Source organism: Hesperophylax consimilis, chromosome 23, assembly GCF_061612785.1.
Source record: "Hesperophylax consimilis isolate HC1 chromosome 23, BYU_Hcon_1.0, whole genome shotgun sequence".
Classification (NCBI taxonomy): domain Eukaryota; kingdom Metazoa; phylum Arthropoda; class Insecta; order Trichoptera; family Limnephilidae; genus Hesperophylax; species Hesperophylax consimilis.
This window is the reverse complement of record NC_142858.1, coordinates 14,118,067-14,244,429: the sequence shown is the minus strand read 5'-3', so window position 1 is coordinate 14,244,429 and position 126,363 is coordinate 14,118,067. Positions and strand designations below refer to the sequence as shown.

The window sequence follows — 126,363 nt, the reverse complement described above, 5'->3', positions numbered from 1 at the left end:
TATTTCACTATCTAATTCTCGGCCACAATGAAAAGTTCGTCCTATTGAAATACTGAACACCCCTATGTGACTGAAGAAAATTATGACTGATATAATATAATATAATCATACCTTCAGATGACTGTATTTCGTACGCAATTAGAAGTTTGTGCGTATTTAAATACTTTAATTTAATTTAATAGTTGATAAATATCGGGTTTGTTTATCGGGGCTCTAATAATATCGAAGAGGTACTAAATCAGAAATAAAACAAAAGGAGGCATGGAAAAATTATGGCTATTATTATAAATAAATAAGTTTCAAGCAGTTTATCCGTCTCAAATTTTGTTTATTGTGTTCCGTGTCGAGTGAATCCTGCCAAGATGGTAGCCATGTTATATATATAGTACATTTTTACTCCGCCAGATTTCTCATAAGCGTTACTAGCTTTTAAATCGGAATAATCAACATTACGTGAGGCCTTCTGTTCATAGAACTAACTACTGGTGTTTTCAGATATTCGTTATTACTAAAATGTCCATGTTTACAAATTAAACATATAATATTATTTTAAATACTTACTTTTCATTTCATCTTATAAAGAATTTAATATAAAGTATATAAAAGATCGCAGGTATCTTTTCAGCCATTAGAATGTTTAAATTTTACTAAAGTATTTTACGCCAAGTTGGTAGTATCACCAATATAAAGGTTTAAAATTGTTGTATTTTCATGGTCTGGAAAGCTGAACAATAATAAATATACTACGATGCCAATCTCATTACCAAGAATAAAGATTAAATTTTCTAAAAAAATATGTATCTAGAACCCAAAATATATTATTATAAGTTTAGTTAATTTGGCTACACACCGAAGGGAGTTAGGGTACATAAGTAGGTATATTCATAATTTAGGAGAAAACTAATGTTGCTTTTGTTAGACGTTTTAGTAAATAAAATAGTAAGTACAACAAAAGATAAATTACGATATTAAAATTTTCCTAACAACTTTGATCGTCTGTACGTCTTTTCATTTTTACTGTACTTGTATGTAGCAGTTCACATTAAAATTTAATCAAAAGTCACTGAAATGAAATTGAAATTATCTACAAAGAGGTTTTGAAGTTATGTTTGGGGCTACTGAAAAAATAATATAAATAACTTTGAGAGATGTTAATCTCTATTAATATATGGTTTGAGATAAAACTGCATATTATTTTTTAAACAAGGAAATTATTTTTTTAAATATTACACACATTTTCTTTATAAACTAAGTAACTAAACATCATACCGTTTCTCTACAGAGGTAAGCAGAGATAATTGACCGCCATATAAATCTGTCTCACTATTTTGACATCAATTAAATTTCAGAAAAAAAGTGTCAGGAAAGCTTGCAAAAAATTGTTTAAAATGAGTTAAAAAAATTATATAATGGAAGTCTAAAATTAAATAAATCATGATGTAAAACAATTCTGGAAACACGTAAAGTCTATGAAAAAACATGAAAACGGGATTCCCGGAACTATGAATCATAAACAATGGAGTTCTAGCAACATAAAATATATTGTTGACACGTTTGCCGATTTCTTTAAAGATTTGTTTGAACCTGACATTTCAGATGAACAAATTTTGGAATTTAATTCTGATATAAATTTGCAATTGTCTAATTTTAATATTAACATCACCGACATTGCAAATTTTCTTAAAACACTTGAACACAAATTAATGATAGAACGTCCAGCGTCCTGCCAGCAGGACTTTACGTACTACCGGTAGGACGTAAGTTTTTTGTTTATATGCGGCTTTGTAGGCCTGCTAGCAGGATGCCGTTAACTGCATTGCATAGTGCGTCTCTTTCTGATTCAGCGAGTTTTTGAATCGTATTTCTGCGATCAGTCTGGCCAAAATGGCGGCGAGTATAAGACGTGGGGTCCGCGTTCGCGTCAAAGCCACGTATTTCGACGAAAATGATGGCCTAAACACATGGAGTCGCAAACATTTTGGTGATAATTACGACATTAGTTATTGTTGGGGCACTGTAAAAAAGTTAGAAAACAATTATGCAAGGGTATATTGGGAAATTGACAAAAAAATATCAACCGTGCCCGTTGGAGTTCTAATTGCTGAAACCGAAAATGACAATTTAGTGGAAGCAAATACAAATGAAGAACATTGTAAGTACAAACTTTCTTATTTTATTCATAGGCTTACGTTTATAGTAAGCCTAGTATATTCCCATAGAAAAAATAGTACTTGGAGGTTGCTTGTTCGTTTCCATTATTTACGTGATTGACAATTTTTTTTTGACAGGCACAACATAAATTAACTTTGCTAAGTTTGACTTGTATGGGTATGTATGCGTATGTATTTGCGTGTCTGTGTGTGTGGGCGCGTGCTTGCCTGTGTGTCTGTGCCTGGGTGTGTGTGTATTAAAAATATTTTTATTATTTTTTAACTGATAAACTTTATTAATGTTTATAAGACAAGGTTTTTATGCATATCACAAAGGATTACAAATTATTATAAGCAATAATTATTAGCCAGAAACACCCATACAAATTGAAAAAATCTTCCGAGAAGATATAATAACTGCCGACGACGAAAAATAATAATATTTGACAATTCTAAGTATTCACCAATAAAATGTAGACATAATTTGTCGCGACGCTATCTAGTGGGGAATTTAGCAAGTAAAATTGCCTTCCCTACTATAATAAAGTATGTTGTTCTTAGGTGAAATAATAAAATAAGCAATAGTTGTTGAACGAAATATTTCTAATACATATTGAATAATTTGACGGGACAGGAGATAGGCCGGCGTAGCTCAATGGATCGATCACCTGACCGGAAATCAGGAGGGTGTGAGTACCGTCGCGACGCGTCGGCGGTTATTATTTCTTCTCGGAAGATTTTTTCAATTTGTATGGGTGTTTCTGGCTAATAATTATTGCTTATATTTATTTGGAAAATAATTTTAAGTTTAAATATATTGAGTACCTACACCCCTTTGCGTCTGTTGATCACTAATAATGGATTTTTTTTCAGCATCGTCTGAATCGGGTTCTTCTTCTTCGAGCGAAGATGACGAGACAAGTATTTCAGTACATCCGAATTCAAGTACAAGCAACGTAAATTCTGCTCGAAATACAACAGTTGCAAAGGGTGTTACCTGGACTTTTCATGAAGCAATACGTGTCGATCAACGACAACAAGGCTATTTCAAAGCTACCTTGCTAGTACCATTGGGGCCCGCACGAAGTATCAAGGATGCATTTTTCATGATATTTCCGAGAGAGAAGCTTAGTTACATAGTCCATTGCACCAACTATTCGTTTCCAGCAAGACAAAAACTGTTGAACGAGAAGGAATTATTAACTGTTTTTGGCATATTATATGCTATGACTCTTCAAGAACTTCCAGATCGACGATCCTATTGGAATACCACCTCTGATGGAATATATCCCCCTGCAAATTTTGGACAAAGATTTGGTATGAGCCGCCAAAGATTTGAGATCATTCTCATGGCATTGCGCTTCACACAATCCTCAGACCTTGATTTTTCTGATAAATGGCGTAACACTAGAACATTAGTAACGATGGTGAATGATAAACTAAAAGATACCATCCATCCTGGGTCAAAAATAACTGTAGATGAATCCATGTTCGCCTGGTATGGAAGGGGTGCGTACTTCAAAAACGGAATGCCAGCAGTTATGAAGATTAAAAGAAAACCAAAAGGAGTCGGTTGTGAAGTAAAAACAGCGTGTGATAGTGACACAAACATTATGATCAGAATGGAAATTAATGAGGGCAAAGAAGCAATGAGTACGAAGAAATGGCAAAGAGAATTTGGCGCAGGAACTGCAACTACTTTGAGATTGACAGAGCCATGGTATGGTTCTGGCAGAGTTATAGTTGGTGACTCTTGGTTTGCTTCAGTCAAAACAGCTGTGGAGTTATTCAAAGTTGGATTGTATTTTATTGGACTGGTAAAGACAGCACATAGTTTCTATCCTGTGTCTGAGATGGCAGCTCAGTGTCCTACGCATAAGGGGGCATCTGTTGTGAGTACAGCAGAAAAAGACTCTGTGCAGCTCACTGCCTGTGCCTGGAGAGACAAAAAGATTCATACATTTGTAGCCACTTGCGAAACGACACTGCCTGGCCTGCCATCACGCAAAAGAAGGTGGGACGATGAAGGAAATTTATTTTACCGAGAAGTCGATCGGCCTAAATTAGTCCAGCAATATTTTGACGGGGCTGCGGCTATCGATATTCACAATCACATTAGGCAGGATGGATTGGCATTGGAGAAAGCTTGGGGCACACAAAAATGGGAACATAGAATATATGCCTCAGTTCTGGGCATTATAGAAACGAATGCGTATTTGGTTTTTAATAATTTCTTTCGCTCCGAACATGATCAGGTGTCTCACAGGTGGTTTACTACCAACCTGGTATTAGCTCTAACTATTAATGACGATGATAACCTACAAGAGAATGAGCCGCCACCACACGAGAACATCGCTCACAGCGGAGAACACATTCTTGAGGCCCTGTCAAAATCAGATGACAGAAAGAGAGTTCAACGCAAATGTATAGTTTGCTCCAGAGTCAACAAAAAACAGCAGAAGGCGAGCTTTTTTTGCAAGACATGTGGTCCGCGATGTGTTTTATGCTCTCCACAGACAGGAAGAAACTGCTTCACCTACCATATCGCGAATGGAATTCCAGCATAATCCTTTTTTTAATTTTCTCAAAGTAAATACAATTTTCACTTACGTTTTTTTTTCTTCATTTTCTTGTTTATTTTCTACCCTGTTATATTAATAAGCGCCCATGTCTTATTTTATTATACCTTTTTTTAATTTTCTCAAAATAAATACAATTTTCACTTTCGTTTTTTTTTTCATTTTCTTGTTTATTTTCTACCCTGTTATGTTAATAAGCGCCCATATCTAATTTTATTAAATAAAATACAGAAAGTTTGTCACCTCTGCCTATTTTTAACATGCATAAAAGTCGAGTACTGCTAGAAGGACAGCCTCTTATATTCATACAAAAACCGCAAAAAATTGCGTACTGCTGGCAGGACGCACACTCGTCGAATTGTCCTTCCGGAAGCTCCTTCCGGCAGGACAAGGGTTTGGACGTTCTATCATTAAGTTTCGGGCCCGATCAAATTCCACCCATTTTGATTAAAAACAGTGCAGATAGCTTATCCATTCCGTTGTTCATATTATTTAATAAGTCTCTGTCAACGGGAAATTTCCCAAAACTGTGGAAAAAAAGTTGCTTAACTCCAATATTTAAATGCGGGGATAAATCTGCAATTGATAATTATCGTCTTTGTATCCAATCATCCATACCCAAGTTTTTTGAAAAATTGATTCTTGTAAATATAAACCCCAGCGTGAAATCCATCATACAACTTGCCCACATGGTTTTGTTTCAAGCAGATCAACCTTAACCAATCTATCCCTATATGAAAATTATATAACAAATGCACTTACTAATAGACAACAAGTAGATTCTATATATACTGATTTCAGCAAAGCGTTTGATAAGGTTTGCCATAAAATTCTTGTTAACAAACTGGCGAAAATTGTCATAACCGGTAACGTACTATCCTGTTTTAAGAAGTATCTGTCTAATCGAGATCTTACCGTCTGCATCAAAGGTCAACTGTCCTACACTTTTAAAGCTACAAGCGGTGTGCCCCAGGGCTCTCATCTACGACCCATTATTTTTAACATAATTATAAATGACGTTACAAATGTATTTACACGTGTCTTTATTTGGATGTTCGCAGATGAAATGAAAATTGACAGAATTATTGACAATATTAACGACTGCTTATTATTATTACAATCAAATCTCATTAGCTTTTCTGATTGGTGTATCCTAAATAAATTAACATGTCAATAACATGTTTGACTCCCCTGAACTCCTTAGGTTGATCGACTTTCATGTGCCTAGTAGAACGGTTCGTCAGAAGGTACCTTACCATTGTAACATTGCAGGTACCAAAGCAGAAATATATTCAGTATTGAACCGGGAATAGATATAAAGGAAGGAAGGGAATAAATATCACATGAGCACCAACGGTACTGAATGTCTATCAGCCTATATAAACATTGTTATTAAATCTGTATGTCTATCTTGATAGCTTTATAATGTTTATAAATTTTCAATGTATCTAAAGTTAAAGGAATGTGCAACCTATAGTTTACTCTGTTTGTTGCTTTTAAGTTAATATTTTTATACTTGGTACATATTTTAATTGTTATATCTCTTTTAATCTCTGATTATTTCAAATGTATTTTTAATTGTATCATATGTAAAAACCCTAATTGGGCGTGCACAAATAAATAAATAAATAAAGAAAATCATTTACTCTGTATTAAAATTAAATATGTGATTTATATGGAAATGAGAGAAATTCAGTAGTAAGCTTCCACGTTTTCCATGTATGTAAGAAAACCTATTTAAAAAAGGTAACAATACATGCAACGTGTTGGAAAAATACCTAAAACCTTAAATGAAAATTCACAGATGGCAGTATAACTTATCATGATTTAAAGTGACTTTTTACTGTGGGTGGGTGCATTCTTCAGCTTCCGGGTGCGAAAATTACATTTTGCAGTTTGAATATATAAATAAGAGTGTACAAATCAAATCAGACCGACACTCTTTTTTATATATTAGATTTTGTCCATACAGTATGATATTTAATTGTAAATATTATGAAAAGACGTACGAGAATCAAAGTTGTTAGGAAAATTTTAAAATTGTAATTTATCTTTTGTTGTACTTACTATTTTATTCACTAAAACGTCTAACAAAAGCAACATATTCTTTTTCTCCTAAATTATGAATAAACCTACTTATGTACCCTAACTCCCTTCGGTGTGTAGCCAAATTAACTAAACTTATAATAATATATTTTGGGTTCTAGATACATATTTTTTTAGGAAATTTAATCTTTACTCTTGGTAATGAATTTGGCATCGTAGTATATTTATTATTGTTCAGCTTTTCAGACTATACAACAATTTTAAACCTTTATGATACTCTTTCAAATATTATTTTGAGTTTTCAATAATTTTTTGTGTTTTTATTAAATGCTTTTCATACTTAGACATTAAAGTTTCGATGAAAATCTCAACAGATGGCGAAGTGATACAGATTTAAGGGTTGCAAAGCTTCACCATCCAGAGGAAGGGTCGCCAAATGAGTTTTTGATTCAAGTAGGCTTGGGGTATGAAAACGTTTATTTTTGCAATTCATAGATGGCACTAGTATACATAAAATAAAATTTCCCCTGTAGTGTTTTCCCCGCACTGATCAAGAGCAAGTCTTTTGTATGTTTCCTGGCTACTAAATAGAGGGTGCTATCATTCAGTTTTAGCGATGATGTTCAAGAATTTATAAAAACGAAAATAACAAATATTGTGTGTGAAATTTTATTAATTTTGATTATCAATCACATAAATATATTTTTTTAATCTTTATTTTGTTTTTAAATTTTTTCTTTGATTTATTTAATGCGTCGTATTTATGGGTGCACATTGCTTGAAAGTAAATGCGACAAACCGAGCTGCTTAAAAAAACTTATTAATACCTATTATAACTTATTAACGAAATACTACTAACCAAGCATTTCGTCATAGGCAATGGCGTAGGAATAAATAAAACGACGCATCGCACGTTTCAATTTAAGCCTGTGACAGACCACGCTATAAGCGCGCTATATTTTCATGGTTTGGCCTATTTTAGCATATCTCTCGCCACACATTCCCATTGGTAGGGTATGGCGAACGATATGCTGAAATATAGCAAGCCATCATGCGTATAGCGTAATATGTTGAAATTTGTATTCTTCCATGCCTCTTTTTAGTTTGTCATATATAAATATTTTAGTATTTAACCAATATTTTCAGATGATTATTTAATGTAACCAATCACAACATTTATATTTCATGAAAGTGTAGTTCTCAATAAATTTTCACTCGTTACCTTAATTTTCTCAGTGAAAATCATTGGTAAGTAATTATATACCAAATGTTAATCATATCCAATTAATTTTTTCCAGTTCTACATACTTACTAAGTATTGTGCCGTACGAAAATCTGGTGTGGTGCATCGAAAGAACATCGAAAAATAAAGTCCTTTTTTTAATTTGAAGCTTTATCGAAAAAATTAAAAAAACCATAAAATATATCTTACCTATCTGTCCTTGGCCTTGTGTTTTTTACCTAGGTTTTTACTTTAGTGTATCTTTTTACATGTTTATTATTAATAATCTTACATTCGAATTGTTATTTAAAGAAAATTCGGAACTTAATTGGAGTTAAATAACAAAACACAATTATGTAAAATGTTTAAAACATAATCCTTTTATTTAAATTTTTTATTTTTCGGTCATATTTCGAATATGTGGTGACTGTTTTGAAACGAAGGACATGTCTTCCAATCTAATTTATTTTTTAGCATTCATTCTGGTTTACGAATCTGTAAAATGGTGACCGGATAAATTATCAAAATGATAATTCATCATATCTTTAAAAAGTTATATAAAGTCATGGAAAGTGATGAAACAAAAACTTTATTAACTGGGTTAAGTAGATTAGGTAAGGTAAGGTTCGGTTAAAAAAATTTTTTTTCACTCATTTCATGACTTTATATCACTTTTTAAAAGTGTTTTGAATATTCACTGTGTTGAGTTAGCATGGAACCCCGTAAAATATACGTTTTTTTTCTTTTTCAACATCAAGTGTCAATAAATATATTAAATTTAAAACAAAGGCTGGGATACGGTCAAAACCATTTTCCTTTAAGCTCGTGTAAGTTGATGAACGAAGATTTTATTTTAACTTCTTTACATACTTATCTAAAAATAATTTTACTATGGCTCGATAAATTTTACCAGGCGTTAATGTCATTGTTTTTCGGCTAATATTAAAAAAAAATAACAAAAAATTCGCTCTCCAGGCTTTATAGGAGTACAAATTATTATAAGCAATAGTTTTTTTACCATTATTATATGGCTTTCACCCTTCAAGGGTATTCTTGGTCATATTTAAAATTTTGGAGAAATGAAAGGTGAATTTAAATATTAATTTTATTTAAATAGGAAAATTTCAAAATTACAATGAAATTTGGAGTCGAGTTCAGACTTAGAAGAGATGAATGGAGGGGAAGAAATTTTAGATAAGGCTTGATAGAAGAGAGGATATTTTTTTGGAGAGGGACAACTAAAAAATATGTGATCTAAAGTTCCCACTTTCGGACCATAGAATGTAAAATCTGGGGAGTCAAGGACGTAGATTTTACAAAGGTGGGAAGGAACGGAACAATGTCCGATCCTCATTCGGATAAGTTAAGAAATTTTTTTTTGGAAAAAATTAGGGGATTTGTTAAAACCACGGTTTTGATGGAATAGTCAATGTATTGAGGCATAGCAGGCTCCCTTGGATTGACTAGCAATGTGCAAATACTCTACTACTATACAATCATCAATACTACTCGCCTGGTTACACGCCTGAATCGAACCCGCTCCTTCTGATTGCCGGTCAGGTGCTCTGAACCACTTAGCTAAGTCGCGCTTCGGCTTATTTCCAACCCGCTAAATAATTCAATATTTACTAGTATGTCAAGCAACAATAATTGCTTATTATATTTTTTCATCTGTAAACAACTAAGTTTATTTTCGTAGGTTTGTTATCCTTTGTGCCATATAAACATTAGTTTAACATTAAAAACAAAAATAAAAAAATCTTAATATTTTGGCTTCGCTAAAAAATATTGTTTTTCTAATAGTTCATAATGGAAATGATGTAGTGAGCTAAATAATTCACTCAGAGCTGTCAGAAAACGTATTATGTTTATGTCGCTTGTAGCTCCCAGCTTTAGTTACTGCAGACAACTGATTTCCTGAATTATATTCGCCTATTTTATTAATCACTTTGTTAAGTACCTTCATTTTAAAATAATAAAAAAATATTCAGGAGAAATAGGGAAAACTCAAAAAGATGAAATGCTAACAAATTATATGGCAAAATGAAACTTGCTATTTACTACGTTGGGAAATATATTTACGTGGTGCATTGAATGGTCAGATTCGAAATTGGTATTTATTATATTTTAGCACGTAGGTACTTATTATCTAGATATACATACATACATTAAAGTAGGCTAGTATCTCCGCACCTACCTTGATAAACTATAAGAATAATAATTAAGTTTTCTGTACAATATTGTTAAATGTAAGTGTTTTGGGGGTTTCGTTTATTTGAAAGAACATTAAATAAAAGATTCTATATAGCACAAACAATTCATTTGTAAGCAATTTGTAGTTACACTTAACCTTATATTAAACCCTAAATACGGCAAGTATATTGCTGATCGTATCATTTGGCTCCCGAACTACAGTTCATTTTATAGTAATCCAATAATTCTTTAAGTATATATTAAAAGAGATTATAGTCTTTCATGGCGATTAAACGTACCTATGCGTTAATCCGATTCGTCGAAGACAGTGTCTGACGTAAACTTTACCCTTTTTTTGGCCATCGTCAAAGGGTGGGCTAATTCTCAGTTAAAAGTTCCGTTGTAAAAGCTCTCTTGTCAGAAGCGTTCCGGCTCTATCGTTGCGGGGGCTTGGCGGAAGCGGTAGTCGACCATCGGTTGCATCATAAGCATCTGTTGCTGAAATACAAAATACCATACGTCAATGTTTCATTTAAATTTAGATTATTGAACAATTAATTTAACATCATATAGTTTATTGAACAACACATTGTACGGCTTGCAGAATTAAAGAACAAATTAAAAGAAAACTTCCAAGAAAATAAGATAGGTCCAACACTAGAATGGTAGGATTCTGGAATTGGAAAATTCCAATGATTAACATGAGATGCAAATTCATAAAAATGATGAATACTTGGTGTAAGGCGTAGATACAACTGTAGTTATGTTCGGTATTATTTTTATTAGTAAATAACTACGAAATTTGGCTGAAGCGGTTTTTAATAATACATCCGAAAACAATAAATAAACGTATGAAATACAGCAAAATGATTTACGAAAGGAAGGTTCGAGAATGTTCCGAAGCGCGTCACGTAGGCAAAATAATTCGATCTCGATGTCGCGGTTGCTGGTACTGTACTGACCGTTTCCTTCACGTTGTCGCTTATCTAGGTGGAAAATAAAACATTCTTGAACATTCCAGTTGCTACGGAAACAAATATTAAAAAAAAATACAAGAAGCTTGTTTGGAAACTTCTAGAATAACGTTCGAGTCAAGTAGTGGCGTACCACTACACAACTAAAGAACAGGAGGACGGAGCAGAAAGAAAGAATGCGGGAAGGATTAACAAGAAGATAGCCACCTTCAATTCAATCAGACAAACCATATGAAATCACACCTCAAACATTCCCAAATGAAACACTCACTGTGCATCATACTTTTCATGCATTGAATTCTACTTGTTTAACTCGGCACCTTAAATCTTCAAACCTAAAATCAATAAATACCGTTCACACAATACATATGACTGAACATAGGCTAGATCAACTCAATACTCCCTTCTGCTATCCCATTCCTATAGGCTATTGTAACCATTTTCTCTTTTATATTCACTAATAATTATTAAGAAGCATTAGCAATAATTACTATACATAATTTTTCATACCTTATAAAATATTGTAATTGTTAGTTTTCTTAATAAAATAAAATAATTAAGAAGGTATTGTCAACTAACGGTCCTGTCGCAGGTGTAGGAGTAGCGGGCGACCGGGATAAGCTGCTGGGGCAGCTGCGGCTGTAGAGGGTCGCGCGCGCGGGGCCGGGCACCACCCGACACGGTGTACATGCGGGACGGCACGCGGTTCAGATATTCGAACGCTCTCTCTTCCTCGGAATACTCGTCGTCACCACCTGGGAACAATTAACACCACTTCAGTTCCTTGTTTGCAGAGATGTGCAAAATGGGTACCCAAAACCATTTGAAATGCAAAATGGAAATGGGTCAAAACTTTTCCATTTGAAAAAGCAAAATGCAAAATGGTTTTTAGAAAAGCATTTCAAATGCAAAATGCAAAATACCTATTTTCAAAATGCATTGAAAATGCAAAATGGTTTCTCAGGTCAAACAATTAAAATAATTTTTTCATTTAATAATGGACATCAATGTAGAACAAACATATTACATGATGGTAAATCCAAAAACACCACGACTACAGATTATGAAACCACAAAAAATTTGCTCGGGACTAATGTTGCCAACGTAAAAACATAGAAACTGCTATCTAACATTTAATATTACAGCTTCATGGCCCGATGTTCAGTATTTGAATCAGTATTTTTTGTAATGGTATCACTCAATTGCCACGGCTCCTACCAGGGAGCAACTTGACAAATGTAAATTATCTCTCATAGCGAGGTTGAGGACCGACTGATATTTGGGGCTTATGAAAAAAAGATGAGTGGAGATGGTAGGAAGAATGTTGCCAAAAAGCATTTAAAATGGAAAATGCATTGAGAAAAGCATTTAAAATGCAAAATGCAAAATGGTTTTTAGAAAAGCATTTAAAATGCAAAATGGAAAATGCCCATTTTGCATTTTGCATTTCCATTTGAAATGGATTTATTTGAAATAAAGCACATCTCTGCTTGTTTGATACTTTTGGTAGACTAGATACATCATTTCTGTCAGTGTGTTGGGATACTACACCTCATTACTACATGAACATTGCTATTCATAAATGTTATTAAGCAATATTAAAATCAATGAATCACCAATAAGATCAATTTGTTTGCTGAAAACATTGCTCTTAATTATGTGGATGTGTCAATAATAATAATCTTTACCTTTTATTCACATTTACTCTAAAAATATTATGAATCCTTGTATTTCCATTGTTATTGAACATTCTGCTTAACTGCAGTTTAAAAGAACGCTCGACTTTTCTCTACTTTCAATAAATGCAATAAATATGTATTATACTTATAAACCTTCCGGAAAAAATTCTCTAAACGATAGTGAAAACCCTACCAAACTCTGATGCATCGTTTTTTTAATTTTTTTTTTTATATTACACACTTTACAAATATAATGAAAAAAAGTCCCGTAAAACTGCTTTTTAGCAATTTGTCTAACGGTTTCTCTACATTATAAATCTTATTATAGTGAGTTTACAGTTAACTTTTTACAATTATATGTATAAAAAAATTTCACAGAAATACAGTAAAAAAATATTATCAAAAACATAAATTACAATTTTAAAAGTATTTGGAATAATATATCATTGTAAGCTTATACAAATTAATTCTTTCAGTAAGCCAAGTCTTCAGTAAGTCCACCAATTGTTTGGTTTGGGCACAGTTTTTAATTTCAGCAGGTAACATATTAAACCAACTAGGAATCATATAGTTTAACGTTCTTTGTCCATATTTATCTGTATGCTTAGATACAATAAGTCCTTCATTAAAGTTAAAACGAGTTTTATAATTGTGTTCTAGCCTGTTTATATATAAAAGGTATTTATGTGCTGAAATATAATTTTGTACCACAGAATTGCTCTCACTAAAAGAATTTTGAGACTGATTGAAGTATGGAATATTATGCCTTTTTTTGTATAAATTTTTTTCAGGAAATAATTTAATCAATGAATTTTACACGGATTGAACATGGTTGATATTAGTTCAACAGGAAAATCCCCAAGCTGTTATTCCATATCTTATAACAGATTCAGCTAGAGATAAAAAATTATTTGAAGTGTGCCGATTGGAAGAAGTGTGCAGATTGGATTTAGAAAAACTAAGTGCACAAACAGTAAGTGACTTGGGTTATACTATTTAAAGATGATAAAAAATTGTAGTATTATTATTAAAATATACACATATATGTAAATATAGGTATCATTTAAGATTTTCACGTATTATAGTGATTTATTTTTGGGATATAATGCCACGTTTCGGACAGCATTGCAGTGTCCATCATCAGGGCAGATGTGTAATCTGATTACATAATTCCCCAAAAATAAATCGCTATAATGCAAATTTATTTCAAATTAAAAAATTATCAAAATTTAAAAGAGATCCATTTTTTCATTGTTTTGGCGGACTGGTGGAAAAAGACAAGTCACGAGGCTGGCCGAATGAATTTTCGTTCCGTTGTGCGCGTCGTCTCGTCTAACTACGGTTGCTTTTACCCCCCTAGGTATGCCAAAAGGCGTTGCATATCAAAAACTATTCGGCAACTAAGAAAATGTTCTAAGTCACCCAATATCCTCATCACCGGCTTTAGAAGTATGAAAGTGAAATAATTTATAAGTTTGTCGCGAGAAACTGGGTATTAAATTCCTTTCCAAGGATTATAGCACGTGAACTTATCACCAGCTCTACCCTATGGTACTTAGATATATATATATATACAGGGTTTTCCAATAAGAGGTGTTATTTTGATATTCAAAGAAAAGTGCCATTTTTTAAAACAAATGTTCGAATGTTTATTTCATTATAAAGAGGAAGGTATACCGTTAATAGTAAAAAATAACATCAGTCAAATGACTACCACGACCACGTTTACAAGAACATATCCTTTTCATGAAATTTTCCATAACCAAATCGCAAAGTGGCTGCCTTATGTCCTCAATAGCCTAACGAATCCATCTTTGAGGTCTTGAATCGACGCTGGGCTGTTGGCGTAGACCTTCTCTTTTACGTGGCCCCAAAGGAAGAAGTCGCAAGGTGTTAAATCACAAGATCTCGGTGGCCAATTGTGATCACCTCTTCGAGAGATAACGCGGTGCGGAAACTTTTCCCGTAAAAGATCAATGGTTTCGTTGCTTGTGTGGAACGTAGCGCCGTTTCGTTGAAAGTAAACGTTGTTCAGATCAATACCATCCAATTCCGGCCATAAAAAATCATTAATCATCTCTCGATAGCTCTTTGAATATCAAAATAACACCTCTTATTGGAAAATCCTGTATATATATATATAAAGCTATATATAAATATATACATAGCTTTTGAGTTTTCTTATATCCCCGTCTCATGAAGGCATGGTCAGGATATTTTTGAAACCATCCGATTATCGAATGCATCAATGGTAACAATTAGCTTTCTCTATACTTAATCATCAGAATAATCTATTTTTGCCAAAACGAATTAAACAATATTAAAGACAGACTTCTTTATTCCTAAATTCTTCTTCCTCTTCCTTCCAGAAAAAAAAGTTAGACGAGACAATACCCCAAAATAAAGCCAGAAACTTAACAACGTAAGTGAAACAGCCCCGCACAAAAATCTGCGATGCGCGGTCTTGGTGTATTGGCAGACTTGCAGTTGAATTTGCTCTTTCAATTTTATAAAATAAAGTGAGAATCATAACGACATAAGCGACGAAGTCGTGTAAGAACAATATTTACTCTAGCAGGCCTAGAAAATTCGGTCTTTCCGTGGGGTTTATTTGAATTATTTCTAAGGTATTACTAAAATCGCAAATGTTTCTTTAAGTATCCCACGGGAAGTTACTGATTCATCGTCTAGAAAAATCAAATCTGGTGCTTACCGCTTTATAGTTGAAAAAAAATTTAAAACGTTTAAAATGTTTTAACGGTAAGATCCTGCTTTAATTAATCTTAAATATAAATAATTAACAAACGTAGGGATCCCCCTAGCAAACAAACGAGAATTTAGTAATACGTTCATCAGAAATAATTCAAATGTGTCGAGCAAACCCACGTTATTAGAGTAATAAAGCTACCTTGAGGAATAATGTCTGGGTTCTTCTCCTCCAGATCCATATCGTCCCGGTTATGTATCGGCATGACGGGGCGGGCCTCGTACTCCTGCCGGACCAGCGGCAGGTTGCCGGGCTCCACGGGCAGCGAGGCAACCTCCTCCGCGGCGCCGGGCTGCTTGGCCGGGTCACGCCCGGGCCGCCTGCGCATTGCCCCCGCCACCAGCACGGCGCACACCAGCACGGCTACTGCAGCGCCCATCACGGCGACCATAACGGGGGTGAGCTGCAGGATGGCTGGCAGGTAAGCTGAAATATTATTTACTTGATTTATTTAGTGTACTAAAGTATCACATAAATGCAGTATTCAATTTAATAAACAGGGGCACTCCACACACTCTTCTGTCCTGTTCAAGTGGATCAGTGCAAAACATACAGTCAATTTTTTTTTGCTTGATCAGACCATGGAATAATTATAATAACATAGAAAAAGTGGACACAAAATATGTAATGAATTAATGTATTGTACATTTAGTTAATGATGAAATGTTTTTCTGACACATCATGAGTAATTTTCTATTAGAATAATAAACAAATAACTTTGTTTACATCACTTTAATATATTTAACCTCTACATGTTTCATGAACAATGTTCACATCATAAGGAGCAAGTATATACTAAAGACGAAAATTAAATATATTACAATTGAACAGTGGAAGAAGTGGGGAGGGGTAAAAGTGGGCGGAGTTTTTACCCCTTGTGTATTATTCTAATAAATAATGACATCACAAAGTGATAAGCTTTCAGAAGAAATTTTCTTCGAAAAATTAGTAATTTTCTGTTGTTGATATAACTATGTTTTATGTCCATACATCCTGTATTTTTATTATATTACGGTGCTATGTTAATAATATTCATTTATTAACACAAAGAGGAAAACAATTGGTTGTATTTTTGGTAAATTATTTCCCAAAAATTTATGAGTACACGACATTATTTGATGAAAATAACTAATTTGGCTACCACACAGCTCTCAATGAAGGTTAAATGCGTGTGAATAATAGTAGGTAACGCTGTGTATTGATGAATGCTATTCTTTCAAGCCCTTGAGATTTCATTCAGAGGGGTCTTAAGTATGATTATGGTGGTCTTCTTAGAGTAATCGTTGTTAAACGTTTGGTTTTAAGATGATTCATGGAAAGTTTTTCTCAAAATACTTGAATTTTCTGATGTTCAAGAAAAGAAACAAGAGATAATAGTTTTTTTTTATAGATTAATATTTATTATTATTTTTTTGATAAATTAATGTTTTTAAGACAAGATTTTATTTATGCATAGCACAAAGGATAAAAATTATTTTTATAAGCAATAATTGTTCGCCTGAAACACTCATCCACATTGAAAAAATTGTCCCGTTGGCGTCATGTATTTTTTATCAGGAGATTTTTTCAATGTGGATGAGTGTTTCAGGCGAACAATTATTGCTTATAAAAATAATTGTTATCCTTTGTGCTATGCATAAATAAAATCTTGTCTTAAAAACATTAATTTATCAAAAAAATAATAATTAATATTTGACAAGTTCAAGTATTTCACCTAAAAATGTAGACAATTTGTCTCAACGCCATCTAGTGAGAGAGTTAGCACTTACAATGCCTTTCTCATATAAAATAAAGTTGGTTATTCTCAGGTGAAAAAAATGTAACAAGCAGTAATTGTTGATTGAAACACTAGCATATATTGAATAATTTCGCGGGTAAGAGATAAGCCTCCATAGCTCAGTGGTCAGAGCTTTCGACCGGAAATCGAATGGACACGGGTTCGTGTCCCGTTGGCGTCATGTATTTTTTATCAGGAGATTTTTTCAATGTCGATGAGTGTTTCAGGCGAACAATTATTGCTTATAAAAATAGATTAATATTTACCAATGTGCTTTTCAGCAGACTTCAGTGTCTGCGCGCTCAGAATCGAGGGGTCGCTCTTTCCTTTCTTGTTGACAGCAGTGACGATGACCTCGTACCCGTTGCCGCTGTCCAATCCGGTGACGAAGAAGTGTGGCGTATTGGAGGTGATGGTGCTGACCAGCTGTTTGTTGTGGGCGGTGCTGAATACCTCCACGGAGAACTCTTGCGGGAGGCCACCGTCGAAGCCCTCCACGCATTCGATCTGCAGTGAGTCGGTGGTTTGGTTGGTCAGGGTGCAGTTAGTCAGCATGTCGGGCTTACCTGGAAATAATAAAATACAATTTTATGTACTGCACAAAAGCAAAATGCTAGGCAAAATGCAGGAATCGATAAAAAGAAAATTTATTCAACCTCAGGTCACATTATTATAAAACACTTTTTTACTCTTTTTGCTACATCAGCCATGAGAAAGAGGGAGACTTTACAATGGAGCTATATGATGTATACTTATAGTAATCCCAGAAAGTCCGTACGTTCGTCATTGACAATCGTCCTCTTCATTCTCATAAATTTGTATGAAAAACGAAAAAGACACTAAAATGATGACATCGTGTACGACATCTCTCTGGGACATCTATAACGGAAGAGTGTAGGTTTGGGTTTCGTCAAAATAAGTGATTAGAGACTTCTTGATTTGACGTCTAGAACAGGAAAATATGTGGTTTTTGTAGAAGAAGATATACGAATGCAAAAAAGTCAATATCTTACCAGCAGGTGTAAGGGTGTATACACATGGGTCCTTCTGCATTCCAATTTCATTCTCTCCCCAGCACAGAAGGGTTCCAAAGTCCGACTCCGTCTTGGGGATATACTGCGCAACGCTGCGCGACCTGTCCACGGCGACGTGCGTTGCGGGGATGTCGGACAGCTCGGAGTCGCTGGTGTTGAATTTCCATGTGAAGTTCACGCTGGTAGGGTTGGCCTCCAACTCACAAGGGATCTTGGCAGGCTCATTACGCGCTGCACCCAATATCCTGATCTGCCCGGGACGGCAAATTGGAGCAACTAGACAGATCCAACATTGTCATTAAAGTTACTAATTATACATAACACTTTTATTAGTTGTTGGGACGCCGCGCTTGCTTAGTGGACATCTTGGACAGGAATGAATTTCGCTTATTTTTTGGAAAACAGAATAATTCAAAATAACCATTCTATTCCTGTCAAGTAAAAGGTTATGCAAACTATACTTTTTTTGTACAGTGTTTTCAAAAACGTGTGCAGAATAGCTCAAATTAATTATTTTACGGAAGTTGTAAAAATGTGGTGGAAGTTATATTGCTTTTTTCCCGATTCTAGTGTTTTTCTTGAAAAAGTGTCATTTAATCAATTGACATTAAGTTTTTAAACAGAAGCCTATGTATTGATTAAGCTTGCTAGCATTAGTTATAATTTTTTATGTCATAATATATTTTTGATTATGCCTGATGTTAAAACATTAACATATCCATTGGAAGTCTCTGTCGAATAATTTGCTTAATCACTGGGATCTTACATGGTGTGCTTTATTGGAATATTTAGATAACAGATAAAAATAATGGGAACACTTTTTGGGTCACGTGGTTGAATTAACACAATATTAAAAAAAATCGCCATATTAAAAAAAGACGCCATACTTATAATCCAGCCGTAATTGGTAATATGGTTCCTAGGAAAATGGTAAAAAAGTAAGTAAAATTACTAGCATTTTAAATCAGTGTATAGTTGTAGGAGTAATATAATTTTGCCATTGTATTGACGAAGTGCCTTCATAATTTCTCGATGGCAGAAATATCCACGTAAACCATATCCAGTACATTTAAGTTCAAGTCTCGATTTTCAGTAGTTTATACAAACAAAATATTGTTGCTGATTTTAAATGCTTTTCGCATCCTTACATTTCCTTCTACAGTTTGCAGTTCCATGGTTTTACTATTAGTCTGCAGTCATTCTCGTTTCTCTCATGTTTTTTTCACCAGATGTTGTTCATATTCTGTAGTCACTATTGCGAACACTGACGTTTTCCGATTTGTTTTTCTCTATGGAATCAAGACACTTTCTCGTGTTCAGCATCAACTAATATTACTGTACTTGATAATATCCAATACTGCTTTCCGAGCCCGATGTTGAGAGACATTTATTCCTATAACCACTTTAAAATGTTAATGTCCACTAAGAGAGAAATAGTTAAATTTCTCCCAGCTAATAGCCACTAACCAAGTTACACATAAGATGTGTGCCATGACATTTAAAAAAAAATTTACACGTTTTCCAATAAAATATTTTAGTCCTATACAAAAATACTTCCAAAATGCAAATTCTGTTACCGGGACAGACTTAAAGTTTAAATTCAATCAGTTCTTAATAAAATAAGTTAGATTAGAAAGAAAAAGCTTTTCCGTAGTAACAAAACAACCTTTTGTTTCAGAAAATCGTGAAAATTTAAATTACAGTCACGGCACCCAACTGCAACGGCTTCACAGCGCAATACAAACTTCGCACATTCGCGGCCGCAGCAAGCGCAATCCGAACTTTGTATACATATTAATATCTGAACTTAATTACATTACTAACGCGGTGCTTGGTTTTATGAGTGAGTAGTACAAACAGATTGACATTTTTAAAGACGTTGTTACGTTTATATTGTAGATAGTTGAATACGTTGAAGCCAAAGATAATAGATTGAAGCTCGTAAACTATATGTAATTGCAAATATTTAAATCCCGTTAAATTTTAATTGGCCTACGAGATTTACTTTAAAGTTTTAAATAAAGGCTGCTAGTACTTTTTTTGGTACAATACGGCCTCAATTGGCCTCACTGGGTGGCTTACCCGTGCTGAGGCCATTAGTAGTATATTTTGTGTAATACTAATAAACCCCGCAATGCCTTGCTATTGCTAATGTCTTTCTCGGACGTCACCGATTTCTTCTATCATTCACTACTGTACACCACAATGTTACTGTTAAAAATACATTACATCGACTAAAGAGATTTATTTTTGGGGTAGTATGCCGTGTAGAGCTACCTCCTTCTTTGGCCAACGTTTCGGACAGCATTATATTTTAAGATGGTTTTTTGCGTTTAGTTTTGGTGTAGCCGTCAATTATCGGATACCAAGAACTATTGAGCTTAGCTCCGACATGGTAATTAATATTATATCTTGGTATTCAATAATTTGCAGCTACAAAAAAACTAAACGCAAAAAACCTAATGTTATAATGTATTACCAGCTCCTCGAGGATAGGAGTTGGCGGCATGGTATCACATCTACATACATAAGGACACACTTCACCACAATTTTAACACTTTAGCCCTGATGATGAAAACTGTAATATTGTCAGAAACGTTGGATAAAGAAAGAGGTAGCGCAACACGGCATAATTACCACCAAAATTGATCACCACAATACTTTTGACCGTGAAAATTAAATCATTTTATCTACATTACATCGACTTCGACATCGACTAATTCGACTACATTTCTCATTTCGGTGCAGGGATATCACGCTATGGATCCCTCAGGTACCCCTGACTTCTTTTAACATTCATACCAGTATCTAAACACTCCTAGAACAAACCTTTAGAAAAAACTCAGCGATATTGGTCGGCAGGCTGAATTTTTATATATTAAAACCTACAGGCCACAAACAAAATTAACTTCAATTACTGACATGGTCAATGATTAAGAAAGTAGCGTGGGTAAATGTAATATATTCTGTTTTCAACGAAAACAGGCTGCTCTATTAATTTAGGGAGCAATTTAGTGTCAAGTTGCTGAAAAATATGAAATTCGCGAGAGTCGAAATGTCCATTATATTTAAGTAGACATATTTAATAATATGGTCTATTTTATGTTTGAGGTATTTTTTTATTTATTTGGGAAAAACTTAGTTAAAAAAGAAATGTAAATTTTCTCTTACCTAGTTAAAATCTTGAAAAAATGTCAATTATCGTAAGTAAATAACTTGGTCAAAAATATTTTTATTTTGATTGATCACCTTTTCCGAAAAATGGGGAAATAGATCTAAACAAGATAGCGATAAAGTTTATGCGACTCTAAAGTTTGGCATTATTTTCATTACCACGGCGATAGTTGTATATAATTAGGTTTAATCTGGCCCCTTGGATAAGGTTACAGTAATCCAAAAATAAGATAAGTACATTATATCTAGTTTTGGTGATCCATTATAAAACTTACAACGAGTGGCATTAATAAGACAAGTATCAATTTCCATTCCTCATCACGAACTACAATGCTTTGATAGTAAAAAAGACGAAATGATGTGATGTTTGCCCCATATTTTGTAATTTTTCAAAGGGAAAAAGTAGTCTCAAAGTAATTTTGTACCTGATATCATAATTCTAGTATCGTCTGTTTTTCACTAACAAACACATTTTTATATAAGAATTATTATTGATGACATCACATGCATCCTCTCTCCATAATATGCGTGTTATTTCATATTTCGCATTGCAGTACATTTCAGCTAGCATTTTAAAATTACGAAGGGGCAACAGCAGAATACATGAGGGTAGTTATATTTATATAGCCTAAAAGACATTAGATGAGCAGTGACCGATAGCAATATAAGGATGATAGAACAGTGACCGTACATTTGATGTCCAGCTGCACGGGGTTGCTCTCCCCGTCGCCCTCGCGGTTGCTGGCAACGCAGGTGTAGAGGCCGGAGCGGCTGCGGTTCACGTTCTGCAGCACGAGCGATTGGTTGCTGACCAGCGTGCCGTCCACGGCGTTGTTGTACAGCTGCTTGCCCTGTTCAATGCAGAGGCGGCTCTTTATTAACACACTGATGTCATCATACTGAGGGTGAGGGGCATTGCTTATTAGCTTCTTGACTTGAGTAAGGCTTGGAGAACTTTCTTAACAGGAAGGACTGATCGTACTTCATGAATAATTATTACATTGTGGTTAACTACACTAAAAAACATGCTTGTCAAAAATTACAACTTTACGAAATTGCGATAAAACTTTCTTTTCGGTAATATACGGTTTGTGACAGAATGATCTTAATTGATTGGGCAAAAAATACATAGGTTTTTTGTGGGAAAACATTGTAACATTTCGTGTTTGTCAAGAATTACCAAGTTTCAACAAAATGATTTCATCAGAGGAAAAATATCTAATGAAAGTTTTGAAATGTTTTTACAATAGAATAAATGATTTTTAATCACACAATGTAGCCAAGGGTGGATAATGCAGTAGCAGAATAATTAATAAATTTTACTCATCAAGAATTACAGCGTCATGAATCTTTTTCCTTCCGGTTATTCAGAAAATTCTCCAAATTTCACTAAAATCAAACAGATTCAGTAAAACATGCATTATTTGATCAAAACATGAATTCCTCAGCCATAAGGGGGTGTTGCAATGCAACTGCATTTTCCAACAATTAATTTTGAGTGGTACATTTCTAAAATTTGAAGATATTTTATATGAAAACAATTGTGCATCAGAAGAAGAATATTTCGCAGACGAAACCTATGAACAAAATAGTATTTTTGTTATTGTAAAAGATTCGCTTAAATTGACAGCTATTTTACCGAAAATCCACGCAGTCGCAATAGAGAAATTATACAATTCGCTTTGTTCTAAGAAACACAAGTAAGTTATCGCACAGCAAATAAATAGTAATAAGCAGTCGCTTAAACAATAGCAAAAGATCAAAGCAAATATTATTTTCCTGTAATATAAAATACATTATTAGATTAGTAACATTAATTTCCTAGCAATTGAAAAATAAAAATAATAATTTATTTAAAAAATTGGTATTACCTGTTAATTACCTACTAATACTTTTTGAATGTAAAAATGACCCAAACACTAATCATCATCATCGAAATAATGCTCCGTGCAAATTTTTAAAATGTAAATCGTCATGTATTTAGAATTTGTAAAATTATTTTTAAAACGTATTAATTATTATTATTCGTCGAGTCGATCTTATAACAACGGCTTCCAAGAAGTAAAAGTTTTGAAAATCTATCAAGTGAGATTTAAATACACTTTAGATACATTCACTGAGCAAATGAAAAGAAAAGAATAATAAGTAAGTTTAAAAGGAAATCTGAATATAGTGAGAGATTTAATAACTTTTTAAAGTAATGAATCAATTCCAGATGATTTAAGTGGAACCAAATTCTGTATTCTGAAAATTACGTCAAACTAGGATAACTTAAAAAACTTACATTGTGCATCCAACGGATTTGATAGATCCAAGGGTTGGACTTGATGTTACATTCAAAATACACATCGGCTGCTTCTCTTATCATAGTGGAGTTGAGGCTGCTGCCCAACTCGAGGGATACGAGGGGGACATCTGCCGAATTAAACAAATTTAGCACAATAATAAACCATTATTAACTTGTTAAGTGTTTGCATTTTAATCTATTGAGAAAGCGGACTCACGTTGAATGTCCAGTTTCCATCCATCTTCCAAGCCGCTGTCGGGTATTAGACCCTGGACTCCGCGGCACGATAAGTATTTGCCGCTGTCGGAAATCGTAGGAGCAAAAGTCAACACACTCACGGTTATGTTACCATCGGCACTCGTCTGAAAATTTTAAGTCACGTTATCATAACCAAATTTTGTAAATGCTGGTTTTTTCAAATTTAACTAAAAAATAGTATTTCTGACGTGCGCAATTTGTTGTATTACATATTGCTGACGTAACGGTAACCTAACCTAACCTTCCCCGAAAAAAATGTCCCCCTGTAAAAAGCTGATTGATGCTCTTCTCAGCACAGTGAAGAAGCGGATGTAATGCACGAAAGTAATTAATAACTAGTAACACCCATTAATGCGAATAGTTTGCAACTAAAAACCAACCCGTAAAAACAATTTTTTTTACTATAATACATTCATCTGTTTTGAATATTCGACATAGTTGCGCCATCTCTTGGGTCGGCTTGTAGTCAAATGTAAAGATTTTTTGTTATTTGTTAGGTGATTTTGAACCTTCCTCCCCAGCGACTACTACTGTGTTAAACTTCTGTGATTTTTAAGATGTCTTTCAAAACTTAACTTTTTTTATTTATATTTGACTAAGGATTGAAACTGCACCACCAGGGACTTGAGTTAATACCCCTAAAATCTATGCCACTTCCTAATTAGTTAGTACCGACATTTATTTAGTATGATAACTGCATTATAATTTTATATATAATTTCACCCAATTTCAGAATAAATGTGTAAGTGTTATTTCAGTATATGCATGAGTGCAACGAAAATAATGCATTTTTATCAACAACGAATCTATCTGTCAAGTTTCAGCTTGATCGTCGGGAAGTGGGCTATTTTCCACTTCAAAGATTCCATTTCCAGATTTGCTTCATTAATTCATTTATTCATTCAATCAAGAAAACAAAAACCGAAATTATATATATGAATATCCTCATTTTAAAGCATGAACTAAGTACACGTGCAATATTATGAAACATCCCTTTATTGTATATTGGTAAAATGAAGTAAGTAATTTATCTTACCGTATCGCGTGAGTTCTTCATGGCGATACTTCCTTTCCACCAAGTAACGGTGGGCGGAGGTCTCGATCCAACGACCTCGCACTCTAGTTCATAGGTATTATCGGCCGATAATGGTCTATTCTCACCTCTTAACCTCACCCACAGAGGTCTCACTGCGGACATACAAAGTGCGAACATTAATACGTAATTTATACTGGAGTGTTATCACCTGCGATTTTATCGCATTAACATAAAGTGATATGGGTAGGCGAGTATCGCCTATGATCTGAGGCACCTATATAACAAAGTGCCTGCTCATTAGTATTCTGTTAGGCCTAACCCGGTTATTCTCATTTGGGATAAGTTCTAAATTAATCAGTGCCTTCGAAGTAATTAGCACATATCATATTAACATCAGTGAGGGGATCTTTTGTATGGTTAATTATGTGTGCGAGCTCATCGAGTTAGAGCTACCGGTTTGATTGGGAACTAGAGTAACTCAGTTACTACAATTTATACTATCAAATGAGTGGAATGCATTATTTTCCATATCGTCGTGATCGAATAAGAGAGATCAAGATTTTATTATGATGAGAATATTTATTTTTCCATACAAAAAATTCAAACTTAACTGTTTCGAGACTAATGGTATAAATATGTCCCAGTAAAGTGAGCAATATGCATAGTTTTTGTATGAAAACCTATGTAATCAGTCATTTATACTCATTTCTTTATCTAACTTGAAAATTTCGAAAAAAAGTCAATTATCTATTTTAATTACACTATTATGTAAGACACCTCGTGTGTATATTAATTTTTAATAACATTTATGCAATATTTACAATTCATGTCCAGAGTCACAGCACTGGAGATAGGTGGAGTTAGGTCGGAGTTAGCGGCCAGGCAAGTGAGTACCGCGTTCAGGTGGTGTCGCCTTATAGCGTCAAGTTTCAATATGTTTTGAGTTCTTCTTTCTGGGAGAAGTCCATAGCTTTCGTCAAGTAGGGCGCTCTCTCGCCACCAAGTCACCCTCGGGGGTGGGCGTCCTGGTGAACATACATTCAATTCACAAACATAAACTGACAAAACGAATTCTTCAGAGATCATAAAATAACATCCAAATTCATGAAATAATTCATTGCAGAATGAAATCATCGGTGAAAATCAGAAACTTACAGATTGAAGTCATCATTGAAAATCAGAATCTAACACTCAAAGTTACAGACTGAATCAATCAGTGGAAATCAAAATATAACACTGAAACTTGAGAATACTTGTGAAATACTACGATGTATGCTTAAGTTTTAGATCCAGACGACCACAAAAAAACAAAAATAAATCGGAATTAAGTAACTAATTAATTAACAGTAATTTGGTAAGTGCATTTGTGTAAGTTTTGTTTTAAATATATTCGAAGTAAAATAATAAAGTGCTTACCTCCAGTAGCTACGCAAACTATGTTGACAGCAGAACCCTCATTGTAGGGGCCCAGTATGTAATGGGGAATGTGCGAACCCTGCTCGTCTAGTATAGACAATTTTTCAACGGGGACTAAAAATAACACAATATGTCAGAATAATGTTTCTTATATGATAATATTATAAATGTAGGTGAGATTCATATTGGTTTTCTGAAATGTTGCGCATGAATATCTAAATACTCTGCGCTGTCAATAATAAGTTGAAAGAATATAAAATAATAGAGTGAGGAAACTAACATACATCTTTAGATGTCTAAGACATCTCCTAAATAAAGAATTACTCAGAATTACGTACTTTGCATTCTGCCAGTCAATAATAAAATATGGCATTAAAGGATGGGGTAAAACTTATAAAAAAAACACACACACAACCGCTATATTTGGCAGAAAAATGGCAAACTTTTCCCAACTCCAAAATGTAAAAAAACGACGGGGCAATTTAACTTTAAAAATCTTGCAGTAAAAAAATAAGTAAATTCATTATTAGAAAGTATCAGAAATATAAATGACAATATATTTTATAAACTGTATCTTTAAAAAAAAATACTGAAAATGTTGAAACATAATTTAAAAAAAATAACACTTCCCCCATATACAAAAGCCTATTATATATATACATATTAAGGTGGTACATCTTATATGTAAAATAATTTGAAATTAATACAATTTTTTTGTAAATTATGTGACATTATTTTCTGGATAATATTTTTTTCTTTTAATATATACATATAATTTGTAAGTGATATAGAGTGATTTCTGATTAGGTAAATGTCTTCATTTTCCTGAGGGGAAATATTCAAATGAATAAATATAGGACCAATACATTATAAAATATTATTACTGGCATAAGATAGCAAAAGGTCGCTTTAAGCAGAGCTGCAATTGAAGAAAATAATTGCTCTAACAATCTAGTCGTCTGCGATAGCATAATCTTCATCGATTACCAACTCTAATCCGTTAGGCCCTAAATAACTACGTAGTGAGTTACAAACGAGTCAGTAATAGGGATCATGTCTATTTTCCTGTTGCTTAGAGCTCCGTTGTAACCCATATTTAGGCTATATCCCCAAAAGTGATACGGAATAGGGATCATGTCTGTTTGCGCGATGCTTAGAGTTCCATTGTAACCCATATTTAGGCTATCCCCAAAGGTTAAATATGAATCATGTCTGTTTGCCTGTTGCTTAGAGCTCCTTTGTAACCCATATTTAGGCTATATCCCCAAAGGTGATACGTAATACGGATCATATCTGTTTGCCTGTTGCTTAGAGCTCCGTTGTAACCCATATTTTGTCTTTATCCCCAAAGGTGATACAATAGTTTATGATTTGAAAATTAGATTTTGTGATATAGGAATATGTTTTTAGTTCCATTTTATGGTACCTGTATCTATAAATACAATATTTTGACATGGACTTATGCTTAGCGTAAATATAATTATATTTCGCTCCTGTGAATATTGTATGGAGGATTAACATATAAACATAGATATAAACGTATCAAAATATAATTTGATACGTTTATATCTTTCAAAAGATAGATTTAAGAGACGTAATATAAGAAATTTTTTATGTAATGCCAGGGATTTTCATAGGGTTTTTCGAAATCAGATCTAGTCAGTGACCTTCCTCTTGTTTAGAAAGTTAAGTGTGTGAAAGTCAATATTACAATATCTAATATTGATATAGTATGCCTAGAGGGAAAAGTTTTCCATCAGGTGACATGTTACAATGGTATCGATTCAGTAGACAAAATATATATAATAAAAAGACTTACGTATGACCGTCAAGTTAACCATGTGATTCCGTGTGGGGGACTTCTGAAAGTCCACCCGGCACCTGTAGGCGCCCCCGTCCGTGGACTTGGCCTGCTCGATGTGCAGCAGAGCGACGGGCTTGGCCCCGACCCTGAAGTTGGAGCGGCTGCCCAGCGCCTCCTGGTCCGCCCAGTGCGTGCCCTTGGACAGCTTGGCGTCGCGGGCGTCAAAACTGGTGATTTTATTATATGTATTAGTTGTGACACCGTATTTTTATTGAAAACTAGCGCAGACCCGTTAAAAATCATCTGAGAGTCTGAATTCTCCACGAATCAGTTCCTATTTTGATAATAGCAGTTAAAATAATTTTCTTTTAAATATTTTATATTATGAGTAGGTACAAACTTAAAATAAAAGCAAAGAGTTTATTGAACGGAAATTAGAATGTTTGATTTTGTGTTCCGTGAAGTACAATATGAAACATATTTTTTTCCGTAACCTACTTACTGACTGAAAGGTATTTGGAATCATTATACTTTCACCTAATCATTACGACCTAGCAAGTTTGTTTGAGAAACCTAAAATGCAAATTAAAGTATCCAAAGTTTTTCGAAAATGGATAATAAAGAGAAATAGTTGCCATTCACATTGAGAAATAAGTATTAGAACGGGTTCTTTTACAGAATTTGAACAATTCATAAAATTTAAGAGTTGATTTGAAAGTTATGTGAAGGTTCTATTCGAGTTCTGTTATTTGATATCATTAATGGTTAGGGGCTTAACAAAACTGAAAAAATAACAGATCTTGAATAGAAGCTTCACTTCACAGAAAATGAACTTTGAAATTTGAATTGTTCAAATTCCGCGAAACAACCAATCTTTAGATAATATTTTTCTCTTCCCCTGATTTTCAGTAAAACAAAATTATTATGTCTAAAATATTTTAGTTTTTTGCCAAAATACATAAAATTATCAATTAGCTAAATTTGTGGAAAATGATTTTTTTAGGGAATTGATATTTACCTTTTTTTTGGAATACTGATGAAAATGAAATTAAGCAAGTGTAAATATTAATTACTTTCATATATTTCTAAGACTTTCACTTTTAAAATTTACCTATACCCTAAATAAGTTATGGTTTAAGAACATTAATAACATCATAACCAAACAAACTAATTCTTCATTTGTCTGTGATTTGCGTTAGTCCTGCGTAAATGATTCATGTTCAACGAACTTAAATTTGATTATTATTTATGTGTCATTTTCAAAATTGGAACAATTATTCAGATAAAGTAGGTAGGTAGTAGATAACCTTCCTATAATATAATATTTTAATTCAAATTTTTAAGAATTGTTTTTTTTTTTTTTTTTAAATAGATGTCTTAATATTTCGTGATTTTTCACGGGTCTGCGACAGTAATAACCGAATAAAAGCAATTAATCAAAAATAGTCCCGCAAATCCAATTCACATTATTTATTTATATTATACGCCCATACACCATATGGGCCTTTCAAACATACGATATATTTAATAATTTAACATTGTTAAGGAAATTATAAAATAGCACACATGCTAAAGTACCATAAAAGCCAACATTAATATTTATTTAAGAGGTATGTTATTATAGCCTGCTTGTAACTACATTCTGTACAGTTGAACATGTCTACTATTTATGAGAAAATATTATGTCCAAATGTAATCTTGGTACAAGCGAGTATCTAAATGACTCAGTTCTGATATTGTTGTTGTAATTAAACAGTAGCTGCGTATGTATAATATCAAGTAGTTGGTTATTAGTATATCAGTTAAATTTAAATTTTTGAAATTTAGCTGGTTATTAGTATATCAGTTAACTTTAAATTTTAATTTATTTGTGTTCCTAGATCTGTTATTATTTTTTATTTATTATTTACAATTTTGTATTTTTTGTAAATTTCTCAGGCCACGGGTACAGAACCCTTAATTTCTTGTTTTAGTATTTTTTTATTATTATTATAATTTTAAGTGAAAATCTGTTATTGGATTTTATCTTTATTATTTAGTTTATTCTTATATATGTAAATAATCTGTTGATTTTCCCAAAATAAATAAAAATAAAAAGTCATCCTACCTATAAATTGGTGAAAGGCGTCCTTCTCTGTACCATATGACCAGTGATACTCTGTCTCCGGGGAGGGTCGTCGTGACGTCACAGGGCAACCTCGCCAATCCTCCGAGAATCACTTCAGCAGAGGAAGCTGGAACAAAGTACCTGTGGTTAAGTGCAGTCAAACTATGCAGCTATGAAAATGTAATATGTATTAACATAATTATTTTCAAAATATTTCTACGCCATCTTTGGAGGTAGATTATTTCAAAATGTGTTCCCTGCTTGAATGACAAAAATACCTAGCAAAGATTCAAACCGACAAAGTTTGTGTGATTTTAGTTTTAAAATAATATCGGTAGATGTCTCTGTGTGCGCAATCGTAGCACGTAAGCGCGGATTCTGAACTTCTGAATAGCGGGTGTAGAATTTTATTATTCTAGAGATTCGCTTAATACGTCATAATAACATAACGGCAAGTTTCAGAGTGGTAGATATATTCAGTATCGCCATGTAGAAAGACCATCATTAAAAATAGGAAAATAAAAGTTCTTCCCCGCCTTCGGCTTCCCCGTCTCCTTCCCCTCCCAATTACCTTCAGCCTGACAACAAACCCTAATCGGGTATGCCATATTCTCACTGGCCCCAGAAGGAGGGGAGCAGTTGGAACTCTTCTGCGGTACTGACATAAAACATACGGATATGATTTTTGAACACTTTACTTTCCGTCTAAGCACTCGAAAGTATTTATGGTTTCCGCAAAAAGATTAAAATACATTTTTAGATGAAAGGCAAACTGATTTAGGCAAAATATTTTTTTTTGCAGATTTTAATATTATTTACAATATTATTTTTGGCTATTTAATCAAAGTTTAGTTTTTATTGGCTTAGTATTGCAGGTATCTACGTTTCACAATTCAAAAAAATATTGTTGTCGTTTAAGTTACCGCAAAAACATTAAAATACATTTAAAGATGAAAGGCAAACTGATTTAGGCAAAATATTTTTTTTTGCAGATTTTAATATCATTTACAGTATTATTTTTGGCTATTTAATCAAAGTTTAGTTTTTATTGGCTTAGTATTGCAGGTATCTACATTTCACAATTCAAAAAATATTGTTGTCGTTTAAGTTACACCAAATATTTGACTTATTATGGTACCTAAGTTTACTAGTGTAAATGGCCGTATAGATTTGTAGAGAAATCTCCTAATGTTCTCTACTTTATGAAAGGTTTGCGCTCACGAAACTTTTTCCCTTGTTTTTTAAGATTATAGATCTCCGCTTTCGACTCTTTCTTTCTCTCTCTCTTTCTCTTTCTATCCCCCCTCTCTGTGTAAATCTACCCTCGACACTGCTTATTTCTACTATAAGCCGCATGGAAAATTTTCAGCATACTTACCCCACTGATATGTGAAGTGCTACATTGTAAATACGTAGCTTTCATAAGTTGAAATTTGTTGAAACTTTAAAATTTATTCAGATTTATTTTAATACCTTTATAAGTTGCAACCTCACGCATAAGGCAGACTGTCACGACCATCAATTTTAAACTTTGCTTAATACTATTAGTTCTTCTTATAATTTTCACAATTAGTGTATTATTGATGAGAAACTTTTTTTGGCGCGTAAGGAGGTAAAACTGACTTTTGCGTAGCACACGTGGCAAGACGGAACGACGCTTCATTCGGCCATACTCGTAACTCATCGGATCATTCCGCCCGGCAGCAAAGACTCTGTGCGGTATATTTTTTTCTATTTTCACTAAATTTTGACATTGATCATTTCTAAATGACGATGAATTTTTAAAATGTTATTTATTTCTTTGTTTGTATTTTGATGCTGATAAAATAATAATTTTACAATCAATATATAAGGATTTTATTTACATATTTACTTCCTCCAATAAAAATCATTTTTGAAGAGGCGTCCCGTGACGGCTTTTAAAAAAAATTACATCTATTTGAATTTCACTTTTGTTTTTGGGAATGAATGTATGCAAATCACGGAAGTAGAAATTTACCCAATTCCCGGTATACAATCAAGCTGAAACTCGGCAGATATATAGTTATCGATGACAATGCATTCTATAAACTTTTGGTGGCAATCATAAACACACCTACGGATGTCATTATAGCAGTTAATATACGTAATAAATGTCTGATCGTACTTGAAATACCTCATCGGTATTTTTCGAGGTTGAAGATTCCAGTTCTTGGGTAGTGAAGGTTCAATCCTCAGTCAAACCAAAATCTTTTTAGTGTTATAAAAGACATTTTAAAATTGATGTATTATAATTTTTTTTTTTACAGGTTGATTTTTTTAGGAATCTATAAACTGTTGCTAATTTTCATTCCGTGTATAATATAGGATGTAGTTTTATGGGAAAAAATTGAATTAAAATTTCTTTTCACATTTTATCTTCGCTTTCTACAGTACTTATTCGCGGTCTGCAGTCCTAAACTAAACAATTGTAAACTAACTAACAATTTTTGAAAGCACAAATATATCATTAAAATAGCACAAATAATATTATTACGAATCACAATAGTAATGGAATCCTCTCTTTGTATGTGAGTGGATACTTTTGTGATTCACTAAAACAATATTTACCATTTCGATCAACCTAACTCAAATGAATACAGACAAAAGGTACACATGGGTCAAATTGAGCAATATCTCACCGCCAATAATAGACAGGTTGGACAATAGCAGTGGCGGCTGGGGACTATTTTTGTGCTAGAGAACTAACATTAGGGCAAACATTTTTTATAATCGAGTTTTGAAGGCAATTTAAAAAAATTATTTCGTATACTATTATTGTGGTATCTACCATCGTGTAAGTTTTATAAGTGATGGAAAATATCTACATAATAAAAAATAAAGTCGCTATCGACATCTGTCTGTTTGTGGGTATATGTGCATCATTTAGAAAATTTCTTCCGGAAATAAATGTATAATACATGCATATTATATTTATCAAAAGTAGAGAGAAGTCGATGTTTTATAATAAAGTCGTAAAAATAAGGCACTAAATACCGTTACCGCTGGCTAAACCTTATGAGATACATCAAAATAATGTACTTCGGAATTGTATATCTTAAAAAGGCCTACAGAAAAGACTGGGATGGTATGTGTCTGTCTCTTGAGGATAACCCCCAGCAATGCCGGGTAAATGTCAGATAGTAACATATAATGTACGAAACATGGATATATTTCTCAAAGTTGGTTAAAGCCATTTAATGCCACGTTTCAATTCTGATTGGTGATCTTTTGCCAGGGAGGTACTGAAAATATCCTTCGCTCTGGAACGTACCGCAATTAATTTATAACGTCATACAACACAAGCTAAAAAATAATAATATTTATTATGAGCATATTGGGTTTCTGACACGTGATTTCAAATCCGAAACAAGAATTTTAACCTTTAGGTCACTGAAGTTGTCAAAAGAAGTAACGTAAAAACTTGATCAATATTTTTCATTCAAGAATGAGATCATAATTCATGAAATTATCTCCCACGATTAGGTAGTTCCAGTTCGGCCGTAGTCGGATTCGGAAGCGCGCACCAGAGGCAGGCACGTGTCAATAACACTTTAGAAAAAGACGCCGGGAATATTATAGAAAGTCTGACAAATGCCTGGACCGAGCCGAACAATGGCGCCTTTGGAAGTAAGTGCGGTTAACGGCTAAAGACAACCCTAATATTTCATTGTTTGATTACGGACTTTAACTCGCTAACTTTCACTTCCCGTTTCACCTGTTTGCATAACCATGAATGGTTTAAACTATGATAAACTGTGGGCTTTGTTGGATCCCGCTCGACATCCACTAAATACGGGAGATATCGGGCGGGCGAGTTGGGCGCAGCTTGCGAGGGAGATGCCACAGGGGGTGGATGTCACCGACATCGTGACACCTGAGACACAGTGCAGGGTGATTGGCAACAAGTTTGAGGTAACAAAGCTTCTTTGTCATCTGCATCAACTTAATATCAATAGCTCGTAGTTTAATCATACAATCACGACTGTAAAGATATACGTGTCTCACGAAAAGCTCTGACGTTACGAAATTTGTAAGGCTTTACTCTCTTCATTTTTTTTTCTACCCAAAAAAGTGGGGTCTAAATAAAGTTATTTTATTAAAATTATAAATATGTATACCTACAAAGTGATTGCTATCTGTGAAAGTTCAAATATTAGGATACTTTAAATGTAACGACGTTTCCATCTTGAGATATGGAGCCCTAAAGGGCATTTTGTTAATTGTCAAAATATATGACAAGACAATAATATTACAGTTTTGAAACTTAAGGTTAAGTTGGAGAGTAACTATTTTATTAAAATGTGATTTCAAAAACCCCTTGATAAATTTACACCCACACATGGGAAGAAATAGATCACCAATAAAAAAATGATTCTCATGACTGTGAGATTTTCAGTGTTTACTACAGCAGTGAAAGTAATCAATAAACAATGCAAAATCTTTTATTAAAAAAAAACTTATTTTACATCACCCACTTCTTCAACTTTCCAAAAATTTCTATTTTAAATTATACTTATAATAAGGTGAAGGTGTAATTCTCAAACTAAAACTTTCTCCCCACTCAACAAACACTAAACTTTTAACAACATTTTCCTACCATTAAACTTGTGATACATCCAATAAAACTTGAAACTATATACCTACTGTATTGTGCTTCTGTGCAACACAACGCCATAAATTAAGCAAATGATCCGATCATGCACAGTTAACATCTTATGGCCCATTTTGAACAGCAGGCACTGTGCGTCATCACGGATCAGCGTTAGATTAGGCGAGTGGCGCACAAGTCATTTCACATCACTGATGTCACTGACGTCACTGACTTCACTGACTTCACTGACGCCACTGACGCCAATGACGCTTGCAGTCTGGGTGAAATGCTACGATCGGTGGTAAAATGCCACGATCAACCACACAACTGCAGCAATGTTAACTAGACCTATAATCCCTAGAAGTGTGATATACGCATCTGCGGTCTTTGGTTAACATATCATAAGTGCAAAAATGCTAAATTTATGGTAAGCACCTAGTTTATTTCCTTAACTTCTGTGTCTTCAGCTAATCAGCTAATTAAATATTTTTTTGAATTCGTGTTTCCCGTTTTAATTTATCCATCAATACTAAAATAATGAATAAAAACCAACACAGATTTGTTAGCGGAAAGTCAACTGCCACTAACCTATGGTACTTTACGCCCCGTCCAGACATATGCAATCCGTCCATGCAGACCGTACAAACACTTAGCATTGCGTTACATGTTGCTTTGCATGTTGCATTACATACATATAGAGTCCAGATTCTGGACGCGGCTTTTTCAAAACTACATAATGAAATCTTTTATTAACGAAAAACAAGTTAACAGTATCTGTACAGACTTATTGAAAGCTTTCGACAGAGTATCCCAAAAGTTATTACTTATTAAACTGCGTGCATTAGAACTGAGAGGTAAGCTGTCAAATTGTTTCACGAGTTGCTTATCTAACAGAATCTTATTCGTCAACATGAAATATTTAATATCAAAAGTATTTTATGCAACTGGTAGTCTACCACAAGGAACTCATCTCAGCCCCATTCTATTTCTTATATTAGTAAATGATATCATAAGTTGTATCGATAATGATGTAGAAGTTCTCCTTTTAGCTTAGTCTTATAAAGTCTAATCTTATTACTAACTAATAGTCTAATCTGCAAATTATATACAAATTAATAGACAAATTACGTATGGTGTATCGCTAACAACTTATTTCTCTATTTCGATAAATGTGAGACCCCATTGAAAAGTGAATCAAATACTTGAGTCGGGTCATGTGGAGAGTCATATTAAGAGAAGAATGTGTATTATACTGAATGCGAATAAAGACAGAGTGGTGTGAAGATCTCTCCTCTCTGCCTACCTCTCTGTGGAAACGGCATGTGAGTTTTTTGATGTCGCCAAATACCATAAGACCCGCTGAATTGTTGATCGGAAGGCCAATGGCATTGAATATGTGCTCAATAAAGAATTCCGGTAAAATATGAAAACGATTATCCAATTTAGGTGGATGTAAGGAAAAATTGAGCTTTTTCGAACCCACGAGTACACCCACAACATACTTCTACTAGTTGATCCCTTCAAAAAGCAACTCGGATTACGTCTGGCCGAAGACTGAAATGGATCCACATGAGCAAGGTGTACGATCAACGCAAATAATGTTGGGTACCAATTTTGACCAATAAAAACCCGCACAAATATTTAAAACGTCATAACGTATATGTAATTGAGATTGTACAGAAAGTGTGAATACCTATAATATTTTAGGAAAATATAAACTTTTAATTAGAAACAATGTAATTAACGTACAAAAGAAGCCCTGTATTTAACAACTTTGAGATCGTATTCTTAATAAAAACACAAAAAGTTCAGTAATTAATCTTTAACTTCTTATATCTTCACAAGACTTCGGTGTAATTTAAAAGGTTTTATCCGTTTCACGTAATTTCCCCCCCTTAATTTGAGTGTAAAATACGTTTTCCCTAAGAATTTTTATTTTCATTACCCAGGCGATAATTACTTTACTCGAAAGTACAATATTTTTATTTGTATACGTCGGTAGAATGATTAAAAATAATGATTGAATATCTGTAATTCTGGGAAAATCTTTTGAACAACAAGGTCAATTTTATCAAGAACATAATAATTTACTGTCTAACAATCAGCATGCCTTCAGAAATAATATAAACACTGAATATGCTACCTTCAGTAACTGACTTTTTAATTACTAACTTAGACGCAAATAACACACTTATATCAATATACTTTACAAGATTTATGGAAATCTACCCTATGTAAGAATAATTACTAGTAACGAAGTTTTTGCCCAACGGCGTAAAAAGTCACCACTTTTGAACAAGTACGGAGTGCCTCAGGGTAGTATTCCAGGTCCTTTATTGTTCCTATTATACATCAATAGATCATATCCAGATGGACCGTAACGCACTCGAGCCGCTCCTAACTAGCAAGTAAGTTGATATTTAATCATTTGTGGTAATAACACCATAATGGTCACAATTGATTTCATGCACCTAATTTTGACCTTTTGATGTCTTATTTATTTATTTGATAGTTAGAAAGGGCTCAGTTAAAAAGGCAATTTATGATCTTTGTGATTTAAAAATTAAGTGTAGTATTGTGACACTACTGAAATATTTTATATGAAGCTGACAAAAGTTTGACTATAAAGCACAATAATTCAAAAAATTCTTTAAGTAACACACCACAAGTATAGTCCAAAACTCTGCTGAAATTTTCAAGCTTTGGACCTTTTGACAATTAGACAACTTTACTGCAAGTCCGCAATCCTTCATCTTTTCAAATACAGTGTTTTCGATTTCAATCCCAATAAACTATAGTAACCAGATCCATAAAAAACTACACCTTTAATTCCATTAAATTATGCGACCCACGGACAAAGACATTTAAAATAGGAATAAAACATTAAAATCACATGCCAGTATAAATTGAAACAACCCACACTGAACACATAAACACAAAAAATAAACATCACGTTTCGGTCTAGATGAAAAAAAAGGTACAGACTTTCCATAACATGTAAAACCAAATAATAAATTATAAAATAAAATTAATATTAAATGGAAGTGTTTTGTTTTTTTGTGTGTTTTTAGGGTGAAGTATTTATATGAATAGACTTTTTTAATTTATTTAACGGTAAAATAATTGGAAATAAAAAATTAATTCATTTTTTGAGAGGATATCATAATTTTTGAAAGTTCAAATTACAAAGTTTGACCTCATGGTTAAAGCCCCGTAGTAAGCGTTCAAGATAATATAAAAAAAACGATTACAACTAAGCGAAAATTGTGAAAATATTTAATAAAACATGACACGTTTTGTTTAGAGTAAAACAATGAAACGAAAAATGCTTTAGTTGCATTTAAAGATACACATTAATTTTTTTCATACCTATAACACATTAAAAAACAGAATAAAACTTTTTTTAATAGTTTTCGGATTTTCCGATTTTTTTTTACAATTAACATTTCGGCATAACAAATATACAGCTATTATCTTAAAAATAACATACATTTTTTTGGAACTTATAGAGTTAACGAGAAACTAGTTAATGGCGGTTAGCATCAGCCATCATCATTTTTACAATATGTTAATATTTTTCATATTACGTACTCAAATGTTGTCACCCTTATAAAAGACATAGAAAAAAAAATTAACTACCCTTATACATTAGGCAAACGACTCAAATAAAAAATATTTCTTATAATATGCTGCATAATAAACTCAATATATAACCAGTGACTCAAAACTAATTATCCTGTCCTTTGGATACCAACAGCAGGCTACACTAATTAATTAAATAATGAATTTTATTTAGTTATTTTTGAAATTATTTTTTAATAATTGATTTTTTTACATATTTTAATTTATGTGGGTTCTCTCAGCTACCATACTAGCCATATGCCCGTAAAATTTTAGTTATATTGATTACTCGTAGGTATAATAAATTATGCTATAATAAATTGTATTATCAGAGGAAATGTTTTTTCTGATACTGAAATCCATGGTTATAATAGGATGGTAATTTATATTACGCTTTGAACAAAACATACAAAAAGCAAAGGATTGTTAAAAAATGTTTTTTGGTAAGAATTTTACTACTAGTATTATTATATGTATGATTTATAAAAATTGAAAATCACCACAATTTTTTTTATGTTGTGTAAGAAACCTACCGAAATATCTACATATTTTCTGCTAATTAATATTAAATAGCGTGTTATTTTTTGCTTGTTACAATAATACGGTTAAAAAGCAGTCTCTGAATGTGACAGGAACTACTTTCACATGTCAACGTTGTGAAGTAATGTCACTACAGCAGAATGCAATACTGCGATAAGTGCTGGCAGATGAAAATAGATCAGTTCACTAGAAAGATAGTATACGACAAAGAGTTGGAGGAGAAAACTGATGTGTTTAAATAATATCAATTAGTAACAAAGCGCGGACAAAGCCTGATATGAAAGTCACTTCAGTCAGAAACCGTCACTGAATGTGACATGAATTGTTTCCCGCTTGCTCAATTTTGTCGCATTGTCACTAGCGGAGCATCCAAAAAAACAACGGTTGAACGCATATTAAAAAATAAACATAAAACATTGTGTAGTGCTGGAAGCGTAGAAAAACAAATAGTGTTAGAACTGGAAGTGTTATTTGTGTACTAATTTTAAAGAAAAAACGTTGTCGTAAATGAACATCGGACCGTTCTAGCGATGAGTCGTTCATTCTCTGTAAACTGTAAGTACCATGGCTCAATTTAACGGTTACTTTTTTTATAGGGAGAATATTTAGAAGTTTGACAGACCAACATACACTCACCTACTCAGACCTACTCTTATTTTGCTCGTGGCGCGAGGCGGTGTACTGGTATCAAGAGTCTCATGATCATTCATACTCAGGTACCTGGGAGCCGTACCTGGGAAGCCGTATTGGGCTAGTCGTATCGGGCGAGTACAGTATTCTCATTGCTCATACTATCTGCGCTTACGGCTCCGGTTCAATTGAGCCGTTGTTCAATTGAGTTGACTCTTAGAGTCGCACGAAAATATTGAGCTGGTACCGTGGCTCCTGCTCTTAATCAAATGAATCATGACCCATCGCTAGTCCGTTCGATTCCTTGGCCCCAGACAGACCAATAAAGTTGAAAATTTATTACAATGAAAATGATTTATCAATTTTACTAGGAATTACATAAAATTGAAATAAATTCCAGAACACAGATAGGCTCACAATTGATTTATATCTGTCGTAGTTATGGGTGCTGATAAAATATTTAAAAAATTCACAAGAGAAATTAAATTAAAGTTCTGTTGAAATAATAATATTGTAATATGTTTGCCCTCATTTTCCACAGAATAAAACCTTCGACTTTCCTTTCCACAGTTAGTAATCGCCGCCACTACCTTACCGCGATCGTCCAGTTATAGAACCCTAGCTAATCTGACCCAATTTGTGAGTCGTTAGTTTAGTAACTAGAACAAATTTCCATATTATTATCTTTCATAGAATCGGATACATAACATGCGCAGTATAACTATACGGGTCCAGGGGCAGTCTACCTCGCCACTAACTAACTTCAGTTTCCTGTTTCCTTTGTTCACACATAATATAAAACAGACCCGCATATACCTACCCCACCCAAGAGTAGTTAGCCTTATTCTGTGGGGTAGGTAACAAACCAGCTTTATTTGAGTTTAGGTAACCCACTAATTAAATCAATAAACAATTGTTTTAGTTTCTGTGCAAGCGCGTTATTAAGTTCATTATATTTATGTCCTGCCTTAAGATCAAGTGACCACGATCCTAACCCAACCAAACCTAACGCATTATATTGTCGCGCTCTCTTTTATCTGGTTACCGTAACTTGCAATGTTTAAATATTATTAATTTAGACCACAAAACTTTTTTATGTTTAGTAACCCATTTTTTAATGTTTAGCCTGTAAATAGATAGATAACCATTTTATTTTAGAAAAGTAGGCATCGCAAAGTAAAAAGAGCATTTAACTTTTGGTAGCCATATGTATATGCCATTAATTTTTTTTTTTATTTCGCTTCATAATAACCTTATTTTTACTTTATTAATAGTTTCCCCCAAAACACTTACGGTTACAGTAGTCCCGGAGTTACGTAACACATAAATTAATGTTTTTTTACATGAATTCGTAGGTAGGTACGTAAAAAGAAAATCTCTAAAATATGAGAGATATGTAAACTTTTACTTGCAATTATTATTTTTCAAACATCTAATTCCCAAGTGCGCTTGCTTTATAAATTCTAACTCTTGGTATGTGGCGTTAGTTTAATATTTACGTTTAGCACTGCTACATAGTATTAAATTCAAGTTACGTAAAGGTTTACGGAACACATTACATCCGTAACTCGGGGTATTACTGTGTAGCCCTTTTTTAATGTGAAATGGCATATTTGTGTATCAGAAAGTTAAAATTGGACTGAGCTTGAAAAAAGTTAATTTTTATTTTCAAATGTTCACGATTTCGATAAAACCTTATGAGCCTGACATACGCGGGATAATAATAGTTATTTACCGTAAATCCCAATGAATTTTTGTTACTCGAAGTTGGTAAGGTATTAAAAGATCATTATTATAGGAGACGAAAGAAGATTTTTATAAATTGTCGAGTGAGAAACAAATTTTTTAACTCATAATTAATAATATATTATAGTTATTATATTTTAAGTAATACATTATCACTAAATAAATAATGAAAAAAAAACATACGTATGAGGATCACCAGTGAACGTATAAAGAAAGTAAGTTTCATGATTAAAATAAGTTTACATTTTTAAATCTATGGCTTGCCAGGTATGACGACACAGCGAATGGATTGTCTTATTTGACACGTCAGTAGTAAGTATTGCACGGGATTTTTCATGGCAGATTCGAACCCCTTTTCAATCTTTATGTTATTATTGTATTTTACAGAAGTGAACAAATACAGCAATTTTCTTGCTCGATTTAATTATTCAATGTAATTGAATGTCCCGATCCGCTTTTTTTAGGTTATTATTTCAAATGTCCGATAAAAAATGTCTGGATTAGCCACACGGTACTTATATAATTTTATATTATATTCATAAGGAAGCATAATTGAACATATGTTTTAACACAATTAGAAATTTGAACTCAAATAATAATAACAACATTTATCATAATTATAATTTCGGCGTTCGTTCGTGTTTGATTGAAACGTTGGAGAGAAGCAAGGTTGAGAAACACTGGTATAAAGTGTTTAACCGAGTTAAAACCGCCACTGGTATGTGTTGCCAACTGTAATACGCAATTATTACCAATGCAAAGTTCATGGTTTTAATTAATTTTTGTTTGGTGACTGTACCAATATTATTTACTAATTTTTTTATACTTATATTAGGTACGGATAATGTACAATTGAAAATGTATTATTGTAGGCTAATAAATGTTCTTAAGTAATATTTTTTTTATTTTATTTGCACAAAAATAAAACCAGTTCGGAGAATCGTTCTGCACCTCTCGATTCCTAAACCCTCGAGAGGGTTTCTCTTTCTTGAGTAAATGTTTATTTACTCAAGAAAGAATAATGATTTGAAAATATTGAAAAAAATTCAGCCGAAGAATGGAAAAATTTAACTTTCCTCTGTCACACGGACATGCCCATAACATACTTACGATACATTGGTTTATTTTTTCAGTGGTCCAACTTATGGAAAGTTAACTGGAATTCATCAAAAACACAGTCGTCAAGCTTCAAATATGCCAACGCCCGGATTGCCGGCAATGAAATTTCCAACGTCACAAACAAAAAAGGTTTAAAGTTTTAGTTAAATCCACTATCCAGTCAAAGGTCAAAACAGGTTTCCAATTGACGCCCCGTTTGCGTAGAGTGAATTAGCGGCAGCGCGACGGCGACGCCAGCGGTAAGGCCAAATCCAATCGGAGCGCCGGATAAGTGTCGCTAGTGATTATTTCAGAAACAAACATCAATGTGCGAATCGGAAGGGAATTAGCGCCGCCATAGCTCCTTTCCGGAACTAACTACACGAACCTTTCAGCGGTAAAGCTATTAAGTCTAATAGAGTTGGATGGCTGATACGTTCTCCCAGTTAACTTTCAATTTTTTTTGGTGAAATATATTTTGTAAATTAAATTAATGAAGAACTGAATTGAGGGCTGAAAAAAGCTTAAAAATAAACGCATTTGTTAAAATATTCGTATTAATAAATGTTTTAGAAAGAAAGAAAAACATTCCCGTCACATTTAGCTAATATCGCTGCTTGTGAAAAAGGGGGTATTAAATTTGTAGAGAATAAAACGCCTACTCGGCTACAACTGGTAAAAAAATTTGGGTGATTCGAAGGTAAGAATTACCACCTTGAAAAATTTTATATTTTATAAATAAATAAAATAAACTGTAATAGTTTAGTAAATTGTAGGTATCCATATAAAACCTATAAACAGATAAATACAAAATGGCAATATGAGATCAATAATAAAGGAAACGAATTTAGCAGTGTCTATTGAAGTTCTGATAATAAACCAAGTGCATGGAAGTTAGGTATGGAATTGTCAAAATTGTAATATATAATATATGCAAATGAAGTAAAAAATTCCAGTTTATAAAGTGTAAAAATTATATTATTACTATGGGGAAACAAAGTATAAAAAATAGTATATAATAAAAGTTACAGTACGTAGAATCAAAGTATAAGATATAATATGTAAAAGTTATAGCATATAATGTCTAAAAACTAAATAAAAAAGTATAGGATATGATATATAAAACTTATAGTATGTAATATGTGAAAACTAAGTAAAATAAAGTGAAGGATATGATATGTGAAATTTATAGTATGTGATGTGTAAAAACTAAGAAGAAAGTAAAGTATATAACAAGTGAAAGTGATAATTTATAATATGAAGAAGTTAATTTTGGGATTTCCACATTACGAATGAAGAGATGTATCTATCACGGTCAATCGATAAAAAAATTGTATCATAGTTCTAGAGCATGACTGCAGATCGCCAACGAACAAACAACAGTTCACAGCGACAGTTCGTGCTCGTAAACGATGAGAAGTTTAACTTTAACGATGGACCGTGCAATTAATGTAAGGTCGATGTGTAAAAATATTTAGTAATTAACGTTTTTTTTGTTTATTTCAGTCACAAACAGGACAATTATGAAACTTTCTGTTGAGTAATAAAAAATAGACACTTTTCATGTATAAATATCCCAGTCAATCTGCAGCATTCATAAAATAAACACAAATATATAAAACTGATTAAACAATATAGCGGCAGGCCAATACAAGCACATCGAATGTAATATTTCTTCAAAGGTGTTGATGTAAACTCCCTGAAATCATCCTCAAGCAAATCGCCCGGCATTGGGTGTCCACCGCCGAAACCCTGTACAAAATTGTGTGCCAACATAAAGTCCAGTTATGTGGTGTTCCATCCTTTCTCCCTGCCCCTGCACGGGGTTGGAGAGCTGGTAAGTTAATTAGTTAGTTTCAGCGGATTCCACCTGCCTCAGGGCGCTTCTCCTCGGGGTTGCTCCTACCTACTTTATTTGAATATTGCGATTCCCTTTCAGATAGATGTATATAACGTTTCCATTTAACTGTGCAAAGACACTGGGGAGCATTAGAGTAATTAAAATACTTATCCTCACTTTAACAACTTGGAATCACGAAGAGAGAAACCGATACAGGCTGAATCAAAAACAGTTTGGGAATGTGGTTGAAAGCTTCCAATATACACATATATTTATAATATATATATATCAACCACATTACCAAAACTGTTGTTTATATGTATATAAAGACTATATATAGACACACCTTCACTAGTATACAATTATATAAACACTGGTAAGAGTGTATAAGATCCATATTCTCTTTTCAGTGTTTACATGTTTGCTGTACGAGGGTGGACGAATGATTAGTTACACGTGCATAAATTACATTATTCTTGGTTTGCTGAATAAATTTATTAAATACCTAGCGGTAAGTTATACTGTTATTATTTTTTTCAATTATATCATGGGCTTCTCATGCAATTAAAAAATGTTATTATATTTTTAATAAATGTATTTTTGAGAAAAAGAATAATACAAAATGATAAATAAAATCTCCTAAAACTTAATATATCCTTCCTGAGTGTCAGTTACAGCTTGCAAACTTTAGTTGTTCTGAAAGCCTTTTTAATAGTTTATTTAAATTCTTAATCCGTATAATTTTAGTCCTTTATACTCTTAACTAGCTGAACTACTTCATGCATTTTATACTGTTTTCCAGGCTAATGCCACGTATTTTTCGTTCATTTCTAAGTGAAGTGAATCGATTTAGTTTTCATTTTTCAGATTTTTAATTTACTACAAGATTAGAAATAAAATTGGCAATAAACTTACATGTGCATTAAACGTGGTTAATTCTAAAAAAACTAAAGTGTTACTAATAATTTGGCCACCGACTGTATTTTATTAGTTGTTATTTTTATAGTTTTACGAGAATTATTGTAATAATGGATGGATTGTACAAATAATATTTAGAATACAGCAATAAAATGTTCTTAACAACAGCAATGAGGCAACTTCAAATTATGGATATGCATTACCTCTAATAATACATACCTATTTAGCTTTATTATTAAGGCCCAGTTGTTTCGCAAAAATTCAAGTGTAATATTGTCATCAAATGACCACTGAGCGTCATTTTTTTGACATTTGAAGGGTCACTGTTAAACGGTTTATATCAAATTGTGATCAGCAGAAGACGACAACATGATGATAGTTGTCCTATTCCGGTGATCAAAATTTGTTCAAAAGCTGAAACGGACTTAGAATTTAAGAATTTAACGGGAACATCACAACTGACAAAAAAAACAAAATGGCTCTGAATGGCCATTTGATGACAATGTTACGTTTTAATTTCTGTGAAACAACTGGGCCCAAGTATTTGAACCTTTCACATTATTACGTATTCATGTTAATTATGTAACAGGTATTCAGGAAAGTCAAACGTAGACTCATGCAACCGTCGCGTTTAAAAAACTAACAGCAAGAGCTACCAACAGAACTATCCCTTACATTCAAATAATTGAGTTGTGTTCTTGTGCGGTCGTCTCTAGACAAATGTCCACTAAAATACTTAGCATACAAACTAGAGACAAGCTTTACACAAAACCACGTAATACCAAAAGCAAACAAAACTTTCTAACAGAACGACCTCAAATATATGTTACATTGTGTGGTTATCGAATTATTAAGGTATTCGATCAATTAGGTGCAAGAAATAATTAACCATGAAACATTTTTGTTTATTGTACTTATGAGATAGAGATACCTGTAGCTTAAAATAATATGTGTTTTCTGATTATTCAAGCTCACCGACTTGATAGTGGTTATAAAATAGCAAATTTTGTAACGTTTATTTTTTGGTGTCTAATTATATGTATATGCTAATCAGTTATGTTTTATCCATTTACTATATTAAATAATTTTCTTATTAAATAATTATTTTCTAAACAAACAATTTTTTTCATTTTAGATCGATATTTTATTTCGATGATAAACAAATTCAAATTCACAATTTCTTTAATATAATGTATTGGTCTCATATATAATTCTATAATAAGTACCCATATAGACAAACTTATTCCAAACTAAATATAAAATAGACACACACATTCCAATAGACATGCTTTTCATGTAGATTTGAACAGAATTCACTGGACTATTAGATAGAGACAGCCAATCAACACTGTCTCTCTTACAATATCACTGTGGTCAAATTTCAGCACAGAAAGGTCAGCCTTTTGGATCACGAAACTCGCACATACCACATATCTTGTTTAAGCCACATTAGTTTAAATTACTAATAAATAATAGGTGGATTAAAATTTTAGTAACTTCAAACCTAAAATACTGCCGTGATTAAAAACACAAAATTTTTACCGAAATTATTATTTTGACGCGCCATGTATATTTGTATAACTTTGATAAATTGTTGGATATTAAACTTCGCGGATTGTTGGTAGCTTGTCGCGGTTCGTGCTTGTTCGTCTCATCCCTCCGAATTCATATTGAAACGTTTGAATTTGTTTTCAAACTCCGACATCAATATCTATTGTTTTATTATCAAATAACATCGGAAATAAAATAATCGTGGAAACTTTCAACTAAGTAAGAGTTGTCATATTACGAGAGTTCTTTTCATTCAAACAAAGACTGTTTGGTCTAACTGGTTTAACTCGATAAATTATGATTTAAAGTTTTTTATTTACTCATCCGTTTATTAGTCACTTTCCTATTTGTTTGCTCTCAAGTAGCACTATCGACAAAATGTTTTTTTTTCTGGAAGGGCAGTAACTGTGTTTATGAGTTATTTTTATCCCTCACTTAATTCTGTCTCAAAATATTCCCGAAAATCGGGTTTCCAGAACGTTAAGCATAAATACATTTTACACATAACACCAAATTAACAATAAAACCATTTCAAAGTAACCGAGTTGTAATGAAGAGGGAACAAACATAACCTTAAATGATCTCGCATATCATGTTTTCACTTTCTGGTATTTTTGTATTATGTTTTAATCGTGGAAACTAGCGATATTATCAACGACGAGTAAAAACAGCGCATTTCATCTCTTGAAAATATAAATTTAAACGGTTTCAAACAAACTCACAAAGCTTGTGTGTGACTTGACAGTCCACAGTTCTGTTGTTGCCCAAAGAACGCAAAGTCGCGCGCGGGTGGGATAAAAAGGCATTATCCGCCCCCATTGAGAACAACACAAAACGCGTAATTTCTAACAATAAAAAGGTACCTAACTTCAACCCCCTTACCAATTATATTTTTAAGCTTTTGTTGAACCGCCTACTCCATCTAATTAAATGTTCTGATTGTGGATAAAAATTAATTCCATTTGCGGGGAACATTCAGGGCGCGGCGCTGGCGGGCCATAAAATCGTGGCTCTCCCGCCGAGTATGAAAATAATTCGCTCACGCCGTTGAAAGACAATGTCGACGCAAAAGACGTTTGAAATTTGGGCAGACGAGGGCTATAAGTGATGCCTAAGTGTTTTTTAATGAGTTCGCAGCCTCTCGTACCGTGGCTTCCAGGGCGGTTTATTTCTTTGCAAGTAGGACTCCGAACGGGTAATACGAGGGGCGCTCGAGGACTATTCTTATAATTTATTTTTATCTAATTCATTGATGGCTCTAACATCAACTTTCTTAAGACCATGCTTAAAAGTTAAGGAATTATAATTAAGCTAACATCCAATTAATCACGGAAAAAAATCTTGAATGAATAAACCTAAACTAAAAATTGTATGATCTTGTTTAATCAAGCCACGGATGAATCACAATTTATACGAAGAAACCGAACATTTGTTACTTCTTCCTAAAATATCAAATCGTATGATATTGTCTAAGTTTTTAATATTTTACTTGGCGACGTTATATACCCACGTTTAAACATTCATGTTTGTACAATTTTGGCCTCCTGTTTGTTTGGTGTAATACAATTGATGGAATTTTATAAGGGGGCTAGAAATAGTTTATTTTAATGGGTACTTATAAAACCTTCAAACAAAAAAATTTAAAACAAACAAAAGGATTTGAGAGGATTTATGAGGATTGGAGAAAGAGAAAACAAATTTATTGAAATTATCTTTTATGAGATTTACGTACCCTAAGATGGTCGCAGGACGGTAATTTTTACGCATCTTGGTTTTAAGTTTGTGATGTTATATGTAAATTTGTATCATTTTTTCACTAAACTAATCAAAATAAACAAATAAAGCGAATTACAAAAAAAAATATGTTAATGACATTGAAACGTAATAAATGACGTAAGTAAATAAGAATAAAGTCTGAATCAATGATATCTCTCGTCAACAGACTATTTCAATAAAACATTCCTGCAATTACCTTGGGCCAATTATGGAATAATAAATTCTGTACATTGCATCTTTACAATTTAATCGTTCTTTTAAATTTCCTTTATTCTTATTATTTGTACATACACTTATAACATTCACAAATGAAGTAAAAATCGTAATCTGGCCAAGTTATAAATTTTATTTTGACCGGAACCGTATCAATATTTTATTCCTTTTGAAATTCTGTTCACCGAAAATCTTCATAATAGTCCATACCTCCTTGAGAGTTTCAAAAGAATTTTCGTGTTTTTATACACTAAGTGGACCTTCGGAACAATAACCATTGTTACGCCAGTCGTCACATTTTTCCTTTTTCGAAATGATATGGGGAAATATTTTTTTAAGAACGCGAAACGCAAGTACCAACGTTTCATAATACAGGTTTTTACGAAAATAAAATGCACATCAGAAAATACAGAGAAATGAAACTGAATGAGATAGCAAATAAAAATATTAAAATGTCCATATGTAGCAAACACTTTGTGGATACGCATAATTATAATGGTTATAATTACGCATATCCACAATGCATAAACACTTTGTGGATTTGCATAATTAGAAAAAAAAAACAACTTAGTTTTTAATACCACTTTATTGTATTTATATTTTTAATATATAAAACCAACCGGTTTCGGTTCACCCTCAACCTTCATCATTTTCTTCGAGATATATTATATGTTTTTATTTAACCCTGATGAAGGTTCAGTAAATATGTTTTACGTGGATAAGTTGGTACTTTAGCTTAAATATAAAATAGGGTTGAATTAAAGTAATAAATTATTAAATCGTTTTACAAAATTATTCTTAACCAATAAACAACAGAAATAATTATTTATTAAAATAACACTACCAATAAGTTCACGAAAGGATTACATTCCGTTGCTGCATCAATATTTTATTAGTTAATCGTATTACTAATGTTCCATGAAGCCTCCATCAAGAAAATATATTTTATATTGCAAGACGTCTATGAAGGAATTATTTTCTTGGCTTATGCTAAGTAGAAGAGCTAAGAGATCTTGTATAAACAAAGACCTTCTGTTAATTGTAGCCAAATTACTTTAAACAGAAGTATTTACAGAAGTCTTTTAAAAGCGACTCTTAGTTTCGAAGCAGGTAATGCTGTGCACAGTAATCTCTAAAGGAGCGTTTTTCAAGAGCTGTTGAGAGTAGAAGAATTGCTGTGATATAAATCAGCGAAACAAATAAATTCGTGTGGGTTTAATTAGTGGAAGGGATTTTTAATTATTGTATTATATGTACATTGTCCTAAACTGAAACTTAATAACCAGTAAGTACAATTAGTAAGGTACTTATCACGTACGGTAAGTACGTAGTTTACTGTAAATGAAGAAATTTTTTTGTAAGTTTATTACTTACTCAAAAAAATCATTCGTTAAAAATGGTTACATTGCTTTGTACTTTGAATTGGCAGTTAGTAGGAATAAAATGTTTTGTTAAATTGTTTGTAAGTATATTAATTACGTAGGTAATGAACTCAAAAGTACGTTATTTACGTTAGTAAGTGCCTAGCAGGACGAAAAAAGTTTATTTTTTTACTTGCGGCTTTTAAAAAAGGCCTGAGGAGTGGACAGGTACAGAAGTATGAAAAGGTTCGGTGCTTTTCTAATTTAATGTACCGTATGAAAACAAAACTTTTCTTGCAGTGAAATTAAAAAATATATATCTTTATACAATGGTATACAATGAAAAAAATCATATCAAAGCAAAACCGTCCTCATAGCAACAAAAAAGTCACCGCCATTTTAACAGACTGTTTCTTTTAGACTTTTTCCACTATGAAAAACACATCTCATGTTATTATGATCTACTGTAGAACGGTTTCCATATTCCTGTATGTTTTCTGTATCAATAATGAGCTTTTAACTTATGATGTACGAAGATGTTATTCTTTTCTTATAAAATATAAATATTTTTCAAAATGGCCATTTTGAGAATTCCGTACGAATTTTTTATTTATGCAATATACTCGCCAAAATATTAAAATAAGAATGTACATAATGACTGATATAGAGTTTTCTTTATCAAATCCCATTACATCACTAAATTAAGTTCATTTGCTTTATTATTGTTTTTTTTTTCATTTAAATTCTGTTTAAAATTTATTTTTATAATAATTAATTAATTTATCTTTCAGTCATTTTTTTATTCGCACATTTATATTTATATTATCTAATTAAAATCAACAGTTTGCAATACGGTTGGTTTATTCTTTTGATTTCTACTTAACTAGAAAACCAATTAAAGTATTACCTATTTTACAAATACATTGCATTTAACGAAATAGTATATTAACAAATGAACATGTATTACATTTATATAATTAAATACAAATTTCGACTACCATTATTCGGACATGCGTCTAGTGTAGTAGTCGAAAAGAATGTAAAAAACTAAATACAAATATATTTTACGAATAAAGGAAAGAAAAAAAAACTTGGCAAAGCTTTTGTGAAAACAGAAATAATAAAATTTTAATTATGAATAATGTTTTATTTTCGTGTAATTTAATTTTTTTTGTAATCTAATATTTAATTTAAATCATTTCTATTGAGGAAGGTGGTAAAATTTAAAAAATATATTTTTTAATGTGGTTGCCCCACAGAAGTCTGGATTGCCTGGAATCAGTGGGACTGCAGCATTTTTGATTTGGAAAATATTTTGGGGTTGAAGGAAGTGTGAAGAAATTAAAATGACTATTAAAAACAACTACGAATGTAAAAAAACAGTAGATTTTGCGGAGTTTGGATCGGATTGGGGGTTGGGTTAGGTTAGGTAAGGTTTTTTTTAAATAAAATAAATTATAAAAATAACAGAAAAAATGACGCAGAACAACAAAATTGCGCAATTTTTTAAAACTCCAAAAAGTGTCAGAAATCACGTAATCAACCGTCGGGTACGTCTCTGAATACCTTGTATGTGCAAGTTAAATTATGTGTTTTATTTTGAAAAAAAAACAAGTAGGACCACAGATCCCTATATACAGTGAAAATTTAAAGTATATTTCGTGTTTAAACCTGTTGAAAGACGTGTGAAAAATATCTACATTTTCTGATAAGGAGTTCATTATTGAATACCGCTCTTATTTCACAATCAAAAAGTTGCTAAACAATTACCTGTCTCCAGGAACTTCATAACTATTTTTACTTCAATACGCAACATTTGTCAATAATAACGTGATATCATAGTACCTAGAGGGACTCTTGTGAGGCGTATTGCTAAGGACGGACTATTATTGCTGCGTTTCCTTGGTCTCGGTAACGCAGGGACAAAGCAATAAAAGCGAATACATTTACTCAAATTTACTGCTTCATTGCACCCAATTCGATTATTCCCCTACGAACAGTACCTATTGCCTTTTACTTTTTTACATTTACATTATGTTCTCTTTGTCAATCAAGTTTTTATGTGTTTATCCATTTTTACGTCAATTTCAACAAAATACTGTTCTATGTCGCAACATAATGCCAGAATATAATCACCTTTAAGGCGAAGCTTAGTGCTAAATCACTATTTTGATGAATCTTTATAACGAATTGGTGTACATTACGAATATCAAAAATATGCTTTAGATATATTGAAGGTTTTTCTATCGTTTCGCTTGAGTAGAATACAAATAAAAAATAAATTACTCAATAAAAAACATAAATGTAAACTACTAAAAAAAACATTTTTTTCATAGAAATGTATGAACGCGTAAAGGAAACAACTTTTATAAAATACAGTAGGTATTAAAGCTTAGATTATCTGTGACAGTTTCACTTGATTAAATTTTTTGTTTTTTTATAAAATTATTTACCAAATAAATAAAAACCAGTTTTATGCTTGAAATTGAACGTCTCTAGACTCCATTTGTTAAGCGATTTTAATGCCTTTTACCTACAATATAAGTTATACCAAGAACATAAACATTTTTGGCTTGTAGCTGCCTCTTAAAGACCCTAGGTGAGTCAATTGTGAAGCTACCACCTCGAACGATACCACTGAATACATTTTAACACACATTTGTATACGATTTAGTTTTAGATATTATGTGGTTTATATAGTATTAATTAGGGATTAAGCGATGTTTTAGCAGGTCCAACATATAACAGCAGGCATTAGCGCAGGTTGGTAACGACTCTCGACCTGCCCAGCTAATTTCAATGCAAATGGAATGTCCCTGCATTCCGTCTGGACATTGACATAAAAGCTGTAAAGGGCTATTGCTAGTATTGTTGTTTTATGAACGTAGCTCAACTGCAGCGCAATGAAATGGTACTTTACTATAACGCGAGTAATCCTACCCTTGCTTTTACTGCATTCCGTCCGCTTTCCAGCGTGCAAGAACACTAAAGTTCAGGAAAGTAATTTTATACGTACTAAAATTGTAGTATGAGTAAGTAAGAAAGATCCGTGCAGCGTGTGTGCATTCGGTTGCTATAAAGTAAATAATGTTGAACCGACAGGAAGCGCACAGATCACCCACGAGCCATAGACCGATTTGGCAGAGGATTCCATCCCGAATGCACGCAGCGCGGAAAAGGCTGCCTGCCCAGACATGCCTTGTTCACTGCGACCTAAAGCGGTCGTATTTTGAAACAAATTGTTGTATCCACTTCCGTTGCGAATAAACGCCCCCGTTTGGGCATTAATAGAGCCAGAAGAAGAGATTAAGTTTTCTTTAAAAGACAAAACACTTGTTGGAGAAAGTTGAAATCATATCATAATCTTATAACACAGGGTGAACACAAAGTAACACGCCTTTACCAATCAATTATCATAAATGATTGCAGTTTATATCCCCAAAAACTAATTCATTGATGTTGTTCTTGATAAAAAAATAATAATTAAAAATAATATATATATATATATATATATATATATATATATATATATATATATATCTCTTGATTAAAGTTACACAATTCCAAAATTTTAAATTATTAATTAGAGACTAGCATTGTCTTGTCATATAATCATATAATTCAGATGAGAGCAAAATAACTTTTGTAACAATTGAGATCTTTTAAATATATTGGTAGAATTCATGATAAAAATTAATAATTTCAGTAATAATAGAGGTACTTACGTACACCCAGAAACTATCAAAATGTCGAGCCTTATTAGATCTAATCGGAATAACCTGCTTAGTGAACACATCTGAAACGAATAGAAAATACACGAAAAGCCATTTTCTGTTTTATAATGCGTGTAAATTCCTTCATCACTATTTCAATGAAGTACAGTCGACCACCCGAAATATCCGCACTTATAAGCAGTGGCGGCTCGTGACTTTTGGGTGTACTAAAGTGCTAATATTATAAAAAATGGCATTTCTGATGTTTTTATAGCTTAAAATGATTTTTTTTTTTTTTTTTCGAAAATCGATTTTTTGTATGAAGATTTTCAGGAAATTTAAGTATAGCCGTGCGCCGCACGGAATTCCTGAAAATCTTCATACAAAAAATCGATTTTCAAAAAAAAAAAAAAAATCGTTTTCAGCTACAACAACATCAATTAAGCCATTTTTTGTAATATTAGCACTCTAGTAACCCAAAAGTCACGAGCCGCCACTGCTTATAAGTACTCTCTAATAATAAGTGGAACTTATCGAATATTATTTTTATAAGCAATAATTATTAGCCTGAAACACTCATCAACATTGAAAAATCTCCTGATAAAAGATACATAACGCCAACGAGGCGAGTGTTTCAGGCCAATAATTATTGCTTATAAAAGTAATTGTTACCCTTTGATGCATAAAAAATCTTGTCTTAAACATTAGTTTACCAAAAAAAAAAAAATTATCGTATATCAGTAAAGCAATAGACACACCGGAATAAAATCAATTGATTCATATTTATTTATATTTTATATATCACTTTGTGTTTTGGCGTATTAATTAAAAATAAAATAATGACTTTGTTTCTAACCACGAAATTTTATTTGGTTTTGCTTTTGGTCTTCAGGGTACAAAATTAAAATAATCAAAAATATATTGGGTGTTTAAAACATTTTCGAAATATGCATTTATTCATTCAAATAGATGTATTTAATAACTAATCGAAGGCAAAAAAAAACTGTCGAACGACAATCTTTGTCGGGTGATATTTGAACAAATTTTCTTCCCTGGAATGTTATCAAGGTACCCGTTACGCTTACAATGCCAAAACCATCAAGGGGTTGTAAATCATTATTTGAATTCTAAACAAAATGAAGATGACAAATTATTTGTTAAATATTTGTTCAACGTTTGATTGTCAAATCGTTTCGTTGAAGCTTGGGCGGAGCTGGGTAGTACCCAATCAATATTAAAGTCTTTTAAGTACGAACTAAATTATGTTCAAATGGTAAAACAACATTTTATTGAATGGCTTCTGTTTCAGTTTAAACTTCACGAATCAATTAATGGCTCATTCATTCATTCGGTTTTATGGCGCGCAAGCTGCATTGAATAGGTTTGTTTGTTAGTTAATTTCTGAAAGAACGGAACCGCCAGAAAGAAAAAGCACTTGAAAAGCCACGCCAATGATTTGTGATGTTAACAAGGGAGGCGATTTGCGTAATCCGTCGCAATTTGCGGCAACAAACCTCCCATATCATTTTAACCTTATTGATTAGTCCCACCCCATCCACTTGATCGTGATTTTGAAGGCTGTCTCGACAAAATCCTGACATTTTCTTTTCCATTTAACCATTATTATACAAAACATCATTAAACGACTGCGAAAAGTGAACGGGATGTTCTTTCTTCGGTTTAAAGTGTAAATATAAAACTGGTTTGCTCTGATGAAGTCATTACTGCACATCCTTGTAATAACGAACTGATATACTTATACCCAAGAAGTTAATTATTTTATTTTTAAAGTGATGTAACTGATTACCCCTACAGACCGTAAAATACATAGATTTCAGATTTATATCGTCATTATCTAGAGCGAATAAAAATTGACGGTTTTCATTTTGCAATTTCTGAATTAACTGGCTTTTAGAAGTTTAGGGAGTAGCCATTCTTTGGTGTTGTTTTGCAACGTGATTTTTGTGATAAATTTAGACCGACTTAAAAATGTTGTGAATATACATTTTCAATGCATAATTTTTAAGTAATTTTATCAAATATAATAAAAAAGATTTGAATTATCAATACATAAATTACTATTTTACTTACTAAACAAGAAAGCTGAACAAATAAAGTTTTATTACGCGATGCGTTTGAAAGTTAAACACACTCACTTAGCCGCCATCAATTAATCCAAACTGGAGCTTGTTCAATAATTGCTTCACCGAGTGACCAAGAAGAGGTGTCCGTAATTAATGACGCCACACCTCAGCGTTGTGCCGGAAGGGTCTCGTAATGTCGTTATTGGCCGAAACGTTCAACCGTTGATGACTAAGATTGTTTTCGTTAAGGTTTTATTTTCCGAAGGGGAGACGAAAAAAGCTCAGCTACTGTAATCGACTTAAATGTGTTCCTAGATTCTGAAAGCGTAGAGGAATGAAGTGAAGTGTTGTCGTTTGAACAGATTCCAAGAGATTGAGAAGTAAAATGAAGGCCACTTATGTGCGTACCCAATAAATACAATTATATTTGTATTGGTTGACTGCTACGGACTTATGTTATTAAGACGGAACAATAACCTAAAATAAAGTAGGAATCTTAACGACGTAAGTACAGAAACCATGTCCAAATATATTCGGCTCTTGTGTATTGGACAGACGATTGAATTTGCCCTAATAAATCTCTAAAAGTTAGAATCTTAACGTCATAAGTAAAGAAGTAGTGTAAAAAAGTAATGGAAGGACCTACAGTTGAATTTGCCCGCACGCCTAAAAAATGGCGATCTTTTTGTGGGGTTTATTTTAATTATTTTTGATGAATGTATTTCTAAGATCTCAGATCTTTCTATAGAAATACCTTGGGAAGTTACTAATTCATCGTCTACAAAAAAATGGTATTTACAGATAATTTTATAGTTAATGACATTTTACAAGATATTCAAATTGTTTTACAATTTTATTAATCTTAAATATCAATAGATTACATTCGAAGTTATCGGTCTAAAAAAAGTATATACACATTATCGTTACGAATTCATCGAAATTAATTATAATGTTAACCTAGAGCAAGCCCCTTTATTGGAGTATTGTGTCAATCAGGATGGTTTTTAAAAGCCATGATGACCAAAAAGACATCGACCGCCGTGGTTGAGAATTTTGTGACACAAAGGGAATCAAGTGAGGAAAGCTTAATGAACATACTAAGGACGGGTTGTTTCGGAGAATTTGAACAATTCATCAAATTTTAACGTTCATTTTCGGGTTCTGTGAAAGTCCTATTCAAGTTCTGTTATTATATCATTGTAGGCTAGTTGCTTGACCAAACTGAAATAAAACAGAACTTGAAAAAATCTTTCACAGAACTTGAAAATGAACGTTGAAATTTGATAAATTGTTCAAATTCTCCGAAACATCTCGTCCTAAGTAAATACCTATTTGAATAATGAATATTCCAAACAACACCCTGTGTGGAATATTCATTCCATTTCCAAAAGAAATCCAAGTACTTATTTTATGAATTTTGCTAAATTTACAAAAAAAAACATATATATGCTCATGTAAGTGATGTGAAAAGTTTCGTTATGCGTCTAAAACTCTGTGAAAAATAAATGATCGTGTTATTGACATTAAATCGATATATTGAAAAAAATTTCATAAATCAATATAGTATAAATGATTTCACCGTATGTAAGCGACAACCCCTCATTTTTACAAAAAATAATCTTTTTTTTCGTTTCGTGATAAAAAACTATTCACTTTCGACTTGTTTTTAAATAGACGTCACAAGTATCAAAATACTATCCCGTTTATGAAGCGCCTTACAAAGAGTCCCCAGGTTGAACGTATCACACAAAACAATACCAACTTAATGCAGCATAAACATTGCCACTCGATGAAGAGAAAACGTGGCGCTTCGAACCAGTCACAATTCACAATAAGCAAGTGTCCAGTGGCCAGTGTCTAGTGCAACACAACCTCTATGATTCCGCGACGTAAAGCGTGCCTGACTGTTTATGTTCCTGGTGCCGTGGAACCCACTTTATAGAGGGTACGGTTTCACTCCGGTGAAACTGAGAATTCCCAATTTCGTTTATTCGTATTTACGGTGAAGTCGCAGCTATATCGGATTGAGGAAATGGCTTTCATAAAAGACATTCAGAACAAAACTTGCTACCGATAATTATAATTTCTTTTTGTTAGGCGGAGTATTCCTCACAGACGTACCTATTATAAGTTTTTTGCCAGTAGGACCTTTCTGTTAATAATATTGCTTTTATGCATTGATTTCGATTTCGCTAGATGAAACCCGCGATAAGAGGCGAGCAGCTTACCGTAAATGGTAACAATGAAGTCGTCGACAACCCTGATGGTTGAACGCTTGGCTGGAAAATTAAAAGGTTTTAAGGGATTAAAGCAAAGTAGGTAAAGTGCCTACAGTGATTTTATTGTAGACAAGAAATTAATTAAATCACCGTTTACTGATTTTTACCTTTGCCTGTTTTAAACTGAAATAATTTGGGTTAATGGTGATGTTGGTTTATTTTTCAAATTTCACTTTAAAAAAATAGCCCCCACTTTCTATTTGCGTTTCAAGAATAGGGTATTTTCACTTTTTATATTACGGAAAAAAATTTATTTAAAAAAGTATGTTTTTATTTACTATACGTTGACGGATAAGTTTTCTATAAAGTTTTAAAATGCGCCAATTTCGTTTTTATTAATGAGTTCGGAGGCGTTGACATCACGCTGGGCAACTTGTGTCTTACCGGCCAGGGGCGTTTTCTATGTCATAATGACATTATATTCACGTAGAACCGCTTCAGACTGTCTGGTTTTTAAAATCAATAATTATGAATCAAAACGTAAACATAACACATTTTCAGTAAAATGTTTGGAATCAGAAAAATAGACTTTTCATCTTCTACACCTTTTAAACGATATTCATAGTTTGAAAAAAATACCCCAATATAGTAGTGTTAAACAATGTTTCAGTTATTTATTTTCTGCAAATCTGTATTTCTTATAACGAGATCGACCAAGTTGAAATGTAGCTGTACAATATTGTACACATAGTTAATACATACGCGAGAACAAAGAACGATGGAGCCAGCGCCAGTGTGGGATATTCGTGTACCTAGGTACATAAGTAAAATCATGCTCCAAAACGTAACAAAGAAGACTTGAAAAAAGTGTAAAAAAAACTACGAGCCGGTTAGATGAGTAGAATTTGTCGGTTTCTTCGATTTTATTGGCGAAAAAATATTTTCGTACGATATTCTTTTCTGTGTCGGTACACATTTTGATTTGGGCACTCGTGAGTTTCGGAATGCGAGTGATACGTGAAAACTGCTAATAAATGTGAGTGTTCGGGCCGTAACGCGTAGAGGCGTGGAGACGCAGACGGGCTTCGTTCGGCGGCGGTTTTCTTTGGACTGAGATATCACATTTCTATGGGGCGCGATTGAAAATAATTACGAACGCTTTTGGCAACGCGTTTTTCTCGCGAATACATCGCTGGTGTTCGTTATTTGGGAAGAATTGTAAAAAATGTTTCATATACTAGTTGCCATTCAGTGAGAAATGTAAATCGGAAATCAGAATGTTCTGATATGATATTGAACGTTCTAGAATATATAATATTTCAGAAAAATTCAAATCATTTGAATAATAATCCAAAATGCCTTGTAGCGTCAATAAATGTTTAACAACGTAGTTTTTTTTAAGCTTTGGTATTGTGAGAATTTTCGAAACACTAAAAAATAACAAGACAAACGCAAAATTTGGCCAGGGCTCTGGGAGGGTGATATGTCTGGGTTACTGGAGTGAGGTAGCTATTATGTTCTTTCCAGGGTCCTAGAATGCAACTGAGCACATGTTAGAACGGAGAGCTTTCAAAATAATAAACACTCATATGGGTGGGAAGGAGAACTCTGTAATGACATATATAGAACATCTAAAACAGAAAATTATACAATTTGAATTGAAAAGCTATTCACAGCTGGTTAAAAAGCTCGCATCACAATACGTTTTGGTGTTAAGTATATTAAGTGGAATATGCTTACTCAAAAAAATTGCTTAGATAATGGTCGAACGACCAATAATTTCCTCTATATTTTGTAAACATACTTTTGTCACCCCCGTTCCACAAAATTTCCCTAAATTCCACAATATAGCACTCGAGGTTTTCTCTTTTGAGCAAAAGATTAATCCCTAAAAAGAAAATAGTATGCAAAAAATAAGGGAAGAATTAAGTCATTTAAGGCGCCTCCGTTATGTTTATTTGTATGAATGTCCATTTACTGGGGCATAAAACAAAGTAAGTGCTAAGTCTTTAGAATTTATCTTTTCCGCTCGGCTAACATACACATACAAGGAGTTTAGTGGAAAAGTGGGAGTTGGGCTCCTCGGTCCCTGTGGGTACCAAATACTACCGCTCACACACTTTTTACAACGCAATTCGGGTGGGCATTTCCATTTGATACATTAACGATATTAATAATACGATTAACTAGCATAGTTAGCCAAAAGTAGTTGCATGGAAGAAATATCGATTAATTATCTTATCGTACTTTCATAAATGGTAATCATTCACTAATATGCTTTTTAGTGAAGCACTTAACATCCTAACGTATTGTAAGTTAGGAAAAGGCTTTCAATTGATTTGATTCTATCTATTTCAACGAAGATTTTATTACCATCACATATATTTGACTATGTGTGCATGTGTGTGATTTATATTTATTTCGCAGTGCGAACAAATGTACAATAAACAATTTTATCCTTAAAGTTTAGTATTGTCCTAAACTGGCAACTTTTTTCCCAATTTTAATTTATGTAAAAGTCTCCAACAAAGATTTCTCCTCCTGCAAGCATGATAAATATACTTTTGAAAGTGTCAAGTTGTCGTGTTCCATGCCATTAAAATGTTTATAAATGAAGCAAATAAAATAAATCACGCCATTTAAAACCTGACGGCATTCTCCACCATTGTATCTTTGTTGTAAGAGTACAACATGTTCGTGTATGTTCTTCACACATATGAACTTATCGATTATATACATTGATATATATGTTTGCGCCAGATGAGGAATTTTAACAAAAAAACATGGAAGTCGGAATTTAAAAAATAGACAATTTAATTTTTTTTTGTATAGGGTCGGAGACTTACGTAACTTACTTTAACCAGTGATTCTTGTTGTTATTTGAGTATAAAATTACATTTTGGAGTGGATTGAGGGTAGTGAACAGTGACCAAACACAAAAACTGGAGATATAATAATAACGTTCAATAATCGTCATGAAAAGACCAGCTTTCTTAGAACTGAATTTAACTGAAATATTTTCAAGTACCAATCTATTGAAATATCTTTAACGGATAATTGAACATAACATATACTGTAAAACGAATGATTTTACCCACCAAAGTAAAATTAGATACCTTAGATAAACAAATAATCAGTATTTTAAAAAATGTTAAAATTGAAAAAAAAGATATCTGTCAAAATTGGTTAGTATTTAATGAAATGTATCGTCATTACATTTGACCTTGTCCCATCCCCACCGGCTCTCATATCGAACGAATTTATAGTTGTATTTGATCATTAATATTACTCTAATGTATTTATATTTATAGTTATTTTGCCTCCAAGGTAGCTTACTGAAGTAAAATATTGTAAAGAACAATCTTACTTAGTTAGTCGTATCCTCTTTAATAATCACTTTAAACATAAAGCCACCTTAAAAGCTGAACGAATGAAATTCAAATCCTAAATACATTGAAAATGTATAAACTGAAAAAACAGCTTTTGTACTTTATCCTTTGTCTTCCACCTATATTAATAATCCGTAACCAATTCTAACTAATCATTGGTAGACAAGTAGGAATATGATTTTTAAAAGCTCTGTAAATACTGTTATTTTAGATAGTATCTTTTAAGCTTACGACCTTTTTATGAATTTCCAATAACCCATGTCATTTATTGAAATAAGGTATTTTAACGTAATAAGTGGTTTGAAGTTATACATGGTATTATTATAAACGCCGGGACTTCAGCTAAATTGTAAAGTCGTTGATGCGAGATCAGGAAGATGTTATAAAAAATATATATTTATTTATATACTATATAAAAATACGGTGACCGGATAAATTAACACATTGATAATTCATCACATCTTTAAAAAGTTATATATAGTCATGGAAAGTTATGAAACAAAAAAATATTAACTGGGTTAAGTAGGATAGGTTAAGTTAGGTTAAATTTTTTTTTTCATCGTTTCTAATGATTATATCTCTTTTTAAAGTGTGTTGAATTGTCACTGTGTTCACTTATCTTGGAACCAAAAATATATATACGTATACTTAAAAAGAAAAACAAACATTCCCGGGTTACCAATAGCTTCGTACGATTTAAAAAACATGATACATCAACACATCGACAATTCAAAACACCTTTAAAAAGTGATATATAGTCATTAGAAACGATGAAAAAAAAATTAAACCTAACCTAACCTAACCTAACCTACTTAACCCAGTTAATAAAGTTTTTGTTTCATCACTTTCCATGACTTTATATAAGTTTTTAAAGAAGTGATGAATTATCATTTTGATTATTTATCCGGTCACCAAAAAACTTATACTACCACCACATTAAGCGGAAAATGTTGCTTGTAACGTGATAGGGGACTTGGCCAGTCGAGGAATTGAATGTACGACGTCTGGGTGAGACCCAAACGCGATGCCAACTCAGCCACTGACCGGTCAATCGGTCAAAAAAATAATAATAAAAAAACAAATTTGGATATTTTGTCTACATTTGAATTTAAAAAAAAATGTTGATTGATGTTAGGAAAGGTTTCTATAGAATTAGAGTACTGCGAACTCACTTCAATTAATGTGTGTTGATTTCGGTATTATGAAATATTTCCACACATTATATTTGAAATTGCTAATAAGCGATGGAATTTCATTGAAATTAAATGATTAAGAAACATGTTCTCCCGGTGTAATCGAATTGAACCATTTTCACCATGCTCTGGTTTAGTTAATTTCAAAATCGTCATGGCACTTGGAATATACGCCATTTATTACATCATTTTACTAATAGTTGTTTACTTCACAGAAAACAGGAATAAAATTTATTATCAAACTAGCAACTTTAATGTATTTGGGTAGGTTATAAAGTATAACAATTATTACAATTTAAAAAAATCGTCATATTGTTCTACTGTTGAAAATTATATATTGCTAATATATTTATTGGCCGTCTACGACTTCTTCCACCATTCACTATTGTAAACCACAATGTCAGTGTTTAAAACTACAATACATCCACTTTAATAATAATAGTAAATTTATTTCACATCAAAATCTTACAATAAAACATGCGGAAACTTTGACTAGCCAACTAGGAATGGATCCTGTTTTAGGCCAGTCAAATTGACAAGTTTAGTTCATATTATAATTTAGCACTTAATATAAAACAAAACCGGTAAAGTACTCGTAAATAACAGCCAGATAGTAGTAATAAAAAGACATATCACCACAGGAGTTGTAAGGTAGAAAAAATGGGAAGGGTAGTTTATAAGTTTATAATATAGTTGGATGATTAGAAAATAATCGATAACATTGATGAATAAAGTACAGATTAATACAGAATTAAAAATTGTGTTCAGAGGTGATAAATATGTGTTTTTGTATTGTATAGACTTTAAAAAATTATGTATCAGTGTTTTGACAATAATGTACATATATATTTTTTATAATGAGATTATCTATTGATCAACATATCTTCACTTTTTACCCTCACTAATTCGACTAAATATCTCATTTTGGTCCAGAGATATTGCATTAAGTATTCTTTGGACGCACTCGACTTATTATACCATTCAAACCGTTCTCTAAACACACTAATAAAATCAAACTTCTAAAAACATTTTTTGCAATGTCGGTGGACTACTTTTGCAATGTCGGTGGACTACTTTTGCAATGTCGGTGGACTACTTTTGCAATGTCGGTGGACTACTTTTGCAATGTCGGTGGACTACTTTTGCAATGTCGGTGGACTACTTTTGCAATGTCGGTGGACTACTTTTGCAATGTCGGTGGACTACTTTTGCAATGTCGGTGGACTACTTTTGCAATGTCGGTGGACTACTTTTCGAGTTTTGCGAGCACAAACATAAGCCGGCCAAATTTTTATATATTAAGAAGATAAAATAAAATTATGTACTTTTCACTTACCTTGGTATCTTTGTAGATGGCGCTTTTTCATGATGGCGTCTTTCAACATTATTTCCTTTATTCCATTTCTCACAAATAAATTCTCAGCCATACGGGAAACCGTATACATTTGTATGACCAGAACGTAGCTGATTACCGATTTCTGGTAATATTCATTGAAAGGTTTTGGAGAACCTGTTTTTCACAAGGCGTTTGGGTCAGCGGTCCCAACATAGCAGACCATTCATATAATTTGAGCAATGCCTGTAAATATTTCCAGCCGTAGGTATATTCAAATGCTCAAACTTGGTTTTCAGATAGATATATACCTAGGTGAAGGATGAAGCTAGTAAATTGATATAGCCGCCGTTCCATCGCTGTGTTCTGTGCCAGATTATCGAGATATCCCTCTCGAAATTGACGTTCTAATTTATTCCAATGAATTAGTAATCGACATAAAGTTTCCAAATGTTCAAAATTCATCCAAATGAATTAGTTCAGTTGGTAGTTGGAGTAATCGAATGATGTTTTGAAATATCACTCGGACACGATACGACATTGAGAAGCTCTTGGTTGTTGGTTTATACGGACCAAAAATGGTAGCCGTTTTATCTCACGACTATTGCCGGTGTCAATTCACTCCACTTAAAATACCTGTATTATGACCATTTAGGTGATATTTGTTCAAATAACATTTTCTAACCAATACATCGATTATTGATAACTCTAAGAAATGATTCAACGAAGAGGTGACACAGTGATAAGCTTTATTTGGAAAAAGATTAAATTGTGTAGATTGGAAGTTCTCAAATTGTTTGGCATTATCATTGTGAATCTTACAATATTTAATTAATTTTGGAGTCAGGTTTAGAAACGAACACTAGACGCATTCGTCCATTAGCAGAATTTGGAGCTCAGCGCTTAACAAAGTACCTTACCCGTTTAGCCATTTCACTTCGAAGGAGGCGGGGAAAGAGCTACGCAGATTTGATAGCGGCATGAACCATTTACATGTTTGAACATTGGATGTTTTCAGACAAGTGGCTTGTTGACGAGAACGAAAGGGGCGCCCTTGTTAACTCTAAAATGATTTCGTTTTCGCTGAATCTCATACACCGTCCTCCACTACACAATAAAATGTAAAAGACATAGGTTAAATGTAGCTTTCTCTCGTTTTCTTATTCCGATTTTTGTTATTTTTTTTTGTTTTGTCAAAAACCTCTACACTAGCTGGCAAGCTACATTTACAAGATTAAAAATAAATATTTTTTCTTCTTCATCTTTATTTCTTCCTTTAAAATCTTCTATATGAGGTTGTATACTATCGAGACAATCTTCACCTTTCATTCTGCAGTTCATAGTAGAACTGCAACAGTAAACTTTCGGAGTCGTTACTTTCTTCGTCCTTCATCCCTGTAAAATCTTTTATAGGAGGGTGTATATTATCGAGACAATCTTCATTATCCATACTGCAGTTCAGAGTAGAACTGCAACAGCAAGGTTTCGGAGTCATTATTTTCTTCGTCCTTCATCTCTCTAAAATGTTCTATAGGAAGTTGTATATTATCGAGACAATCTTCACCATCCATACCCGTAGTTCAGAGTAGAACTGCAACAGTAATGTTTCGGAGTCGTTACTTTCTTCGTCCTTCATCACTCTTTCCGAAGCCTGGAGTTCTCTTTAAATCGTCAGCTCATCTCATTTGTGGGTGATCTCTATTTCTCCTTCCTAACCAAGAAATTCATTTGATGATTCAGTCATTCAAACGGTCACCTGTTTGCAAGTCGAGTCAGATGACCAGCAGAATTCCACCTGAGGTTGGATATTATGATGTTAATGATGCGCACTCTTTCTCGTTTCTTCTTAACCGTTGTAGCATGAATCCCTGAAAATCAGTAGTCTTCGTCCTTCGTATTTTTTAACGTCCGTGCATTTTTGACCATTCAGGGTATTTCGTTAAATTGATTCAATAACAATTTTTATGAAATATTTTTTTGTGAACAATAAATGGAATTATTTGAGCTATTCCTTAAAAAGGTATTGCCCCGTTATAAAGGTCGAAATCATAATTAAAGTTAAATTAGTCTTTGTAGATAGACCGAGGTTGTATGGTTATAAGATATTCTCACAATGAAATTGTTTGTTCAACTGCTGTGAAGTTTCTCGTTTTTCACTGGCGAAACTTTAAGAAGCTCAGACAACACTATTATTTATTGCATTACAAACTTTCACATAACACAGTAACTGGTATGCATGGGTGTATAATTAAAGAAATTAATTTAAAACACACATAAAAGTTTATTCACACTACAAATAATCAGTCAATAAAAAAATCAATTTAAAAAATATATATTTTTGCATTATGTCTGATTTGATTGATTTTTGTGCATTATTTCTTTGTTGATTGATTTTCGTGCCTTATGTCTTACATGATTTTCTTTAACAACCACATTAATTTAAACTATCATATCAAGCACTATCTGGATAGACGAAAAACTAACAGAAAATTCTGTTAATGAAACAGAACGGTTTCCCTAGAATGTTACATTTCAATATAACTTAAAAAAACCGTTAGGTATATCGTATCTTTAAAACGTATCTTTAATTCTCTGCCTCTTCGATTACAAAATATAAATTAAATCAAATAACTAAACTCGTTAACAAAGTCCAAAAGCCTTCACATCAAAGTGTTATGTATTTGATCTAGGTGTGCTCCACGCCTTTGCCCATAAAACTTTATGTTTATAAGAGAGTCTTCCTATGAAATTTGTGTGCTCTTCCGTAACGATTCTTATTTACGACTTGCGATACAGTATCTCCCCAGCGCAGCTACACGATTTGTATGATATGATATAGTCTGCATTGTGTGTTATTGGCCCGTCTCGGTAGTCCATTCTTAACTTCTCAATTTGATGTAGCGAGTACCGGGGCTTATGTACACCTGTCAACTACTCGGTTAATTTTCCTTTCACGCCAACTTGTATTGTGTGTGTAGTATTACTTTAGCAGTGTGGAAAATGAATGACAAATGAGCTTATTATTTCCACATTGTCAGAAAGCCAAGCGGGTGTCATAAATCGAAATATTATTTTAAGTACAAATCACATGTAGAGCCACAACATATCAGAAAAACATGAAATCTTTGTAATATGATGTACGAAACTCTAACAGAAACTCCTACTTAAGTTCTAGTTGAAGTCCCCGGAATTGCCCGGGCCTTACCCAGTGTTTTACCAAATACATTAAAATGTGTGCAATATTCATCAGTCATCAAAGATATCAAAATTCATAAAAATCAAATTAACGCCACCCGCCCGGTGTCCGTCATGCGGCCACCCACCACAGATACTATTTTTTCATGTAAATAGAAGATAGACAGATAAATAACTTTAGAAACCAAAATATATAATCAATCTTTATCTAATCTATAAAAAACTTCAATTAACAGATATAAAGAAGTTTTAATTTACACTTCATGCATATGATGTAATTATTTATATTTTGGTAATCGTATTTGGAACCTAACACCCCATTGGAATTAAATTGTTTCATACCCACACCTTCATCCTTAACTTCTATTTTGCCTCTACCATTCCTTTAGCCACTTGAGAGATTTTCGGCATATTATGCTGAGTTTGCAAAATGTCTTTTAGTGATCGCAAATCATAATACGACATTTTCGACTTCACGCATTTAAGATTTTTTAATATTTTTTATAAATTCTAAAAATGTAGGATAACCGATAAAATATAGTTGAATACATTGGCTATATGGCACTTATCAGTTTATATGTCTTTTTGTGTAAATGAAGCTGGAAATTTTCAACTCGAACGCGAATAACTTAACTCATTACTTTACAGGAAATCGAACTAAATAAGAGATCTTCATAAATTTATAAGAAATCTTACCCATGTATTCCTTCATTTACACAATTAAGCGCGACCCTTAATTTTATCATTCAAAAGTGATAAGAATTTGAGAATATACTTTTTGAGCATTTTTTTGTATTTTTGCAGGTATGGGACCTAAACAAAAGAGGCGTGTTGCAGCAGCTCCACTCCACTTAGAAATTCAATACATGCAACGCGCATCACATTGGAACTTACAAGTAAGACGGCGAATGTACACGCTGCATCCTATCGTGAAGCACATTATCAACAATGACGACATCGTCATTCATCGTCAGCAACAACTGTGACTACCCTGGCTACTCCACTTGGACTCTGTAAATCAACTACCTCAATAAAGCCGCTGCTAGGATAGCAAAAAAATATTTCATTAATTTGTCTTCCTACCAGATCCCCAAAAGCGTATTCTAATTTTGATAGGTTAATGCAGTTGAACGTCGATTTCATTGCTTCGGACTCGGAAAACATATCTTCCTCAATAAATATATCCTATGTTCCATTGTCTACATTTCACATTAATGAATGAAAAAAGCATGAAAGCCATCAATGTGAATATCATAATAGGAAGGGGGAAGGAACATAAATAAGGGAGATGACGTGTGTTACCAAAATACGGCTAAAGCTATAGAAATAAAAATAAGGGTAAAGCCATGAAAATAATGGTTCGATTCGATTCTGAATGGTATTTAAAATAGTTTTGTATCAAAGTATTTTGAAAGTATATAACTCCCATTAGAACATTTTTGTGTCACCAATGTTGAAGCTTCGTCAACGAAAACGGTTTTTGAATCAGTATTCAGGTAGTTCACTGCTGACAACTAAAAATAGGTCCTAAAACGTAAAGTCAGGACGAAATTATACAGATATGAATTTAACGTACCCATGTTACTAGGAAGTATATTTACGAGAGATGGGAAGGCTGACAGGGATATTGAAATAATGGTAAATGCAGGTAACTCCATTAATGGAGGACTGAACGCAGTTGGCGTTAAAAATAAACTCTCCAAAGAAACGAAGTAAGCAGTCCACAATGGAGTGCTGGTACCTACCCTGATGTATGAAAGTAATGCATGGAACTGGCAGAGAAAGGATGAAAGTAGACTGAATGTTGTAGAAATGAGATCCCTGAGGCGTATGTGTTGTAAAATCATGTATGATCGTGTGAGAAATGTGGAGATCCACAAAAGTGATTTAAGCGAAAAAAGTAAGATTAAGAAAGGGACGCTTAGATGGTTTGGGCATGCAGAACAAATGAGCAAAGACAGTAGTGTAAGAAGAATATATGACGAAAATGCGAATGGTAGCAGATGTTTGGGAAGGCCGAGGAAGACATGGCACGATCGAGAGAATCATATACTTGAGTCCGGCCATGTCAAGAGTCAGAATAGTAGAATAGTATGTATGAATGTGAATGAGGCAAGAAGTGTGTGCCAAGACCGAGTTGTTTTGGCGGTCCGTGCTCTCTGCCTACCCGGCAAACGGCGTGATGTTAGTTAGTTTTTTATGTTACACTGCCAGAATTACACAGAGGACAAAATTTCACATGGGGTGACTTACAGTTACTCTAGTATAACAAATAAAAAACAGCGTTTTAATATGTTTAAATTTTAGAGCCGTGCACTAAATAAATTTCATATGGGAATAAAAAGTAAAATAAAGTAAAGTTAAGTTTTAGGTTTTTTCGAGGCGTGTAAACCAAGTATGCGTAATTTACGTGGGTGAAATTCTTTCCATGTTGTGTAACTTTATCCAGGTGTAATTTCGTCGTTTGACCATGAAGCAATTAATAGTAATAGAAATTTCTATTTCATCGTTAATGTTTATTAGACGCCATGTACCTACCTTCTTTTCCCCAAAAATCATGTTCATACTTGTCATTTTACAGTAATAATAAGAATCCACTCTGACTGATGGAGGATTAGACTGGCAGAACAAGGAGCGGCACTGCGAACACCGAGCGCTAATAAAACAAGAGAGTTTTCTAGGCCGGAAAACTCCTCAAGCCATAAGGTAAATTCTGATTCCGTTCATTATAGCAAGTTATTTTCCCTCTGTTCAAACCGGGGTCTTATGGATGCTACCGGGTACCCGAAAGGGTTCCCCGCCTATATCTGTCTGGCGCAAATCAGGATTATACTGACCGTTCACTCGAATTTCGAACATTGTCTCCATAGCAAAATTGATAATCCCTGTCACTGTCGAGTTTTACCGCGGGTTTTTTTTTTGAAAACCCGTTCAATTCATAATTCTCAGTGAATTACGAGTTTGACCGTGATTTTTCAAGTGTATTTATTGCTATTTTATTATAATAGTCCCAGGGTAAGAATGGTTTCGAGTAAGGTTTTAAAGTTGTGAATTATACTAAACTGGGTGTATTTTTACTAATGAAATAATAGTATTGTCATTAATTTTAAACCTTTTTGAAGTATTCGATTTACTTCATCGTGCCGTGTCTTCCTCGGGTTTCTCCAACTTGTTCTACCATCCATTTCATAATTTAATATACTTTGTCCTGCCATATTACATGAGAAACAAATCGTAATTACGCTAAAAAAATAATAAAAATGAAGAATAAAAAATATTTAATAACTACACAAAATATAGAAATAAATAAAATTAAAATTGATGGATTATCCTTCGGGGTGGTCGCAACATCATTTGCATCCATTGCTCATTGTATGGAGAACTGAAAATTGTAGTTGGTAAACGTTTTGTTTTTAGTATTAAGCTTTGAGCTTGGAGTTAAGCCACAGTATTCCGAATTCCTACCGATTTTTAAAAACATATTTGTCTTTAACACATAAAATATTTTAAGTTCCAAAATAAAATGTAATTTTGAAGATAATATCTGTATATTTGTAAAACCGAAATGATAATTGTATAAAATTCCCTCGCAAAAAACAAATTATACTGCGAAAATTTGTCTGTTTAATATGTTACAGGTATGAAAAAATCACAATTTATCTTTAAATGCAACCTAAGCATTTGTTGAAAGATTTTTATTCTATTTCAAACGAGAGGTGTTTTATCAAACATCTTCACCATTTTCGCATAATTATTATGTTTTTTTTTTAAAATTAGTGCACTCCCTCTAACATTCGTTTTTAAACATATCCATTTCAAACTATCTTTGAACGCTTACTACGGAGCTTTAAGAGTCTTTGGTTTTGAATTTTGAGCTTTGAACTTTGAGCTTTATCTAGTTTTGAGCGTTTTTTTTTTGAGATTTAAGATTATGTATTTCATTTTTTATTATAAAGCTTTGAAGACACACATTTAGCACCGTCGAAGAAAATTTTATGTCCCCGGCGTTGCAAGGGCAAAACCTTATACAAAGTTTTTAGATTTCAGATAGTCGGTCATGATCCTCTTATTTTGAACTTCAAGTGTGCAAAATTTCATGAAAAATTATCAACATACTGGTTTAAGGGGTGAGGAAAGAGGATGGGGTGATTTTTTTCAATATATTATATTTACAGTGACCTTTCTCATGGATTGAAGGTCAAGTGTGCAAAATTTTATTTATCTCAGTTAGGATTTCAGCAAGTGTTCATATATTAGGTCTTATTCAAATATTATAAATGTTATTTCTCCTAGTGAGGTGTTCACAAAATATATAATTTTTTGTAGGCTAATTGTTGGCTAATTTTACAATCAACGAAGCGTTTCTATCTTCCGATTGTATTTCATGTTATTTTAGTGGGTTGGCAGTGCCTATACTTTCGCGTATATCATATCGGTGTTCTGTCAAAATAATGCGAAATTATTATTTACGTAAATAATATTAAATATCAATATTTTTCAAAATCGTACATGCAAAGAGTTGTTGTTTATTGTCATTAAGTTGAATCAAATGTTTGTTTTATTTGTAAATGCGTATTAAAACGGTAGTTTCACGTAAATAATTATCCAAAAATTATATGAGCAGAAACGATGTTTTTGAAGAAACCTGGTGATCCTATTTTAGTATGAAATTGGGTCTTAATTTTCATGTTAGCGGAATTTAACCAAAACAAATTATTTGAATTCGACCAATCAGAGGGCCCAGACCGTCCAGACGATCGCATAATAATATTATAGATTACCCACCACAGTGTTACCTACTCAAACCTACCTTACACCCAGCATATTAACAATAGTTTTAAATATATATATTATTTCCAAATGTAAATAATTTGGTAGACACTGTAATATATGTATAGAAAAAAAAATACGTGCGAACTGTTTTAAGCAATTGAGGCTAAAATATTAATTATTTCCAATACATCAACGATTTAAACGTGGAAGGTACTGTTTATATTTTGGCCAAATTAAAGGGGCCGCAAGTGAATTATCCCCTTATACTTTCCTCAGGGCCTCCTGTGTGGGGTTGATGTAAAATAAGCTTTAGACTTCAATGTAAAATTAATATTAAAAACATCAGCTAACATAGCATAAGAGTTATAAATGGTGTCTAATTTTTTTTTGTAACAGAAATGTAGCCTGAAACCGTAGTATAACTGTCATACTTTGAAATGTTGATCTAATGGTAGGAATATGAAAGTGAGTCAACATTGATAAATCACGGCTATCCAACTGATAATTCGCCATGTTATATAAAAATTATATGATAATTATTTTTCTTCTGTCATTTAACTTCAAGAACATCGTAGTATGAAAAATGAAACTTCACTTCACTTCATGAAAACATGTACATGTACAGTAACACAGTTATATTAAAAAGATATAAATAAAAGTTTTAGTACATCAGCAACATATAATTAGAAACTTTTAGTTATTTATTTATAGGATCAGGGAGATTTTATATTATTTTTCCAACACCATTATTTATTTTTTGGATAAAATTTATTAAGTAAACACAAAATACATATCTGGTAAAATTATATTAAATACACATTTTTTTAATTTTAACAAGTTGGATGAGCCAGATCCTTAAATCAAATTTCAATGTTTAACCTTAAATCTCCTCGGCCAGTGATTTCCAATCTGTTTCTTCTTTAGCTGATTTCAAATCTTTATCTGTTTTATCAGGGTGACATCTTCGCACATTTGCATTACTTTAGCGAACTTTATTTTAATTTAAAGAATTCTAACACTCTCTTGGTGCTAAATATATGGTCACTTGTTTTGCCTCCAGCTCGTCGAAATGATACCCAGCTTCATCCTAAGGCAAGTCTATTAATTTGGACGTCTATGTTGCCAAAACATTATTTAATTTCACTTATTGCCAATCACAACCATTTGGTTACATTCCATACATCACCAATATATTAAAAAATTCCCCTTATTCGCAACAATTTCATTTATTTCCACATATCACAAATTGACAACTTGACACATTTTCCAGCCCCTGGCCAAAGTTTGATCATACGCTTATCTACGTTCATATTGCAAATAATATGATTAATTTCCGCAAACCGCCACCAATACGATATTTCCAGGCACTTAGCCAAAGGTTGAAGAACAGTTTCGGGCCATACATAACAGAATGCTTAATTATCGTTATTAATTTTTGGGTAATTATTCCGTTACAGTGTTAGATGTCTTGATGATGATGATACCCTGCTATGCTGTCTGAAACGTTGGCCAAATAAGGAGGAAGCAAAACATGACATAATAACACAAGAATTAATCACTGTAATTATTTTTACTTGAAAATCTCAATTCATACCAGATATGCTGAATTTCCAGATATTGCCAACACGCTAACAATAAGATAAATTTCCACGTATCATTAACAATTTGATTATTTCCCAGCCGCTTGGCCATAGGTTGACGAGCCACCGATCTCGGGCTTGATCTCTTTCTTCCCCTAATCAGTAGACGGAGCGTGGCGTCACGCTTGTGTGGCGGCAATCTTAAGATTTTTTCCGCTTCGCTTTTTTGTTATCTGCCGCCAAAACAGCGCTGCGGAGCACTGATGTTGTATTGTATTCCGGGATCGCGTAGTTGTGGAGGTCCCATAAGATGATCACACAACTACTTTCAGTTAAGAAGAACCACGAAAACATACAAATCTCCAGTGGTCATCTAAAATTGCTACTTCTAATGTTTTAGATAACGAGTAATATTCAGAGTTGCCCAGTTGTGTTAATTACAGGAGACTGATCGGTTTGGTTCGTCGAGATTACAAGATCATTTATTTACGTGAATAATAACAAATGAGGCTTACTGGAAAAACATCCGTTCCAGTTAAGTTATTTTATCGAAGCAATCAAGACACTGATATCCTATGTTCCGCTATACTACAACTTATACCGTTTTTGTACTACACAAACTACTCAACTAACTCAATCCACTATAAAATTCACTCATATCTGCGTAAATTAATTTTTACATTAATCCCTTCTTGCTGATGATTATATACACTGCTCAATAATACATTCTATAAAATACTCACGCCCCTTATGGATAACTGTATGTTGTGCTTTGCTATCCCCAGTGAACTTATGACTATGAACTTAATGCTCGAATATAATATTTTTATTTTTTATTTTTCGGAATAACTTTATTGAGTAAAACCTCAAATTGTAATATTTAAATATTGAAGACAATATTAGTGATTTCTAAACGAAAATCTGAAACAGAAAAATCAGAAAAGGAAACGGTCACATCTGGGACTCGAACCCAGGACCCTTGTCTTTCCGGGACAGTGCTCTACCGACTGAGCTAATGGGACCCTATTCCCCTCGGTCACTTTTAACTGTATCATACTTCGAATAAGAACCACTAACATTGTCTTCATTTTTTCACCGCACATTTTTATTGGCAACTATCTTTATGTATGATCGCAAGATTCAACCCGAACTAAATGCAATCCAGACAGCGTCTTTTTAGATAAACCTATCTTATTTTTATTTTTAATGTGCGACATCTGTTGACTTTTTCTGCAAGTCTAGAATAAATATTTATTTTTCGGAATAACTTTATTGAGTAAAACCTCAAATTGTAATATTTAAATATTGAAGACAATATAATATTTAATATTTATATATTGAAGACAATATTGAAGACAATGTTAGTGGTTCTTATTCGAAGTATGATACAGTTAAAAGTGACCGAGGGGAATAGGGTCCCATTAGCTCAGTCGGTAGAGCACTGTCCCGGAAAGACAAGGGTCCTGGGTTCGAGTCCCAGATGTGACCGTTTCCTTTTCTGATTTTTCTGTTTCAGATTTTCGTTTAGAAATCACTAATATTGTCTTCAATATATAATATTTTTCTACGAAATTTTGTGGAAACCGAACATTACAATGTAATTAAAAAAATCTCATTGTTCGATTCGTTAATAATCTTCTATCAAAACGCAAAAGGTTTGATATCAAAGACGCCGGAGTTTCATTAAAATATCCCGCTGAATAATTATGACTTGATAATAACAATAATTTAACGAAAGTTGGTTGGTTGATAGCGTCTTAGATGACGAAGTATTTGATAATCGCTATTATGTTTACTTAAATAATATGGATATCCATAGTAACTGGCGGAGGTGTTGTCATAAGAATTAAAAAATAAATTATTGTTTCCCCACGCTTGCTGAGGATATTTGGAGAACAGTCAATACATCAAAATCTAATCATCATCAAAACGGCGTTATATAAATCATCCAAGTATTATTTTTACCATCCATATGTGTACGTTTACCTACCTAGCGTCGGTCAAAATTAATATCATCGGAAAAATTTGAATTGTGAACAAGTCATACCAGCAGTACTACTGACTTCAATCCGTTTTCCAAATGACCATCTTTAATCACTGGGGACTATAACATGCTCAATATTGAATGGAATAATCGAAAAATATCAACAATCAAACAGTTGGCCAACCGTTATAAATGCACCGGTTGTAAATACTGCATTAAATTTGTTTTACGTTATAATGAAACTGAATGTCATTGCGTTTATTCCCAAAAATGTTTTGAAATTTGGGAAATATCCATTGTGACACACAATAGAATTAATAAAAATGTAATCAACACCCTTTTATATTCTCTCATTTTCTTTGCTTCACAAAATGCAAAAACGGAAGCTTCAGGAGCTTAAAAAAACCTAGATTTTTACTTTAGAATTCGGTATACGATCCTATGTCAATTTTCAAAGAAAATCTCCTACCATCCTCGATCATATGATTTACGGTAAAAAATACTACTAACGACAGTAAGGGAGTGGCCAACTTATGTTAAGTGTACTCATGAATGTTCAACCTGCTCACACAAACATGATGACTCAAAAAGCATCATTAACTCAATCGAGATCAATGAAGACATCACGTTTTAATATTTCAATTCTATCAATATCAAGAAAAGAATAGATGATCGACACCCCCCTATTTGTTATTTTCAAACGATAACTAACTGAAGGAACATTTCCCGACAAGTGGAAAATAACCTTGATTACCCAAATCTTTAAACATGCCAGTAAAAGTGATGTCTCAAACTATCGACCTATATCCTAATTACCGATTCTAAGTAAAATATTGGCAATTTTTTTTATTTAAATATATTGTATCATCTCACCTTCACTCTTAAATAATCAACATGACTTCATGAAAAATCCATCTACAACTTCAAATTTTGCATTCTTTTCATCTTTTCTGAATGATCAAATGAATATGCGATGCCAAGAAGACGCTATTTATACAAACTACTCTAGATTGTTTGATCGTGTTAATAACTATATTTTGTACAGAAATTGTTAGATCTAGGAATTCAGCGCGACCTCTATAGATGGATCGCATCATATGTCAGTAATCGGCGCACTGCGTAATGGAAATCGTTGCAGGTGTACCCCAGGGGTCGTATCTCGGACCACTCTTATCTAATATTAACATAAATGACATTTATGTATGCTTATAGTTACTTCCTGTTATACGCGGAAGATATCGAAATATTTAAACCTATAAAATATTTACTGTACAAAGCGACTTAATGCAGCAAATGACTCACCAATCACTAGCATAATCACAACAGTTCGAAAAATTGCTCAACTTGGACATTTTTCATGCATAAAACTAATTTATTAAAATTTTCGAGGCAACAAATCATTTAAAAACTATTTGTAACTAACTTTCAATAATTTTTATTATAAGTCAATTATAATTCGTGAGCTTCGGTACCTTATTAATCTTTTAAAAAAAATCTTCCACACACCTTCTTCCTATTTAGAATTTTTTGTAATCATTACTCACACCTACGAAATATACAAGACATTAAGGACATACGTAATAGATATACGAACTACGTTTAATTTAATTTAGAACTATATAACTTTTACGGGTTGATTTGAAAATATATATTTTGTACCGCACGAGAGTCCTAACTGCTTCCAACCATCTGGGGCCAGTGAGACTATGGCATCTTTAACTGGGGGATGGAAGGTAGTAGGAAGAGAAGAAGATGGGGAAGTACCCGGCTATTCAGATCTAGTCACCAAACACGACTTAAGTCATTTCAAGCAACGTTCTGAATATTGGTCTTTCATTAGGGATATACTAATGCTATCAAATATCGTGGAATGTGCAAAATATACTCTGGAATGCTAAAATTATATTCTTTTAAATGAATAGATTAATTACGAAATCACAAATTAATCACGGAGTAAAATTAGTATCGCTTATTTATTAAATATCCCTTCGAATTATTGGCACTTTGGTTAAAAACGGGATTGCAGGCCCTTAACGAATGAATTGATTGGTTTCCTGGTAAACTTTTGGAAAAATGCGAATGTATTCGCGAACGCATTTCGTCATTGTATATTATGAAGACAACGCAGGTGCGTGAATAAGTATTCCAATATATTAGGAATTTACCAAAAGTTTATCAGGAAACGGCTTGCAATGCCACTTTTAACCATATTACCAATAATTTGAAAAGATTCTTAATAAATTAGCAATACTCATTATTTTTCCGTGATCAATTTGATTTGTAGCGTAATTTCTTCGTCAGGATAATCGTTTAATTATATGTATATTATGTGTATGCAAGGTTATTTATTTAACTTAATCAAATTAAAATAACGTTCACGTGCCGGTATTTCAGTCTACAACCTCCGGATTTGTAGGTATATATCCTCCACAATCTTATTCAGTTCTTTCATTATTGGGCGTACTCAATCCGGCGGAAAGGGAGTGAAGCAATCGCCGAAGATCGCGCTCGTCCGTGTGATAAGCGCCCACAATGCGGGCGTCGCACCCCGCACACCGCGGGCCGCGCCCCTTGCCATAGGTACACCGTACATCCTACGCCCTACAGCGTACCCGTACAGCCGTATACTCGCATGGCGACAGCCGACACCGCACCGCAGCGAGCACGCCGCGCAACATATTATATTCGATCAACGTGACTTTTTACAAAAGAGGATTCTCTTAATTATGTGAACGGTAAGAAAATTTATTTTCCACGTTTTTGCAGGAATTTACGGCGCTGGATCAGTATCACACGCAAGAGTAAAGATATTAAAAGTCACATAGTAAATCGGTGCAGGTTCCTACTTCCTGGTTTATAGATATTTTTTTTATATTCATTCAAATTTTTTCAATTGGCTCACTTCTACTGATGAAATAATATAATATATTGTAGAGTCCAAAAATAAGAGGTAATGAGACATTTTCACCATTTTTTCATATCCAAAGATTTTGATTGGCTTTTTCATAGTTTGGAACTAATAAAACAGGAAAATTACATATTTCTAATACAAAATTTATTTTATTTAGTCAATTATATACAACTGTCGAGCCTGTATACTTTTTTATTGAGATCAAAAGGTAGTGCTTATTTCGTAATAAATTTTAAGTGTGTTAGATTATTATAGTAGTTTCAAAATAGCTTACATAGCAGATTTTTTAAATAAAGAATATTTACGTAAATTTCGACTAATATTGAAAAAACTTCAAGTTTTATATTTCTGGTATAGAATCCGTTCCATTCCGTGACCATATATTTTTTATGCCCTTTTTAAGGGCTTTCATATGGGAATAGTTCATAAAATTATAAATAATTATATTGCTTTTGTACAGTTTTTAAAATTTATTTGTTTTTTACATAACTGAACAACCCCAGCATAATATTTTGTTTTCTTCGTTAGTATTCTAGGCAATGAGAAGTTCATACTATGGTAGTTAGTCCCAGAATTCCTGTACTAAAATCCCTATTTCTAGTTATCTAGTTTTGGTAGAATCTTAAATAAAATGAAAAAGTAATGTAGGTTAAATTAAAGTGAGTTTACATCTCCCGAAAATAATGACAACATTATCTTTCCCACATTCTTGTGAGGCTGGCATCACTGTAAGCCTGCGCGCGATACCTAGCGCGGAAAATATTTTATTCTGTTTCCAGCGGTCTAGCCGTCGGGTTAGCCCTAAATCTGCTCTAGCGTACGCGATCTGTTTGTTCATAAAATTATTATAACGTGAGTTTTGTTAAAATAAAAACTGAATTGGAAATATCCGAATTCTCATTATTACACACCGAGAGTAATCATGCAACCGGATTGGAGAACCACAGAATCATTCAACCAACATCCCATTTAAATTGGCGATAATCACAATCCTCCAAAGTAACATAATGGAATTTATAAAAAAAGATAAAATATATACAAACTTCGGCAAAAATTCCCTAAACCGAAGTTCGTTTTCTTCTCGAAAGTATATTTCAGTAAATGACAATTTATTTCAGTACATCAACGTCATAAATGTGAATAAAACCAATATCAATAACATAAGTTATTTATAATTGTATGTCTTTCTTTATAAAAAATAGCACCTACTTAAGAACATAATGATGTTCCATTACCCACTGCTCTCCGCCTCTTATATAACCCATTGCGTTGTCACATGTATATTGATGTAATAACATAAATATATTCTGGTAACCGATTATAGGGATAAAACTTAATAATGAAGATTTATATTGAGTACGCCGCAAATAATTTAGTAAGCATCTTCAATTTGTGGGAGGGAGTTGGTTCTAAATTTAATTAATATTTTTTTAAATAAAAACCAGATAGTCTAATGCTTGCTTTGATAAGTAAAAGAAAAAGCAAGCGGATCCATTTCGTTACAATAAATTTCAATTTCCGATGAAATTTATCATAAATGCAACTTATTGGTTAAAAATAGCTAATAGTCTTGTAAAACAGATTATTTTTCAGGTAAATCCAGTTTGTGTCAGTTACTCAAATTAGAAAACAGTATTTTTAATTACGTCGATATTTATGTTTGTCTTTTAAAAGATTAATTATCTGTTTACGAGCTAAGTTCCCAGCGTTGCCCGTGCTATACGCAGATATTTTTTCAGAGAAATTTCGTGTAGAAATTGATCTCCCTCTTGTTTTGAAGGTCAAGTGTGCAAAATTTCATCAATCGGGAAATAAAACTGTAGAATTGTATAATAAACAAATTCACGCCGCCCACCCGGAGTCCGCCACGCAGCCTCCGTCCCGCCCACCACAGGGCACAGTGGAAAGTATCTAAGGTGGGTGGGCAGCGTGTCAGCGTGGATTTGATTTTTTATACAAATCTGCAGTCTTAGTTTTAGACTTTGCACATTTGGCCTTAAAAGCAAGAGGAAGGTCACTATTTACATCTGATTTCGAAAAACGCTGCCCGGGCAACGCCAGAGACTTTAGCTAGTTATTTATAAATCATGGATTGTATTTCTCTAAAAATTGAAACTAATAAGTATCGATCTTAATAATGTAATGAAAGTAAATGATGTAATTCATATAGACGCTACCCCTAAACTCCACATGAAGTAGTAGTAAAGAAGTGGTACTCACACAGGCTGTCGTTCCCCGGGTGAATGTCCTGGACGTCGAGCGCGGCCGCGGTCGTCCTCAGCAGCAGCGCCAGGAGCAGAAGCGTCGCGTGCAGCCAAGCCATCGTCTTACCGTCCTCTCTCATTTGTCATACTTCATATTACTCTCTAGGCATGTTTCCGTCCTCCCTGCTGGAGACTCATCGATTACCACCATTTTACTTAATTACTCAACTTTAATATCCATCATTAGTAGTAAAACTCTTCTAAGCTATTGAAAACTAATTCAAAATACATTCAATATTATTTTTAAGATGATTCTGTAGAATATTTTATCAGTATACATGTAGATTTTAATTATTATTATAACTTCTATTATTTGGAACACATTGAATTCACTTATTGAATGTAAAACATAAATTACATTTGGTTATTTTATGACATCTATTTTTATTAAGACTTGGATGGGGTCGGTTTCTATTCACTTAGTTTAAAACTTAATACAATATTAATTCGGTTGTATTTTGATAAAACTGTAGTATTTAAAAAATAATTATTTTTTGGTATTTATGATCTATTAATTTACTTAAAGGTATTTATTTTAACACATGTAGGGAACTAACATTTATTCTTGAAGATTTCCTGAAAGTAAATCAAAATCAATCATTAGTCTGAGGTGTTATTTAAAAGCAGAGAAACACACAGAAACAAATTAAACATAAAGAGATTAACAAGTTTGAATTAACTGTTTAATTTTTTAAAATTTCCATAATTGATTCGTAGGTACTTTAGAGAATCAAGATCTGATTCGTAAGAAATTTGGGTTTGTTTTCGAGATTGCTTAATTTGTCAGGTAATCAAGAAAATTCCTGGAAATCTGTCTGTGGATGGGATATTTTTTACAAAGGTTTCTTAGCAAAAATGTAGATTGGTTTTCTTGGGTAGCTATGTATTAATCTGAGAATCGCAAAAGCCTCGGGGTCTATATTAAGATTAAAAAAGATCAAAACCCATTCGCAGAAATTGTTTATTTGGTTGAGAGAACTCATTTAAACCTACGAAAATAGAAATAGGTACATAACAATAAGTAAGTTTTCAATCCATTAAAATTGAATATCTCAAAATGATTTCCAGGTTGGGGAAACCCTTTCCTCCAAATGTAGTTACAATTTAAAATAAAATATGGTTTAATTGATGGATTACTTTTAGACCGACCTTTAGTTACACAATGATAAATAATAATTAGACCGTAATGAGCGTCCTAGGTAAGTTGGATTTGTGGATGAATATTAAAGTTGTATAAATTGACCGAAGCGAGGTATTCTGATCTGTAATTCTGGGTGCCTGATAAGCTGACATTACCGTTGTCTGTGTTGCACTCGGCGATAAATCAACCTCCCGTCACTCGAACGGACCGGCTGAATTTAATAATACGACTTCGTTATTTTACAAACGTAATTCCCCGACATTGTTGGATATCGCCCGGGGAGCGCTCCCCTCGCTGATACTCCCAATCCACTCTTTAGGCAAAAGCCCGTTCTGTGAATTATACAACGATGATAATGTTCCGATTTAATTACCCTTCGTAACCACAAAACAAAACACGTTCCGCGTGAAAATGTCATCGATGACGACTTTTGTCACATGTCACACCTCGGAAGCTTGATTGACGGAGGTAGAACTTAGCTCTTCCTATCGTAAGCCATTTAAAAAATGCAACGATTTTTCAAAAAAATCGTATATGGCTAAACGCTAAGGCATTTTTTTTAGCATCATTATCGAACTCATTATAATAGTGTTTAATATTTATTTTTTTAATTCTATAGTTTAGTGCTTACCGACAACACAACGAGTACAAAAAATAAGATTATTATTTAACAGTGTTATTGTTGTACACTAAATGGCACAAGGAAACCACAGATTGGCTTTATATTTTTAACTGTTTTTCCTTTCCAAAAGAAGCTACTGCGTATGGGGATGTACGTTTTGATTCCATTTCTTTGAGGGATTTTGTTTTCACCAAAAAACAATTATTCACATTTTCTTTTCCGCTTTGGTTCATATTATATTTAGGCTTAGAGAACACAACGTTTAAATTGATTATTATTTTATAATGCATATCATGATTGCAGTAATATTTATGTTTACCAACAATCGTTATGCCGCAAACAAGGAACAAAGTGGAAATTAAAAGGAATGTATAATGCTCTAAAAAATAAACAAAGGAAAGTGTCTGTTGTGAAAATAACATTATTATGGGGAGGTTAGAAAGAAAATAATAGAAGAGAAGAGAAGAAGTTCTGGTCGTAAGCCAACCGACCCTACGTCCTTTTTAATGTAAATGCCTATTCCGTGTGAGCAGCCACTAATCCTTATATTGGATTTCTGCGCGGACTAATATTACCCCGACAAATATCAGCGATCAAAGAAGGTTGCCGTTGCCGATAGACATCATCCGTGGCCGAAATTTGAGGGTTTTTTACTCATAGGTGGAATTTATTTTCCGTTTGAGTTTGGCAAATAGATTTCGCTCGATTTGATCAGCGGACGCTTCGGATCCTGGTCAAAAAGTGTATTAATATCATCAAAAGGGATGGATGATTTTTGATGGGATATATTAATCCAATTGGCATTTATTTGCGAAGCAGGTAGACAGGCTCTTTCACATCACCGGCTTATTTTCTTTACCGAAACGGGAGAGGGGCAATGTTTTATTAATACTTTACCGTAGGGCAGTGAAATATAAAATAATGTTTATTTTAGAACCCTTTGATTTCAAATACCTCTATCTCCGTCCATACAATGTGTGGGTACTGTTTTATGTAGCTTTAATTATGAAGTCTAAGGCCGGTAATTATTAATATCTCCACGGACAAGCGCTACTCACAAATATTTCATTTCGGGATAATTAACTTACACATTTGAACAAACTTATTTTAACTTTTGGAAAGTTTTTTTAATACACCCAACCAAGGTAAAAACAATTGTTTTTTGGTACGTTACAATAAAATACCTTTGTAGCTGGGATATTTTGCGCTCGCAAACACATTTTACGTATTCCCCAGGGTTCGATTCCCCCCACGCAACCACAAACCTTATTCAGAACGTGGTAGAAGAGATTGATAAAATATACATAGAAGTATGTGCGATTAGATGGTTAACATTGGTTTTTAGGAAAGTTTTCTATATGCCCATAAAATGAAATATGTACCGAGTTATTTGCCAAATAATTAAGATAATGCTTTGCCTCTTGTACGCATTGAAAAAAAGTATTTTAGAAAAACCTTATGATGAAAAAGTAACACAAAAAACATTCAGATTTTATTCACAACCCGCTAGCTTAAGAAAAATTACAAATTTACATATTTTGCAATCCAAAATACTAACATATTCCAAAAATTAAAGATATCGTTTCACTCAAATCAATCAAAAATTTATTTGTAACTGTAGTTTACGAATAAAAAACAAATTGTTTGCCTACAACGAAAACAATGCTGCCGCACAGTTTAATGTTTATATTTATTATTGAACTGCGTTTTACATATATTAATACATTTATATGAATTTGTACAAATTTTTAAACAAACATTTAAGGTTAATTAATTAAAATACCATTTTCGCTCTTCTCCCTCAATATAAATACAACCAAAAAGTGATTTGGCTTTTCGATTTAACTTGTCGGCATCTTATCAAAGTGACGTGTCTCAAACCACTTGGGAATTAATGAAAATATAATATATATTATACTGCACAAATAAGTAGTAACTTAATAAGTTTGTACGACAGACACCGTATTTAAAATGAGTGAGTGGAAGTGAAGTAAGGTGAAGTGAAGTGAAATGAAGCGCACCTGCAAATAGTCCAAGTGCGGAGTGCTAACCGTAATATGCCAAACGGCGAGGCGAGGCGACAAATGGCCAGTTTGAGGAAATGTATTTCATTGAATGCCTGGGCGGGGATAAAGAATGGAAAATTTGTTTGCAGATTCGGTGGACCATCCTTCTGGCGACACTTTCGGAGATGGCCAATATACGGCGGGAAAGGTTGAATGGGAAGGGTTTGCTCTCAGGGCCTCGTTGGCAAGAAAGCCATTTATCTTTATTTTTCCTCTTGCGAAAGCGATCGACACTGAATGTGTCCGTGCCTTTATATCCGTGTTCATACATTTGTCTTCTTTATGTTAGCATGCGAATGGAACAAAAGGTTCCTACACTCCCATAACCATCGATGCGTTCTTGATATTGGGATCATTGATTTAAATAAACACTGGAATCCGAAGGTCTAAAAATACATTCGTGTCCCTTTTTCTCGCCTTATTGTTGTAAGCTACTGTCAACGGTTCGTGTTCAAAGGGGATTTCTTATGTCATATTCATTCAACAAGTATTTCGTTTTTTCTGAAATTCAATATATTATGAGCTCACGTGAAATATACATAGTTTAGTCTTTTTGCAAAAAAGCAAATGATTATTTAAAAATTACATTTCGCGCCAATTGTAACATTTTTAAACTGTTAATCTCATGAGCGTCATTTTGAGAGAATGACATTTAAATCCATCGATTGTTGATGTGCCCTAAACATATGATAAGTGATGAGAAATTGATATTCGTGAAGGAAACTTAAAAATATTTATTTTATATTTTTTAAGGAAAACTTTATGAATATTGTGTTAATCTACTTTAAAATTTACAGAAAATCGCTAAAATGGATAAAAACACATTAGGTACGATACAATAATAGTGGCGTTTTAAGCAGTTGATGTGAAATAGGAAAGGCACAAAGGAGACGTCGTTAACTTGAATCAGAATCCTAAGCTCCCTCTATCAAGTACGCCTTCCGTTAAAATCTACGGCGTGATAGTCCCGATAAGTCCAGAGCGTCGAACGGCAAACATAGTTTAAACATCCATAAACAGGCACCCGGCTTCTGAGCCTAATCCCATAAAGTAGATTACAAGCAGACGATGTCCTGGTTTTAATTTTCTTTCATCGAAATAAGAGCGAGGCTGAGCGAGTGCTGCCATTGGAAGTCTATAACTTGAGAAGAGATGGAGCTATGCTAAACCGGAAGCCGTAACAATAATCCTAAACGTCCTTTAGCCTTCCCCTCCCAGCGCTGTCAGCTTTACGTAGCTCTGAGGGGCGTTCGCCCGAAACGTCGAGGACCACTTGGTGGATTGCAATAGCCGATCTGGGATGGCGACCTAAATTATCCCTCGGGAACCGGCGTTTTAATGAGAAAAAACCTTAACTCCACCTAAACACGACTTAATGACCTGACTTGGAATGTTCGGCGGGACCTTGTCAGTTTGGAAACAGCGGTTTTTGGCTTTTCCTTTAATTCTCAATGATATTCGTAGGCACTTAAAATAAAACACTAATACATAAATGTCATTTTGCTCAAAATATGGTAAAATGTACAATATCTTACTGAGCAGGGTATCGTTTAAAGACATCCTTTATTTAGGTAAATGCAAGTTTTCACGCGAAAAAAAATATGGCGAAGAAAATAAATAATCTTCATGTTTAACAATTTAAAATATTCTTTTCTTCTGCATCTGAATTTAAAGTATTTGCGTGAAAATATTTGAATACTTCCACCCTCTCAAGTTATCGGAAAACTTCTCCAGTATTTTTAGGGTCATCTCGTGTATCAAAAGTTAATTTTAAAAGCCACCGTAAGATCCGGTTTGAAGGGTAGATATTCAATATTATACATAGAATACGGTAGACTTTGCGACGAAAATCTGGAAATAACTAAGTTAGTTGGTATTGGCCACAGTATAGTAGGATGATTATTTCAGCTTCAGGATATTAACTTCTTTTGAAAATATCTTATTGCGGGTGCAATTATTGGTTTGTAATACCTAAGTTTGTAGGTATTGGCCACATTATATTAGGATGATTATTTCCGTTTCGGGATGACATTAACTTATTTTGAAAATATCTTATTGCGGGTGCAATTATTGGTCTGTAATGCGCACCCTTATCAAATGAAATAAAAAATTGTTGTACTTGTAAAAAAATTCCGTACAAAATTCCAAATTTTATAAGGAATGAACTTGCGCCGGCGTTGACAATGCATTGCAATGTTGAAAATACCCACCGACTGATTATTTTGATGTAAGCGAACAAAAACATCTGAAATGCATGTAATATTTTATTTTATTTATTTATTAAGACATACAAAGTACAATAAGATACAGTTAAGCATATTTTTCGTTATTACATAGTTTTAGTACCTATTACGTATGTCCATAAAATATCATTATGTAATTTCGCATGAGATTTTTTTGAGAACTAATGATTTTAAGTTAAAATCAATGAATTTAAGTTTAAATTTAAGTATAAGTAGGTAATAGTTATAAAAGGAAGAAAGTGTATGGAGAGAAAAAAATAAATTGAAATCAAGAATTATAATATGCTCACGAATTGTAATTGACTGTTAATACTCGTACATAGAAGTTTTGAAAAATGAAGTAAAAGTGTGTTTGAAATATGTCACGCTACGAAATTTAATAAGTTAGTTTTGTATGTTAGAAAGGAATCATGAAAAATGTCAAAGTGTAGTAATTTTTCGTAGTGGGTGTAAGTTGTAATTGTGCTAGTAATTACTGAGTTGTTTGTTGCATTGGTATTATTGTCTTCAAAATGAAAATTTAAACCAATGACGAATAGCAATTCGGGACTATCTATTTTATTATTTAGCAGATTATGTAGAAAAAACGGGCCTGACAATGTGCGTCCTTTTTGTAAAGTTAACATATTATTTGTAGTTTTGTTGTATTTCTCGAGTAAATGTTTGAATTTATTCTGTATACTTTCTACTAAATCGATGTATACATTATATTGAGGACGCCATATTGCACTTTTATAGCAAAGGACAAGTTGTGCTTTACTCATATTATTAATTAGATTAGAGCATGTATGGCATTTAATTTGAGCATGTATAAAATTTCATTACAGTATGTAAAACATTCAATTTTAGCATGTATAACATGTATGACATTTAATAAAAGCACGTATAATATTTAATAAGAGCATTTTTTAAATTTAAGAAGTGCACGTATAACATTTAATTATAGCATTTCTAGTTGATCAAATTTTCATAACAAAAAAAAGATTTTTTTATTACATCGCATTTTGCATCGCCTTAGATAAGTGCCTACTTATTGAAAATAATAATTAGCCAATTGGTAAGAGAGAGTTAATAAGCTGTCATTTGCTATTTGTGGTTTATTGATATATAAAGTTGATTGTGAAGCGAACTGACAAGTTTATTCGGACATTAACAATTCCGATTATCTGACAGTCAAGATTATGGTAATGAATCTCAACACTTCCAAGTATTTGACAAAATCACAAAATCTTTTGCCAATTTATTGCAAAAGATTTCGACGGCATGCGATAAACAACTAAGTTGTAGATCATCGAAAAACGTGTCAACGTACATTGCAAAACGCGGAGACCACATTAAACCCTTTAAAATTCGTCACATAATTTCAGACGATAAACTTTTGAATGTGTGTACATTTCTCGATGAAGCTTAACTTTTTAACGATAACCTTCAAATATTATAGATTTATTGTGTTTTGGCAGGCTTCACCTGTTTGGGAGGTAAAAAGCACTCTATTTTACAAGGGTCTTTGTCCGAGAAACCGCACTTTTCCTAGTTTAGAACGAACAAGTACACGACCGTGCCAGTACTCGGGAGCCTCGCTGTAACTGCGCTCTTGACATTAATTAAACCTTTATTTACACAGTATAAAGTAAATAACTCCTAAAAATGGTTTGTTAAAATACGAAATACCACTAGTGTATTAGAATTGGCATGGCCTTATTAAGTAATGATGTTCATTCAAAATGCTTTTGACAAAAGTCAACAGAACAAAATACAACAAATTTTAATTAGGTTTAATGTGAAATTAACAACTGCCTTTGTCAATAGAGTGGATGTGGTTTTTCATTTAATTTAACAGAATAATACATTAGCTGTTACACATCATCGCATGTAAATTGAGAGAATGACACCTTACCTTAGTTACAAAAATGTAAGCACATTGAAAATAAACTGAAACTGTAAAAATGCAATCCACAACCGAAAGTGAAATGTTTACTTTACTTTTCACAATTTAAAACAAGTTTTGTGATCATCCAACATTAAGTTTTTTTAAAATAAATTTTAAAGACAATTGCTTAGATTTCTACGCTCTGGAAGCTGTTTAGTTTCGGTTTGATAAAAGAATAAAATCGTGCGTTGAGTTGAGCTGAGCTTATAAAAAAGTGCGATATTTGCGACATAACGAAACACGTGTTCGCCAGGAAAAAACTTCCATCCCGCCGCGTTGGGCGCCAAGTGACACCGAAAACCGGGAGCCGGGAACCAGTCCGCCGGTAAATTGCGCTCGGCTGAACCGGCAGCGTCACGCCCAAGACCCGCCACGTATGATTTTGATAAATGGTCTTATTACGTGGAGCCGTCTCAGGGCCTGACCAGGTCCGTCCCATCTTTTAGCCGGCACCGGCTAATGAAATACTTGTCAAGTGGACTGTAACGGAAACGTGAAGCGCCAGGAGATGGGACGCCCATTGCCCATTGCTTATTGCCCATTGCCCACCCCTGGTCGTTCCCGAGACGGGAGCGACTGCGTTACGTTCTGCATTTCATTTCAGAAAATCAGATGATCGACTTTACGTCAGTTACCAGCCAGCAGTAATCGTCCGATATAGTGGTATTTAAAATAATGCTTTTCAATTTTAATAAGCGCATCGCTTCAAGCAAATATTATTTGCATTTGTAAAAAAAAATCCTTAATCCAAAAATCTATTTCAACTATCATCCGGTTTTGGAAAAATTAATCACTTATATTTACAATATGTTACAGTACAGACATACTTATAAACTACTTAAGTGTGGAAGTGGGTTCTATCATAGTGAGAAAATCAACAAAGCGTCGTCTGGTAAGAATTGTTTTTTAAAGTGTAGCATTTAAAAAATAAATAAACATTCTTTTAGAAGTATAATATAATGTCAGTTACAGGTAACTCCCAGATTTAAAAAAAAATTGATTACAGTTTTTTGACAGTTTTCCAATGATAAATAAAATAGTGCAATTTTAGCAAGAAATTCAAGGAATAGCTTTTAATACTATTCACAAGAAAAACAAATCCCAAAAAATGGCAAAAAAGTTTCACATTTTGTGGGTAAATGATTATTATTTTTCCCGTAAAAACTGGCCAAAGGCCAGGACGAGCTTTTAAACACACAACATGTAGTACACAAGTTTAATTACAGAGTAGCTTAAATAATAATTTCTATTGAATCAGATGGATAGAAAGAATGTGTTTGAGTTAGAAAACTCCAAATTGATTCATCACAAGGGATGACTACTGGTGAACCGAAAATAAAATTTAATGTTGAAAAATTCCCTTACCAGATATTTTGCTATATACTTGTATTATATTGGAAAATTGTATTATATTGTTTAAAGCAACATATGTAGAAACTGCATTTATACGCCGGCATTTACAGTGAATGTAACTAAAAGTCAGACAAAAATTGTAATATTTTTATTACAAAAAATGTATCCAACCTTAATTAGCATTATTTCATGATATTCTCCGATATATTTAATTTTTCAATTTAATTCACCTACTTTTTAGTTCAATGCCGATTGCCGATTCATCGGCTTTTATTGAACTATTCATATTTAATTCTAAAGTTAACATTTTCACAAAAAAATAAAACAATAATATTAGTACCATAAGACATTTTCTATATGGTTATTGTTTACTTTACATTACCTACCTCACTAGGTGTGACCTGTTCTGAGGTAGGCGACAGAAATGTACAGTACAAATATTTCATTGTAATTTTATTGACAGATTTATAAAATGTTAAATTTAGATAAATATTGATAGAGAAGAATTAATAAACTATACCATGTATAAAACAAGAAGAACATTCTGGATATTTGGTTAGAAAGACGACCATTAGGTAATATAAAAATAAATTAAATATTATAACATATAAGAATATCAAAAAATCTAATCAGTAAATATCAGAACAAAAAATAACGGTCATAACTAGGATTCGTACGCAGGATCTCTTGCCTTACTGGGACAGGTAAAATAATATAAAGTGAAAATACAAGAGAGTACTACATGCAATGCAATAAGTTATTTTTAACAAGATTTGTATTTGTTAAATGAATACATATTGCAATGATCTGTAATGGCACTGTAATACATTATGTCTTTGAGCAATCGTTGTCGTATATTTCGGTACGAAAAGTCTTCTTTGGGTTTTGCTCTTGGGTCTATATTATGGGTGATATACATTGATGGTATTGATGCATGCATTATTTTTAGGTTTAACTTAATGTCTGACATCAATAACTCTTAAGGGCTAGAAAAGTGACTTTTTTGGATGCCTGAAGGGCTTTCTAAAAAAGTTTGGCAGGATTACTTTTTGTATTTGTATCTGATCCTAGCAAATTAAGTGCAAGTATGCACCAGCCGCCTATATATGACTTTGATATAAGGAAAAGCAGATCGAGACTATTTTTAGTATATTAAAACAAAACATGGTTCTTTTAATAAGTTCCATAAAAAAATAAAATTTGTGCTTCCAAGCAAATTATTATTCCTAAGTACTTAATGGAATATGTGTCTTGAATCGTTTCACATTTGCACTGCTTTACTCTTTTAGCGTCGCACGCGTGCGTTGTAATATTAGGTAGGATCTTGGCTGGCCACTCGTTGAAGTTTAAATATTTGGTTTTAATTGCATTTAAGGTGAGCAAATGCGACTCAGCCATGATTTATGTGAGAACTGTATTAAGAATCTATAAGAACATCGGACAATAAACTTTTACCGTACAAGGTAACCACTCTCCGTTTCTCAAAATTTCAATCTCAAAATATGTAATTAACAATAATAATAATAAAATTAAAAAATTTCTTTGTGAAAAAAAAAAAAAAAAATAGTAAAATAAAATACACAGATTAAGGAAATGAGATTAAAAGAATTTGGCATTCTCAGAATATAAAAATATTACCATTTGTTATTTCGGCTACTGGCATTATACCTCCTTCAAAATTTAGGCGTATTAGATCTGTCAAAGAATTTATAAATAAAAATGCAAAAATCAGTCATTTTAAATACATGTAGGATTACGACAGATTTTTAAAATATTTATATTAAGGGATCAGTAGAATTTATAAGTCAAATTAGAAGTTCTACCGAGCCGACCCTCTGATATGAAAATATCTGGAGTCGGTGAATTATTATCCCATTTGATCTCTGGTGATTTGACGAGTTGTTCTTGTATTGTTTTGTATTTAATATGATTATATAATGGACTTGCATAATGTGGATTGACTAAATGATCATTTGTGGAAAAGTGAGTGAAAGAGTTTAGTTTTTCCTGCGGGGAAGATTTAACCCGGAAATAAAGTCGGAAAATTATAAATTTATAATATATTTCACAAAAATCATACAATAAAACATATGCGGAAATTTTGACAAGCCAACTAGAAAAGAAAGCCAACTTATGAAAGATAAATTATTATACAAACAACATGGTGAAAATATTTTAAAGCAGACCATGATGTAATGTGTTACATATTTTTTTTTATTGGGAGAAATAACAGTTGCAATATTCTATATTGTATAGAAATATATATATAATTACTGAACCAATGACAGGTTATTGCTGATGTACTTTAATTTTGTGAATATAAAAGAGAAAAGAGTTACATTCGCCTATGAGGATGGGATAGTGGAAGCAAGGGGAGGGGATAGGTCAGGTCTTAGTAGACTAATATGTATTGTATGAATATTATTTATTATTTTTAGATTTGAAAATGTGAGGTGCTGTGTTAAATTAGTCGAATTAACTATGTGAATTTCAAAAATGCACGAAATGCGGTTGTTTTTTTTGAGTTAGAGTTGAAGTTTGTTCGATGGGCACTCTTAATTGATTTATTTATAGCAATTCCGGCCAATCTATGTAAGAGGTGACAATTTTTTGTAAAACATAGTGGATCTACAGAATTTCTACAGTTTTCTAATGACGAAGTCCTGAAAAACGCTGCAGACTCCGCATGACTCAGTTGAGGATGATAGCCCCGAACAATAACTTGTTAACCAAATACTAATTTAATATGAAATGTATTTCATATCTCGTTTCTATTAACTATGAATACCTTTTTAAATGTGTGATAGATTTAAATATAATTTTTTTATTACGATTATCGTACTAATAATATGTTTATATGTATCGATTTAAAACCACACATTCCAAAACGCTTCTAACTGGCTACAACTTCATTATAACATAGAAATCGCCACTGGGTGGAAAGACGGCTGTTATGGTGTCAGTCGCCCGGCGTGACGTTAACGCCGTCGAATCCACTTAGTTTAGGAGGCAAAACGGAAATAGCCGCGAAAAAATTTTTCGATAGTAAAAGAAAACAATGAAAATACTCTATTTGCAACAATTTTAATATTTATCTTTCTCTCTTAGATTTATTATTCTTTACATTCAATGCAGATGGTTGTTCAATAAAGAATAACTTAAAGAAATGTTGCATTTCAAGTCGTGTTCTTTTTTGCTTTCTGCATGGGTCCGTTACTTGAGAATTTTTGAGAATCTTGAGAAGCGACGTCTCTTCATATAAACGAGTTATTTGCAATAAAATTTATTGCATATTGAAGGATATGGCATAGATGAGGCGTACTGCGTATTAAGCACTCTTCTCAAAGCAAAAACTAAATAAATTAAACAGACAATAAGAAACATAAAAGGTTTTCATAAAAAAACATTCCGCATGTTAACAAAAGTAGCGTAGTATTGTGCTCCATGGATCGCGAAGCTATAAGTTTTTTGCTAACCCAAATTAAACAATAAAGAGTTTTTATATTATGAGAAACAATTCGTTCTATATAAGGGACGAGTGCCCATAAAGTTAATGGCATGCCTCGTGTTGGGCAGTCACTAAACCCTATCTAGTTAAAAACTCGGGAGAATGGGCCAATCAAACGCTCCGGAAAATGCGTCAACCAATCACGTCCCGGCGCGGCTCTTCGGAGATATATATCTTAATCTAAGCCGCTGCGATCTGTTAATCAATTAAACACGACGCCTCACTTAATCAGCATTTTTTCACGAGAAGTTTGAACGATGGATCGAGGCAAAGATCGTTCGTGAATGATTACGAAAAATGATTAATCTATTAAAGGTCTTCAAGTTCAAAGGTTGCTGGACCTGTGGACCTCTATGTCAGTGGGAATAAACTGATAATTTTTTTCTGAATTTATATACTTTATTGTTTTCCAGTTATGGGAAATTCGCATGTGTGCATGAAATTGTATTGTGTAATAAACAAGTCTTATGATATGTCACGTATAAATGTTTTACAGCAAAAAGGTAGGCTCCAAGTGAGCCCGGTCCATATCCGCACCGAACGTAAGCACTCATTAGTACCCATTTCCAGCATTGTATCAACCTCCTTCAACGCTTATTTTTCGAATTTAACACACACAACACATAGATATTTTTAGAAATCATAATGATATAATAAATTGTTCGTAATGAAAGTTTCACAAATAGCACACAGACAAAACATAACATTTAAGCACAACAATGAGGAAATAACAAAAATAATGAACGCAACATTTGACAAGCTTGACAATAGTGAAATTAATTTAAGAATGTTTTAAAATGCTTTAAGGTTATATGTGTTTTGTTTCGTATAGATCTGCTTGCTTCCGGCGTTAAAAATGTAGGCCTATTATGCATATTCCCTAGTGAAATGCTCGTATGTGTAGTTGATAGAAGAAAAATGCAAAGAATCATTGAGCAGAGCTATGACATATATTTTTAAAGATATCATTAAAGCAGTGTGTGACAAGCTTGACAACAGGATAGGATCATCCCTTATGCGAAGGAGATGAAGGAGGGTGAGGGAGATGACAGGCTTGACTCAGCTCCGCTGAGGTTTATTGATGCTACCATAAATGCTGCCTGTAAAACGAAAAAAACCTCACATATAAAATAAATATGCCAGACGCAGAAATATGTGAATAAATGCTGAGATATCGTTGTCGTACGATGAAAACGCAGCGCTGTTATTGAATGTAGAGAAATATTTACATAACCTAGCGATAAAATACAGGGTGAATCAATGGTTCACGATATTTGAAAACCCTACGTGGGGGTAGACCTGAACCCTTGCCATTTCACTTCTTGAAATTATGTTTTTAGGCCCACCTTATCACCAGTTCTTCAAATCTATACATTATTGAGCTATCAATATTAATGCATGACATTCATCCTATTGAACTGTTAACCGTTATCATTTACTTATAACATTCGTATATTATTCAACGCCGCACGAATTGTTTCATAAATATGTGGTGGAATAAAATGATTTTAAAATAGCCACAAAAAATGGTGCCACCGAAAACAGTTAAAAAAAGTTCGGGAAATATGACCTACGGTGACCGGATAAATCATCACAATGATAATTCATCACATCTTTAAAAAGTTATATAAAGTCATGGAAAGTGACGAAACAAAAACTTTATTAAATGGTTAAGTAGGTTAGGTTAGGTTAGGTTTAAATCTTTTTTTTTTATCGTTTCTAATGACTTTATATTACTTTTTAAAAGTGTGTTGAATTGTCACTGTGTTGAGTTATCATGGAACCATGACCTACATACTTAAGCAGGTTATTTTGAATCGGGTTCGTTCATAAATATAATATATATTTTTTGTTCCTCCGTTTTATCGAGTTTTTTATGACTGTAAAGCGACTTGTCTTTTCAGATCAGTATAATTAGTTTTACCTCAATTAAATAAAATTCCACACGTTTTTCCGATACACGGAACACATTAAGCAATTAGGTATTATGTATTCCGGATTATAATTCATATTAATGTGGAGGTTATTGGTAAGACTATTAACGTTAATCTATTTACCCGAGAAACCCGAGAGGTGGTAATAATTCGACGAGCTTCGTGGTACAGCGGTAAGAATTTTGGCTCAGCGCCCAAAGACCTCGGGTTTAAATACTCTGGGTACCTACGGAAAAGAAGAAAAAAACGCATTTTTAACATTTATCTTTTAAAATTATAGTAAATTTTTACTTTTACTACTTTCGAGTAATGTGGAAGATCCTCTCAGTAAAACTAACTAACTAACTAACCATCACGCCGTTTCCCCGCAGGGGTAGGCAGAGAGGACGGACCGCCAAACAACTCGGTCTTGGCACACACTCCTTGCCTCATTCACATTCATACATCGTCTCATACATACTCTTCTATTATTCTGACTCTTGACATGGCCCGACTCGAGTATCTGATTCACTTGATCGTGCCATGTCTTCCTCGGGCGTCCCCGACTTCTGCTACCATTCACATTTGCATCATATATCCTCCTTACACTCCTATCTTCGCTCATTCGCTCTACATGCCCAAACCATCTAAGCGTCCCTTTCTTAATCTTACTCATTACGCTTACATCAGCCTTGCACTCTTTGCGGATCTCCACATTCCTTTCATAAACCGTCTCTTCCCCCTGTCCCCAAATTCTTTCTTGAAGGTTTTTAATGAAGATAAAAGCAAGTTATCCAACAAAGTATACCTTATAAATATATAGTACATGTTTACATTGGTCTTGGAATTGCAATCTAGGGCCGAAAGCTTTGTTCTTGATGACGAAATGATATAACAAAGGAACGGAAAATGTTACAGCAGTGAGGATGCTACCAGAATATAGAAAAGGTCTACCACGATGATGGTTATCCTCTTCATTCCTATATAACGCACAAAAAAATCTACAGCGAATTTCTTTAATTTTGTGGGCAATGCGGCTTTGAAATTGTCATTTGTAATTTGTTGCACTGTAGAAAAGATACCACCCGGCACTCTTTCTTCTCTTGGTGATAAAATGATCAGACTAGTGAGAACGCAGGTATTCAATAAAATAACAGTAATCAGTTATGCCCAACCAATACATAACAACATAACAAGAGACTAAGAAGTAGATACAATTTAAGTATGCAACAACGTAATTTATAGCTTCTACCGTTTAGTATTAAAACGTTACATGAAATGGATATATCCATGTGACTAGACAGTAAGGTTTTTCCTTCTCCATTAGATTTTTATATTTTTACATTTTTCTAAAATCTTTCTCCGATTTGTGTAAGTCATATTTCAACAAGCTTCGGTTGATTAAGATTTTTTCGCGAAATATTATCAAATAAAGACTATAAATTTGTTTAGTTACAAGATCTGCCTAATCAGATTCATTGCAACCTTCTCCCTTGTTTAATTCTACCCTACATTTAATTCTGCCTCACACCGTTAGAGTACATATTAATTTACAGGCAGAAAAAGTATAAGGAAAGACAACATTTTTTTGAGTTAATTGTTGACAGAGGGTAGTATTGATGTAGTAATTAAGTAAAAACAGTAGGTACTAAAACAAAAATCCGTAATTTATTTAAAATGTTGATAATTTTATGGAGGGTTAGTAATAGTTAGGACGAAAATTAGAACATATCAACTGGGAATGCTCCATTGATTTTTTCTTCCGGTATTTTTGAACTCTTGTGTATAGCCGGAAGATATGTTAAATTCGTTACCAATGTTTGTACACTTTTTAATTTCTTTCTTCATCCCCATGACCAGGACACAGCTTGAAAATAATCTTCCAATACCCTCCCCAAATATGAAAGACATCAGTTATATGGAAAAACGCACATAAAATATTTGTAAATTTTAAAAATTTATAACTATTCCCGAGATTCGAAATTCCCTAAATGGTGGTGATTAGAGTCACTTTCTCCGGGTTGAAAAAGTTTTATGTAGTATATAAAACCATTGAGAATAAAGAATGCATAGCCAAAAATACAAAAGGCTCTTTCCTGATTTATTCGTTCCTACTTCTAACCAAAAAATACAAATATGCTCTCAATATTGTATACCCATTACCTACTCGTAGGTATTTTTCTATAATTCTATTTGGTAAATAAAAAAACAAACAACGTTTAAAAACTACAAAAATATTTTGTGTATTTTCAACACAACATAGTTTCTATAAAGATTACCTTTTTTTCATATGAAAGGAGCTTCTGGTAATCAGGAACTACGCCAGAAGTGAGATGGCTACACCTTCAAATCGTGTAGCTTCTCTTCCTCCCCGATAGATGGCAGTAATGATGTTATCTATCGGTAAATCGATTAGCCCAATATCAAACTCCCGGACGTAATAATAATGGTTTGCCAACAGAATTATGTACATAATGAAATGTTTGTATGCACATAATAATATATTATAAATCAATTTTAACCACCCTCTCTGAATTGAGACAAAAGCTCTTCATTCTTAGTGTACTTGTTTATCCGACGTTACATCGTTGTTGTTTTGCTTTGAATTTTTAACTGTTCGTTGAGAGAATTTGTAGGTTTGTAATTTGATTAAGATTAAAACATTTATGTTGAAGAGGGAAAGTTATCATAGAACAGGTTGATAAATTGAAATATTGTGAAAGTTTGTAGGCAGGCACTGATTTGTTCAAATTTAATCATATTTTATTACAGCAGAAATCCCAATATATCCTGAATAATATTATTTTGATAGTTAAATGATAATTTTAATACTCAGTAGCTTTTGATGGAAATATCACTGAGAATAATAAGTAGTTATGTTAACATATACATTTCTGACAGATAAAGCTTTGACAATTTGAAAAACAGTAGGTACAGCCAAAATAGATTACTTTTAAACTTATTTCTTCTTAAATTTCGTAATTTCAGAAACATGTCATATATACATATAAAAATGAACTAATATTCATTATACTAACATCATTTTTAAATACTGGTCACCAGTTCAAAAATGTTCGTTGTAAGAAGAAACGATTCGTGCCCTACGAATTGTAAAATAGGAAAAATTGTAATATTAATTTCTAATAATGTATGGATGAATTCTATTAACTAACTATAAAATTTTAAACCACTAATATTGCTATTTTATAAAGTAGTATAAATAAAATGGTGTAAAACAAGGAAATAACAGAACTCTAATGTCAAACCTGTCCATAAAAAATTTAAGCTGAAAAATGAAAATTTGTTAAAGTGAAAATAATTATTTAGATTTGTTGCCAAATTGGTATCACGGTCATGGCTGTCGTAACGAAACCAAAGTGAGCTGGGGGCAATAATAGATAATTCAGATCATAAAAACCCCAATACGATAATATTACGTAAACTAAAGCTATCTAGTGTAATAATTATTATTACTGGCAAATAAAAACCTGCTGCCGTGGTTTGAGAACTCTTTTGGTTGTTTTAGAAAATAACAGAGGGCGCCACTTCCGTTTGAAACAATCCTAATATGTAAGTCATTAAGATAATAATATTGCAGAAATTATAATAATCCCATTTTTAATGACAATAAAAAATAAGTAGAACGGACATGAACAAAGTGAGATCATCACCTCTTAAAATAATACTCGTATATCTCTATTCTCCGTACAGATGAGATTGATTTCACATTTCAAACAATTTATTGTTTAACTTGATAACTTATAAAGCGAAAAATGTGTTTGTCTGATGTAAAGATATCAACAGCTTTCCGACAGAAATTTTCTACATGTTTTTGTAAGTTCACATTTCATTTTCACAATGAGTTTTGCAGCTTAAATTACAATACTAGGCAATATTTTTTTCTTAAGTAATCGGAAATTCCCTTTGTGGCGTTATATTAATGTAATGAAAATTAATAACTTTGTGAACACCACTATTTTATCAAAATAATCGACATGTTTCGAAACCAATGGTTACTTCGTCAGGATACATTTTAGAAATTGGAAAGAGTGGTAATAGTCAATTAAATGTTACTAATAACCAAATGTATATTTGTTTAATAGCCATCTCTTTTTTCACAAAAATACATATATTTATAATGATTGTCGTTTGTTATTTAGACATCTTAGTTGATTCCGCTGTGTTTATAAAAATTACAATAATCAATTTTGACAAATTTAAAATAAATTTGTTTATTTTTCATAATTGCCTTCTATAATAATAACTAGTAAATCACCACTCATTATGATACTTTTTACTATAGGTACCTATTTGTCTGGACTTGTATATGCTTATATTTGTAATTCTTCATTATACGTTGTGATGTTTTGGACATCCACAAAAATAAACGATAAATAATAAAATAACGTGCTCTAAAAAATTTTTTGTTTAAACAACGACGGAAGATTTATTGACAGACAGGCCTTGAGTAAACAGATTCCCACGGGAAAGGAGAGACCGGAGGACAGTCAGGTTTGGAACTTGAGTGCGTTGACAGCTCCATGAAATCTATACAAATGAGAAGTGTTGTGTGAAATTGCAGTGAATTAGTGGATTCAAATGGTATTAGAGAATATTGCGGAATATTGAATTAAAGTGAAATATTATTGAACCGGTTTTGTGCGAAGTGAAAGTGGTTGGACTCAGTGAGAAAACATTTAATAATAATGACAATAATAATAATTGGATAATTTGTAGAGCGCCGTTTTGTAAAAACCCACCTCAGGGGCGCCAGGTGTTGTGCAATCGCGATTGTGTTATAAAGTTGTGTTGATTTAAACGTGATTTCGTATACAGTTCGAACTAGATTGCTTGTCTTAAAAACATGAAAATAATAAAAATAATGATTGCGTTTTTAAAATAGAGTGAATGTACCTAAAGGCAGGAAGTGTTTAATCGGGCTAAGTTATTGATTTGGCGAGATGGCATTCTATCCACGGAGACCGAAAACCAGAGAATCAAATAGATTATTAACTGTGGGTTCGAATCCTAACAGATTAGGGAGGTACAATTTTATTTACAGGAATATTTAATTACCCTTTTATAAGCGTAGGGAGGAGGTCGAAAATTAAAGTGATTTAGCTATATAGTGTAATCAGGTAAGCTTCACGCTGAGAATGAGAGGTGCCTAACTGGGTGAGTTTTTTATATTATTTATTAAATTTCAGAGGACCCTTTTAATAATAATAGGATACAACCGAGGTACAGGTACCGAGTTTGCAACGCCTGCAACCCAAATAATCTTCCCATAAGTAGGGATACGCTAGACGCATTGTCAATCAGCTGTGAGCGAGAGACGAGTCAACGACCTTTTCATATATAGGCCGAGAGGCGCGGAGTACAGTCAGTCAAAGGGGAAGTTTTGCTAGCGTATGCCGTCCCAAATTGAAAGCGTTCGGATGCAACCAGACGGAACAAAATGAAAACTTTTCTTCTGTTATTTGACTTTTCTAATTTAATACTTTTCATCTATTGTTTGACTTTCTAAGTTACGAATTGGGATGCACGAAAACAAATCTAAAGTCGAAAGAGGGAGATGGTAATCTCCGAAATAAAACTACCAACCGAACAACTTTTCTCAACAGGTATCTTTCGAGAGGTAGGCAGCCTCTTTAAATTAAATGCAAAACATCAAACCAATTATCCGTTTATACCTTACCTGAGAGGATAGGTATTCAGTAGGAGTTACCCATACCTAATACACGAGGATGCTAGTAACCTCATAAAATAAATACTGGAACCAAATATTAAAATACAGACAGTCCTCATCCCAAATTTGGCATATCGAGTAGACCTTACATATATCTCACATGATAATTGGCTGAATGGGTAGGCACACAACCTATCGTTAATAAGCGGGCAAAATGTCGACAAGATCGTCGTGTGTTATATATGTATTGACCTAGAAAGGGATGTAAATCCCCGACGACGTGGGAGTTACAATGTTTTCTAGAGGTGGCTCGTAACTTAGGACCTTACGTGTCACACTTTCGCGACTAGATTCGTGACAAGGGATGTCATGGCTTTCCCCTTCTACACTCAGTAAAGTAGGTTATCCTGGAGGTGTTTGAGATTGGGGCAATTCTGAAATTGGTGATGAGACCTGGTTTTCTTTATTCTGGCGTGAAGGTTGCCGATTTGGAACAAGGGGAGACCCGGCCGGTTGTGATATCCAGACACGCAGATATCGATCGCCTTGCTCAAATTATCATCCATCAGTTTTGTTTGGTAAGCGGAGGAGCCAATCTTAACTTGAAAAAAATTCATTTCCTTTCCTCTCCTTCCCCTCCCAAAATATATACATGGATGGCGCCGACAACTAACACCATAAATTTATCGTATGTATATCACATATATAAAATCTAACACTTTATTATATTCACATTACCCTACGATAGGTAGAATCGAGTAGCTAGGGGGGGGTGAGCAGGCGACTTAGAAGATAAGGTTTATAAAATGGTTTTGAAAAACAGCGGTAATGGATTCAACTCACTCTATCTCAAAAGAACCAAGGGATACCACACAAAACATAAATAACTAGGTTTCTAAACCGAGAAACAAAAACCCAACACAACGTTCGGTGAAGCCTTTTTATACTGAACCGTCACGTGAAATGAGTACGTTCAAGGTCGTACGTCACGTAGACAAACTAGGATGTACACACTTGAAGGGGTGTGTAATAAAGAAAAGACGGCAGGGAGGACCTTCCTACCCCGGATATATATATATAACCAAAGCCTTATGGAAAAGTTACCTACGGGACTTAAGGAAAATGTATCGTAGAAAGAAGAGAAGGAAAAGTTTGAAGTAGAAAGGGCAGATCATTACAACGTTTATCCTGATGAAGAAACCTTATGGTTTCAAAACACGTCAATTATTTTGATTAAATCGTGGTTTATACAAAGTTATTTATTTTCGTTAAAAAAATCCATTTTCACTTAGAAAAAAACTTGTGTTAAGACTCGTGCAAAACCGGGTTATAAATAAATTATTAAATCGACCAGGTTGATTTTTAAACGCTTATGTTGTTTTTTTTAAATCATGGACAAATCTGACATTTTCTTTAACGATTATGTAACTTCTGTGTAGAGATATAAATCAATTTAAATTAGCTTAACTTATAGGCAGAAGAAACAAAGAAAAGGAAAAAGACAAAGGAAATCAATAAGGAACCTACTTTAATAAATCATGGTCTTTTCCGCGATAGACAAATTCTTATTATATTACTGCATATATCATAAATTTTATATCTCCAAAAATTCGTGCGGATCAATGAGTGTTTATGCTTCAAAAAAAATTAACGTAACAATTGGTATTCTTATCAGTACAAACGTGGTTCAAAAAAACATTTTAAATATGAAAGGTGAATGGAGTCAATAGACGGTTTCTGAGAACTTTAGACACATAAAGAATTCATTGTTCTATTTTACAGAGCTGTGACGTTTTCCTACTCTTTCAAAAATACGACTAAGGCAAACAATGTCTGATTAATTTTTCTTGTGAACAAAAGTAATTTGAGAACATGAAAGAAAACTTCAAAATTTTCGCATTAGGCTTAACAAATATTGCTAGGGGCATTCAAATACCTGACGTCTTCATCTTCTTGAAGAATGTCACATTTGATAATATGAACAATGAACACGGTTTATCTCGTATTATAAAAAAAAACCGTTTGAAGAGCTCATTAAATGTGATATCACACATGGTAATGTCTTTCTCGGACGTCTCCGATTTCTTCTGTCATTTACATCTGTATACCGCAATGTTACTGTTAAAAAATTACACAACATCGACTTTAATTCCACTCCGAATCTCATTCCAGTGTGGGTATATTGCGTTAAATATTCCTCGGGCGTCCCCGACTTCTTCTACAACTCGAGTTTTGCGAGCACAACCATATGCAAGCACAGTTTTTATATTTATTTTTCGGAATAACTTTATTGAGTAAAACCTCAAATTGTAATACCTATTTAAATATTGAAGACAATATTTTCTGATTTTCTGTTTCAGATTTTCGTTTAGAAATCACTAATATTGTCTTCAATATTTAAATATTACAGTTTTTATATATTACTAGCAGGGGTACTCGGCGTTTCTCGGAGACTTTTCTCTATGTTCTAAAAATATACTAAGCATAAAACTTTCAGAAGAAATTCATTAAATTATAGTGAAAAGCCTATCAAAATCCGTTGCGGAGTTTAGAAGAACTAAGCACACATACAGACAGACGCGGATAGCGGCTTTGTTTTACACAATTTACAGAATATTATTATTACATTTTTATTTATTTATTATAAATTTTTTATTGCGCCGCTTTTGTGACAGAAATGTTATAAAATATATATATATTAAGTTCTGCAAGTATTTTAGTTTTTTTTTATTGTGACAGCTGTTTCAGCGTTCAACGGCAATTTCAAACTGTGCCTCATTATGAAATGAAACTGGCTGCTTATTGTTAGTACCTCTATTTAATTATATCTCTTCATATATAATTAAAAAACCGTTAGCGAAAATATCGAAGTAAAAGTTAGTTGTATAAATTTGCATATCAAAACTAGAGGACTAATTCTCCCTTACTCAAATTCTAGTATCAGTATAGGTAATTCTTAAAAAAATATCATACAAATTGTGTGCAAGCGTGACTTGAGCTTGGAATACGACTGTGGAACGTTCGCTGCTGTATCTCTCGTCTATTCTGGTATTCGTTCTCGAATCCTTTTGAAGCTTACAAGAGAAATGTAATAAGATTGAAGCATCTGAAATGTGGTTCTGTTCTATAATCCTAAAAATATTTGGAGGAAAACGTACGAATGGAAATGTTTTTGACAGTAGTGGAAGTTAATATAATTTTTATCAATAGATAAGAATATTGGAATATTTTTCAAATAAGTATGCAGAAATTCGGGAAAAATGGATGTTTTAAATATTATAGTACGACTAAAGAAATTACAGTAGGTACTTACAACTCAAACACTTATCCGAGTGTCATTGTATAATCAAAACTTTGAATATAACAGAAAATATATAGTAGAAAAGTGTTTGTGTTATGAAACTTGATAAAATGTATAATATTCACCAAGCTATGGGGTATCTGGACTGCTACCGTGGACAAGTAAGGCCCGGCGACTTATTCAAATAAAATGGGAGGGCGGCCGCACCTGATATTGCAGTCAGCATTTTGACACAGGACTTGGTCACTGGCAGTAAACTGTTTGCAGTTCACTGAAGTCAAATATTGCATTGGGAATCTTCGGATATGCATCTATGCATGGCCGATGGGCGGACAAAGGGGTGGTGGGAGGGTTTGGTGCTTTACAATGCCAATAAAGGAAAACCAATTTTCATGACTTGGTCATTGCTGGTCGCTTATCTTCCTATACGAGATCTGAGAATTGAGGATAGGTGTATCTTTTAGTGTTTTAGAGGGCGAATTTAATGTTCATTTTAGTATTATTCTTGAAATCTGAATATTTTTTAATAAGCCGAACTACGCATGGAAAATTTAAAGTTGTGGCTTAAATTTATTTAATTTTTAGAAATATTTAGTAAATAAATTAATATTGACTCTTCCCACATCATATAAATTTAATTAAAAATCACGCTTAGTAAACTCTGGCTTAATTCGAAATAGGGTTTTATTTCATGATGTTCGTATAGGAGGTATAATGAAATTTTTTTTATATATATATATAATAGCCATGATGAATATTGAGATAAGCGATACCTGATTAGCTATCATTTATTAATTCAATGAAAAAGTAGTGTATTAAAAGTGTGTTTTAACAAAAAATAATTTAAATTCAGCGTCGTTCGGTAAAATTAAGTTTTTCTATAACACTCAAACAGAGAAGTGACCACTCTTCTTAAAGTATTCATATTAAAACATGTACAACTTCCAGCGCTATTATTATTCATAAAATATAAACGTATAGAATTAAAGACTAAGTGGTTTTTACTTTTTTATTATTAATTTTTTCGAAGGATATATATTTTTTTCAATGGAAATATGTACAACTTAACCCTGGTACTTCATTAACCCTGCGGACGGACAAAAGACGATCTATAAGATATAAGATAATAATTTCTAGAAGAAATAAGACCCCATGTTTTTTTCTTCGTTTTTCATTCAATAAACAAAATTGCCTTTTCTTTGTTTAAAAGTATTAATTTATGTTTTATAATTTAAAGTAGTAAAAACGGGAAAATCCATGAGCCTCTTTCAATCGATGACTTACCGCTAGTTAAAGTTGTGTTTTGAGCTCGAAATAAATAATTAATAATTTTACAAAAGAAACAAGCATTATTTTCAGTGGCGGCTCGTGACTCTTGGGTTACTAGAGTGGTAATATTACAAAAAATGGATTTATTGATGTTGTTGTAGCTGAAAACGATTTTTTATTTTTTTTCGAAAAAATTGATTTTTTGTATGAAGATTTTCAGGAATTCCATGCGGCGCGCACGGCTAGACTAAAATTTCCTGAAAATCTTCATTTAAAAAATCGATTTTCGAAAAAAATAAAAAATCGTTTTCAGCTATAACAACATCAGAAATGCCATTTTTTATAACATTAGCACTCTAGTACACCCAAAAGTCACGAGCCGCCACTGATTATTTTATGTATAATATCATATTTACAGCACGTTAATATATTAACTATTTTTTATTAATTTTGTAGATTTTCAATTAATTTAAAAAAGGGTGAATTTAATTTAAAAGGCCAATGTATTTTGATTATTCTTAATTAGTCATAATAAAGCCAAAGTCTATGGAATGATTAAGTATTGGCGCGACGTACCCAATAATCAAGTGCAGTGGAGACGCCTCTAATTGAAAAGTTAAGTTTGTCGATCTCTACGTATCTATAATCTTATCAGATTTGATATTTAAGAAATCTGTGTACTTTTCTTTACCCTTTTAATAATATACTGGAATTTTCTTAAATAACATGAACGCTTTCAACAAGATAAGCGAACACGTAGGCAGTTAGGATGAACCAGCCACACTAACTAGCACTAAACGTTTATATTTCATTGAAACTCCGAGTAAAAAATATTTTCTGTTAGATGGTTTAATTCTGAAAATTGGGAGTGGCTTGCAAAGATCACCAATGAGTGGATTTAGAATATTTTTTATTCTTCCTTCTTTAAATCTGCTAAACAAGGCAAAAATATGATTCAGGAACAATTTTTTTCTTTTAAACTTAATTTTAAGGTTATATCAATCAATGTAATATATCAATGAGGAAGAAGATAACAAACTTACCATCACGCCGTTTCCCCGCAGGGATAGGAAGAGAGAACGGACACTCTTTGGTTCATTCACATTCGTACATCGTCTCATACATACTCTTCTTTTTTCAATTTAATTTTTTTTTTACTGGCAAATTTTTTTTAAACATACACTTCCATATATAATTATACAAAAAATGAGACAGTAAAAAAAAATCCCACAAATACGAAGCCTGTGCGTGGGCATTATAAGTTATGTATTCAAAACAATGGTGGTTAAATAAAGAAAAAAAATGTATATATAGTTCCTTTAGTAAGATTAATATGATTTTACAGGAGTTTTTGCTTATTTAATAAAAAAAGTTAAGGTTGAAGTTAAATAGAAGTTTTTTTTCTTTAAATGAAGACTGCAAATTATATGACGGACAAATTATAGAAAAAATTCTCTCACTTCCAGATTTTTTCTTACCCAGCTTTTGACATTTATTTTATACAAGTTTAGGTTTTGGCACATCTTGATGGAACTCGGCTAGGAATTGAACAATTTTGGGTCAATATAGTTAATGTGTCTTTGGGCTAGCATAGTTTTGCAATTTTGACTCTCGAAATGTGATCCTCAGGCGTCCCCAACTTCCGCTACCATTCGCATTTGCGTTATATATTCTCTTTACACTTCTTTCTTCGCTCATTTGATCTACATTCACAAACCATCTTATAATACTAATAGATCTAATCGTGACATAAAACAGTACAAGACACAGAAAAATAAAAAGATAACGGTCATATCGTAATTTCCCGGTAAGACAATAGATCTTGGGTTCGATTTCTAGTTGTGACCCGTTATCTTTGTATGTTTCTGTGTCTTGTACTGTTTCATGTTTTGTTTATATTTATTTGTATTATCTTCCTCGTAAAAATATTACTAATCAACAGTGTGATTTATGTACATAAATCATTTCACCGAGCGTAGCGAAATCTTGTTTCAACTCGAGCACTTCGTATTTGTTTATGTCCATTCAATCCTGTCAATGTGGTTGCCGTATTGGATAGTACATTTCTACTCCACCAAAACTTACATGAGTGTTACGAGCTGTCAAATCTGAATAATCAACATTAAGCCAGGTCGGCTGTTCTAATTAAGAACTACCAGTTTATAAATATTTAGGAGGAAGCGAAAAAACGATTTATGCTTCTAATATTGTAGAAAATACATTAAAACCCAAAAAAAGTCTGCGACACTTACTAATAAATAATAATTAGATTACCAATGCTAGGAAATTTTTGTAAAAAATATCAAATAAAAAAAAATCTGCATGTTAGTGTCATAATCATGTTTTGGGTGAAATTGTTGTAAACACGGATTGAAGTGGTCAAACAAACATACCAACAGATTTAAAAACGTAAAATATAGAACAAATTTGTGATCATTTTGCGTGAGTTTGGTTTTATGTATCTTGATAATTAAATGATGAATCTTGTATTTTGTTTGATATTTTATTCAATTTTTTCTTTTTTTTTACTAGTTGAAATGAAATCACAATATAATTCCATATAATATGATTCTTATACCACCATATTTCCAGTATGAAGATATTCTCAACGAATGATAAGCCATTACTTTGCTAATGGAAGTTAATTTTTGAATAAAAAAAGTGTTTAAAGAAAACCCTCTTCTTATTACAGCGGTTAAATGCGAAATTACCAACAGAATATAAACAATCTGTAAAAATATGCTAAACAGTGAGCCCATATTCCAAATGTTGCCAGTAAATGGTCCGCTGCAGAGGTCTGTTTAAAATTATTCGATGCTTCGTAATTTATTCTCCTCTATTAGATATACAAGTATTTATATGGAATTAAATAACGATTTAAATTTGCAATTACAATTCAACAGTGAAGTATCGAAATTTGAAGAATTCAAATACTAAAATTTCGTTACTAAATAATATAAATAGTTCATAAAAAGACTTTTGTATTAATTATTGAAAAATATTAATCTTTAATCTCACAATCGTTATTCTCAAAAAATTAAGAAACAGACTTAGCGGACTCAACCTTAATAATAAAGATTAAATTACTTAGTGAAAAACCCACCAATTTGCATTTCTACCAAAAATTATAAAAGCTTTTCTCAGAATCTGAGGTGAAGCGTCTAGTCTGTTTAAAATGAAAAAAAGGCCAAAATTAAAAAAAAAAAAACAAAATAATTCGGGATGTTTAAGTGATCACATTGAAATATCATCCACGCAGAAAGCAGACAACATAAGAGGATATCAATAAGTCAATTGGAAAACATCGTTTTCATTACTTTTGCGATGGATCCTGAGTGTCTCGATCATTATTTGCCGCGCGAATACTTAAATAGGCATCTTATATTACTATGTAATAAACGTGAAGATCATCCGGATGATAATATTATGGGAATACTTTCATCCTTGGTAGTATTCGGTATTATGCGTCGTTAATGAAGAAAAACTTTCCCTAAGCCGTAAAGATCTTATATGGGCTAAGCATAAAAATCATATCGTACATCTTAATTCTTCACCGGCGGCTAGTGCCCCATAAGGGTGACTTGAAAACACCTTCAGTGTGATTTTAACGAACTTGAAAGTGGGAAGAATACCTAATTTGGGAATTTTGCTCTCGCTTTTTTAGAAGGCGTTACCTAAAGGGCGCGCAAGAAAAATAAGAATGATTTTTTTACTTTAAGCCCTCGGGTTTAGATAATATAATACCACGTAACTTTAAAAAACTGTGCAATCAGAAATTTATTTAGAAATATTCCCGCATGAAATTATTTTTTCAACTTGTATCATGCCAAATTTTATATGCAGATAGAAAGCTTGATGTTCTCTCTTTTTAAAACTGCTCATATTATGTGTCAGATCTTAATAAAAAATAATACTTTTATAAGGACGTGGTGGTGGCAGACACGGATCATCGTAACTCAATAGCTTTTGATGTTTCGTGGTAAATAAGCCACTACTGACCCGAGTATTTAAATTGTTCATTAAGTGAAAAAAAGATGACCATCACTAACTTGATAGCCATCTTTCGAATGGTTTTGAAGCTAAAATTACCTGGTTTTGATATCATGCGTGTAGACACGTCGTATTTGAAATAATTTCGGTAAAGCAGAGCTCACACTAATATATTCTATAAATAATAAATAAACATAATTGTCATTGGTTAAACTATTTAAAGTAAGCCGCACTCGAGGTGAAATACCGCGAGTGCTCTTCATAAATTTAATGTTAGTTTGCTAAAATTACAAACTTTTATTCAATCACCAATACTATCCGAACTCTCTCAAAGATCCTCCTCTGTATATTATTTTCTAAACATTTTTTTTTGTAAATAAGCCACAACCACTTTTTTATGTGTAATTATATATATTTTTAATAAATATGAACCTCTAATTTTCTTGCAGAAAAATGATAACTTGAAACGTAATTTTCTTAATTTCGTGAACAGATAATAAACCAAAACAAGAACTTATATGGAAAGAGAGTTCGCTTTGTGTTTCAAACAGGAACTTGTGGTAAGTAATTTTTCTCAATACCTACTAACTAAAAAAGAAAATTGTTATTTGTGGTGGAAAATTATAAATTGTTTTTATACCACTTTATTAAGATTCAAGTAATTAATTATTTTCTCAATACCTACTAAAAAAAAGAAAATTGTTATTTGTGGTGGAAAATTATGATTCAAGTAATTAAGTGGATTTAAAAAAATATATATTCGGATTACTTCAACTCCGCCAATGGGCGCTGTTCCTCACCGCTGATATTATGAAAAACTCTCTTAATGCGATATTAGCAAACTTAGAGGTCTGACTAAAATGGAAGCTAATTTTTTTTCTCCGTATCCGACAAAAAATACAAATTTTCCAAGACCGTGGTAAAATTATGTTTAGGGAGCACGGTGATTGTATAATAATAATTATTTTTAATAGTGAGCAGAATATGAAAATTTGCTTCTTTATTTGATTTCAGCTGATTAAAAAAACGCAAGTTTTTAATTACGATACTAACAAGAGTTAAAAACATTAAAAATAATACATGAGTATCAGACATACAAATAAATGTCCTTCATAACGCTTTTTTTAAAGTCAGCACACGCTTAAAAAAAGGTTTATTTATTACATGGTTTCAGTTAAGACATTTATTTGGTTAGTATTTTAGAAAGTTAAACAGATATTAAAATTATTTGTTGGTTCCATAAATTAGTTTTTGTATAAAACGGCACCTAGAAATCAAGACATGGCGATTATAACCAGAAGGGTTTAATTATATGAACATAAAACAATTTCTACAAACCACTATTCAATAAAAAATAATCGACATGTTTCGTAAGCAATTGGTTACTACGCCGGGATGATATATATACAGATAATTTAAAAAATATAACAAAATACAAATATGTAATGAAAATAAGTACCTACAGACGAAAATATTTCAATAAGCGGTTAAAATGATTATATTATACCATTTTTTTTATTACTTTCATTAAATAGTATTGTGTACATAAGGGGCTACGGAACTAATAAATAATAATTAATGTGTGGTAAATGCTAGTTTATCAGTTGCGCAATTTTTTTTAACGTTTATTAGTAAGGAGGTACGTGTTTTATTTTCATAAATTAAAATTACGCCACGAAATGAATTTACTGTTATTGAAGATGGGTTTAAATTTAAAATTAAAGAAAGAAAGTCTAATATTTCCGAGTTACGAATAAAGTGACAATATTTGAAAATTTCCTTCCATCGCACTAAACGGAAACGCCAGCCGAGACATTGAACCTCCGACGCCTGAGTGGGAATTTTACACGTTGCCGCTGACCGGCAGTTTAGTAACAAAAAGTTAATTTATACAATTTAAATATTGAAGACAATATAAGTAATTCCTAAACGAAAATCTGAAACAGAAAAATCAGAAAAAGATACGGTCACATATGGACTCGAACCCGGGACCCATGCCTTGCACCGCTCTACCAACTGAGTTAATTTAATGTTGGAATTATTTTGAAAAGAAGTGACGTCAATGGTGATTGAACCATGCATTGTTAGGGTGATGATGATGCGCGGCATTGAAGAAAGAAACAAACAAACACAAGGAAATTTTACGTATTTTTGGCAACCCTTATGCGGACACGGTGTGATGGGTATGTACGCAGATAAATAGGCAGGCCTGTATTATGCATTACGTTCTGATGTTTTATTCATAAGCAACCAACCGTTAAATAAATCAGGAGAAAATTACGAATTAATTTTCCACGGAAGTTCAGCGGACCTCTTTATGTATTTCAGGAATCCGCCATAAGCTAAATGCTGGGTGCGATGATTACCAAAATCTGCGTTAAAAATATAACCAAATTTATTATAATAGATTTGATTTTTAGGCTTAAAATTTTAGTCATAATATCGAATGTATTACAAATACCAAATAATACTATGCTTAATTTATTCCGGTAAATGTAGGTAACAAATTTAGACTCTCTTTATTAATGTTTCTGGAAATATGTTTCTGATCAAAAGCTTAAAAATAAGTCGGGTTAGTACCTATCCCTTTTGTGAAGCCACCTACTGCGTATTGGTAAGTCTTTAATATATTAATATAATAGAGGTCAGAGGTCTGAATCGTACGGATATTATTTTTTGGATTTCTACCCTGTGCCGTCACAATCATCCGCAATATTTTTTTGCCAGGCAGGTTAGAAAAATAAAATAGATGTTTAATTTATTGTAAGTGACGCTATATAGAAAATAAATAGCAAAATTTTATTTATTATTGATACAATAGTTAAATAGTTTCAGTTACCGTTAGAAAAAATAGAACATAAAGCAATTTAAAAGTTTTCTTTCAAACATTTATGAAATTCGTGATCAAACCAAAGTACTCACCTAATATAAACGGGAAACAGCAACTTATGTTTATGGATAAAGTAAGTTGAGTGTATATTAAAAATACTAATGTCACTGTTTTGTTTTTTTTTTTTTTAAATAAAAGTCAATCAATATTATTTTAAATAATACTATTTCTAACAATTTAAAACATTGAATATTACAGTATTGAATAAATATTAACTTTAACACTCATTAACAATAAATTTACACTAGAGATTTCACAATAACGTTTGTTTCCAGTTCGGGCCACACAAAAGTCAACAAAATCCAAGACCGGGTGCGCGGCAGCTACATGTTTGTTAGTCGGAGGCCTGCAACGCGGCGCGGGGAAGTTGTTCGCGAAGTCCGCGCGGCGGAGGCTCGTCGCGGAACCGGCGAGGAGCGAGGCAAGTCGACGTCGACTGATCGCCTCTCAGCCTCCGGAATCCGCCCCCAGATGAGGGGCTGCGCACGCGCTTTCCCCGCGCCCTCCCACTCCGCCCCGCTCCCAGCCGGGTGCGAGAGTAAACAACATTGTTTTATCTTACCCGCTTCCTGCTGCCAGCCGAGCCTGCGGACGACGAAGGAACTTTACAGAACTACTCAAAGTCACCAAACTGAATTTTTCACGCGACGTGCAACACTTTTTAAATAAAAAAAAAAAATATCGAAAAGAGAGAAGTTAATAAAAGTAATAAAATGGCCACTATCAGGTATTTCCTAGTAGTTTGTAGGAAAATATTCCTTTCTTACCATACAAGTTGTTAAGGGACGTACTTGACTTATAAACAAGTGATTCCTGTCATTATTTGGAGTAAAACATGTGAATAAAAAATTGGTCTCCGGTGACTTTATTTTTTTTTTTAATTTTTAAAATTTTGTTTTCTAAAAACAATTAAAAAAATCCACATGTCGTCACTGGAAACTTAGTCGAGTAACCGCCCAAACATTCATATAGACCCTAGCTATTTCTACTGATTTCATCTGTTTATTGTTGAAAAAATATATAAATAAATGTCACCAGAGACCAACATTTCATGACATTTTTTACCCCTAATGATGTTAGAAATCAATGGTTAAAGTAAGTCAAGTTCGTCCTTCAACACCCTGTATGAAAAAAATCTAATGCAATCTAATGTATTTTTTTTTTAATTTCCTTTATTGACATCTCTGCATTATTACAATTCATTTCATTTCATGATTCTAATAGAGCCACAAGAACTGAAAATATCTTTATTCCACGCATGTATGCACTTTAAAAAAAGCGTTTCACATATTTTGTGAAAATAGGTTTTAGTTAACATTTTGTTTCTAATAGCCTGTTTGTCAATTTGAGTTATCATATAAGTGTACTTACATAGTAAGCTTTACACTGTGTTATTAATAAATAATTCTGGATTTTTTTTCACATTTCTTCTAGATTTTTATAATCAAATGACGGTAGTTGACGTCGTAACTGGATATAATACATTACATTCTGTCATAAATGTAATACTCAGCTCTCTAAATACTGATTCGCAAGTTTAAAGGTACACATTTTACGTAACAAATATTAAAACGATCCTTTTCTACGAAACCGGTTGTCACAAGTACGATTCCCGGCGGCGAAAGTAATTTTTTGTTGTCGTTTAATTTATATTATGTAACAATTTATTCATTTAAAATAATATACTACATCACATTTGCGTCTTTTTCTAGAATGATAAATACTTTCATTAGCGCCCTGGTGAAAGATCATAATTCAGAATCAAAACGTTGCTTTATATGGTTTTCGTCGTGTTTGGTGACCAGATCTAAACAGCCAGGTGTTTCCTCATCTTTCACTTCCCCACTCCACTGCTTTCAACCTCACAACATACCTCTATTATTAAGGAGGACATAATATCACAGGTTCCAGGCGGTTGGGTAGTTGGGACTCTTGTGCAGTACCTACTCGCATTAAAAATGTCAGCTAATATTTTTATACATTATTCGAAAAATAAATTTTCTAAAAGATTAAAATATTTTCAAAAATAAATGGAAAAGCGAATAGTAATATTGAAAGCAACGCTAAATTTATTAACACAATATTTTTTTTCATTGAAATAATTTATATTTAATTAACATAACATTTTTAAGTTCGACTTAATTATTACACTGAACTCACCAGCGGCTTCGCGTTCCTGAAACTCTGTTGCATAGTTTAATAATGTTATAAAAATATTTTCTAGAAGCGTTAAATTGTATTTTATAAGATACAACATTTTAAAGCGAAAAAATATAAACGGTAGTCGTAAGGTCGGTCCTAATTGATTTAGCGGTTCAGTTTCCACGGCCTTAAAACAGACGCAAGCTTGGCTTTATCAAAGCTCCACGGCTGTGCCATTACCTACGGGGAATTTGCGAATATAAGTAAAGTAAAGCGTCGCATGTTCCCCAACATAGTTACAGATACGCTCGGCAAACTTCGACAATTATCGCAGGTTAAGCAGCCAAAAAGTTGGACCAAGTCGCGTCACGCGCGTGGAATAATAATTAACTAATGGAGATATACACACCTGAATAAGCGTGTAATCTCCTTTGAGATGGATCCGATGGTTGAGGTAATCGCTCATCTTCCCATATGAATGGCTCTTATCGCGGCAGAGGGGGCTGCGCCGATTTGTGAGAAAATAAGTTTCTATCATTCCCATTGGAGGTAGTTTGGCGTTTGGGAAAGGGCATATTGCCGTGGTCAGCGGAAATTATTCAGCCAATATCATATAGTGGCAAGCTATTCTCATTATGATAACATTGCTCATTTCGGCATATAACATATAATTGAATATTTTATTTTCGAGTATCAACTATTAATTATGTTAAAATGGTTAAGTTTAAATATATTTCAATTAACCTACAAAATTTTACAATAAAACAAAATACACAGCCAACAAATAAACTAAAATATGTAACGGAACGTGTTTCTAAGGACGGATGGTTTCACAGAATTTTAACATATTCATCAAATTTTACATTAAATTCAAGTTCTGATATTATTTCATCATGGACATGATGCTTCAAAGTACTTGGATGATAACAAAATTGAAAAAGGCCTTTCACAGAACTTATTAACTATGAAAATTGATAAGTTGTTCAAATTCTGTGAAACAACCCACCCTAATTGTTTGAAAGAGACAACTGAGTGTGTAACAAGCGGCTTCAAGCCAACCTTAAATAAATAAAAAGACTAAAAATTTAAAATGCTTTTAGACTGAAGTATTCAATAACCTACCGGACAATTAAACAGTGTAAACAAATTTAAAAATCTTAAATAAATATTAGATCTTCAAAAAAGGTCGTGTTATAATTAGTCAACTCACCCAAATCTAAAGTTAAAGTTCTCTTATTCTTCTGTTGTGACCAATATTCACACCGACCTGATTTAATTCCAATTGGCCTTCCCGGCACAGAGTTTTGACGGCCGGGCGGAAATTGCCGATGAGTCCCGAGGTTTCCCGAATGAAACGTCATTTTGTCATGAAAAGCAATAATCGGCTTTCCCCGCACAGAGTTTTGGCGGCCGAGTGGAAAGAGCAGACGAATCAAGAGGCTGGCAGAATGAAGCGTTGTTCCATCACGCCACGCAAGAATTGGGCTTCTCGCACGTAGTAGAACGCACAGAGTGACGGCCTGGTAGAAATAGCCGGTGAGTCCCGAGGTTGTCCAAATGAAGCGTCATTCCGTCATGAAACGCAATAATCGGCCTTTAATCGGCCACACAGTATGTGGGTATAAAATAAAAAAATAAAAAAACCAAAATATTTTTTTTTTCAGCCGACAAAATACTGTTAACGTGCACAATACTGTAATACTGTCAATTTAAATAGATTTATCAAAATATTCCCCTACTTGATGAGAAAAACTTCAATAAGAAATGTTTACATAATGAAATTGATGTACTAAATATAACAACATCGGAGTATTTGTTTCCTAGCTGTTGAATCCGTCGCTTAGGAGTGTATTATTGTGACGTTGATATAGAATTGCTACAATAATATGGTAGGTACTGTCTTGTAACTGACCTTCTTGGAGTATGAAAAGAGATTACATATAATAAATGTTGTAATCGTGCGTATAAATCCATTTTCGATTTTGTGGATTAATAGGCATATCTTATATTCGTGTAGTTTTCTGATTTTCAGTAATTTTGAATCATGGTATACTCTTTTAGTGGAGGTTTCTGGGTTATAGTTAAAAAGTTAGGTATTATTTGTAGGTCGTTTATGTACGTGTTTTCACGTATTTCAATTAGATAATTTAGATGAGCCTGTATCAATCTAAGGTTTATGTTTAACTTAAGTTTAATACAGTTGAAGTAAATTGTATTTTTATTTTTTTGTTACAAACATGTAAATATATAAATTTTATAGTAAGTAAAATGTAAAAAAAAATTATAAAATTATTATAGTCAATCCCTCTCTTTACATGTGTTGGTAGAAGATGACCTATTCTGCCAAATACACCAATTAGCGGGATAATGTTTTCTTTTAGTTTCTGCTTAAGGCCCCCGTAGTAAGCGTTCAATGATGCAGATATGTAAATACGAATGTTAGAGAGAGCGCGCTAATATAAAAAAACTATAATAATTAAATAATTAAGCGAACATGTTAAAAATATTGAATAAAACACGACTCGTTTGAAAAAGAGCGAAAATCTCTGGACAAATGCTTTAGTTGCATTTAAAAATACGCTGTGATTTTTTTCATGCCTAAAAAAAACGTATTTTAAATAATTTTCGGAGCTTACTTTGCGATTTTTTTATTTCGAGGGAATTTCATATAATTAACGTTTCGACATCTTCAAAAATATTTTTTTTTTTGTAACGTAAAAACTTAAATAGTAAACGAGAAAATTACTATAAATCGGTAAAAAATGGGTATGCGGTGGCTTAAATGACAAACAATTGTGAAGTATTTTTGCGTATTGCGTAGTATCAATAAAAAAATTAGGATGGGTTGTTTCAGAGAATTTGAAAAATTAAAAAAATTTCATAGTTGTTTGTCCAGTTCAAAAAGGTTCTTTTCAAGTTCTGTTACTATATCATTGTTGGCCAGATGTTTCACAAAACTTAAAAATCAACTTTGAAATTTGATGATTTGTTAAAATTCTCCGAATCAAATCATCCTTAGTTCATAATTCTAAATACTTATACCAGACTAGAGATAGTAGTACCAAGATATTTCAATTATTTTCATTAGAATGTTCATTTCTTTTTTTTATGTTTTTAGATGCTTGTACGAATTAACGCGTCATGTACTACATTAGCCGAGAGGCTCGATAAAAAAATCTCGGCCTTTACGTATAAGTAGCTAATCTGGGGAAAATACGATAGATTATACACCACTTTTATAAAAAATGTATAAACACAATATCTCAAAAGCCAGTAATATTTATGAACAACATTTTAGTTTTTACGTTAATCGATCAGCTCATGCAAACTGAAAATTTAGCGTCAGCACACGATGTAAATATAGTAAAAAGTTGAGAAAAAAGAAAACGCGTGTGGCAAAGCGTTATTTGTTCACATATATTCTTTGAATATCCTTTCCACAAGCCATGCTTCATTTTTTGTTCGATTACTATGAACGTAATATGTCCTGTATTTTTATAATGTCGTTGGACATAATATGTGATAAGTGTTCCAACATTCAAAAAATAAATGTCTTCATTTGAAAGGCGATGATCCTGAGGCAATTTTATTTTTATTAATGCTTCACCAATTTTTCAATTATGTTCCTGTTATTTTTCATGTCTTTGCTAGTTTACAAAAAGTAATGTATATTAAGCACTTGAATGAGGTAACATATAAAACCAATGATGACGGCTTGAATTTGTGAAGTTACCGCTTTTTGAAGCAAGGAGAAGAATGGGTATTGCTATTATTATTGGTTATTAATTTAAAATCTCTTCAAATTGTTGGTAATCGGGGTGAAAACGGGATTGTAGGCATTAACCATTGAATTAAAAGGTTTCTTGATAAACCTTTAGTAAATTACCAATATATTATTTCGAAAATTCGAAATATACCAATCTTTCAAAACCAATAAAATATACTTTTAGACTGAAATATTATTTATGGCCCCGATATTTATTGAGTAATCCGTAAAAGTGTTCAAAAGGAATTCGATGATTCAGCAAGGGAACCGTCTCTTCCTGTCTTTCACATTTTCGTATTAACGATGCAGGGGTCCCTTGGTTGAAGACCTGCGCGGGAAATACTAAAAAAAATGGTCGGAAATGCTTCCGAAAAGGATTCAAATGTTCCGTCTCCCTCTTGCCCAGACCGGATGTTAGCGGACGCCTCATTTTCCCAAGTAGCGAAAATTGGACGGGACGCTGCGCCATTGATACGAGACCGGAAATTGGACGTCAAGGTGGAAAAATGCGCTTAAATCAAACCGGAGATCGATATTCCATTCTTTTCGGGAGGAGATTAAACTGTCTCCGTCTAACTACTTCCTGCGAACTGATTTAGAGCCTCGGCCATGGAATGGAATATCACTTATATCCAATCTCCTTTCCCTGCCATTATCATTATGGGGTAACCGAACCACTGTCGCTTGATTTAAACTTTACCAACCCGCTAGCAACCCACCAACTTCCAATGCGGGAAATGTTTGTTCTTTTTTTAAATACATTTCAATCAAACATTTCAAGCGATCATTTCAATAATCCAACACTTAACGATATTCAATCGTTGAAAATAATATTAAAAAATCTCAACATAAATATGAAAATAGAGTATGGTTGCAACTGGAACGATCCAAGATCCCTGAGTTTTACCGGGGCCAAGATAAAAATGAGATTTGGGTTCGAGTCTTCTTCATCTTCCAGTTCAGATCCTCAAGTATTACCATCCTAAGACCGCGTAAGACAGAGGAAATACGTTTTAATCCTAGTTCTTGTTTTATTTTTTATTGTATTGTCGTTGAGAGTGATGTTAACATTATTTTAAATAATTAAAAAAGAGTATTTCACAATGGGGCCTAAACATAAATAGTGATAAAGAAATAATTAATAACAAAAATATTTTTTTTGGGATCCTAATATAACGTAAAATTATTTATTGTTTTTGTGTTTAATTCGTAGAACTCCATTTAATTTTTTTATAAATTTAATTTAGATTAAATATCAAATTTAATCTAAATTAAATTTATAAAAAAAAAAAACGTAAAATTATGTTCATTGTTAGATTGACGTCGTGATTTACATGAATTTAACACATATAAAAAAATTCTTTTCTAGAATATACCGTGGGTACCTTTAGTGAATTGTTAATACGTTACACGTGATGTGTTATGTAATGTGTTGGTTATTTGGAAACCCAAGCTAAACATGCTATGCTCTTTTCGGACAATAGAAAATTGACGCCCATCAATAAATCGTTTTACATTCTTCTATAACGTTACGTTATTGTTTGATCATATGGGATATTTGCAAATAAAATATTTTGAAAGCAGGCAACAATTTTAACCTTAACTAATTTTAAAATAAAACATCAATTTTTTGAAACGTTGATATTTTTTTAATGGTTACCTCTGCGACAATGTTAACAATATGCCTATGCTAAACAAACGCTATACGAACTCTAGATCATTGCTATAGCAATTTTTAAAATTGCTGAGCCGACGCAAAACGAACACAACGGCAATGCTACGTAAACTCTACATATGTGCTGTGCCAATTTTACGACCAAAATTAGAAGGTTCAAAACCAACGGGAGGCCATCAATACAGCAAGGTCACGCTAATTTTACACCGTATATAAAATTATTCGGAAAGAATAGTACGCCAACATAATAAAAACCTTACGCCAATACTACAACAACTCTGCGATAGCGTTACGACGATTTTAATTCGATGCTACACCTACGGTACGCCAATAGCACGAAATTAGAACAAAATTACTACGACACACTACGCCATCGCTACGACATGGTGGTGCTGATGGTACGACACTGTGACAATGATATTTGACCCAAACGCTATGCCAAAGCTTATCCACCCTTATGCCAGTATCGCACTCTTAGGTTATTCTGCACTGGAATTACATTTTTGTTTGGACTGTCATGTAGTTGCGTTCAAAATATGAATGAGTTTGTTATTTTGAGTTCTTCAGTCACCACAAAATGAATGCAAGAGAAAAATCCAATCAATCTCGTGGTTTTTTTTTATAAATACATAATTAAATTGAATAATTCTCTTATTTTGTACTATTGTTGTTGTATACAATTATTGAACTCCTTTGTACATCAGAACTCTCTATAAAAACTTGTATTGTACTTGCTTACAGGGTCAGGTTCAAATTCTTTATTTCGTCACGTTTGTAACAAAAAATAAATATAAAAATGTTATTTTGCTAAAACTAATTAAAAAAACAAATTATTTGCATATTTTACTCATATGTGGTTAAATCATTAATTGATTTCCTTGTTAATAAGTATATTAAATTTAGAATGCTATTTTTTGTTCCATTTCCATTACAGATTTCAGATATCGTACTAGTCAAGAATTTTCTTAGATGTTACATTTGAAAATAAACGAGTATTCGTAGTTCACTGTATATATAATATGGAACACATAACAATATAATATTTAGTTTATAAAATAAATTGTTCATATCCTTAATTTTGTTCCGTTGTACACCGTCAGTTGTGCAACGGAATCTTCAATGCACAACAGCTGTTTTTAATTGTTTAGTTTTGGTAATAAAAGCACTTGGTCGGCCAAAAAATTACAAATACACATCCGTTGCCATTTTACATGTCAATTGAGTAAAAAAAATCTAGTTAAAAAGTTTAAATTATGAATTATAAAATATTTTAGGGTGTGTCACGTAGAACTTTTATTCCACTGTGGAATGTGCCTAACGAAATTGTTCGACATGTCACAACGGAAATGTATAAAAGTTCGTTTTTATATTTTTTTTTTTTCATTCGCACAATTTTATTTAATAAAAAAGAACATACAATTTTAACTTTCTCGCCAAAGGAGGAAACGCTGATAATTATTGTACATAATTCAGTTTAATATTTTTTTGTGTAAATACCGTTCAAGAGTCCCACCTAATCCCAACTATCTGGAGCTAGTTGGGTTATGTTGCTAGTCTGAAAGTAGTAGGGAGATGAAAGATACAAGGAAAAGGAATTTGGGGAAGTACCTGGCTATTCAGATTTGGTCACAAAACACGGCCAAAAGCCATTTCAAGCAATGTTTCAATACTAAATGTTGGTCTTACACCAGGGCGATACCGAAAGTGTTAAATATAAATACTAAATATTACTTTTATGAAATAAATCATTTTTTTATTTTTTTAAAAATTATTTTAATATACATCATATGGGTTACATTTACATACATATTTTGCAAAATATAATATTAAGGTTCATATATGGTCATGTATACCTTATCATAAAAGAGGAGCTCTTGTGCCTGATAAGGGAGCCACGATTCTTACTTAGATTCATAATTCATAATGAGATATAATAATAATAATATAATAATATATATAACATGAACTCACAAAACTTAAACGAATATAATTTACTTGTGCTGGCCGGGATTTGAACCTTACCCTCCACCACTGAGGCCGTCTGAACAAATAAACTTCCGGAACTATGAAGAAAAGGAACCTCCCTGAGAAAAAAAAGTGATCAGATCTGCGCCAGTGTAGTAATGATTATGCCTAAGAATACTTAGTACAAGTAAATTTTATGTTTTCAGTTACACAGACATTAATAAATATTTTGCGAAAGTTATTGTGAGTTTCAATTGAATAATCTTTAATATTTTTTTATTTGTCATTACTTTTTTTTATAGTAAAAATATTTTATTGCTAATTTCCAAAAATGGTAAAATTTTTAGACAAACTCTAAAAATTCAAAAATTTTGAATTGTTGATTGCACACCTTTAACTTTGATAATTAATTCCTATGTGCAACATTTTTTTCAGTGTGATTTCCGCTGTGCAACATTGCAAAAAATAATCTTTAACCTGTATAGTTCATACTCAGATTATTATGTTATGTACTATACACTTATTATTACACTCTTGAACAACTTACTTACAACAATGTATACACGTAAAAGTCTTCAAGGTGTTAATAAATACATAAATATCAAGAAATCAGGAGGTTGTTTGTAGCGATATTTCGTTCACAGGGATTGTAAATGTTGTGGATTAATATGCAATATGTGCAAGGAAGTGATCTGAATCCCGATGGTAAGATTGGCCGCTCGACCGATCGAACTCGAAACTCGATCCGTGCGGCGAGCGAGGCAATTCAACTGTTTGGTAATCCTTGAAATTCTTTTTCTGAAGGTAAGCTGAAATTTATTAAACATTTATTTTGTACAAGAACAAAGTTGTAGTTAATTGTACAAAAAGTCGGGGATACCCGAGGAAGACATAAATCAAATAATTAATTTTGGTAAAATGAAACGTAATTGGTGAACGAAGAAAAATATGTAAGGAGAATACATGACCTGGAAGTGAATAGTTGAAGAGTTCGAAAACGCCCAAAGATGACATGGTACGATCAAGTGAATGTAAAAAAATACTTTAATACAATACAATAACATTATTTCTACCTTAAAATGCAACCAGTTGCCAGGTACAATTCACAACCTCGAAACTTTACCCAAAACCATTCGTAAGTTCCCGAGTAAATTAGTGCTTCATAAAATTGATAATTTTAATTCCATTTTGTAACCAGTTTTTTTTTAATAAAATATTTTTGAATTAACGATGATTTAGGAAGAGTTGTTTCACAGAGATTGAACAATACAACAAAATTGAAAAATAATTTTCAAGTTCTGTAAAGGTTCTTTTCAAGTTATGTTATTACTATTGGCCAGTTGGTTTACAAAACTGAAGTAATATAAAAACATTAATAAAACTTTCACAGAACTAGAAAATTATCTCTGAAATTTGATGAATTGTTAAAATTCTGGGAAACAATCCATCCTAAATCTTTGCCAAAAACTGATCAAAGCATATTTTTTATCAATAGTTGCGAAATTGCCTCATTTTAATTACATGAAAATGGAATTAAAACTTATAATTAGTTTTAATTATCCTGACGAAGAAACCGTTGGCTTTGAAATATGACCGGTTTCATCATGACACAAAACATCATATTGGGCAACTTTTAACTAACTCTAACTTGGCCAAAAATTTCAAACGAGTTGTAGTTATAGATGATCTTCCTGGTACAGGAATTCCAGTCTGAAACATTTTAAACAAATTTATAACACCTGCCTTGACGATGGATACTGTAAAGTTGTACAAAAAGTTGGTTACAAAGGAGGAAGCTCAACACGGCATTACACCCCAAAATAAATTACGGTACTTTCTGTAAAATGTTTGAAAAAATGTTCATTCCAAAACGGATATCGTATTATTAGTAATGTTTTACTTAAATATATTTGGCTGTTTTTAAGTCATAGTTTTCTTTCTTGGTGCGGACATCTTCAGATTTTAAAGGCGAGAAAATATATAAAGCATAAATATTGAATATAATATGCCAGCATAATTTTAAAGTGTACCTACAATTATGGTGATATTGTTTAGCTGGATTGTACCAGTCAAGCCCAGCTAAAAAAAGAGTGAAAATTAAAGTTAATTTATGTGGAATTGGAAAATTTAAATTTAAATAAATATGTTTAGAAAAAAATTAAAGTAATAAACTAATGTGGAATTGGAAGCTCTAAATTAAATAAATTTAACCAAGGAATATATTACGAAACAAAAAAAACAGTAACTAGTTCTCAAATCTATATAAATTGTTTTCATGATTGATATTTCAAACATCGCGCGTGCGTTGGCCAAAGAATTCCAATATTTGCTAAAAATATAAATCCATAAATTCCATAAGCCTATTTTTGATTTCCACGAAAAAATAATGAGCAACTTATTTTGGTCCCATTATCAAAATCAAATTATAAAGTTTGTCTCCTTCTAAGAAGGTGATACATTCTGAAGAGGCTTACAACTTCGGCTTCTCGGCAACTTCTTATAGATAATTTGTAGCCTCCTATTGGTTGAAAAATATTATGACGCTTTATCATCCATTCTTCCGATGTTTGTAACAATATTTTCAAAAAATATTTTCGGTCTACTATACATTGTAAAGTTTGCATTGTGTTCTATTTCCCGGAAGTTGCGCAGGAAAATGGCGATATCCGCACGATAGGCGCCATCGAACAAAGTTTAATCAAGGGGTAGGAAACCATTCTTTATTCAAATCGGCAAAACCGTTCCGCAGGTTTCTTTTCTTTTACAAAGGCATTGTGTTTATGAGCGACCACAGAATTTCAATACTTAGCGATTATTTTTATATTTATTGACAGCTTCATAAAAGAATATCCCCATTGAATTGTTCATTATTGCATTTAAGAAGCAATTTTTCATAGCAATAAAAAAATAAATATATTTGTTATCGATAATATATGATTTAAATTTATATCTTGATTAAATCCCAAAAACCTGTAACTAGAGTATTATTTAAAAAGTATGATTTTAACTGACAAGAAAACAGAAATGTATTTTGTTGTATTCATAAGAATTAATCTCCCTGCATTGAATTTATATATTAATATTGGCTCAAAATTTTTTACAAAAGCAAAATACAATTGATAGTCATGTAATATTATATTTTTCAAGTACAGTATTCATAAAATATCTCACCTCAAATTAACGGGGTGGCAGCAAAAAACCAGAGTATTTAAAAATTCAAAGCCCAATATTAGCGTTTTAACATTAACAAAAATAAAATTATTCGCCTAGATACAAGGCCGCCTAATTTATAATCAAGACTTGTTTTTTAAGGGCCGTATTAATGGCCTCGCTTCCCCGTGATTCTGTTTTTAATTTCCCGTTGTATTTAATATTCTGTCCTCTGGGCTGGGTTAGAGGGATGGGGTGGGGAGGGGTGTGTTGAAGACCTCTTCCTGAATTTATCAATGCAGCCGCAACCCCTGGGTCGCGAACAGGACGAGTAAGCGCCGTTGCACGCCCCGCTACGAACAGGGAAGGAGGCTTTATTGGACAATTTGTAGGCTAAACAAAGTTTTCCATCTGTGGTTTAAATAAAAGATTTTATTTATTTCTCATTTGTAGATTTATATGTAGTTGATTTATTTAATTGTTTGTGTTATTGATAAGGAAAAAAACTTTTTTTTTTAATTACTGGTTAAAATTCTGCAATATTTTTTTCATGAAAACTATAAATTAAATTGTACTTCAGGTGAAGTCTATATACTTCAAAAATCATTGATGTTCACATTTTTTAATTGATTGAGTGCAGTAAAGTCCTGTTATGATCTGGCCAATTTGCATTTCTTCTTGCCGTGTTTGATAATATATTTTT

General features: G+C 32.8%; 1 protein-coding gene across 1 annotated transcript; it reads right to left on the bottom strand.

Annotated features, from left to right (window-relative positions):
• Positions 1-8,426: 8,426 nt before the first annotated feature.
• Positions 8,427-113,378, bottom strand: LOC149412347 (nephrin-like). The gene is made up of 15 exons (XM_089646112.1): positions 112,995-113,378; positions 81,004-81,623; positions 30,504-30,630; positions 28,412-28,623; positions 26,593-26,706; positions 25,998-26,201; positions 25,177-25,328; positions 24,100-24,244; positions 23,880-24,010; positions 22,287-22,446; positions 18,401-18,697; positions 17,654-17,953; positions 15,752-16,036; positions 11,744-11,919; positions 8,427-10,688 (listed from the first exon to the last, which is right to left on the bottom strand). Exons 2-15 carry the CDS (start codon positions 81,125-81,127, stop codon positions 10,608-10,610), a joined length of 2,508 nt encoding a protein of 835 aa, XP_089502238.1. The 5' UTR covers positions 81,128-81,623; positions 112,995-113,378; the 3' UTR covers positions 8,427-10,607.
• Between the last annotated feature and the right edge of the window lie 12,985 nt (positions 113,379-126,363).

Coding starts and splice junctions, on each gene's coding strand:
- LOC149412347 (XM_089646112.1), bottom strand. CDS start 81,127: ATGAGAGAGGACGGTAAGACGATGGCTTGGCTGCACGCGACGCTTCTG. Junction 30,631..81,003: donor CCCGGGGAACGACAGCCTGT/GTGAGTACCACT, acceptor ACTTTGTTCCAG/CTTCCTCTGCTGAAGTGATT. Junction 18,698..22,286: donor CGTGCAGCTGGACATCAAAT/GTACGGTCACTG, acceptor GGATCTGTCTAG/TTGCTCCAATTTGCCGTCCC.